Below are 121,896 nucleotides of genomic sequence, written 5' to 3'. Positions count from 1 at the left end.
CCCTGTACTGCACCCAGGTATGTAATTCCTTATGTGTGTGCCCTAGCCTTCCATTGCGCATATATATATATATATATATATATATATATATATATATATATATATATATATATATATATATATATATATATATATATATATATATATATATATATATATATATATATATATATATATATATATATATATATATATATATAAATAAGAGGTACCTTTCCCAGAAGCATTGCCTGTGCATATCCCTATAATTACATTACCTGTGTCTCTACCAGCCTAATACTGGAGTCACTCCTGGCAATGGATCTGTTCAACTTGCCCCTGAGCAAACGTTGTCTCATTGAAAGGGGCGGGGCTTGGAGTACAGGTCGGATCTTGGGTCGGGGAGCGGTACCTCTAAAATACCTGACAGTTGTGACCACACCTGAGTATCTGCAGCCTGCATAGGATTACACAGCTGCATGACTCGCGTTATTATACATTTCATGTCCCCTTGAAAGTCCTGCCGAGTGCAGCAGAATAAATTTATCCCCTGGTTAAGTTTTATTATCTTTTTAGTTCACTAAATGGAAGAGATTGATTCTATTTGCTGTAGCGTTTCTGTGTCTTACAGCGCCATCTAGCGGCCACCGAATAGAACTGCCCAATTCATTCGCAATAAGTGTCTATTAATCGCAGGGAGACTTTTAGGCGACGGTCTCTCACTCTTTCCTACCAGCAAAGTGTCGACAGTGTCCCCTGGCCAGGCTAATGTTGGACTGTACTGGAGGACTGGGTGTCATTAGACTCTAGTGAGGAATCTCTCTCCAGACTGGGAGCAGCACTTGGGCTGCACGTGGGAGTCGCACAGGGAAGAAGCAGGTAGCAGCGATCCTCGTGCGTCAGAACAGGCAGAGAGCAGAGTTATTGAGAGTGGGAGACAAGATCCAGGAGTATTTGCCCAGGGAAATTGAGTTGGGAGCTGCATGTGGCGGGGGAGGTGACACTGAGTGCTCTGCTGGGATATAAATCCTACTGGGCTGAGGGACATGAACATTAAATCATTATTTTTGCCTCAGTTGGATGTGGCCCCGGGGGAGGGAGGAGCTGAGAGAGAAGACCACCTCTGCCTCCTCATGTTCAAGGGGAGCTCAGCTTTGATGAGAGAAGCCACAATTGCTCCACCACAAGCAGAGAGTTAATTACCGGGAGACTTTCCCCCTGGAGACTTTGTTGCAAAGGAACAGGATCTGGTCTCCAGGGAATGATACAATGTAACCAGACTCCAACCGTTTCCTCCAAGTCAGAGCTTCTTCTTCAGCGCTGGACATGGATCACGAGCCCTGCACCCAGCTCGCCTGTCCTGTTCTCCTGCTCAACGGCTCCTTTGGAAACTTCAGCCTGGAGAACAGGAGCAGTCCGACCAACACCACCAGGGACCCCCTGAAACGAAATGAAGACGTGGCCAAAGTGGAGGTGGCAGTTTTAGCCCTGATTTTAATCCTGGCCCTGGCCGGCAATATCTGTGTCCTGATAGCGATCCACATTAACAGGCACAAGCACTCTCGCATGTATTTCTTCATGAAGCACCTGAGCATCGCAGATCTGGTGGTTGCCCTGTTTCAGGTGTTGCCTCAGCTCATCTGGGACATCACTTTTAGGTTCTATGCTCCTGACTTTGTCTGCAGGATAGTTAAATACCTGCAGGTGGTGGGAATGTTTGCCTCTACCTACATGCTCCTGTTGATGTCCCTGGACAGGTGTTTGGCTATCTGTCAGCCCCTGAGGTCCCTCCACAGGAGGTCAGACTGTGTCTATGTGGTTCTCACATGGATTTTAAGTTTTCTTCTGAGTGTCCCTCAGATCCACATCTTCTCCCTTAAGGATGTAGGCAACAAGGTGTATGACTGCACTGCCGATTTCATCGAGCCTTGGGGGCTCAAAACCTATATCACCTGGATAACCATGACTGTGTACATCTTGCCCGTGATGATTCTCAGTGTTTGCTATGGCCTCATCAGCTTCAAGATCTGGCAGAATATACGGCTGAAGACCATGTGTGAGAGCAGCGTGAGACTGAGTTCCAACAAGAGGGCCACATTGTCTAGAGTCAGCAGTGTCAGGCTCATCTCCAAAGCAAAAATCAGGACAGTCAAGATGACCTTCATCATTGTGTTGGCTTATATCGTCTGCTGGACTCCCTTTTTCTTTGTCCAGATGTGGTCAGTGTGGGACCCTGATGCACCAAAAGAAGGTAAGGGTTCAACCAATCCACCTGGTCTTTCTAAATTACTAGGTCTCTGTCTCCTTTACCTTTATATAGATGTTTCCAGCCTTCTTCCTACTATTGTATTTGAACCCAGGTATAACTAGCAAGGGGGTTGCTGGCAGTTGTAGTACAGCTACAGATAGTCAGATTGCAGATTGTGTGCCTTGCACCATTGCACCCAGAACTACCAATGATTCTCCAGGGGCATTATAGAAAGCAAGCTGTTTATGACAGACCCTGGAGAAGTACAGACTGTAACTATGCCTCTTGGGAAGATGAGCTGTCAGTTTTTGTACTGTTTTGGGAGACTGAGTAAAGGGGAAGCCATTTAAAAAGCAAAATAGTGATTGCTGCATAACACAACTTGCCACAGTGTTCTGCCACAGCTGGATCCCAATGCATTTCTTAAATCACAGTGGTGGCAACTAATGACCACAATGCCTACATCTACAGTGATAAAGGGATGGGGTGACCATCATGTTATTAACTGTGTATGTCTCACTCATACCCTGTAATAAACTCAGAAGAGCTACAGGTACTCACCTTCCTCTGGATCCAGTAGGAGCTTCAGGTACTCGCCTTTCTCTGGATCCAGTAGGAGCTTCAGGTACTCACCTTCCTCTGGATCCAGTAGTAACTTGGGATACTCACCTTCCTCTGGATCCAGTAGGAACTTGGGATACTCACCTTCCTCTGGATCCAGTAGGAGCTTCAGGTACTCACCTTTCTCTGGATCCAGTAGGAGCTTCAGGTACTCACCTTTCTCTGGATCCAGTAGGAGCTTCAGGTACTCACCTTTCTCTGGATCCAGTAGCTGATTCAGGTACTCACCTTTCTCTGGATCCAGTAGGAGCTTCAGGTACTTACCTTCCTCTGTATCCAGCAGGAGCTTCAGGTACTCACCATCCTCTGGATCCAGTAGGAACTTCAGGTACTCACCTTTTTCTGGATCCAGTAGGAGCTTCAGGTATTCACCATCCTCTGGATCCAGTAGGAACTTCAGGTACTCACCTTTTTCTGGATCCAGTAGGAGCTTCAGATACTCAGCTTCCTCTGGATCCAAAAGGAGCTTCAGGTAATTACCTTCCTCTGGATCCAGTAGGAGCTTCAGATACTCACCTTCCTCTGGATCCAGTAGGAGCTCCAGATAATCACCTTCTTTTGGAGGATTGAGTATTATTAGTGTAAAGGGTTAAACATGGTGGTCAAAAGCCTTTTGATATGGATATGATTGTGAGAAAAATGTGCAGTGAGTCCCTGTAGGCTAATGATTAACAGCTATTTTCTCATGAGTAAGGCTCTGTTGCTAAGAATTTCACTACATTTTGGAGATTTTGGCACCAGCTAATCACAATGCTAAAATTCCTCATCAAATATTTAGCAAACAAATATAAACAGAGGGACAACTTAATGAAAGATTCCAGCTGTGCAGAGTAGGGCTGAGCAACCCACAGACCTGCAAGTGTTCTTCAGCTAATATCCCCAGCAACCCAGGCAGCCGGGAGCTGCAGTTCATCCAAACCCAGGAAACCCCCTCTGTGCTAAGGTAAAAATAAACAAAATAATAAGTCAAGATCTCGGCATTTACTGACCAAATCAGATATGTATAGAAATTATGAATACAAATGAAGTTAACATTTTTGGCACTATTTCATGCTGTTTATTTGCAGTGTCTTCCAACTGGACACATAAAGCTCCCCAGAGAGACAGCAAAAAAAATATGTTTCATGATTAGTGATCTTGAAGAGGTGCAGCTCCATGTAGCCAAATACATTTGTCCTAGCTGTCTGTTTCTTCTTTAGTCTCTTTTATGGCTGATCTGTGGCTATGGTTTGTCAGGGTAGAGCACTTCCAGATACTTTGGAAGCAAACCCCGTCCTCTAACTCACTAATATTTATCCAGGGCATCTCTCTCCCTGTCACAGCCGTTTGACCTGTTCTTTAATCTAACGAAGCACCGCAGTTCCTTTCCCGTTATAGTTACAGGCAGGGATACACGTCTCAGCAATAATTGTGTTAGCATTGGTTCTGATGGGAATCACAATTGGCATGAGAGCTAGCATTCCCGCTTAGAGAAATGCACATATTTATATTTATTTATGTCTGTTTCTGTAATCATGTGGTATAACATTCTAAAGTCCATTTCATGGAATACATTTCAAAGTAAAGTTCATATTCAGTCACTTAGTTATTCTGTACTATAACATCATTATTATTTTCTTTCTGACTTCAGTTAAACAAATTTATGTTACACATGGGATATCCCTCATTACAGATACATCATATCATGCCATTTATACTATTCATTAATTGTGTCGTTATCGTCTTTCTGACTCCAGTTAATCTTTTTTTTTCTTACAGTTGTGACGTCACTTATTATAGTACAAGTTCATATAAACAGGTTTATGTTACAGTTGTGACTTCCCTTATTACAGAACATCATATCACACCATTTATAATGTTCATTAATTGTGTTTTTATCGTCTTTCTGACTCTAGTTATTCTTTTTTTCTTATCATTGTGACGTCACTTATTATAGTACAAGTTCATATAAACAGTTTTATACAACATTTGTGACATCCCTTATTACAGTACATCATATCACACCATTTATACTGTTTATTAATTGTGTCATTTTCGTCTTTCTGACTTTAGTTAATCTTTTTTTCCTACCGTGGTGACATCACTTATTATAGTACAAGTTCATATAAACAAGTTTATGTTACAGTTGTGACATTACTTATTATGGTACCAGTTCATATTCTGTCAGTTAGTTATCCTGTACATCATCAGTGTCAATATCGCTTTTCTGACTTCAATCTTTTTTTTTATCTTACAGTTGTGACATCATTAATTATAGTATATGTTCGTATTCTGCCAGTTAGTAATACTGTACAATAATAATGTTATTATTTTCTTTCTGACTTAGTTAAACAGGTTTATGTTATAGTTGCAACATCACTCTTTTTTATCTCACACTTGTGACATCACTTATTATAGTACCAGTTCTTATAGCATTAGTTAGTTATACTGTATATTAATGGTGTCATTATTGTCTTAATGACTTCAGTTAATCTTTTTTTTTAATCTTACAGTTGTGATGTCACTTATACTGTACAATAATAATTGTATTATTTTCTCTGACTTCAGTTAAACAGGTTTGTGTAATTGCCAAAATGACAATTGTGACATTACTTACATAGTAATATTCCCCTATTTAAAAAATAAAGCCAAAGTCTCATGATATCACTTTCGTGAAGTAAATAAAGTAAGCCCAAATAGAATGTATTACAATGTAATGGAAGGCCAGAATTCTCATTTGCAGTCCTCTAGTTTAGGGACGCACCGAATCCAGGATTCGGCCAGGATTCAGCCTTTTTCAGCAGGATTCAGATTCGGCCGAATCCTTGTGCCTGGCTGAACCGAATCCTAATTTGCATATGGTGATTAGGGGTGGGTAGGGAAATCACGTGACTTTTCATCACAAAAGAAGATTCTTTTTCCACTTTTTTCTCTCCTGACCCTAATTTGCATATGCAAATTAAGAGTTGGATTTGGTACTCGCCCGCATCTTTCACCAAGGATTCGGGGATTCGCCAGAATCCCAAATAGTGGATTTGGTGCATTCCTACTCCAGTTATTATTGAATGCCAGAAGTGATCATCTAATCCCCAACCAGCATTTGGAGAGCAGTAAAGGTTAACTACAGCTAAAGAGCGTAAGGCTGAACCAGTGAGTGAATGACATGACTTGTGTGAAACCAGGAGATCTTGTGCTAACAGTATACCTATCATATTACTGATAAGCCTCTGTTTATTTCATCCAGAATTACCACTTCTATAAAGCAGGTCACTTGCCTGGCCCAGTACAAACAATATAAGCAAATGTGAAGATATTATAAAGGGCAGAATGCTGCTTGTTGAATTCTCAATCAAAAGGTGAAATCAAAAAACTGCACCTTGTTAGGATTATAGAATAGATGCTGGTGACACAACTCAACATCAAAGATACTGATACTTTCCATTTTTCAGGCTGTTGAACTGAGGATGTCACACCAAGTGAGCTGTGACTGATGTTCTTGGTACATAAAGCAACAGATAAACACAGGAGAGCTCCCTGTTAGTGTTCTCCTCCATCTGCATTATTTGGGCTGGGCACGGTTCAAATAATCTTCCTCTTCACAGTCAAAAGTTTGGCTTTCATATGATCTCCCTGTTTAGTGTCCTTCTCTGGAGACTTGTACTTTGCTTTACCGTTGACTGTCAGTGGGTGCTGGGAGTTGTAGCTAAGAGCTGCTGGGGGAGGGGGGTCACATACCTAATATGTTGAAAACATCTACCAACTGTTATAGGGTAATATAATAATAGCTGTTCCCAAGTTTTCCAACCCTAAGGATGCTCCAAATCCACTTTTTTGGATTCCGAACCGAATCCAAATCCTAATTTGCATATGCAAATTAGGGAATATGCAAGTTAGGGGCGGGAAATGAAGAAGTGGGAAAAAATTGGTTTACTTCCTTCCTTGTTTTGTGACGAAAAGTCACGTGAAATCCCGCCCTGCCCACAATTTGCCAATGTTAATTAGGATTCAGATTCGGTTTGGCCAGGCACAAGGATTCGGCCGAATCCTGCTGAAAAAAGACACATCCTGGCCGAATCCCGAACCAAATCCTGGATTCGGTGCATCCTTACCCTGCCCACAATTTGCCAATGTTAATTAGGATTCAGATTCAGTTTGGCCAGGCACAAGGATTCGGCCGAATCCTGCTGAAAAAAGCCAAATCCTGGCAGAATCCCGAACCAAATCCTGGATTCGGTGCATCCTTACATTATACACAGCAAATGGCTTCTCCATCCAGCTCAGAAGACACTGGAAATTTCATAGGGAGGAATATTCTCCTGGCTGTGGTTGATGGATTTAACAGGCAGGATTTTAAAGCTGGGATTTGGCAAAGTTGCCAAATGAGCTTTGGGCAAAAATGGGCTTTAGCCAACTAATGAATTTTAGTGCAATCCTGCGCAGACCTGTTGGGAGAGAATTACATCCATGGGACAATGTGGTCTTCAACCAGTGGGATTTTCGAACCTGCCAGTATATATATTCCCAGTTTTCAACCACATATTGGACCTATATACACGAGCCAATGCCAGAAGAATTGTAACAACAAAATTCAGCAGAAAGAGTTACCAGTGAGTTCTTTCATGGTTTTTGTATATGATTTTTACTCTGTGTGGAGTTTGATGACAAGGCAGCCTGTATTTTGATGTAGTGATGAAATGGCACAGCAGGTCTGCATCTTAACTAGACTTTATTTATTGAGCACTTACCCAAATATTGAATGTACTGAACACCAGCTAAATAGTGCCCTCGGGTAGAATACTGGATAAATACTGAGGAGGTGCCAGTTAATGTTTGTTTGTTAAGGGTAATGCAATAAGTAGCAAAAGTTTGTTCCAGGACTAGGAACGAATTGCAACCAATCGGATGTTTGATCTCAAACAGCAGACCAGTAAGCGCTGGTTGATATGGGTTACAACTTGTAACGCCAAGATTATATATCACAAATGTCATATGTCACATCCTCAAAAGCAAATAAAACTCTTATCCCACATTCACCCCCTTCCCCTGGTTCCCACTAATACAAAAGCCAAGCCAGGCTAAACCTTTCCTGCTGTAAAAAAAATGAAAGTCTATTATTTTTAATTTCTGGCCATTGTTCAGCCAGCAGACGGAGGATAAAGTAAAGAATGAATAGGGGTTTCCAGGTAGAGCCAGCTCCAAGAGATGGGATTTTAGATTAACCTTGGAAACAGAAAGTTCCTGGCAGAGCAAGAGCAGAACCGAGTCCTAGAGAGATGAAGTAGCTGGATAGAGAGGTTTAACAGTTGTGGAGGGCAGCTGGGATTGGCTGGCGTGAAAAGGTGACAGCAAAGTATTGGGTACGGAGACATTTGAGAACATTTATGACCTGTAGGATCTGTTGAAATCTGGGCTTTGAAACTATCAGGAATAAATTAAAAGTTGAGATTGACTGTATTGTTACTAGGAGTAGAAAACGGAGTTACTGTATCTCATTTGTTGCAATCAACAGGGCATCTTATAGGACTGGATGTTCCCCCGTGGAGGAGATTTAGTTACCAGCGACCCGACAGTATTTGTTAGGAAGCAGCAAATGTAAAATTATTCACAGTTCAATTCCCAGTTTCCAATTTATATTCAGGACTTTTTAAAACTGTCCTTGTTGAGCACAGACCTATGACATTAGCGCAGGCTGCAGCCACAGTTTGGAATCTTAAAAACGGCTGTCAAAGCTTTTTCTTTACATCTTTGGTTTGTGCATGTGCCAAGTCGTTTAAATGCAGTCATTTCTTGCCCATCTTAAATTAAAATTCTGCATTTAAATGGTGAAAGAAGTTTTATAGTGTCACCGGCTGTGAACAGTGTAGGTCTATGGATGCCCTTTTCCATTTTTGTCATATTTAAACTGCAACCACCTACAATTACATTAGTGCATGCCCTCTTGATTGGACACCATGATACCTTCTTGTCACAGAATAATTGGGGTTTCAGGTATCTACTGTAAATAAACAGGAGTGCTGGGGGTTGGCATTCATCATAGCTGGAGGGCTAAAGGTTGAGTATGCCTGTTTACTGCGTATTTGCCCTTAGATTATCTAACTCTGGCTCAGTAGTCCTTTCGTTATTCTATCTCTAGGGGTACAGGGAGTAACGGGTAGGTCCTCAGTACCGATTTTATTTTGGGTTGATCTTGCTATTGACCCCTAACCCTAAATATTTGTATCTGTAAAGTATTACTTACTACTCAGCCAAGGGACTGCATAGCAATAGCCAGTACAGGAAATTTGGGGGCTGATATTTCCTAGGGGTTCCAGTCTCATCTTATTACTAGCGAGGTGGCTGGAGGTATTGGGGAAGTTTTGAAAACTGGTGGCTGTTGGGATGTTGTGATGTTGTTGCCACTCAGCAGTGGCTACTGAGAGATCCACAAGTAAGAGTGGGCTTGAGCCACAGAGTCCTGTAGGAAGCAGGATTGAACTGTCAGAGACCCTGCCTTCCAGTAATAGTTATAGAAAGGAGTCACAAACAACTTGGCTCTGACATACGGTTATTTGTGCAGAGTGGGTGTGATTGGTTAATATCTTTCTTCAAATGCTCTGTTTTTACACTGCATACTGTACATACTGTACATGTTAAACTGCAACCAGACACAAACAGGTCAGCGCAGGAACTTGTGCTAGAAATTAAGTTTTTTTTTCCCACTGGGTTAATTCCTTCCCATGAATCACAGTACATGTCGCTATAAGGCTGCGACAAGCCAACAAGGGAAGATAAACAGTAAATAAAACCCATATCTGCAGACATTAAAACAGGCCTGATTCTAGAGGGGGTTTAAAACCGGATCAGAAATGCCCCATCTGTAACTCTGTAGGATCTTTATTAAATGGCAAATCCCAGAAACTCAGCGACAACAACTGGGCTACAGGTTGGGCATCCACGATACAGAAGAAACTTAACCTTTTTCATGCAGGGGATCATTCATAGATTAAAGAGTAATCCGGAAATGTAAATTCTATGGTGTCAGTTAGGTACAGTACCTGCCATAGAATTTAAGTAAATGTTTAGTTCAACGGAAGGCAAGGAGAAGTTCAAAGTTAAATTAACGTTTATTATGAAATTATAACAAAACTATTCTATCCAGCATTTCATCTGGTCTTTATGTATTTTTCATGGCTTGAATGTTTTACCCATCTTTTTTCAAATTAAACTGCAATCTTCTAGTTGGGGCACTGAACCCAGCAAGCAAAAACAGATAGACTGTCAGGCTTTAGTTTTATTGTTTCTCTTTTTTGTTTTATTACATATATAATATAAATATTAGCATTTTATTAAGGCCTCTCCTCTACTTATTCCCCATTCCATTCTGACTTCATGGCTGCTTGTCTGTCCTAGGGGTTAACTTCTCCTTTACATGTAAACGGCAGGAATCACAGCTACTCCCTTGACTTCAGAATGAAATAAAACATAACCAGGTCATTATAAAAGGAATCAAACAATTAAGACACAAAGCATGGCGGCACTGGGAGCTCTGACGAAACACAGCCCCCCCCAGTGACACGCATGATTATTACAGATCTAACTTTGTATCCCTTCTTAATACATATTGGTTATAGAGAGCAGACACTGAAAACTAATTTCTGTATCATTGAAATTCATTGAAGCATAAGCAATTACAGGGTTGAAAATTGCTAGAGATAGAGAATCAATTCTGAGGACTGACCCTGGAAATTAGGGGCAGTTTTATTTCGTCCTGAAGCAAAATGTCACGTATCAAGAATATACTAATGCAGAAAGGAATGTTGTGTGTATATGATATCTATACACTTATAGTTTCCTGTCTATTTAAGGAAAGATGGATCATAAAGGATCCATTCTACTTCCTTTTTTGCCATTTAGTGGGGACACAGCAGGGGGAAACTTTAAGAGAGAAGCTGCATCATATATTCTCTCTAAGCATCATGTTGCCAGCACATGGGGCTTTTTCCCCAGGGGAAAGGAGCTTGAGACTACCCCTGCTAACTCCCATTGACTCTCTTAGAAGACACTAGACACCACCAGCTCTACCACTTGGCCAAGAGTGTTACAGTTTGACAGATATACTTTAGGACTTGACAGTACTTTCAGGGTCAGGGGGATCCCAATGAAGTCAATAAAAAGCACCAGGGGGAGTCTCAGGGGCTTCCTGTGCCAACAGTCTTGTTTATCATCCCTTCAGCCTAAAAGCTGCATTGACATAATAATGGAGACATGACACACTGTTTTGCTATTCATAAGGTCTACCCAACACCTTAGAAGTCTTGTGAGTGTGTGTAGATTGTATGTGTGCAAGAATAGTGCTGAAATTAGGTCATGAAGAGATGAACGTTACACAAGATAATAACAGGGAGTTTTTAGAACTTTTAGAGGCAGGTTTGTTTACCTCCAGATTGCTGTTGGGATTCACTTTCTATATTCCATAACAAAGCTGGACCGTGAGGGTCTATATTTGGCAGTAATTCTGCTCCATAAAGTATCGGGTAGGGATGAGAAGTTCTCCTCCAATTACTCACAATCTAGAGACCATCATGTGTCGGAATCAGGGTACCCAATATACACCTGTCCAGTACCTGCATTACATGTCCAAACCTACAGCAACCTGCCCATCTGCCCACTTGTACCTTTATCCCTAATGCCTTTTGCTACTTTTTTTACCCAAAGCCCTAGTCTCTGGCATTAAAACATGTAAGTGACATCATGGACATAAGAAATGGACGGGGAAGTTTAAGACAGGTGGGAGAACGGAAAGAGCTAATAAGAATTGTCTTTTCCACCCACTAACTACCTCTTGCATGAATACCAACCCACAATGCAGTTCTCAAGTTAATGGCCCAAAAGACTCCTTTTCCTTGAGATGCTGCTCATATTCATCTCATAGATCTCATATAAGATGAGTCAGATTTCAAAAGATTAAGAAAAATACATGTCTTATTCTCAGTTTTTTTCCTGAAAGTAATTGTAGGGGCCCATTGGGTTAAACTCTCCTACGGTCTGACAATTCCCTCATGGTTGAAAAGCCACAAGTATGGTCAGCTAAGTGTCGCATCTAAATTGGATACGGGAAGGGGAGTGAGTCCTTTTTCCCTAGTGCAGTTTGCTCTGGCAGATTTCACCAGAAGGTGTCACTGTTGTGTAATTTCTTTAAAAAGCTGAACTGCCATGTGCTCAGTCTCTTTTCCCTTCCACCCCAGTTGGGGTTGGATGGGGCTGGAGCAGAGAGATGCCACATGGGTGGTGAGGCTCTTGGTGGGATTGGGGATACTGGGACCCCGATAATCGTGTGGGAACTTGACTGGAATGAGATGTCTGGAGCTTAGAGGCAGCCGCAAAAGTAAGGGAGCTGCCAGCTGATGGATTTATGTGAAAGAGGTTCACACTCTGGATGAGTGTTGGATCTGGGCCTGAAGAATAATTCTATAAGACACTGTGGATGCCTGTATCAGCTTTGTGTGAGCCCCCCCCCCCAGTAAGTTTCTGCCTGAGCGTTGAAAGGCTCCAGCGTGTGTCCCCTGTGTCAGGACAGGTGTTGTCCATGTGCCTGCTATGTGGGAGCAACTAGCTCTGTCCAAATTGAGAGGTATTTGGGGCAGGTAGTGCTACCTAGGGAAAGTTTATGAGCTCTTGGGGGGAAAGGGATTTTGACTTTATCCACCTGGAGTGGAGTGTAGGACTGTGCCTGGTAAGGACTGTGCCAGGGTTGGAATTAACAGGATCTTTCATATAGCAAAGGAGAGTCAGGCCCTGTATTGAAAAAAATTATATTTATTAGGAGTGTACAGCCTTTAAAACAAGAGGTGTCACAATAGGGTTACATAATTCATTCTTCATGCAAATTATCCTTGTTCATGAGATATTTTTCCACACCGAAAGGAGTGAAAATATTCTCTCCCAAGCAAGACCTTCCTGTTGTTTCCCATTATAGGTACATTTATTATGGTGAGAATACTTTTGGTACTTTGAATGGATATTTTAATAAAAATCCAATTTTGCTCACAGTAAAAAAAAAAATTATTTTTGTAATAAAAATCCAATTTTATGCCACGTCAGGGCAAACTAACACTGTCTGAAAATCAGAAAGCTCCTTAGGAAAACAATAAAAAAACAAAAGTAGAAAATATCTATTAAAAAAAATGACATATCCTATCTTCTGTAGATCTGTCCCATACAATCAGATTTTAAATCAACTTTCAGGGCACATGGAAAAACCAAACATGTGGCTTTTATTCCTTAATGCAGCTCTTCTCTGGTACAATGCAATAGGCGGGGCAAAAATTACATATCGTGTACTTTTATAATCAGGTGACACCAAAGCAACATGCCTGTTATATAGACAGAGCTGGCAGTTAGGGAGCATGTTATGAGCAGCTGATAGAGGTATAAATGCAGATCACATTCCCAACATATTTGTACATTTCTGGGCACATTTGCCTTTAGAACCAGCTCAGCAGATTCCGACGAGTTTTTCCTTTTTCCCTTTGCACATTCTATATAATATATAAGTATATAGGAACGAAAAGGCAGCATATTATATGGTTAGAGCTTTAAAGCATAAAGCAGTGTACACAGCATTAATGGCTTTGTGCACTGAACATACCAATTATTATATAATAATTGAGTTACAAAATAGTGAATAAAAGAGTTACAGAGGGCCCTGCCCAAAAGAGCTTGCAATCTAAAACAATACTCACTGATTTCCCTCCTCTGCTCAGTTAACTAGTTTCTAGGATCTAATTCTTCCTCCTTCCATTTTTTTTTTATGTGACTTGTAATTTATTACATTTATCTTTTTTTGTGCCACTGTTCTTAAGGGTGTAGATGCCAAAGAAATTGTTTCTCAACACAATGATCTAAGATTGAGCAAAGGAGAATTTGGCAAATTAGGGTTGGGGATCAATCTGCAGTGTGCATTGTCAACTACAGCCATGTCCCCTCTACTGGCCACAGAAACTAATCGCAGTTATGTGATTCATTAAGTGCAATGTGCAAAGTGCAATTTTTGGATAGAAAGCAAAAAATGTTTTTTAACCAACAATACAGTGTTTTTTCCCAAGAATTTTAGCATCAATGTGGCCAAAAGTCAAAATGCACCTGATGCATCAAAACAAACACAGTTGCTTGACTCAAGCTGTAGCTAACATATTAAGAACTGAGTAAAAAGGCATTATCGTGTGATTCTTTTGGCGCAAGTCACCTGATCACACAACCAGCTCTGGGAAAGTTTTAATTACCTCCATGTACAAGGTGGCAATATCTCAAGGATTACCCAGCATACATCGGCACTAGGATTGACGCCTTTTTAGGTTTTGGGGTCAGGGCAGGGGGTGGGGTTCATGATGTTGGGGTCGGATGGATGATGTCAGGGGCAGGGTGAGTCTATGATGTCAGAGGGAGGGATTATGATGTGGCAATCAATGATTGACTTATCGCCATGTCATTCAATTCAAAGTCCTGTCCAGATTTCCTAATTTTTTAAAGTGGACAAGCAGTTTTCACCTGGACTGCCCTAAAACCACCTGTCCAGGTGTCATAACTCGATGTTACTGGAAATTAATTTTAGGGCCCCCAACATATCCAGAGGTTGACCTGTTTTACCAATATATGTTGAAATTGCTCATTAATTAGGCCCTCATGGGGCCCCCTATACCTCCTGGACCCCCTGCAGCCACAGGGTCTGCTTCCTCTGTAGTCATAGGAGCACCTAGAGCAAAGCTAAAATCTGCCAACATGGAGATGAGCAGCTCCTGTGATGTGTTGGGGCAAATACAATAGTTCACTGAAGATGCCATGATTGACCATTGCCCATAGCAAGGTGGAGGGATGAACACTGTCCTATTGATCGTTATGCTTGAATATTTAAATATTGCATGATGTATATTTTTCTAATGAATGTAATTAAGTTACAATTTCCATGGAACTGTAACAGAACCCTGGTAATGATGTCACTGTTGTAAATCTTTATGGGAAAGTCTGACACCGCATCAGTACAATCATTGCACCCCTCCACCAAATACAAAAGGTCTTCTCCACCAAAGACACAATAGTGAACGTAAGCCGTTTCATTTTTAGTATCAGCAAGGATCCAACATTTACAGAATCTGTACACTTTCACTAAGATAGTAGATTGTATTTAACTGCCAATAATTATGCACATCCTGGGCTTGCAGAAACGTCTGCTATTGATGAGTCAATTGTTGACAATCCTCTGAGATGAACCCAATCCATTTAACCATCAAGATTTATAAAAATACTGTACTTTCTTTCATTCCTAATTCCATGGCAGACGTCAGATATCACCTTGGATCATCATTATTTAAATCTGTAATAACCTTGAAAATAATCCACTGCTTAAAACACTAAATGTAAAATGCACAAAAATTATTAATAAAAGGAAAAATGTATCCTTAGAAACAGTGATGTCACCAGCTGTAATTAGTGCTCAGTGATGTTCCGTGACTCTCTGATGGGTGTATTATTAATACAGGAATAGGACCTGTTATCCAGAATGCGGAACCTGGGGTTTTCCGGATAATGGATCTTTCTGTAATTTGGATCTGACATGGGGCTAGACATATTGTCAATTTCCCAGCTGCCCCAAGTCATGTGACTTGTGCTCTGATAAACTTCAATCACTCTTTACTGCTGTACTGCAAGTTGGAGTGATATCACCCCCCTCCCTTTCCCCCAGCAGCCAAACAACAGAACAATGGGAAGGTAACCAGATAGCAGCTCCCTAACACAAGATAACAGTTGCCTGGTAGATCTAAGAACAACATTCAATAGTAAAAACCCATGTCCCACTGAGACACATTCAGTTACATTGAGAAGGAAAAACAGCAGCCTGCCAGAAAGCATTTCTCTCCTAAAGTGCAGGCAGAAGTCACATGACCAGGGGCAGCTGGGAAATTGACAATATGTCTAGTCCCATGTCAGATTTAAAAATTGAATATAAAAAAATCTGTTTGCTCTTTTGAGAAATGGATTTCAGGGCAGAATTCTGCTAGAGCAGCACTATTAACTGATTCATTTTGAAAAAATTTTTTTTCCCCATGACAGTATCCCTTTAAGTCTACTATAAAATCATGTAAACTATTGGACAGTTTTTCTTCCAGTGAGGATTACTTATATCTTAGTTGGGATCAAGTACCAGCTGCTGTTTTATTAATAAAGAAAAAAAGGAAATCATTTTTAAAAATTTGGATTATTTGGATAAAATGGAGTCTATGGGAGACGGCCTTTCCATAATTCAGAGCATTCTGGTTAATGGGTTTGCAGATAATGGATCCCATACTTGTAATAATGTACCCTCTACTTTTAAATATAAGAATAAGGCATCCAACCTACAGCTTTGGACATGGAACACTGGTGATTCCTAATAATATTAAGGGGTTCAGTGTGCCACAGTTGCACTCGATGGGGGGGGGGAATTCACAAAAGTGGTGATACTGAGACAAAATAAAAGTGGCGATAAAAGTGTCTGATTTCCCACCAAATTCACAAACCTCTATATCCACTTTTGTGAATTTGTCTTTTAAACAGACACTTTTCAGATTTTGTCTTTTGCACAATATTTTAACAACATTTTTCTGAGTTTGTCTTTAGCTCTTACTAAACCTGCTAGTCAGCCATCAAATTGGAATTTCGGGAAGGGGGTTTTACTTAGGAAACTTAGGAAAATCATGAATCATATTTTTTGGAATAACCTGGAGTTTCTAAATCTTCCTACATGTTTGTGTAATTGCACTTCAAACCCAAGATATAAGGCTCTAAATAAAAAAAAAATCTATTTTGCATAATATAAGGATTTGTATCAGAAATATATGTTATTAATTTAGGTCAAGTGTATCAGTGCTGCTAAAACTAAAAAATTGCCTGGGAGGCTTTACTTTTCCTACTCAAATTGCTAATATTAATATTCATTAAGCTAAAACTAGTAAAATAATGCAAGTGTGAGTTAATAACTTTTTACATATGAAATTGTATAAAATACACTTTTTTTGTTTAATCAGTGTATTACTTGTTTTGTTAATGAGGCTTTTACACGTATAGGGTTAGACAGAAATTTGAGCCCTGACTATAAAATACTAATCCCTATTAATATGCAAAAAAAATCCCCAATGGGGCACCTACAAGAGGAGTGAAATGAAGATTGGGAGAAGCAAAGCAGAGAAAATGATTTTAGAATTGATCAAACACACAGGGAAGTTATACTGAGCTTTACTCCATTTTTAACATGTCAGGAGAAAATGTCATTTAAAATGTTGTTTTGTGCCATTTTTATGTAGTTTGAAAGACAAATTCATAAAAGTGTCTGTAAACTGTCGGAATTTAGGCAGGTTTCTGTTTGTGAATACGGAGAAAGTATTTTACACCAGTTTACCACCACTTTTACTCCAAAACTGGACTATCTCCACTTTTGTGAATTCCTCAAATGTGTCAAAATTGGATACAATATTCCTTAATTTTGTTGGAGTAAGGATTGCATAATTTCCATCAATCTGCGTCAATAATTTATCTACATGTGATTCTTTATACAACTACAGTAGAACCCCCTTTTACGTTTTGCAGGGGACCAAAATAAAATGGGGTAAAATCCAGGAAAATGTATAATCAGGGAAATGTTTTATGCATCATATATAGGTGGGACTACAAAACAACAATGTAAAATTAGGGAAAACTTAAAATCAGATGTAAAATTAAGGGTTACACTGTATAGGAATTTTTTGAACTTTAATGTGGCGTAAAGAACCTCTTGTAGAGTATTGGTTTCCAAAGAATCACATGATGTTGTAGTTATAGGTAAACTCAATGTATAAGCCAGCTAAAATTGGTGAAGGGTTGGGGTTCCACAATCATATATTTTACATTTGAGTATTAATACCATCCACATATTTTTATCTGACACCAGATGGGTCTGCTGGGCTTTTTGTGGTCTCATACTTTGTTTATATGAACCTAAAGGGAGACAATTCCACTCTCCGGGAATGCTAGAGACACCTTTCCTTGAAGCAGACACCATGGCACAGCAGTTGAAGAACTTCCAATAAATTCCAGCATGGCTTTGAAATCTCACATATTTCTATTTACATGTGTACCCTTGGCATTTTAGAGTGGCAAATGGTTTCAGTGTGTGTCCTGTGAGCCATAACAAAGGCAGGGGAAGGAAATGTAAGCAACACATTACTATTTATAAGTCTGCCTTTTTAACGTTGAGTAATAGAAGACATTATAAGGAACAGACTTGAACAGCTCAGATGAGGAACAAGTTCCCTCAAGGTCGCCGCACAGTTTTGAAGGGTGAGAGCTGGAGAGAAAGCCAAACTGTCTGTAACCCGAGGACTTTGATTCTGATTCTAGTGAAGTCATTCTGGGGATGATCAGAAACCAAGAAAAACAGCAATAACAAAGAGAAGGCCCAAGGATAAGGAGAGCTGGGGGTCTATAAAGGAAGGCCAACCTATAAACCCCCCAAACACCCACTTACAAATTTCCACTGTGCATTAAAGATTTAATAGAATACTCTTTAAAGTTTTACTATAGACTTTCTGCTTCCAAATGACTGGATGGAAACATCCCCAGCAGACTGAGAATTCTAGAGTTCCTCCATGAAATGTAAGCCCTCATTCCCAGTGGTAGATCCAAATCAACAGGATTTGTTTGAACAGGAACCATAATTGCTACGGTAGGGTTTTGACTACAGCCGTATACAAAGAGAGATCCTACAACAGCCGAAATTACAGTACAACCTTTAATAAAGAGCTGAACTTGGATGGACGTGAACCTTTTTTTAGCCATATGTTGCTATTGGCTTGGCTGCCGACAAATACAGGAGAGAGTAACAATGGGACAACCATACATTAGACACCATTTTCTGTTTTTAGGTTTCAAATGGAAACGGTATCCATACGTTTTAGCACTTTACTCTATTTACCGGTACATTTATATATGAGTAGACATAGTGTTCAGAAGCGGAGATGTTAAACTCACATAAAACCCCACAGCCCCCCTCCCTCACCCCACAGCCGCCCTCCCTCACCCCACAGCCCCTCTCCCTCATCCCCCCAATCAATGGCTGCATGTGTATATAAAGAAACTGCAGAGATTTGATGTCTTTGGAGAAAAAAACCCACAGGAATTTGGCAAGCAGCAATGTTATCCATGCAGCAATACCCCAGTCACCATCAAAGCACTCACCTCTGGCACTTTTATTCATTTGATTCACTTTCCTTGAATTCTAAAGGGGAATTTCATTGGTGTTTGATTGGAAAACGTCTGTCTATAATTCATTATTCAGCCAGGCCGTAGTGAAGGAGCTCCATCTTTCTACCTGAACGAGGAAAAAAGATTTCTGAATGAACTCAATCAGTGCCACTCTGGAGGCATGAAGAACAATAATACAGCTAGTAGCCCTGATTTTCCATCGGGATAAGACTAAATTAAAGTTCTTGATAAAGGTGAAATTAAATCAACTTTTCATGTACTGTATATGAAGATTTAATGCTTCTGCCATCCCAGACCGAAAGATGTAAGATGAAGTCTTGGAGACGCTGTATGTCATGGTGTATCCCATTCATTGGTCTTTATACCTGATGGCCCAGGTTAAAGTCAGTTATAATAAATTGTGCATCAGTCAGGTCTATTTAGGTTCTTGTAGTCAGGGTGGTGATGACTCCTTGGGTACAAATGTTGAATAATAAACCCTCTCCCCCCATAAAGCCCTCTTGCCAACCAAAATCATATCCGATGTTCATAAACTATTTGCATAATGATAGTAGGGTGCACATTGTCTGGTTTAATTGAACACTTGGCCATTCACCATTGACTTCTGGATTCCCAGACATTTGAGCTTTGCTGGAATTTTTAGAAATCCACCCAACTTGCTGATCAATTTACTAGACTAGTTTAATCAGTCAGACAAGATAGATTCATCATTGTGTGGTCTATCAGGATTTATCTCAAACTGGACAAAATAACGACCGGTCTAATATGCTGAATTCCATATTAGTCTATGGACAAAAATAAAGACCAGTATTGATAGATGTTTATCTTATTAATGCTTTCCTTGAAGCTTCATTAACGACTTATTCTAAATCGACCTTAATTAGTCAATGTCATTATTTGCTTTACCTTCAATTAGATTGCAAGCTCCATTAATTAGAGTTAATTTTGCCCAGTGCTCCATGAAATAGGTAGTCCTACCTGGATGACTGAATGATTAATGTCCTACATGAGCTATAATATATTCCCTTATCTCTTTGCTCCAGACCTAAATCTGTCTCTGCTATTATATATGTTTTTTTGCGGTGGAATAAAGAGAATATCAATTACAAAAATAGAACAACTAAAATGGAAACAATCGCAAGCAAAACGGTGACATTCGCATTTAAAGGTCACGCTCTCCCTTGCAGGGAAGCCAGACAGTAGGGATGTAAGTGTATTGTGAATTTCCATGTTCATTGGGATATACCGCAGCGCTCAATCTGCTGAAATAATTTGACTGTATAATAAACCAAGAGGTTACAGCCTTGAAAAATAAAAAAACTTTGCTTAGAACTGTATAAATGCTCCCGAGGGGAACTTGTGCACCCACAACCATTTTGCCCATAGAGCGGGCAGATAATGATAGACCCTGCTGGAAGAGGCCAGATAAGATTTATGCCTCTTTACATGGACAGCTTAAAGTCCAGGTGGGGAATGGGAAAAGCAGCTAAATACTTTCCATTCTGTTTCATTCATCCATTCAGAATAGAAAAGTATAGGCTTTTACAGGATCTAGGGCTTTATATTTTTCATTCATAGTAGTTGTTATTTAAAAAAAGTATTCTCTGAATTTTAGTGCTTTTTAAGTTTCTAACCAAACACTTTCTAAATATGTATAAAAAGCTTTTTAGAAGTTTTCAAAACAACCAAACGTGAAGCAGAACTAAGAGGAAAAGGACAGCAGCTGCTCCCAAGTACCCAAGCAGGGGTTAGTGTAGAAAATTCAAGTATGGGAAGAGTCCATCCAATAGCAAAATAGGAGCCAAAATATTGATAAAGTTAAAAAAGCTTTAATAGGACATGTATAATGCGTTAGGCTCTTGCTCAGGGGTTAGTTTACCCATGAATGAGGCTAAGCAAGAATCATACTAGCTTCTGTGATAAGAAGGGTTGTTAATAATCCCCAGGAGACATCGGTCTAGTGTAGGGACCACAGAGATTATGCCAGACAGGCTTCCACCAGAGCAGATCCATTTCATTGTGATGTCCATCCTGTTGGAGAGACTACAGCCCCATCCTACTGTTTTTCTGAATGTGTGAGCCTTTGTATTGTATAATATTGCATTACTGGATCTATTGTCTCAATCAATTTCATGAGTAAGAACCACTGGCACCCATTTCTTTTATTCTCTGTCAGGTTTTGTGAATAACTGATCCCATACCCATATTTCTCTTTCCTGACAAATCTTTTGTAACAGCTCAAATGACTTGCTTATGATTCAGTGAACCCATAAGGCCTTTTGTATTTTACACATTTTAACAATAAAGTAGACTATTTTTCTGAGGCATGTGCACCCCACGCTCCACTGTGTGACCTTCTACTGTCATTGTGCTATGTTTTATCTTGCATATTGTATATAACGCTTATCTTGTCCTGAGCTTATTCCTTTTGTTTGGGCTTTGGTTTTGTCATTATTTCATTTCAGCAATATTTATAACACCGATTTATGCTAAAACCCCTGCAATATTTAAAGAAGAAAATGACCATGAACTCAATCATCGCAAAAAAAAAAAAAAACCTCACCCAAATTAATGGCAGCTCTTAATGCTTACATGAATAATGTGAACTACTTCAAGACTTATCACAGAACAAATCCAAGGCTAAGTACTCTACTTAAGGCCAGGGAACGGCATGACTCAAGTAAGTAAAAAACTGGTTAAACGGCTGTTCTGGAAACCACAGAAGTTCCACACATTCATTGAGCCTTAGTAGTGTAACCACATTGAGCTTCAGGCTGCAACAAGATACATTCTCTAGATCCAACTTCTTCCAGCTCTGGGCACAGGTTCTAAGACTTGGGAATGGAACCGGAAAACATTGTGTCCTTGTGCTGTGAAGTGGCTTGTGCCTGGGGTATCCTTATTACATGTCATATTTAAATTGTGTTTTATTATCTTATCTTTCACATGCTGGTGTTTCCCTGGCATGCTCCAACCACAAGGCTGCTCCAGAAAACAAGCAACATATTTGCTGAGACATGTAGGGAAAAGGCAGATGATCGAAATCACCCTCCCTATGAGAATCCCCGGAAAATGCAATGAAACAAACCTTGCATGAAAGTTGTGCTTGTGCTATCAGATGTGGGTGTTTGCACTGTCAGGCAATTCTTATATGGACTAATGAAGGGTGATTTTGTCTGCTTGCACTTTTAGAAATGCTTATGGCACCTAAAGGTGGGTGTCAAAATAGTGATTTCATTGCCAACATATATAAGCAGCTTAGTAACATTAAATGGCTCTTTCATATGAATTAGTCTTGGATATCCTTATAATAATAGGGTCAGTGTATGACATAACAGTAAGATTATTCATTAACAACCAGCAGCATTAAAATCCAGTTATTACAGCCGTTTACTTTGTACCCAAGATCCATACAGATCTATTATACCCGCCTTGCAGTTCTCTGTGGGTGTAGATTGCACAATTCAGCCCCTGGCTATCACATAACAATTCTCTTACGCTTTGGGAACAGTCTAAATGGGATTCCCCATGGCACAACTTTCTGCCGAACAGATTTTCTACAATTAGTTATTTTAGATGGGAGCTGTGACTGCAAAGAGCTATTTGAAAAATAAAGTGTAACAACTGAAAGATATCGGCTTCGGGTGCTGACATATAGGTATTTGTATAAAAATTCCATATTACCCTGTAAGTATCACTTAAAGGGGTGGTTCTCCTTTAAAAGGTAACTTTTAATATGTTGTAGAATGGCTAATTCTAAGAAGTTTTTTTTAATTACCCTTTTTTTTTTCTTTTTTATAGTTTTTGAATTATTTGCCTTTTCCTTCTTACTCTTTCCAGGTTTCAAATGGAGATCACTGACCCCATATAAAAAAAAAAAAATGTAAGGGTAAGGGCACGCGATAAGATGCGGGGAGATTCAGTCGCCCAGCGACAAATCGACTCTTCTTCAGGCGACTAATCTCTCCCGAAAAGCCTTCCCATCGGCTAAAATCCTCGTGAGGCAACTTCGGGCGACTTCAGAAAACGAAGCAATCTGAGTGCCATCCCGCCGGCGATTAAGATTCTAACCGGTGAGGAGACTTTTTAAGGGAGATTAGTTGCCCGAAGAGGCGATTTGTCACCAGACAACTAAATCTCCCCGAATCTTAGCGTGTGCCCTTACCCTAAGGCTACATATTTAGGGAGTTATTTATCAAAATCTGATTTTTTCGGATTCTTTCAAATAAAAAGTCCAAACAAACTAGAATATACAATGTGACCTTATGTATTATTAAAAAAAACACGATTTAATCGGATCGGGGACAAACTTCGATAAAATCGAGCTAAAGCCTGAATCGTACAATTTCGGAGTTTTTTCCTAAACTGTATGATTTTTCGTGCCTTTTCACAAAAAAACACAAATTTTTTGGATTTTTGCTGGAAAAGTTCAAAATTGTCAGGCTAATTCCAGTGCAGACCTCAGAAACTTCCAAATAGGATAGGGACCTCTCCCATTGACTTATATGCAACCTCGGCAGGTCTGAGATGCCAGATTTTCGGATTCAGACTTTTTTCAATTCAAGTTTTTTCCCCCTACTTTTTGGCATTTGTAATTTGATAAATAACTGTCTTATAGTTATTGCTACTTTTTATTACTCGTCTATCTATTCAGGCCTCTCCTATTCATATTACAGTCCCTTATTCAAATGCATGGTTGCTAGGGTAATTTTGGCCCTAGCAACCTGATTGCTGAAATTGCAAACTGGAGGGCTACTGAATAAAAAGCTGAATATGGTAACTCAAAAACCACAAATAATGAAAAATTAAAACCAGTTGCAAATTGACTCAGAATATCACTCTCTACATCATACTAAAAGATAAATTAAGGATGAACAACCCCATTAATGTGCAAGTGCATTTACTGCCTTGCAATAAGGTTCTCACACTTCTTGATAGGAGCTGTGCCAACAATAGTGACATACTTTGTTTTCTCATTGAGTTATTAATTAAATGCATGTATAATGCAATAGAGAAGGTGGGCACACCTGGCAATGTAGACAGTGTGGGGCCCTATTCGTGGGATGGGGGGTATGGAACTTAGGAATGTCCAACCTGTGACCCTCCAGCTGCTTTTAGACAATTCAACTACAATTGATGGACCATCTGTTATACATTCCACAATAATGTTTTTGCCTAATAGGGGCCCCTCTTTTGGTAGGGGGACCCAGGGCACATTCCCTCTCTACCTACCTTAAACGGTTCCGGAATCAATAATTGTATGTTCCGTATAACTGCAACTTGGATGTAGCAACTGCCTCCTTTTTGAGTACTAAATGCTGCGATTTAGTGAATAATGTGCCCTCTTTTGTATACCATTATCCGGAAACCTATTATCCAGAAAGCTCCCAATTACGGGAAAGCCATCTCCTATAAACTATTTTTTATTGTAATCAAATAAATAAATAAACATGTTAAAAAGGATTTCCTTTTTGTCTGTAATTATAAAACATTGCATTCTACTTGATCCCAACTCAGATATAATCAATCCTTATTGCAGACCAAACAATCCTATTGGGTTATCCACATTACGGCAAGATCCCTTATCTATAAACTTCCATGTTGACAGCATTCTGGATCATAGCTCTCATACCTATGTATTAGGGATGCACCGAATCCACTATTTGGGATAAATCCCCAGTGAAATATTTGGCCGAATACCGAACCGAATCAGAATCCTAATTTGCATATGCAAATTAGGGCCAGGGAAGGAAAAAAGTGGAAAAAATTTTGCAACGAAAAATCATGTGATTTCCCTACCCGCCCCTTATTCTTATTTACATATGTAAACATGTGTACCGGTGGTACACATTCTTGCTGGCGTGAAGGCATTTCGGGGAGATAAGTTGCCCGCAGTAGAGAAGATTTGTCGCTGGGTGATTGATCTCCCTGTCTGCCACCACCCTAAGGTAGTAACAGGTTTCATGTGACACAAGTGACATCTCTGAGCACTGTTTTTAATGGCTGACATCACTAAACACCATTTCTAATGATATATTGTAAAGGTTATTTATGGTTTTTATGTATTACAGCACAATAATGCAGCTCAGATGAGGAAATACAGAATGATGAAGGACGCAATAAGGGAATGTTAGAATAAAATAATAATTGTATTTATTCATCTTGTAATGTTTTGACTGGATAATCACAAAGTGGAAAAGGAAATAATGAACACACAGCTCCCCTGTAACGAGTATTCAATATCATTCATTTGGTTAATTATCAATGTCATTGTCGGTAGGGTTACCATAAAATCAGGAGGATGGTATATTTCCACTTGAATTTAAACAGAAATTGGTTAAAGAGGAAAGAAAATGAAAGAAAGAAATAAAAAGACTATGCATGTGATAATATCACATGGAACAGCAGAGATGGTTTCACACCATAATTTTGCAGTGTTATTATTCCTCGGCTAAGCACTTTTCTACTAGTCACATGGGAATTTGGCACTGTCCTCACAGCTTAATCTGAGTTTAAAAGGGCCAAATTTGACCTTTTGACTCTCTCTTTTCTTCTAGAGTAATGGTAAACTAATCAGAAAAACCCCAGTCCCTTATTAAAAAGTTGATACCTTCAGCTCATTAGTGACTGTGGCATTAAGTGTTCTGCCCAATGTTTCTGCACAAAACTGACTGCTCATCCTGTTGTAACAAATACTGATATGTTGCCATAGGGGATTAGGTATCTTGTCTTGTATAGAGTGTAAACAATTTTAGCTAATGTTGGGTGCTTCAAGACACCCATCAATCAAAGAGTCATATAGTTACATAGTTACATAGTTAAATTGGGTTGAAAAAAGACAAAGTCCATCAAGTTCAACCCCTCCAAATGAAAACCCAGCATCCATACACACACCCCTCCCTACTTTTAATTAAATTCTATATACCCATACCTATAACAACCTTTGATATTATGTCTGTCCAAAAAATCATCCAAGCCATTCTTAAAGTCATTAACAGAATTAGCCATCACAACATCACCCGGCAGTGCATTCCACAACCTCACTGTCCTGACTGTGAAGAACCACCTACATTGCTTCAAATGAAAGTTCTTTTCTTCTAGTCTAAAGGGGTGGCCTCTGGTACGGTGATCCACTTTATGGGTAAAAAGGTCCCCTGCCATTTGTCTATAATGTCCTCAAATGAACTTTTAAAGTGTAATCATGTCCCCTCACAAGCTCCTTTTTTAAAGTCTTCCGTCCCTCTAACCAATTTAGTTGCACTTAGTCTCTGCACTCTCTCCAGCTCATTTATATCCCTCTTAAGGACTGGAGTCCAAAACTGCACTGCATACTCCAGATGAGGCCTCACCAGGGACCTATAAAGAGGCATAATTATGTTTTCATCCCTTGAGTTAATGCCCTTTTTTATGCAAGACAGAACTTTATTTGCTTTAGTAGCCACAGAATGACACTGCCCAGAATTAGACAACTTGTTATCTACAAAAACCCCAAGATCCTTCTCATTTAAGGAAACTCCCAACACACTGCCATTTAGTGCATTACCTTGCATTTATCAACATTGATATTGGTACCATCTTTTTAGTGGCGTAACATAATCCAGCTTTACTATACCTGCTATCCCACAATCACCCAGAGACTATTATCCCACTGTTACTATAGACACCATCTCTCCCTACTATACCTGCTATCCCACAGTCACACTCCCTTCCCAGAGACTATTATCCCACTGTTACTATAGGCACCATCTCTCCCTACTATACCTGCTATCCCACAGTCACACTCCCTTCCCAGAGACTATTATCCACTGTTACTATAGGCACCATCTCTCCCTACTATACCTGCTATCCCACAGTCACACTCCCTTCCCAGAGACTATTATCCACTGTTACTATAGACACCATCTCTCCCTACTATACCTGCTATCCCACAGTCACACTCCCTTCCCAGAGACTATCATCCCACTGTTACTATAGGCACCATCTCTCCCTACTATACCTGCTATCCCACAGTCACACTCCCTTCCCAGAGACTATTATCCACTGTTACTATAGACACCATATCTCCCTACTATACCTGCTATCCCACAGTCACACTCCCTTCCCAGAGACTATCATCCCACTGTTACTATAGGCACCATCTCTCCCTACTATACCTGCTATCCCACAGTCACACTCCCTTCCCAGAGACTATTATCCCACTGTTACTATAGACACCATCTCTCCCTACTATACCTGCTATCCCACAGTCACAGTGCTTTACAATATACTGTTTTTCCAACACAAGAAATGACTTTGTAGTACTCTTCCTTTCCTCTATAACCATACATCAAAGCTAAACCTCCCCCCTAAGTAGGGATGTCGCGGACTGTTCTGCGGCGAACTTGTTCGCGCGAACATCGGCTGTTCGCGTCCGCCGCAAGTTCGTGAACGTCGCGCGACGTTCGCCAATAGGCGTTCGCGTCAAAATCGTTCGACCATTCGACCATTCGGTCGCTAAAATCGAACGATTTTCATTCGATTCGAACGAAAATCGTTCGATCGAACGATTAAAATCCTTCGATCGTTCGAATCGAACGATTTTCGGATGTTCGAAGTTCGCGAACTGTTCGCGAACTGTTCGCATTTTTTGCCGGTGTTCGCGAACGGCGTTCGCGAACACATTATCGGCGGTTCGCTACATCCCTACCCCTAAGCAGCTTGTTCAGTTAAAACATATCTTTTTAAACTTAAACTATGTTAAAACCCCGATATCACTGACAAAACAAAACAAAAAAACTTTCCCTGACATCATCTTTTATATGTAGGTGTATATACTATTCATTTGGCATCATTTATGGGCATATTTTATCGTCTCCATATTAAACACATTCTATGTAATTAAATGCTAAGGAATCAGATTGCTCAAATTATTCAACCAGGCTCCATGCTGTCTCTGCTCATTCTACATTTAGAGATGAACTGTTGCCTCGACCTGGTGCATAATTATATCTCAGGCGCCCTTTAACAAATTAGCAAGATACATTTTGGGAATGAATTCCATGGTCCTTCTGTGCCAACAACACTGCTACCAACACTGTTACCTTTGCACACACCATTTATGAAAAATAACCTAGGAAGAGGGACAGCAAAACTCTTCTCCTATATTTTATACAAACAGCCGCTCTGCAAGGTCCCACTATGTCCCGACACAGTTACTTTTGCTTTGACCCCAGAAATCCAGCACATATTTATATTACTGTTAACAATTCCATAATGTATTTCTTTTATAATTGTCATGAAGTGAAACACAGCCATTAAGCACCTCAGAGGCCGAATACAATGGGTGAGCCCCTGCTTCTTGTGGGTAGAATATTCAGTATGTGTGTATCTCGTATGGACCCCTTTGGTAGAGGGTGGTTTCAACACTCTCTTCTCAGTTCTTAGTTGTCTCTCTTCGGGTCCCTCCTCTACTCTACTGAGTAGAGTCCAACAGTTCCTAAAGCTTTATTTCCCTTACTTATACCCCTGAGCCAGTAGGAAACATCCATTGCCCATGTAACAGCCTGAACGGGTATTTACCCATTGAAGGGGGTGGATTACTGTATTATTATCAAGTATTTTTAGAGCGCCAACATATTGCGCAGCGCTGATTAAACTTTACTCCCTCTAAACTTTTCCCAATGGTTTCTCAGTGTACCAGAAACACTTTGCAGCCACAGGGGCTGCTGTCTCTGTTGTTATCTGTGATGCTCACACTATTTGGGTTAAAGGGAACTGAGTCATTAGACATTGACTGGCATGATATGTAAACCCCTCCCTGATTCTTTACCCATGGGATCTGTTTTGAAAAACATCATTTCATCAACAAGCTTGTTCTCCTGTCTTTATTCTGATCAAACCACCATATTGTGCAATCAGCAGTCTGCAATTAAAATACTTAGGGCAGATTAAAACTGCCACCCCTCCCAAATGGTATCTGAATAGCAGAGTGGCCTGTGCAGGACGACAGTGGGGTCTCAGTAACCTCTCAGGCCAATAATCTCTCCCTTGTGCTTGGGGTTTCCGCAAACTCGGCCCATTTAATTGCTGCCCTTTCACTGTTGGAGTGTTGCAGGGTCCTGTGGGAAACACAACTGTCAGGCTGAAAAAACAGACATCCATCACAGGGCAGGGTCAAATGCTGTTCCTTGTTTCAGGACTGTTCTTAGTTGCGGGTGGGATCCAGAGCAAAATACTCAGTGTGGCTTTCAATTACACTTGCAACTTTTAGCTGTTGTTGGACTACTGCTCCCTGCATCCCCCCTTGGCTGTCAAGCTAGTTGTGAGTTACAGTTCCACAACAGCTGGAGGCTGTAGATCATAATCATTCCTGCTGCATATAGTGCTGTCTTTGGAATTCCATTTGCATTGTTACTTAATGCAATCTTGTGTCAGAGTAGTGACTGTCAGTTTGTGTGTTCTGTGTGGCATTATTGTCAGTCAGTTTGTTACTGTCAGTATGATTTGTTTCTCTTTTGATTTGTGTGTAGTTTGTTCTGTCCTGCAGAGAAGTATCTGTCAGTTAGCGTGTAGACTTAAAAAGAAAAGCAACTGTCAATAAAGCAACTGTCAGGCAGTGTGATCTACTGTATGTTCCAATGAAGTAATAGTGTTATATGTGTTTTATTGAAGTAACTGTCTCTCTCTCACTTTCTCACTTTGATTTGTGCTTAAGAAGTAACGATCAGTGTGATCTGTAAATCACTGATGTAACTGTCTGTTTATCAGTGAATAAATGGTGTTATCGGTGTAGCTGATAATTAAACAAAGTAACAGTTGGAGGCACTGTGATGTTTCTGCTAATGAAGCAACTGTCAGTCAGTGTGATGTTTCTGCTTATTAAGCAAATGTCAGTCAGTGTGATGTTTCTGCTAATTAAGCAACTGTCAATCAGTGTGATGTTTCTCCTAATGAAGCAACTGTCAGTCAGTGTGATGTTTCTGCTTATTAAGCAAATGTCAGTCTGTGTGATGTTTCTGCTAATTAAGCAACTGTCAGTGTAATCTGTGTGTCTATGAAGTAATAGTGTTATCTGTGTTGGGAGAAGTCACTAGGATCTGTGTTCTACTGAAGTAACTGTCAGTAAGTTTGATGAGGTAACTGTCAGTCAGTGGGATCTTTGTGTCAGTGAAGTAACATTATATGTGTCAAGTATCAAAGCCGTAGTCATACGTTTGTTTTCTCTGAACTTCACAGTAAATTAGATATGCGTGAGAGCGTGCCTAATGCGTGTTAGTGAATTTATGCAGCAATTAAGGATAATGAGGGCCTGACATTGATCCTCTTTCTAGAGTGTAGAGAGTGTTTACTAAGTGAATACTTGTGTATTCTTCTCCATTCCTGCTCATTGTACCTCAAACGCCCCTGGGGCTCTCTATGGTGACAGAGGTGTAAGGGAGTGTATGTAGTGCTGGGAGGGTATTTACAGAGAGGAATGGGACTGTGTGCAGGGCACTAGAGCCTCACAGCAAGGTCAGACAGGACCAACATGCAAGGTGTGCTGCTGCATACTAATGCTGGTGTCACTTCTCAGTGCCTGTTTACTCATGGGAAGATTACATTCTGTGCCTTAGATTAATAATTGCGCAGGTATCTTACAATGCAGAGCACCAAAGGAGGACAAACACCATGTGAAGATCCTGTTTGATGGCATCTCCTGCTGCTTCTGACACTGGAGCTGCCTACATTAACATTAAATAGAATGAAAGAGATCAAGGGCTGGAGTTGGTTCTGTTCTATAAAGCAGAGAAACTGATTTGGCAGTCAGTATCTGAGCAGATTAAAGGTCGACAGTTATGTGTCTTCAGTGCCAACCTGGCCAGCAGGACTGCAAAGCCAACTCACCTTGTCCACATTAATCAGGGTAAAGGGTAAAATTGGGTATATTCCTTCTGTGTTGTATTTTGATGAGTGGGAGTGACTCAGTGAGGTACCAGCAAATATTTTTATGTAACACAGAAGAGCAGGAGTGGTAGGTGGGAAGAGTTGTGTTAGAGTAGGTATAAATGGCAGCAAGATGGTTACACTTTGTGTCACTGTTGTCCAATCTGCAACACTTAAATTATACATTCTGTGTAATAAGTCATTGTATTAATCTTCTTATTCTGCAAACTATTTGTTATTATATTGATTTTTATGGTTTATTGTGAAAACCAAATAAAATATTTCAAATCAATCTGCAACACTCGTTGTAGTGATCTCCCGGCACTAACAGGGACTGTTAGGTGCAATTTTGAATTTCGAATTTCAATCACCATGTGTTTTTTACCAGTTATGCAAGATTTTTTCCATTACATCCATGCATCAAAACTAGGGATGCACCGAACCCTCCAAAGCTGGGTTTCGGCCGATCTGAATCTAAACCCTAGCTGTGGGTGGAAATTTGTTTGGCATGAGCGGAAATTGATTGGTGCGTGACAAATTTTTAGTATTTTGTAGGGTTCAGATTCAGTTTGGCCAGGCTTTTGGATATGGCCAAATACAGGATTACCTGCAGAAAACAGATCCAATTGTGCTTGCGCTGCTTTTTCACAAAAGGTTTGCATTATTTCCATCACACAATTCAACGGGTGCAAGTCTGCTTAACCTATTGATGCAACCCATTGTGGAACCCAGGACCCCTATGTCAGTCTTGAGCACCAGGAGAGGATTCCTCTGAACTATCCTGTTCAAAAATGGCAGCATGGAGCATTGCCAACCATGTGGAGTGTGTTTGGGCACAAGTTGAATTGCATCAGGGTGCATTCTCCACTGCATTCATTTTAGAGCACATGCATGGGTATAATTGTAAATTACCCCTCTTCAGTAACATTTGCCTTTGCAAAAATAATTCAAGCTCCCTGTTTCATAATCTTGGGGTCTTAGCTGTTACTACAACTGTATAATTAAGGGTGAAATCATGCTACTAGTTGTAGTGGCACAAGGACCCATGTTATTAAAAGGGACTTGTCCACAGGAATTTCCTGCTATAAAAAAGCAGAAGAAATTTAGACAATTTGCAATCTGTCCATGATTCTGAATGAGATAAAAGGTGCATTTGCTACTTTACCTGTGCAGGCATTAGAAGGGTTAAAGTTCAAGTTCTCTATAAACATCAAGTTCGCACAAGTTTTGTGCACATTTGGCAGTCAGTTTGCTTCCTCCTCAGTGAGTGTGACAGTGTTTATAAAAGAGGAATAAAACCATCAAAGTCATGGCCAGTAAAGTAGAAGCCACATTTAGGTGGAGAAATGTGCAGTTCATGCGTGTAGCTATCAGTGTGCTGCACCGCTGGATTTAGCTTCGTTACATTAATGTGTCTGTCATGGAACTGCAGAACCACAGCCGTAGGCCCTGGGAATGATACATCAACCTTATGATGCACTTCCTAGCCAAATAAATTCAGGTTGTAGCATGAGCAGAACAACAGTGTGGATTTAATGCAGCATCAGAAACCTGGTACAAACCTTGGGATTCCCCCTTACTGTTACACATGGGCAAAAGTTTTGCTCCATAAGGGTATGGCAGGGAGCAAGTAAGCCCTGGGTACCAGACTCATATTGTTCCTTGTGCAAGGATTCTCCAGTGTAATGGTACATAGTATTTGTTATTTAATTGTATTTTATTTTTAGTTATTTTTGCATTTATGCCCATTCAGTAGCTGTTGCTCAACTAAAACTTCTAGAATCCACTGTAATCTCAAAATCAGTTCCGCTCTAAAATTCAGCTTATATCTTGATTGTATCACCGGGGTCTTGGCTCAGTGCAGACCATGCGGAGTGGAAAGTGGATTAATTGGAAATGAACTGGCTGTATAGAACTGTAAGTGAATAATGAAGTTCAGGTGTTAATTCTAAGTGTTTCCTGGGGACCATTGTAGAAGTGGGTAACCTGGCACTCAACTGTGCAGGGTTCTTGGGATATACTTTAGATTGATCCATTTGGAATGGAAATATAAAACAAGAAGAAGAAACGGTAGCAGTTAATAGGCATCTACAGCTGGACTTACATCACTAACTACTGTTGCACACGTTGATGAGAAATTTTTTGGGGAGTGGAAGGCAAAATGCAAAACCCCACAGATATTCCTGGGAGCTGAACCTGATGGGCAGTTAGGGTGACATTGGGTGTCGACACATACTGTATTTGCTATGATTAGTGATGGGCGAATAAATTAGACAGGCATGGATTTGTGGCGAATTTTCCGTTAAACTGCGATTAAATCAGAATAGTCGCACACATAAAAATTGTCGTGATTCAAAATTATTCCGACACCCCTTGACTTTAATGCATTTGGCCAAAATAGTCGTGCGTATAAAAATTGTCACTCGCGTCAAAATTACTGAGCGTCAAAATTATTTTGATGGCCATTGACTTCAATGCGTTTCGCAAATATTTCACCGTTTCGCAAATTTTTCTGGTAATTCGCAAATTTTTCTGCAAAACGAAACGCCACAGATTCTCCCGTCACTAGCTATGATACATAACCACAGAACCCTTAACAAGATATTCTGTACTATAAGGGGCACATTTGCCTAGGGTCGAATATCGAGGGTTAATTAATCGAACGATTCGAAGGATTTTAATCCATCGATCGAAGGATATTCCTTCGATCAGAAAATTGTTAGGAAGCCTATGGGGACCTTCCCCATAGGCTAACATTGGCCTCGGAAGGTTTTAGGTGGCGAACTAGGGGGTCAAAGAATTTTTTAAAGAGACAGTCCTTCGACTATCTAATAGTCAAATAGTCGAACGATTTTTAGTTCGAATCGTTCGATTCGAAGTCGAAGGTCAAGTCGAAGGTTCGAAGTTGCCCATTCGATGGTCGAAGTAGCCATATTCGACCATTCGAAATTCAAACTATTTTTCCTCTATTCCTTCACTCGAACTAAGTAAATGGGCCCCTAAGTGATGGGAAGGATTGAGCTCAAAAAGTCTGAAAGGCATTGTTGTAGATTATATATTCCTAATACTTAATTGGAGTATTTTTCTCAGACTGTAAATGCAAATACTGCAAAAAGGAAAATAGTAATTAGTCTAGTAATTAGCTGAATCTCTGACAACAACAAGCTGGAAGTGGGGAACTGAATGAGAATAATCCCTGCAAAAGTCACCAAGCAAAATGACTCATATTGAGGGTATGACTTGCACACGCCGTGTCTGAGGCCATATTTAAATATGGCAGCCAAACGTGAATCAGCTAAAAAAATTCTGCAGCTTTGAATGCGTTTCCAAGGATTAGTCAGTGGAGCCCGTTATGCTCAGTTGGTGGGAGCTGAGAGGTATCACACGTAAGAAGATTCTTCTGCACTAGGGGACAGCTGGGCTTTTTCCAGAATCAGTAGTGTTCAGCTGTAATTGGATCTATTTATACAGCTTCTTATTTGCACACAGCACTTTGCAGAAGAGCAGAGGAAACACAGATCAGCACGCATGGAAAATGGGAATCGGTCTACAATTAAATATTAAGAAAACCTTTGTAGAGAAGCAAGTGCCAATTTTATCCATGTAGTGAATATGACTCTTCAACCAGAGATAACGTCTGCTCAGTCAAGGCAGTTTTAATACATGGGCAAAAGAAACATTTGTGTAATAAAGAAAAACTCAAATCTTGAAATCTCACCAATACATTAGGGTGGTCCAGACCAGACCCCTCAGCTCAGGATAAGCTGTAACAATACAAGAATAAATAGGTGTTGGGCTCTCAAAGGATCCATAGACAGGTCACCACAAAGTATTAAAAAGTATAAAAATCTTTATTTATACCATTATATCTGAAGCCTATGATTAAGTGGCACTGGGCACGAAGTGTAAGGCTTTATATATTATGGTATTAATAAAGATTTTTCTACTTTATTACTACTTTCTGGTGGCTTTTCATTGCATATCCCATCAGGACAGGAGACCCTGTCTGTGGATTAAGAGATGGAAGACCCCTGATTTTAATCCACTAGAATAGCTCTATGGCATTACTTTTTACACTTTTCTACCAATACATAACAGATTTCTGATTGATTTTTTTTTGAGGGAGTACTGCTAGGTGCTGGGGGTGCTGATGCTTCGAGGCTGTTTAAAATAATACACAGTGAAGAACAAACTCTCAATAGTTTAACATTTTTACATTTAGGAACATATTTGTATAGTGCTAATGAACCCACATTTTCACTTTATTTTAGTTTCCCTGTTATAATAACTGTTCACTATTAAGGAAGGGTTTAATGTGCCCTAAACATAAATATAAAAACAGTCGCCCACTGATTAACCACTGAGATCGATGTGGGAGAAAGTGTTATTACAAATCCTAACTTAATGCGAGCGTGCTGGCTGAGTTATTGTAAGATGTTTGGAGTTTGGATCCTGAATTCGTTGGTGGAGATGTGGCATAAAGATAAAGTGCAGTGCAGGCTCTGAACAGAGATGATACATAAAGCTGGTTTTGCCCAGCCCAGTCTGAACCCTGTTTTCATGCAGGCTATAGTGGCTCCGGTACCAGTCACATAGATCACAGTGCGGCTTCCTGGCACACGAGTCAAGGGCAATGAGCAGAACAATAACAGAGATCAATCCTGGTGCCAGGAGGGTGACACAGCAGGGTCTACATTGTCTTTAAATCACAGAGGCTGGGAAAACAGGCCACCTGCTTCCAAATCAGACAGAGGACACCCCACTACATGCATTGCTTTCTTGCGGCCCCATACTTTTCTCCATATTTTGCTGGACAGTCCCGATTTTGACAGCTCAGCCCACAGTCATGGTTTCTTACTGAAATGTCCCTTAAGGTGGCCATACACGGGCCCAGGGTCGGACTGGCCCGGCGGGACACCGGGAAAATACCCGGTGGGCCCCGACCTTCAAGGGGCCCCGCCGGGCCAGACCCCCAATCGTAGTAGTTAAAAAAAAAAAACGTAGCCAGCGCGATGCGCTGTCTGCGCATTCTCGTCGGCACGGGTGCCGTCTGCGCATGCGCGCCGGCGTGGGACAACGCCAAAGGGGAGCGCGGCGCTGGCGCCGCAGCAAGGAGATGTGGGGGCTGGGGACGCGGGGGACGCGGGGGCTGGGGGGCCCTGGACAGCAGTCCCGGTGGGCCCCAGGCCCCCCAGTCCGACCCTGCACGGGCCAATAAAAGCTGCCGACAGACCGAGTCGGCAGCTTATTGGCCCGTGTATGGGGGCCCCCAACGGGCTTCCCCGATCGAGATCTGCCCGACTGTTCGTTGATGCGGTCCCGCGATCCGACCGCCCGTTCCCTAGGATCCGATCATTGGGCCCTAGGGTCAGCCCGATATTGCCCACTCTTTCGAAGAGAGATCCGCTTGTTTGGCGACATCGCTAAACGAGCGGATCTCTCCGTGTATGGCCACCTTAAGATGTCTCTTTGATCTCCTGCACTGATGCCTGAAAAAGATACAATATATAAAAGAGGCTTTTAGCAGAGAGTGCACCTGCACTTAGATACATTTGTAACTATTTGAAGGGATTCTGTCATGATTTTTCTGATTTAGTTATTATTTCTAAATTAAACTTAAAAATCTAATTACAAATATAACATTTCTTTCCTGAACCAGCAAGTGTATTTTTTTTATTTGTAATATTGGTTTGTAGGCGCCATCTCAGGTCATTTTGCCTAGTCATGTGCTTTTAGAAAGAGCCAGCACTTTAGGATGGAACTACTTTCTGGCAGGCTATTGTTTTTACTAATCAATGTAACTGAATGTGTCGCATGGGGACCTGAATTTTACTATTGAGCGCTGTTTTTAGATCTACCAGGCAGCTGTTACCTTGTGTTAGGGAGCTGCTATCTGGTTACCTTCCCATTTTTCTGTTGTTAGGCTGCTGGGGGGAGGGAGGGGGATGATATCACTCCAACTTGCAGTACAGTAGTAAAGAGTGATTGAAGTTTATCAGAGCATAAGTCACATCACTGAGGGCAGCTGGGAAACTAACAATATGTCTAGCAATCTGTTCGCTCTTTTGAGAAACTGCTTTCAGTGCAAAATTCTGCTGGAGCAGCACTATTAACAGATGCGTTTTTAAAAAAAACTTTTTTCCCATGACAGTATCCCTTTAAGATAAGCAGGTCTCTTGTGAGAACCAAGAGTTACAGCTTAAAGGGCAATTCACCTTCATTAGCAAAACTGTAATAACACATAAAACATGTCAAATTTTGTAAAAAAAAGGAGGTGTGGCCACAAAATGGACATGGTCAAATGTTCAAATTCTTTCTGATTTTCATATGTTGGGAGGTATGCGTTTAACTACTAGAGATGCAGCAAATCAAAGTGACCAAATTCCAAATCCTCCATATAAGATTCATCTGAATCTGGAACCTAATTCATCATTCAAAATTGAGCTAAATCCCTCCCCCCAAAAGAAGTTTCATGTGGGAAAGATGTTGCTTTCAGCTGCCCAGTGCTTTAAATAGGGTGGTTCAACTTTAAGTTAATTTTTTAGTATGTTATAGAATGGCTTATTCTAAGCAACTTTTCAAATGACCTTCATTATTTCTTTTTTATAGTTTTTGAATACTTTTTTCGTTTCTGACTCTTTTAAGCTTTTAATGGGGGTCACTGACCCCATCTAAAAAACAAATGCTCTGTAAGGCTACAAATTCATTGTTATTGCTACTTTTTATTACTCATCTTTCTGTTCAGGTCCTCTCTTATTCATTTTCCAGTCTCTTATTCAAATCAATGCATGGTTGCTAGGATAATTTGGACCCTAGCAACCAGATTGCTGAAATTGCAAACTGGAGAGCTGCTGAATAAAAAGCAAAATAACTCAAAAACTAGAAACAATAAAAAATGAAAATAAATTGCAAATTGTCTCAGAGTACCACTCTTTACGTCATACTAAAAGTCAATTTAAAGTCACATTTGGTTCTGCGGAACAAAAAGGATCCAACCAAATCTGAATCCTGCAAAAAGTACTACATTCAGTGCATGCTTTACATTTGGTTATTTTTCTCCCTGGGAAAATCATCTGCCATTTTTATTTACTTCTAGTGACTGTGCCCGGTAATTTGAAGGGCTGCCTGATCAAAACTTCCTGCATGGTTTTTCAAATTAGGAAAACCGGGGCAGGATTCCCCATGATTGACACATCGATCGTCCAATTGGTGAATGCTGCATCATAGACCCGCCCCTGACATCATGGTCCACCCCGCTGCATCACAACCCCACCCTCTCTGTGTCAGAGCCCCGCCCCCTGCCCAGTGAGCTGCTAGCAGGGAGGAGGTACCACACCGAATATCCTTGTCTACCTCTCAACTACACCTCAACATTAATCTAGCACATACCTCCCTACTGTCCTGTTTTCTGCAGCACAGTCCCGATTTTGACAGCTCAGCCAGCAGTCCCGGGTTTCTTGCTGAAATGTCCCGACTTTCTCGTTGATCTCCTGCAAAGTTACTGAAACAATTAAAATAAGAGGCTTTTTGGCAGAGAGCACAGAACACTCAGCAGCTGCACTTGGATACGTTTGTAACAATTTAAGATAAGCAAAGGAATACTTGTAACTATTTAAGAGAAGCAAGTTTCTTGGGAGAACTGAGACTCACAGCTTAAAGGGCAATTCACCTTCATAAGCAAAACTGTTACACATAAAAAAATTGCACTTAAACTCTCAGAAATGTGTTGAAACTTTCATAACCTGACAAATTTTGTAAAATGGACATGGTAATTAGGGTGTGGTAAAAATTGGTGCTCACAACTTTTTTCCCCATCTTTCTTCTTTTTGAATCTTGGTTAGGTATGCTAGCAGTTTAAAGGGCATGTAAAGGCAAAAAAAATGAAATTCCATTTTTACTTTCTTAAATTCAAAAGAAACCTATCTCCAATATACTTTAATTAAAAAATGCGTACCGTTTTGATAAGAAACCTGACTGTATGCAGTGAAATTCTCCCTTCATTTCTCCCTTCATTTACTGCTGTGGATAGGAATTGTCAGACGGTCCCTAACTGCTGAGCAGGGAAACAATCATACTTATGAACAGCAGGGGGAGCCCCCGCCTTACTTCCCAGCCATGCAGAACTCAAGCAGCTTTGTTTATGACGATCCTTAAGCAGCCCAGACCACACTGAGCATGTGCACAGTCTTAGTCTTGCAAAGATGTTTAGCAAAGTTACAAGATGGTGACCCCCTGTAGCCAACTTTGAAAGCAAAAATTATTTGTTCGATTAGGCTTGTGGTGCAGTAAGTTCATGTTTATATTTAGTATACAAAATACAGCATTTCTAGCCTTATTCTATTTTATACTTTACATGCCCTTTTAACAATGCTTAGGGTCACACTACCTGTACTTCAGGTTCTGGTCATGCACCAGTCTGTGTTGGGGCTCCAGTTGTAAGATCTGTATTCACAACACAAAGATATAGCACTGCTCCCATTCTGCAGGTCAGTTCCCACTCCAGGGGTCTGTCTTGTAGTGATTCTTGTTTACTGTAACCTCCTACTCATCTAACCACTAGCAGTTCAGAAAAGGATCTGAACAAACAGGTCTGACATCCAACAAATGATATTTCGCTAGTGATGCCCGTTACATAGATGCTTTATTTTCCATTCACCAGAAACCACGTAACATCTCCCAGACTCCCAAACACACACAAAATACTTGGTAACGCTGATCCACCATGTCACTGACACTATAAGGCCAGTATGAGCTTTGCATGCAATCGGCAGGGTCACTTTTCAGTCCAAATGGCAAGAAAAACGGGAAGGAAAAAATGGCTAAAGCCACAGATGCTGTAAAACATATGGTCCTGGAATGCACAATCTCCGGCCAGAGAAAGTGTCTGCGGAGAAGTCCAAAACACATATTTGAAACCGTATTGTTTTTCTGGCTCTTAATATCCCCTTTCCTTGCAGAAAAAAAGGCACTTATATGTATTATATAAACCCTAGCTTGCACCGTCTCATATTTCTGTGTGTTTGTGTGTTATAATAATTGTTACCAGCATTACTATCTCTTTATCACTATGGAATATGTACTGGGAATTATAAATGTTTTATTGTTATTGCGTCATTATCTCAATTAGATTAGTCTATAGAGTCAATGAACTGCGGAAGGTTAAATTGGGGCACACTGCCACCTACAGGGATCACATGGATGTTCCTTTGCTGGAACTTGTTGCTGGCAGTGGCAGAGAAGCTCAGGAAATGTAGGGCATTTGTTCAGTTTTAGATTAAAGGGGTTGTTCACTTTCAAACTACTAGTTGTTTTCTGATCATCGCTTTTTCCAATTACTTTCTTTTTTCTATGTGTCACCATTTTTCTAATATTGAAGTGTAAAGTTTCTTTTTTTAAAGCAGCTCTGGGAGGGGGGGGGGTCGCCGACCCTGTAAACTTCTACATGGATGCATTTAGTTGATACATGTCTTATCTTTGTCCCTGCTGTGGAGAATCTCTGGGTTTCATTACAGGCAGCTGTTAGAATTGATACAATAGTTGCTAATACTCCAGAGATGCTGCTGAGAAATGGATCAACTAAATGTTGCAAAATTGTAACAGTTTAGAGTCTGTGCCTGAATTACTGATCTGCCAGACTCAAACACCAGAGACAGGGACATTCAACTTTAAACTTAGATTTTAGAAAAACAGTAAAAAATAAATAATGGAAAGTAATAGAAAAAAAGTCTTTATTTCTGGGGAAGAATCTGAAAAGTGTTTGGAAGGAGAACATCCCCTTTAAATTACAAGCACCCCTACATTTCTGGGACTAAAATAATAACCTAACTCTTATCTTTCTTCCCTATTATTATTAATATTAGCATCAAAAATAATTTTTACTGCCCAATAAGTTGCCAACCAGGTGGCATCCCTATCAATAATTCATTATCATATTTATAGGCTGTATGTGAATTGTATTTGTTTTATTATCTACTAAGGAATCCAGGGCCTTAACAACAGCTCTTTAGTATTTCTTCATGCATCTGTACCCCACTCATCCACCTGCACCTGAACACCAAATAAAAGTAGTTTCTAACCAATCAAACATCAGTGGATTCATAGCCTGCCAGTCACATTGCATTGCATAGTCTTTTCCATTGCAATGCATTCCCAGCCTGTCAGTCAACCAATCATTTGCTGCCTGTCAGTAGTGATGGGCGAATTTGTCCCGTTTCGCTTTGCCACGAATTTCGTGCGAAATTTGCGAAACTGGCGTCAAAATGGGCGCCAGCGTCAAAGTTGATGCCAGCGCCCATTAAAGTCAATGGGCGTCTGTTTATCGTCGGAACCGTCGCCGGCGTCGGAATAACTTGGACGCTGGTGAAAACGTCGCCGGCATCCAAATTTTTTCAATGCGGGCGAATTTTCGACCAGAAAATTCTTGCTGCAAATTCGCAAATTTATTAGCCAGCAGCAAAACAGGCAATTCACCGCAAATTCGTGACTGCAATATAAATTCACCGATCACTACCTGTCAGACTATATGATTTTCTTAGGGCTCTTACCCTCCAGAACAGTAAAAAACCCTACTTCTCCCTTGATTATGAGCCGTGCAGACCATTGCCTCTGAAATGCCAATTAAAGGTTTACTATACAACAATGATCTTTAACCTGTGGCCCTGTAGGTGCGGCTGAATTATAGCTCCCAGCATCCATATGTACAACACTAACCAACAGCAGACAGCTACAGGTATGGGACCTGTTATCCGGATTAGGGATGTTTCTGTCATCGCCATACATTCAGTCTACTAAAAACATCATTTAAACATTAATTAATCTCAATAGTATTATTTTACCTCCAATAAGGATTAATTACATTTTAGTTGGGATCAAGTACAAGGTACTGCTTTATTATTAGAGAAAAAGTAAATAATTTTTACAAATTTGAATTATTTGATTTTAATCGAATCTATGGAAGATGGCCTTCTCGTAATTCGAAACTTTCTGGATAATGGGTTTCCAGATAATGGATAGCTGTATCCAATTCATACGGCAGGTTAATTGGCTCTAAAATCGACCATAGTATGTGATAGGGACAGGGCCAGCCTTAAGCCGAATCAAACTATGGGAGCCGCACACAGTGACATATTTCCCAGTGCCGTCTGCTCCAATCTGGAATCTGTTACATGATCATTTATAAACTCTGGGCAAATTAACCTTGTGTTGCAATCCAGGAGTAAATTTGCCCAGGGTTTATAAATAACCCCTGTGACTTCACTCCCCGCATTATATAAACCACCTGGAGACAAGGGGCCTGGGTGATAGTTGCAGAGAAGCAGGGCTCGGGCTGTCACTGTGTCTCCTTAATGGGAGTACAACCTATACAATTAATAGCAGTTAACTAAAATAACTAGTTTTCTTTCTTTTATTAGCCCTCCCTTTCCCACGCCAATGTGAACTGCAGTAATTAGCTGAATGCTGATCTCCAATTAACTCTCATAGACTGTTATCTCTAGATCAGGGGGCAGTTAAATACCCAGCCAAGTTACATCAACCAAATGATTATAAATGACAGTGGAAAAGATGTTTAATAACGTCCCCTGCAATAGCAAAACCATGAAATAACATTGGAGTGTGTTAGGAAGAGATGAAATCATCTGAAAAACATAATTTTATTTGACGCAACATGCTGCATTTTTCCTGCGTTTGGCGCCTACACGCACCTGTGTGAGTACAGCCCCATTGAAAAAAGCTAAATGCGTCTATTCCTGCGCTCCCCTGCGGCTGAACGCAGAAAAACGGAACGCAGGGGAGCGCAGCTACAACCGCTCGTCAGTAAGAGCCCTTATAGGGGAAGGTAGGGGGGAGAAGGGGAGATAAAGGCATGGCACCTATTATGAGGACCTGGACTCTCCGGACAAGGTGTCTTTCTGTAAATTGGATCTCCATACTTTAAGGGGCAGATTTATCAAGGGTCAAATTGAAAAATCTAATTTTTAAATTCGAATTTCAAGCTAATTTTTGTGTACTTCGACTAGGGAATAGTCCAAATTCGATTTTAATTTGAAAAAAAAAAAACGAAAAATGTATCATGTACATTCTCTTTAGAAATTCGACTTCGACTATTCGCCATCTAAAACCTGCCAAATTGCTGTTTTAGCCTATGGGGAACCTCCTAGAACCTATTTGGAGACATTTGATGGAAATCTAAGTTTTTATTGTTTAAAATACTTTGAATCGAATTCGGATCGTATTCGATCAAATTTGATTTGAACTATTTTTTTTTTTAAAAAAAATTCAATACAGCCTATTCACTTGAATTTAAAAGAATTAATTTTTTTAATACATTTCGGTTGGTTTTTTTTATTCAAATTTCGAGTTTATCACCTCGAAATTCCACCCGTGATAAATCTGCCCCTAAGTCTACTTAAAAGTAGTTTAAACATTAAATAAATAGGATTATTTTGCTTCCATTACTAATTAATTATACCTAAGTTTGGATCAAGTACAAGGCACTGTTCTATGACTACAAAGAATAAAGAAAAGATAGTTTGAAATGTCAAATTATTTGATTAAAATTGAGTCCTTCCCTGTACTTTGGAGCTTTCTGGATTATGGGTTTCCAGATAATGGAACACATGCCTGTATAATCATATGCTGATGTTCTGGTTCTTACCTCTTCTACCTTTCTTGTATGAACACATTTTTTGTAACCCTGCATTATCGTGCTAACTAGTGTTAATATGTTCATTTGACAGCTGCCAGGTAATAGTGAGATGATGAAGAAGAGCTGTAACCCTCTTGCCTTCTCTCTGTTCTCCACAGCCTCTCTGTTTATCATCGCCATGCTGCTTGGGAGTCTGAACAGCTGCTGCAACCCATGGATCTACATGCTTTTCACTGGGCATCTCTTCCACGACCTTCTGCAGCGCTTTCTGTGCTGCTCCGCTCGTTACCTGAAGTCCGGCCAGCAGGGCAGCGACATGAGCACCAGCAGGAAAAGCAACTCTTCCACCTTTGTGCTCAGCCGCAAGAGTTCCAGTCAGAAGAGCATCACCCAGCCCTCTACTGCCTGACAACGACAAACAAACCCCAAGGACTTTTAGGAAGAAATCTGTCTGAGACTAGCATTGGGGAGAGGGACTTGTGACTGTGAGTGGTTTCAGTACAGGGAAGGCATTGTCTGTGCCCCTGCCTGTAACTAAAGCTACTGTATCACTTACTGTATAGCAGAGCTGTCATTTTTTTCCCCTATAACAATGAGCTTATTGCTGATACCTGCTCCCAAAATGGGCCAGATATAAACCTACTTATCGGCAGATATGGGAAGAGTCCAAGTGCCGCAATCAAACTGATCAGGAAAGTCTTAAACCTGTGCCCCACCATGATCTTTGTGGGACAGCAACTCCCATTATGCAGAAAGGATTCTGGGAATCCAACAGCTGCTAGAGAGAGAGAGAGAGAGAGAGAGAGAGGTGGTGTTTAATCCTTGAGGGACTGAATGTCTTCATTCATTCTTATGTATTTGTGTCCGTGGGAATAGTTTTATACCAATCTTTGGTCCCATAAAAAAAATATCTGCCCCCAACAGGCTAACAGACCTAAAAATAGAATCCCAGTAAGATGTGAGCAAATGTTTGTAACTTTGTGGTTCCATTTGATCAACTTTCTGGTCATTGCCATGTAATGTAACTCAGAGTCAAGTCAGGATAACTTCCAATGCCTCTAAATCCAATGTAATGTCTGATTTTAATACCATTTGGCTTCTGCTTCGGAGATGATTAACATACTAGAAATATGTCGGAGCCAGAATGGTTTTTTATACCCTGGACTTGGGTTGGGCTCTGGCTAGGGTCTCACTTCATGGGGATCCTACAATTCCCAGACATTATTGGGCCCAGAAGTGCTTATAAGTGGCTTGATGTGCTACTCATGGGTTCCCCAACCATTTAGTCATGTGGTGCCCTAAGATTTCTGATGGTGGCTCTGTATATTTATGTGCAATGGCATCCATCTATATGGAACTAAATCCATATGATCTTTGGCCTCACTTATGTCCCAACCATTTCCTGTTGAAACCCTGCCACCATTTATTACCCTCAAACCCTGCTGTGTTACATCCCAACCAATGGTATAAATATAGGGTTCCCGATTTTACACGAGTAACATCAAAATGTCAAGATATCAAGCTTAATTGGTTATTTTTGTGTGTTGAAGCATTAACAAAATGAGCATTGACTTTAAAGTGGCCATGGTTTGCTACAACTTTTCACCCATCCTGGAGTCCCCTTTTTATTTTTTTTACAAGCCCGAGAGCCCTAAGTCTAGCACACTGTAGGTCCGACCAGGTGGCTGCCGTATAATATTATTAGATATGACTGGGATCTGAAACAATTGCATCCCACTGAAGTGGTTTAATGTGTGAGTCCTTAGTAACAATGTACAAAACCCCATCCCGGCAGTAATGCACTTTAATTAACCCAGACATGATACTCAATGCTTAAATTCCATCTGCTTAAGGGTTAGTACATACGAATACACAGGAATAGAAGGGTCTTAAAATGTGAGAACCTGAGCTGGTCTCCTTGCAAGGACATTTCAGAACACTTCTGCCCGGTCACACTACTGTGTTTATTCCAGCAACCCTCCCAAGTTATACTTTATTGTATGTCATGCAATTGAGGCATATTTCTATTTAGAATTGCCCCAAAAATACATACCTCAATGAGATTTGCTAGTGGAAAGTTGCTTATACCTGCAATACATGAAACTCCTTATAGACAGGCAGAGTGGAAGGTGACATTGGTTCCCAGGCTGATTGTCTTATTAAGAGCAAGAGAAGTGCATTAAGTAGAATAAAATATATCAGTCACACACATGGCACTCAGTATCCAAGAGGCAGATAAGTGGCAGCCCACTCACAACAGCCCTCCAGCCTTGATTGAAAGTGGGAAATGGTGGGGAGCTCTCACTGAAGCAGTTTCTCCCATTAACTGAGCTCTGCCACTGGATTTGAAGAGAGTGGAAGCAGATTGGAAATACAGGTGCAGATAGAGAGGTAGATCCTGAGCAGCTTCCAATCATTAAGACTTAGGGGCTATAGTATCAAAACATTCCATGTTTCAGTGCTTTGCCTCCTTTAGGGCTCTTACTCATGAGCGTTTTTACCTGCGCTCCCCTGCGTTCCGTTTTTCGGCGTTCAGCCGCAGGGGAGCGCAGGAATAAACGCATTTCATTATTTCAAATGGGGCTGTACTCACACAGGCGCATGTAGGCGCCGAGATTTTTCCTGCGTTCGGCGCCTACACGCGTAGTACAGCCCCATTTGAAATAATGAAATGCGTCTATTCCTGCGCTCCCCTGCGGCTGAACGCCGAAAAACGGAACGCAGGGGAGTGCAGGTAAAAACGCTCATGAGTGAGAGCCCTTAGGATGCCTTTCTCATAGTTGCTCTAGGTTTCAGGTATATAATCTTCTGTAAAGGTCTAAATATTTGGGCAAAACCTGTAACTGAAGTCGTAGTCAATTTGTGCACATGTTTCAGTACATGATATCAATTTGGGGATTACCTATGTATCGAGTAGCTGACTACAACTATCAACATCTAAAGAGAGTCCCAGCCAGAATGAGCGGAATGATAACTATTGTATAACTCCACATATTTAAAATTAAAATTGTTAAATCTACCCTGACCACAGCAAGATACAACAAGACCATCACCTTGGATGCCCTCGCTCTTTCTGATAAGCCTCTTTTTTGATTTTTGAACTCCCAAGTCCAAATAGAGGCAACTGAAAGCCAAGACCTTAAACGGGGACGAAAATACACTTTTGCTACTTACTTTTTTTTTTTTTTTTTAAAGTATGATATTTTTAGTAAAAGACACTTTTAATGCATCATTTTTCCTGCTGGCTATAATGCAGGTGTTCTGTTAGAAGCATAGGAAAATCTTGGAGCCCATCTCCCTGCACTGCTCAGTCTCATCCAATGTGCAATGATCACAGAAATAGGCTTTTTTCCTCAAAATGATTAATTAAAGAAATGTAAGTTAATAAATTAAAGAAAGGAAGCACTTAACAAAAGGGTTTATCTATGAAACCTTAAAGAAATTACAAAGATAGATTTTTAGAGAGAAAGAAAACACCAGCACCAGGGGTCCTTTTGCATCACAAAAGCAATATATTGTGTTGCATGAAAAGCCGACGTTTCTGTTCCTATTGGGACTTTTTTCAAGGTTCTTTTTCCAATAGGGACCGAAACGTCGGTTTTTCATGCAACACAATATATTGCTTTTGTGATGCAAAAAAGACCCCTAGTGCTGGTGTTTTCTTTCTCTACATATGCACTTCTTCTCTGAGACCTGTGAGTGCGGTTATTGGCCGTTTGCCACATTACTGACAGTTATTTAGGTCTCCCGAAGGAAAGGGAAACAGATATTTCTGCTTCTTTGCAACTGAAGTACAAAGCCAAAGTATTTATAAATAAACAAAACTGTTCCTACTTTTCTATTTCGGGGTGTACGTTTGTGTGCAATGCAATTCATGCTGGTAAAGATGAGATATTTTCTTACCAAAAGGTGGAACATTACATCACAAATGCCCCACCAGCTTCATGATATTACATTAGTGGGTCATTTTCCAGGCCTAATAACCCATAGCAACCAATCCAATGTTTGCTTTCAGACAGCTGAAAGTTCTGCGTACTGATTGGATGCTCTGGGAATTTTATTCAGCTTATGGCAACTGTGGGTATGAGAAAGCAGAGACTAAGAAATAGGCCTGAAGAAGAGTAGCACATTATTTTTACACCTCCTTCCAAATGTAATGTAACCGCCAGAAAATGTAGTTATAGAGTGTATATTTCTATGTTCTTTAGATATATGTATGTATATAAAATATATATAAAATAAACCTAATATTTAATAAAAACTATGATTTTGGATGAATATATGCAGGAAAATATACTTAGTATGGAGATTTGCAGCTTGGTTGTTGCTCTTCTTTAATTCGGTGGCTGAACTAAAATCCAAGCTAGTGCTTGTCATGGGATGCTGGGGGGGGATGCTAAATATTCCTGTGCTAAAGTTATGAACCTGACAACTGTCTTCAGCTCTTCAGATGAACTATTTTGAAACTGAATATCTATTGCTAGAAATCCCAGAGGGAACTCTAATTAACTGAATTGAAACAAGCTGCCTGCAGTACTGATATTGAGCTTTGCTCTGCGTCAAGGCATGTACTATTTGTTATAGTTCACTTCCTACTTAAGCAGGATGTATTATTGTATAACCACTGACAGTTTCTGATGCAAATGATTCATTTAATGGGGTGGTTCACCTTAAAAGGGATACTATCATGGGAAAACATGTTTTTTTTTTAAATGCATCAGTTAATAGTGCTGCTCCAGCAGAATTCTGCACTGAAATCTGTTTTTCAAAAGAGCAAACTGATTTTTGTATATTTAATTTTGAAATATGACATGGAGCTAGACATATTGTCAGTTTCCCAGCTGCCCCCAGTCATGTGACTTGTGCTCTGATAAACTTCAATCAATCTTTACTGCTGCAATGCAATTTTGAGTTATATCACCCTCCTCCCTTTCCCCTCGAGCAGAACAATGGGAAGGTAACCAGATAACAGTTCAATGGTACATACAAGAACAGCACTCATTAGTAATAATCCATGTCCCACTGTGACCCCATTCAGTTACATTGAGTAGGAGAAACAATAGCCTGTCTGAAAGGAGTTTCATCCTAAAGTGCTGGCACTTTCTGAAAGCACATGACCAGGCAAAATGACCTGAGATGGAGACTACACACCAATATTAACAAAAAAAACTCCACTTGATGGATTAGGAATTAAATTTTATATGGTAATGTAAATTATTTGCAGTGTAAACTGTGTAATTTAGGAATAAAAACTACATCATGACAGAATCCCTTTAAAGTTAACTTTTATTATGCTATAGAATGGCCAATTCCAAGCAACCTTTCAATTGGCCTTCATTATATATATATATTTTTTATATATTTTTAGTTATTTTCCTTCTTATTCTGATTCATCCCAGCTTTCAAATGGGGGGGGGTCACTGACCCCATTTAAAAAAACAAACGCTCTGTAAGGCTGCTTTTCATTACTCCTCTTTCTATTCAGGCCTTCTCCTATTCATATTCCAGTGTTTTATTCAAATTTGGACCCTAACAACCAGATTGCTGAAATAGCAAATTAGAAAGCTGCTGAATAAAAAGTTAAATAACTCAAAAACCACAAATAATAAAAAATTAAAACCAATTGCAAATTGTATCATAATAGCACACTCTATGCCATACTAAAAGTTATCTCATAGGTAAACACCCCCTTTAAATTCTATGGTATACAGACGTTAAGACTGGATAGTACAAGGGCTGAGATCTTGACTTTCTGTTAGCAGACTGCCCAAGCCTGCTGCTAGGTGTTCCATGTTAGTTACAGTATCAGGCACCAAAACAGTATTGAAGGCTTCCAGGGCAGGGACTTGTGTATCGATGGAAGTACTAAATCAACATACATGTAATAATAGACATTATGTGACATGTTACAGAGAACAGGGAAACCTAGTTAATTAATCTGGGTAAATTGGCATGAACTGCTTTATCTTAATACATAAAGTAAACATCTTACCTTCCGCCTAGATGTTTTTATTTTGCAATTCGCTCCCTGAGCACTAGTGCATGTTTCTAAGGATAATATTATTATGTAACTTAAAGGACTGGAAACAACAGATAATGCATGTATATATATATTATATGTATGTACTGGCATGCAGGATTTCGTTTTACATAGCAACACCTTCCCTTTTATTCTGCAGAGTTTTTTGACCCAGGCTGTAAAGCTGAGCTGAATTCAGGCTGAGACATGTCTCCAGGCTTCACAGCTGACAGCAAACACACTCCAGTGAACATGCTTTTTGCACAAGTACAGGATAGAAATAGTTTTCATGTCAATTATATCAATTCAGTGAATAACTGGTGTTACTGGTCCTTTAACTTTCTGTACTTGTTGAACAACAGAGAGTTAATTAACTGGACTTATTCATGCCGTTCATCCGATAAGGTCCATTGTCTAAATCACCACCGTGGAGATATATATATATATATATTTTAATAAATATGTTTTGCGACAAATACTTTTAAATATTTACGGTTTTATTTGTAAATGTAAGAGCTTTATTTTCTTTCCTGTTAATGAGATTAAAAAAAATCCTTTAAAGAAAACCTTTAATAAACTCACTTCCTTCAAAGTATAATTTGGCTTCTCAGAGTGTGTGTGTGTATGTTCTAGATGATTGGCAAGACAAGTGATTTTCTAAAGGGTAAAACTATACAACTTGGATATAGACTGGATACAGACATGTTATGGTTTCTTTTGGGGAAATCCCACATTTTTAGCATTAGCATGAACCCATATCAACCAATAAGAATTTATTACAGAGCCAGTGATAAATAGCTGGCCAGAAACTTCTTTATCTACCAAAAAAAAGAAGCTAGAAAGGCTTAGTCAATTGAGTGAGGCCAACCTAATGAGGTTGTGGTCAACATTCATAAATGACACTCATTTTTGCTAGCTGTTTGCTTAAAGGCAGGGCTGGACTGGACCATAGGGAAACCAGGGGATATCCTGGTAGGTCCTAGTCCTATTAGGCCCTTCTTTTCCTAGTAATGGTTCATCCTCAGTGGCATAAAATGACAGGGTGCTCTTATGCCATTATAAAGTGTTCCAGTAGGACCATCAAGCAGGGAGGTTGCAATAGAATCAAGGGAGATTTAAACAGTTATGTTTGACCAATCCCAGCAAGACCTTATTGTATGATGTGCTTGATCATTGGACCTCGTGCAGGTAAAGGAAAGAAAAGCACAAGTAAAAAGGAAAGGGGGGCAGAATGGTTGTGAAGAATAGATGGGAAGATTAAGTGAACATTTTATATGATTTTATATGAGCTTCTTCTCATGGAAACTGTCCAAATATAATCAATAAATAATGCTGTACCATTTCAGAAAAACTGTGTTCTTCACTATCCCCTCTCAGCAATCTGTCACTCTACATGCAGGATACAAAAATGTGATTAACTGTTAGTTCAAATGCAATGGTATGGGTTCCCTGTCTATCAAAATAACCCACTGAAAGCAGAATGAACAGAGACTGGTTGCTGAGAGGGGAGTAGTGAAGAGTAATCTAATTTCAGAAAGGTACAGAATTTGTTATCGATTATTTATTGAATTCTTACTTCCATGACATGAAGCTCATATTACATTTTCAATTTCATGGTAGCTCCAATTTAGTGAAACAAAGGAATGGGGACAAAAGTGGAGAAAGGAAAAGAGTGAAAGGCAGGCCATAGGAGAAAAGAGGAAAGTGTACAGTGTTATTGTTGTTGTTGTGTATCATGCAGGACCTGGGGCAGAAGAAAAATAAAGGAGAAAAAAAGAGGAAAGTTAAAGGGCATTAAACAGGGTAACTGAGATTAAGATGGGAAGAGGAGAGGTTGTAGAATGTGAGAAGTAAAGCCAAAAGAGAGGAGAAAAGACAAAAAAGCAAGGTAGAAACTGGAATAAGGAGACAGTGAAGGTTAAAGAAGAAAAGAAGATTGTGGAAGAAATATAGGCGAACCATAATATGAGACAAGGAACAATAAAAAAAAAATAGTATGAAAAAAGGAGAAAATAGCGAAAGAATACAAAAAGGAGAAAACTATGCCTCTTGATAAATATAGCTGCTGCAGTACCTACCAGTATACGTATGTACAATATATACTAGTATACTGTATATACAGACCTACTGTATACATCTAAGAGCAATGGCATGTTGATACAGGGGAAATCTGACTTTTCAGGGGTGACAAAGCCCTCTTAATCTAAATCTCTCCAATTATGTTTTTGTGTGAAAATGCAGAAGGAAACATCTTCAGGAGATTAAGTAATTGAAGTGATTTAGACACAGAGCAGGGATTTCCATGTCCAGCAATCTAATGGTATAATGGTAATGTGATTATATTTCATTTCAGACTTGTTTGTTCTTAGGCTTCTTTTTATGTGACTGCAAGGTAGGAGATAATACCTGGGTGTAGGATCCCTATTTTGTCCTTTAAACAATTTCCATCATGGCAAACCCATTTAGTTTGATGTATTAAAATGTTTGTTTGGCTTTAGTAGAACACAGCACAGGCATGATTAAAATAAACAATGTCATGCAGTAGTGAATATAAATTCCTAAAAATAATTATAATTTGGGCCAGAATTTGGTTCTATTGTCCTGGATTTCTAAAGCAAACATCCTTTCTCCAGCTACAGCGAGTTCTTGCTAAACCTGGTTCAGCTCAGCTCACACCCTGCACTCCACCTTAAAGGAACAGTAACACCAAAAAAAATTAAAGTGTTTTAAAGTAATGAAAATATAATGTACTGTTGCGCTGCACTGCTACAACTGGCATATTTGCTTCAGAAACTCTACTTTAGTTTATATAAACAAGCTGCTGTGTAGCCATGGGGGCAGCCATTCAAAGCTGAAAAAGGCACAGGACACACAGCAGATAACAGATAAGCTTTGGAATTCTTCGAAACTTATCTGTTATCTACTGTGTATCCTGTAATTGAATGGCTGCCCCCATGGCTAAACAGCAGCTTGTTTATATAAACTATAGTAGTACTTATCTGTTATTTACTGTGTATACTGTACTTGAATGGCTGCCCCCATGGCCACACAGCAGCGTATTAATATAAACAATAGTAGTGTTTCTGAAGCAAAAACAACAGTTTTACCAGTGCAGGACAACACTGCATTATATTGTTATTCCATTAAAGGAGAAGGAAAATCGTTTAGCACTTGCTAAATGTTAGACACACCCAAGTGATTGTATTGACTTACCTGAAACCCCGGGCCGGTGCTCCTATCAGCAGAAAACTTCACCGGCCCGGGGTTATTCCAGCGAGAACCACGGATAGATCCTCTTCCGGCTTCTTCTTTCTTCAAATTTCCCTGGGCAGACGCAAAACGAAAAAGCTTTTTCACTCTAATGCGCATGCGCAGCGGCACAGAGAAAGAAGAACCTGGAAGAGGAGCGCGCTGTGGTGCTTGCTGGAATAACCCCAGGCCGGTGCAGTTTTCTGCTGATAGGTAAGTATATACATTCACTTGGGGGTGCCTAACATTTGGCACCCCAAGTGCTAAGCGACTTTCCTTCTCCTTTAAAACACTTTATTTTGGTGTTACTGGTCCTTTAAGCTGGCCATACACTTGAAGATCCGCTCATTAGCTGAGGCCAACAAATGAGCAGATCTTTCACAAATATGCCAAGCATGAGGCCGATTGTTGGGCCCTAGGACACAATGGTTGGATCACAAGGATGTGGATACAGGTGGTCAGAGCAAGGACTGCATCAACGACCTGATGAATTCCTCGCTCTGACAGGATTTTTAAACCATTCTGATTGAAATCTGGCCAATGGCTGATAGAGGGCCCCAAACACAGGCCAATAGGCTGCCAACTCGGTCTGTTGGCAGCTTTTATCAGTCCGTGTATGGCCACCTTTACACATCCATCTTTATTGCGACTGAGTAGGCTCATTTATGAATGCTCTATTAATTATTTTATCAAGGTCCTCAAATCTCATAGCATCCCACCGTACATCTGTAATGATTGGGTATAGCTTTGAGTAACTTAGCTGGTATTAGATCCATTATCCAGAACCCCATTATCTAGAAAGCTCTAAAACATCTCCAAAAAAAAAAGAACAGGTTCTGCTGTATCCCAGAATCATGCTAGTTCTCATTCTTCATGTGATTATTGCTATGAGACACCATGAAAGAATGCATAGCATATGTGATATGTAACTTCATCTGAATGAAGCTAATGAATAAGTGTCGCACGCTGCGAATCCGGAACATGTTTTTGTTTTAGCAAATATGGATGAGTGACAACACAGAATTTTCCAGTTCATAAGAATGTTGATAGCAGTTTATTTGATGCTGTGACTGTTAACACCAAATCCTATGTGTTACGTTATTTATATCAGGGAAATGCAGCGACTTGGAAGAATTTGCGGGACCACTTGGCTGTTTAAATAGTGTTTGTGTTCCAAAGTATTTGTCAGTTTGCTTTGGTAACTTAATATCTCTGTTCTCTGAGCATCCAGCCTATTCCTGCCCTACAGTCTGTTCTGTTTGCTTTTCACAGATTTCTCTGATGCAGTACAAATAACAAATAACTGCCAACATCCATGCAAAGCAAGATATACAGAAGGATAACGCAAGGCAACGTTATTATCTGTCCTGATGAATTAATCCAGAGCTAGAGGCAATGTTAACGTCTTCTTACTTCTGAGGCTGGTTGCACATTGGGTAGAACACAAAAGTTTTGCCAATAGTCTTTTTGGCGTGTCAATAATAAATAAAAAATAAGCCCAAATATGCCCCCTCCCCTGTCTCTCATAGAATTCAACGGCCTTGGTGTTTGTCAGCTGATTGCCACCTAAAAAAATGCACATTTTCTGCCATGACAGGCTTCCAAGGATTGATACTGGAATTTCATGTCCTTGCCATCCATTCTGTGTGCCGTAGCCTAACCCACAGGTATTTTTTATTAGTTGACTAAGCACTACCAGTTTTCTCAGTACAACATCCCTTACAATCCATTCTTAACATACCTGGTCCTTCTGTTGGAACTGCCCCATAACTATTATCTTTTTATGCAGGCTTCCTCTCTCTATATCACACTACAGTATCTCTTCCCATTACTTCACATGTAGCTGGTACAGATTCAATTTATGGTTTGTCTAAACCAACTCTGCATCTCTCATTATTATAACAACTGATTTCTATTACTTTGACCTAAGGTTAACATGGGTTCCACCTAAAACAATGGACATACTAGTCATATCTGATTTGAGAGTAAGGCAGAGGGCATTTGACCTTGAGGAAGGTATCCGTAAAACCACAAAGGGTAAATTATATAACAATAGATTGATAATTTCTGCAGATACATCCAAGATGTCTAATATACATCCATCAAGGAAATTGAACTATTAGCAGTTTCCCCCCACTTATAGGGGACCCCAGTTATCTTACATTGCCAAGGCCCCCAAATTCTCGAAAATTGTATCTCTGACACATGGAAATCTGTGCCAAATGCACATCACTGGAACCACAGCAGTGCCCAAAACCAAGTAAGTGGAATGACAGGGTTGGATCTGATCCAGTCAATGACTTCCATCAGTTTTCAAGCCATAATCTTGGTGCAATCTCCAGTATGATGAGTGCTGAGGCTATAAAACTGCCATTGTCCAATGATAATTCAGGCCAAGTTGTCTTTGTGGTATCCATTAGTCATAGATATGTACATAGTCTACCACATTAATAGCTGCATGCTGGAAGAGCTTTCATGTATTGTCCATACAGTGTGCAGAATTCTCATTCATTTGGACACAGTAATTAGGCAGTTATAGGGGGAGCCACTGACATTTCCGCTGCTGGATAAAAGGACTTGTGCCATTTGATGTTTTGAAAGAAAGATGATGATAAAAATCCAAGCAGTCGTTATCAGATATAATATTTAGCATTACATTCTTACAACTGTAGGTTTTGGTTTGTGAAAATGTATTTTATAAGGCCAAAATATCCCATTGATATTACTTTGGTATGATGAATCACTAGCTGGTTTCTGAAGATAAGCTTAGTGTTTGTTCAAGCTTATCTCCCAAAATGTTTAAGGTGGTTGGTGTGGTTGATAACGAGGATATTCAAGTATTACATGTTCTTCTGCAGAGTCACTTTGATGGAACCGAAGATTTTGCCCAAGGCTTCAAAGAGAGGATCACAGAAGGTATGGATACAGAGGGAGAATGTCCTTCCCAAACACTGCGTCTCTATTTGGTAACTCTTGACACAAGGCACAGCTGCCCAGATATAGCAAAAGGAAATGAGAGCGAAGATAAAACCCCAAATAATGGAGAGAGGAATGCCAATGACAGCAGACAGGATGCGGTAACACCAGAATTTGGTTACGGTATAAGTGGTATAACTGGCTTTCCATACACCATCAAAGCTGTGTGTTCCTTGTGGTTCTGCAATCACATCTTCAAAATCCACCTGCACAAGAGCAAACAAGAAACATATTGGTTAAATATAACACCAGAGAATGTTATAGTTTAAGAATCGGGGAAGCCACATTACAAATAATAGGGAGAGGCACAATTTATGCACATTAGAAGCCATGGTATGATATGTTAATTAATCAAGGGAAAATAATGCAAAGCCGTTATATATACAGTATATATAGATGTTTTTTTGTAAGAAAGCTAAATAATATCCTCTCAGCTAAATAAAGTTCTACATAGCCACAAGGGAAGTCAACACAATAATTTACTATACAAACCCCAGAAAGACCTTGTGGCCATCATTTCATGGTCACATTCTGACAGTTGAGGCTAAACCAACAATAAAGGGGTGGGTGAGATATGGGCTAGATAAAGGCAATGACAATTTGGAAAAAGATATAAAAAAGACAGAGCAGCACAAGAAGACTTGGTTGAGACCTTGCATCTGATATTTCAATGGAAATTTGGCATTCTGAGCAGATGGACAATATTAAGAACTATAATTTCAACAGGACATTGTTGTTATAAATATAGAACCTTTCTAAGACTAATAAATTAGTATTGTATGATATTGTAGTTTATATTCCTTTCAGAATATTACAGTCTGCTATTATTTTATGGTATTGATAATAGCAGTGCTTTAAATATACTAGGGCTGACCATAATTATGATTTAGGATTTGACCTTAAAAGTCCTTCTATAGCAAGTGACACTGAAGAGGATAGCTTTGTAGGATTTTGAAGTTGGCCATCCTCTAAGAAATATCTTGATACTATCTTGAAGATACTGCTGTTGATCTATCTATCTATCTATCTATCTATCTATCTATCTATCTATCTATCTGTCTGTCTGTCTGTCTGTCTGTCTGTCTGTCTGTCTGTCTGTCTGTCTGTCTGTCTGTCTAACATCTATATATCCTCTATCTATCTATCTATCTATCTATCTATCTATCTATCTATCTATCTATCGGTCAAACTATCTATCATCTATTTAGATTTCTTCTATCTATCTATCATCTATCTATCCGTCCATCCATCCATCCATCCATCCATTATCTATCTATCTATCTATCTATCTATCTATCTATCTATCTATCTATCTATCTATCTATCTATCTATTTATCATCATCTATCTTGAAAGAAGACCTTTTTTCTAAGTGTACTAGTATTTGGTAAGCACAAAAAAAAAGAGAGAAATAAAGAGTTCCTGCACATTGAATGTTTAGACATGGCTTAAATCAATGTGGGTGTTGTGTATCACACAACACGGAATATGAAATATGAATACGAAAAGTTGCTCAAATTAAATCTTGACTTTGACCATTGAGATGCCCTAGCTGGTAACAATCCACCCAAGATGATGAGAGAAGCAATGGACCATTATGCAAATATGTTCTCAGTCAGGCCCCTTACAGAAAATGAATGGTTAAGCTTTCTTTGTTCTTATTAAAGGCTAAATATAATAGAAAGTAAATAATACAGGTCACTGACAGGCTTCATTACACTCACTTACATGTAGAACAGATCAAAGACGTGTGTGGATGGTAGCATAACTCATGGAAAGATCACATCTGATTAAGGGAGTCTGTGAAATACCAATGTCATTATCTGAGCAGACGCCTAAGCACCTAAGTTCAGTTCTCTCTCAGTATTAGGTTTTATTCAATTTCCAGTTGAGTTTTTAATGCTAGAAGGAAAAAAAGCCACTAACTAATCTAATTATATGCACAAAGAAGTGCATGCTCCATACTGACAGGGTGCTACTGAGAAAAAAAAAATATATATGATTATATATGTTATATAACATGTAATTATATAATACAATGATATACTCTAAATATATAATACAGGTATGGGACCTGTTATCCAGAATGCTCGGGATCTGGGGTATTCTGGATAACATATCTTTCTGTAATATGTATCTTCATACCTTAAGTCTATTAGAAAATCATGTAAACATTAAATAAAACCAATAGGCTGGTTTTGCTTCCAATAAGGATTAATTATATCTTAGTTGGGATCAAGTACAAGGTATTGTTTTATTATTACAGAGAAAAGGGAAATCATTTTCAAAAAAGGGAATTATTTGGAATAACTGGTAAATTCACTCTTTTATACTTGAAATTTTAAATGGCAATATATTATGTTTTTAAATCTTTAAACTGGTATCTCTTTCCTTTGGACTCCCCCTATCCTGTCAATGGGCCAGGAACTTGAGTGTCAGTTTGTAAAATCAAAATTCTAAGATGAAATTCACATTTCAGTAGGAAATCAAATATAGGAACAGATTCAATTCAGTGAGAAAAAGGTATATCACGTGAAAATTCATGGATGAGATGCAATTTGAGAATTTAATTCAGGAAATCTTATGTAACTCTTTGTTGGCAGTTGCTATGGCGATCAGGCAGCCTGAACCTCTTTGACAAACAATACAACCCTGCACATGGTACCCATGTGGTTTTCCCAACTGCTGGCACAGTCTCTCCCAGGACACAGTCCCACACTCCACTCTGGGAGGACAACATGAATCACTGTTCAGTCCCTTACCCAAGAGCTCTTGATATACCCCAGGTAGTGCTACCTGTCCCAAAGTTCATTTCCTTTGGACAAGTTAATTGCTCCCATGTAGCAGACACATAAAAAACACCTATTCTCACACAAGGGACCACACACAGGAGACTTCCAATAACTCCCTTCAGCTTCAAAGCTGAGTACACAAAGCCAGATCACCAGGCAGCTCCCTTACCTTTTTGCTGCCTCTGGGCTCCAGACCTCACCCTGGCCAAGGTCCACATGGTTTTCTGGGTCCCTCTATCCCTAAGTTCAACAAGGGCCTCAAAACCCTTGGGGCCTTTTCTTTACTGAGGCCTAAGTTCCAGTCACCCAGCTACATCCACTCCCAACTAAAGTGGAAGGCAAAAGAGGGAGAGCACATAAAGACTTATTTAACAGTGACACCTCCTGGCCAAATACTGCCAGGGGCACACTTTAACCAGAAAAAGGAAACATTCTCCCTCCCAAACAAGGGGATTTCCACCCAGAAGGAGATTTTCAGAACATAGGGAAAGTTAACCCTATGGACCTCTACACTTGTCTCACAGTTTATCACATGAAACATCTATTGAAGTCTATGGGAAAAAACTGGAACTAGGAAACTAGAGAAACTTTTTTCTCCTCGAATTGAATCGCGTTCGTGAATTTTCACATGAAAAACCATGAGATAACTTTTCCTCACTGAATTTCATCTGGCCCATTATGTTCTTGAATAAGAACTACATTTTAACTAAAAGTATGATAGAAATGCTGCACATTATGTTTTGGGCTTCTGTATAAAACCAAGGCCATCCCAGCTTTTAAGCAGAGAAAATTTGTGCCTCTGAAGATGCCCCAGTAGCTCCCTATCTTCTTTTCTACTGATTCACTGGTGAATGGATTAATAATCAATCCTGTCTATCCTTGACTATGACAGACTTATTTCTGTTAATGTTTTGGTAATTTTTCATAACAAAGAACACAGTCAGCAGGCCAGAGCACACTGAGTGTGTGCAGTGCCACTGACTCATAAAATGTTATGGAATATGGAAAGGTCCTACGACAACTATGGAGGCTTGGATTTTTACTGATTTTTGCCCGCTGAACCCTTGGGCTGGTACAGTAAGATCAGCTAAAAAATACAGCATTTCTAGCCATATTTTTTAAAATTGTTTTAGTTCTCATTTAATGAATCAGTTTTGTCTCCTTACCACATGCCTCCCATAGCATAGCTTCCCATGGGGGCAAAAAAGAGAAAACGTGAACAGCAAGACAGATATTTTGCCTGCAAAAAACAGACTTTATTGATTCCAGAATACCAGAGAATTAAGGACAGAAGTTGGGAGTGAGGGCACCTTATTCCTATTATCTGTCCCAATTGATTATAATATATATATATATATATATATATATATATATATATATATATATATATATATATATATATATATATATACACGTTGCTTTTTTGATGTGGGAGAGTGTGTGCTTTTACAGAAGTATCAATGCAAGTATTTGACTCACTGAAACAATATGGAAATATTTAACATGTTTACAAGCTGATAGATATATGCAGTGTTTTTGGCACTGACGCCCCATTCCTTAAATCATCTATATGGGAATTTGCAACATAGAATGTGTGCTATGTGGACATTTATTCAAGCTAAGCCGGCACATCATATAGATTTAGCCAATGTATCAATCACTACTATTGCTGCCAAATTACAATACCACAAGGATGACACAAAAATAAAGAGATTAGTATAACTCTATACTGCTAAGAATCAGCTGTTATTCTCTTGCCCCAGCTTAAAATGAGGGAGAGGCAAAAGAGTATTTAGTATCATTTCCATCATGAAGCCCCAATTTTACATATGGGGCCTATCACATTACATTCAAGTAGGGCCCTTATGTTTTACATTATTATCTTATCTTATTTTTACATTATTATCTTGCATCAGCTCCAGTGTAAAACGTAAGGATTAAGTCCAGAAACTCTTTTGTTTAATCAAAAATCAGGGGTGGGTTGCGGCCAACACTTTTGGGTAGTGTCACAACATGTTCCCATACTATTGCCAAAAGATGGGGAAAAATGCCTGAAACCATCAGAACCATCACCCGTAGACTTTAATGGAAACCTCCTATCACTGCTGGCATAATATTTGTGGGCAGAAAACTTCCTGTATATTAAAGTCAGGCAACTTGGGTGGTTTTAGGCATTTCTCCATCAGCAGAATTTCTCAAGTATAAAATCCACTGGGTGTGACATTAACAGAACTGATTTTATAGATTTTATATAGATCATATAGTGTAACAGGGCAGCTACCCAGTGTATCCAATCAAATCCTTGATTTTGGTTTCAAACTTGTGCTAGACATATTAAAACAAATTACTAGTTGGCTGGTACCTGGAATTGCATACATTTGAAGTTCTGTGAACCTCTTTATGGGTGTTCGTTCATTCATCCACATCCAAATTAAGCATTTACTGTACCAGGGGTCTTCAACCCTTTTCACCCTTGAGCCATACTAAAATGTAAAAACTGTTGGGCAGCCACACATGCAAGAAAAATTCCTTGGGGTGCCAAATAAGGGCTGTGATTGGCTAATTGATAGACCCATATGGCCTACAGGAGGCTCTGTTGGGAGTAACCCTGTATCTTTATGTCTACATAACTTGAATTTAAGCCAGGAACTTCAACTTGCCTCTGTGGGATATTAACATTATTCATAGAAAACAACCAGTGGTTTTCTTTAATCAGTGTTCTTGTAAATGAGCCCTCATATAGTACATGTACATAGCAAAAAAATTATTCAGTCCTATGACTGTGCATGTGATATTTATCCTGAGGAAGAGGTTTCCCCATCAACATAGGAAGGGTTTCTTTAGAGCTGGGATTCCCAACCTATTTTACTCATGAGCAACAGTTAAAGTAGAAGCGAACCCCAAGAAAACATAATTCTAAGCAACATTCCAGTATACATTTATTCAACATTTTCTCTGCTTTTAAAGGTATTTGGAAAAACAATTACTATTGAAAGCAGCATTTCCCTAACTCCTGGTTGTTACTTTTTAAACAACAGCAATAACAGGTCTTTTAATCAGCTGCCTTGTCTTACATTCTATAAACAGTCTGAGCCACCAGGGCAGAGAATATTAAGGGACAGAGAGAAACTGCTTTCAATAGCATTACATATTAAAATAACTTAAAAACCTTAGAAAAAACCCATAGAAAATGCATAACAAATATACATTGCAATGTTGCTTAGAATGATGGCATTCCCTTTAAATATAAAAAATGCTGACCGCTGGTTGGCTGATCCACAAACGGACACTGTTAACTAATTCTAGGGACGTTATGTTTATTACTAAAGAAATTTGGGATATGAGAAACTGTGTTGGGAAAACCCATCTTCTTCTTTCTATTCCTTTCTTCTATTTAATGCTCTTCTTCTCTTGACTTCAATGTAAAATGGAAAAGTTAATAAAGAAAATCTTACAAAAAAAGATATAGAAAAAATGCTGTGGAACAACACAAGTATTAGAAAAGTTCCATGGGGGAACCTAATAAGGGCTGTAGTTGGTTATTTGGTATCCCCTATGTGGACTGGTAGACAGACCAGGCTTTGTTTGGCAGTAGACATGGTCTTTATGCCTCCAAAACTTGCCTCCAAATTTGCAGTCAAGGCAATAACCCTAGAGGATACTGTACCTGTATGAAAAGACAGTAGTGCAGGTGCTGTAGATTTATTGCTGACCCTTTGATGTATGCGGCTCTTTGGTCTATGTTTGCAATTTTCCTAATTCCAGCAATTGTGGGGAAGTGGTTGTGAGCAAGGATGATTATTAGTAAATTACTACTAAGCTCCAGTTAGCGACTAGTAGGTTTATTTTAATACTATTTGAAAAAACTGAAGTATTAAAAGTATTTAGCTTGAAGTATTATCTCATCCTGGGCAAAACTCCATTTACTCCCAAATGGGGCTGCAGTGTTGGTAACAGACAAAGCTTTCTCTGTACTGGAAAGTAATTGAGACAGTGACCACAGCCATAAAACCAGTGCTGCACTACATACCCAAGGGTTACAAAACACTGGTCCTGCTTTCAACAGTGAGAGCACCTGCCAGTGCTCCGTTCTTTGAGTCTGATTGATGTTCAAGTTGGGGGTAAGGTAAGGTAGGTGGGTAGGATGGGGGATGGACGACTAAGGGCCCCTTCTCCTTGTGAAAACTGCTCTGTATTCATTTGGGAAGCACAGGTTTATTTGGGAGAGCAAATTGGCTACTGAAAGCAAGAAGAGGTACAAAGTGTAAAGAACATGGCACATTACATCTGTGTTTCGCGCATTACACACTGCTCTGCAGATGGGAAGTGAGCCCTCAAAATTTTTTACAGTACATCTGTTTGCTCTAATGAAATACTGCATTGTCACCTACCAAATGATTGCATCCTTGCAGTTAGAAGGATTGTTTATTATTCCCCCAGCACAGCATAAGGGGCACATGTCAGTCGTTGGGTATCATTCTGGCCTTTCTTCCCTGCTGCTCGTTAACTTACATGTCTGAATGATATTTGCACTATGCACACAACCCAGGAGGCCATAAATAACCCCCTAAGGCTTTAAGGAACCTTTACATATTTCTTTTGGTTTTGCCCCTTATGGTAGCTTGCATGGGAGGGCAGATAGGCGATCAATACTATTCCCTGTGCAGAATAACTTGGACTGGCTGATTAGCAAAATCTTTTTATAAATACATGTATGGCAGATTTTCCCTTTACTCAAACTCTATTAATAAATTATATAATGTTGTTCATTTACTCAGATAGAAACTCTTTGGAGATGGGCATTGAAATGGTACATGGCCTAACTAATGCTCATTAACAAAGAATTCAAGAGCAAAACTCAAGCACAAAGGGCAGAGAGTGACGTGCTAGAAGCTTTCAGTAAAGTGCATCAATACAATCTGTTCAATAGGGATACAGGTTTCAGAAGAGGAGAGCAGGAGGCACAGACAGAACTTGACCAGCTGGGAAAATACTCAGCCCATGCCGCGAGCATGATTCACACAAAGAATAATAATTGGAGGGGAGTCATACCCAGGTATGGAGGTGCTGTATTGATTATATGTATCCCTAGAGGAAAGCAGCAATTGACTGGAATCAGTTTATAAGCGCCCAGTGCAATGGGGAAAATGCCTAATAAGAAACATTCTTCACACTCTCCCCAGTACAAACCTAGTCTCTCCCCTCCCTATGTCTGTATGATGCGAATGTACATATTTCTCATTTAGTACCACATTAGGAAATTAGTCCCAGAATGTTTTTTCTATCTCAAATGCCTCAAGAACAGACTTCTGATATAGGAAAATGCCAGTGTTTTGATTATTGCCTCATCCTGTTCAGTGGCTTGGCCCCTGTTAGAACTTTCAGTTGGAAAATCAGCACCTCAGCCGTCATGACAGAATTGGCACAGCTCCTGGTCACTGGATTATTTCAATTAAATAGGAATCTCGCAGACAGCACAGCATTGATTAAAGTGGCCTGCAAGTCTCTCTAAAGAGGATTTATACTGAAGCACCATGCATCAAACACTAGCTCAATATGAGTGCATGAGTTACTCAGTTAGAGTTAGAGCTTGTCTATTAAAATCAGTTACTCTGAGCCTGTTGAGCACCGACATTTGGTTTCAAGGTGAAAAAGTCCCAAAAGTGACCGAAACGTCGGTTTTGCATACAAATGTAACTAATACAGAACTTTTTTGCACAAGAAGTCCCTTGCTGCTGGTTTTTTGTTCCAGTTGTGTATGAAGTTTATACTGAGCACAGGGGCAGCTACAATTATTCCCATCATTTCAAAAAAGAGGGGCAAAAAGATTTGACCTTCTATGGCCACACCCCCTAAAAACCATGTCTTTTTTACACTTTTCTGGGAGTTTTAGGGCAACGTTTTATGTGTTGTAACAGTTTTGCTAATGAAGGTGAACTGACATTTAAGCTGGGAGACCTGCTTATCTTGAATAGTTACAATTATATCTGTGCTTCTCTGAAATTGTTAAAAATGTATCAAAGTGCAGGTGCTGAGTGTTTGAGGCCCTCTGCCAAGAGCCTTTTATTTAATTAAATATCAGAAACTTTGTATCTTTTTCTGGCCGTTCAGTGCAGGAGATCAAAGAGAAAGTGGGGACATTTCAATAACAATCCAGGACTGTGGGCTGAGTTGTTAAAATCAGGACTGTTGGGAGGTATGAACAATCCTTTTGGGTTTAATTAATGTTTAAATTATTTGTTAGTTGATAACAGGTCCTGTAATATATTGAGCTGCCATCTTGTTTGGGACAGCAGCTGGTCACATGTTCTCCTCTTCCTGTTCCTGTACAGAGAGTATGTGGAAGATTAAGCCACCATTTTGCAGTGTGTTGTTGCTGTATTAAACTATAGTAAAAGTTATTCTTTACAAGACCAGTTCATGTGTGTGCCTGTGCTCTGGTTTACTGTCTTTAGAAGTATGTTCAGAAGAAACAGACAGTCTAATTTACGCTCGTATGAACACATTAAACCACTTACACACGGTAACAGTTTATGACAGGAAGGAAAAATTCATGTCAAACAGAAGTGCCTTTTTTTTCTCTGGCTAGAGTCATAGCTAGAGCCATACATCATACAACCTGTCAAGAGATGGAAATGTTTATATGTTATATTTATATACAGTATGTACTAGTGAATGTAACCCGCCAGTGACTTGGAATTCTTTCGCACAAAGGCAAGGAGTGGGGGAGTTAAACTTGCGTGTGATGGGAGTAGAGGAAGAAGCAGAGAGAAATGATGGGTAGTGGGTGAAGTGCACCTGGGAAGAAGAAATGGAAAACTGAATAAATCTCTGCTTAAAGAAGTGGGAGACATAGGGGTAAATTTACTAAGCGGCGAAAATTCGCCAGCGAAGGCTTCACAGCCATCGCAACACTTTGCCAGGTGAAAATTTGATCAGACAACGCAAATTTACTAGGATACTAAGTTTCGTCCTGGCCGACAATTGCAGAGTAACGTCCAATAGCCAGAGCGAAAATTCGCCTGGCGAGAGAGTGCAAATTAATGCTAGCATCTATCTCCTTCGCAAGCAAAGTGACGCCTGCGCCTGTTAGTAAATCGGCGAAGTCCCTGAAAGCGGTAATGCTGGCAAATCTTTGCCAACCTAAGTCACTTCGCCCTTTAGTAAATCTGCCCCATAATGTGAGACATTTTGGCGCTGGTTATAGTTTTTTTGGGTGGTGTCACCTTAAATGTGACATATCGATCCCCATTGAATTCTTAGGAAACACCTGCTGTTGAATGTTTCCAACTGCATGTCACAGGCTTCATTCACTTGAGCAGGGAGGTGAAGCATTTGTTGAGACAACAAGCCCCACTGCCAGTGTAACTGATCAACTGCATTGTTTCATTTGTGAGTGCTCTGATCAACTGCATTGTTTCATTAGTGAGTGCTCAATCACAATGTGCCTAAGATTGCCACCAGTGTCCTGAAAACAGTCAACAGTTCTAGAAGCCACTTCTACCAGGACCCCTAACAGAGAATCGTGTTACTGCTAACTATATGGCTATACAAGGTCCTCCAAACCAAGGCAAACTTTCTTATGCACACTGTAATCATTTTTACTCTTTCTGCTAAGATAGTCTCATATTACAATAAGACTCCTTGCGGTCTAGTTAAGTCCACAAATCTCTAAAGAATGGTGAAATATAGTATATGTGGTGCAGGCTTTGAAGGGATTCTGTTACTGCAAAACATGTTGTTTTCAAAATGCATCAGTTAGTAATACTGCCCCAGCAGACTTCTGCACTGAAATCTGTTTTTCTAAAGAGCAAACCGATTTTTTTAATATTTCATTTTAAATCTGACATGGGGCTAGACATGCTGTTAGTTTCCCAGGTGCCCTTAGTCATGTGACTTGTTCTCTGATAAAATTCAGACACTCTTTATATTACCTCCCTCCCTTCACCCCCAGCAGCCTGTCAGCAATGGAAATATAACCAGATAACAGCTCCTCGACACCTCTATTGCACATTTCAAAAGTAAAAGTAGTAACCTCCGCTGTATGCTGGCAAATGCACGGAGTTTGTCAGGTAAAATGGGAGACCTAGAATTAATTGCATGCTCTAAAAATTATGATATAATTGGTATCACTGAGACCTGGTGGGATGAAACATGTGACTGGATTGTGAATTTAAATGGTTACACCCTTTTTAGGAGGGACAGAGGGGTTAAAAAGGGTGGAGGAGTGTGTTTGTATGTAAAGCCTGAATTAAAGCCATGCGCTAAAGAAATAAAAATAGCTGGCACTGGTGAGGGTGTAGAATCACTCTGGGTAGAGATTTTGACTGGGCAAAAGGTAACAAAAAGAATTATCATTGGTGTATGCTATAAACCACCTCATATAAGTGTCGAGTATGAAGCCCAGCTACTCTTGCAGATACAAGCGGCTTCACAGCTGGGTCAAGTTGTTGCTATGGGTGACTTCAATTATCCAGACATTGACTGGGGTAATGGGGTTGCTAAGACAGAAAAAGCTAGTAGGTTTGTAAATATGCTGAATGACAACTTTTTATTCCAGCTCTCTTTTGGACCTTGTAATAACTAACAATACTGAACTCATCTCTAACATTTGTGTGGGTGAGCATTTAGGGAATAGTGATCATAACATGGTCTCCTTTGAGATTCTGTTGCAGAAGCAATTCTATAAGGGAGTAACTAAAACACAGTATACGTGCAAACGTTGACAGTATAAGGGCATCTCTGCAACATATTAAGTGGGAAATGCTTTTCACAGGGTTAAACACAGAACAAAAATGGGAAGTCTTTAAAATGCTGCTTAATAAATATACTTGTCAGTATATTCCACTTGTAAGCAAGGAACGTCGTTGCAAAGCAAAACCTTTTTGGTTCAATAGAAGCGTTGGTGTTGAGGTGGGTAAGAAAAGAAGTGCTTTTAAGGCTTTCAAGTTAGCTGGTACAGCCGAAACATTTTTTAAATATGTTAATAGTAAGGGGTGGGACCCTTACTATCAGAGGGGGGTCAGCTGGTTGATGAAAACAAAATAAAAGCGCAGATTCTGAACTCATATTTTTCATCTGTCTACACAAATGAGGAACCAGTAAGTGAAGGTTTCCTTCTTAACAGTCCCAATTCTAGTAATACAACTAATGATGCATGGTTCACACATGAAGAAATTCAAAAGAGACTTGACCATGTTAAGATTAACAAAGGTCCAGGGCCAGATGGTATTCATCCCAGGGTAATTAGCGAGCTTAGCTCTGTGATTGCCAAACCTCTTTACTTAATTTTTCAGGATTCATTGAGATCTGGCATAGTGCCGAGAGACTGGCGAATTGCTAATGTGGTGCCTCTATTCAAAAAAGGATCCCGTTCTCAGCCTCAAAACTATAGGCCAGTTAGTCTGACGTCAGTGGTAGGAAAGCTTTTTGAAGGGTTAATAAAGGATAAGATACTGGACTTCATAGCAAATCATAATACTATGAGTTTGTGCCAGCATGGTTTTATGCGTAATAGATCTTGCCAGACTAACTTAATTTCTTTTTATGAGAATGTAAGTAGAGACCTCGATTCTGGGATGGCAGTTGATGTGATTTACTTAGACTTTGCTAAAGCATTTGATACAGTGCCACACAAAAGGTTACTGGTTAAATTAAGGAATGTTGGCCTGGAACATAGTATTTGTACCTGGATAGAGAACTGGCTAAAAGATAGACTACAAAGAGTGGTGGTAAATGGAACATTTTCTAATTGGACCAGTGTTGTTAGTAGAGTACCACAGGGCTCTGTACTAGGTCCCTTGCTTTTCAACTTGTTTATTAATGACCTGGAGGTGGGCATTGAAAGTACTGTTTCTATTTTTGCAGATGATACTAAATTGTGCAGAACTATAGGTTCCATGCAGGATGCTGCCACTTTGCAAAGTGATTTGTCTAAACTGGAAAACCGGGCAGCAAACTGGAAAATGAGGTTCAGTGTTGATAAATGCAAGGTTATGCACTTTGTCAAAAATAATATAAATGCAAGTTATACACTAAATGGCAGTGTGTTGGGAGTTTCCTTAAATGAGAAGGATCTAGGGGTCTTTGTAGATAACATGTTGTCTAATTCTGGGCAGTGTCATTCTGTGGCTACTAAAGCAAATAAAGTTCTGTCTTGCATAAAAAAGGGCATTAACTCAAGGGATGAAAACATAATTATGCCTCTTTATAGGTCCCTGGTAAGGCCTCATCTGGAGTATGCAGTGCAGTTTTGGACTCCAGTCCTTAAGAGGGATATAAATGAGCTGGAGAGAGTGCAGAGACGTGCAACTAAATTGGTTAGAGGGACGGAAGACTTAAATTATGAGGGTAGACTGTCAAGGTTGGGGTTGTTTTCTCTGGAAAAAAGGCGCTTGCGAGGGGACATGATTACACTTTATAGACACATTATAGACAAATGGCAGGGGACCTTTTTACCCATAAAGTGGATCACCGTACCAGAGGCCACCCCTTTAGACTAGAAGAAAAGAACTTTCATTTGAAGCAACGTAGAGGGTTCTTCACAGTCAGGACAGTGAGGTTGTGGAATGCACTGCCGGGTGATGTTGTGATGGCTGATTCAGTTAATGCCTTTAAGAATGGCTTGGATGATTTTTTGGACAGACATAATATCAAAGGCTATTGTGATACTAAACTCTATAGTTAGTATAGGTATGGGTATATAGAATTTTAATTAAAAGTAGGGAGGGGTGTGTGTATGGATGCTGGGTTTTCATTTGGAGGGGTTGAACTTGATGGACTTTATCTTTTTTCAACCCAATTTAACTATGTAACTATGTAACTATGTAAATCTATTGCTAAAAATGCTCCCATACTTCACCACGTGGTATATATGAGAACAGCATTCAATAGTAACAATCTAAATCCTACTGCAAGCCTTCAGTTACATTGAGAAGGAAAAACTATAGCTCCTCTGAAAGCAGTTCCATTGTTAAGAGCTGGCTCTTTCTGAAAGCACAGAATCAGGTACAACAACCTGAGATGCCTGCCTATAGGCTTGGGCTGGGGTCCCCAACATTTTTTACTCAGATGTAAAAAGCCTTGAGGAACAATGAGAGCATAAAATATGTTCCTGGATAGCGTAAAATAAGTGCTCAGAATGGTGATGTAGTAGCCTCTAAGTGGACTGGTAGTCTACAGGAGGCTCTGTTTGGCTGTACATTTGGTTTTATGCAACCAAAACTTGCCTCCAAACCAGAAAATACCTCCTTTGAGACCACTGGGAGCAACATACCAGTGGTTGGTGAGCAACATATTGTTCGCAAGCCAATGGCTGGGGATCACTGGGATACAGTTTGGTTCTTGTCCAGAGAAAATAAATATAGGTGTAAATTAAAGAGAAAAAAGTTGGTAAAATCTGCCTTTCAAATGTAAGTATTTTGTGCATAAATGCATCTGGCCGCTAGGGGAATAGTAAACATTTGGAGATGAAGTGAAGCCCCATAAATCGTTTTGGTTTAGGATTCAAGTACATTATTATTCCTACTTCTGTCCCGGAGTTTGTGTGATTATTTGCTGTCCCAATGTGTAGGATACAGGTACAGGGTAGTTAAGAGTCTCTACTAACATCTTGTGTGTTCAAAAATGATCCTTTTTAACTCTTTTTAATTGTGTGTGTAAGGTAGGTTGTGGGATATTGCAATTACTGGTTTACATATGCCCGTGCTATATTTTGTTACAATTGGTTGAGCTCACTAGTGTAATAACTTGCGACCATAGTTGGAACACTGGCTGGGACCCCTGGGGACTTTGGACCATTGAGAACATGTAATAAAAGGTTAAACTCCAGGTCTAGTGAAAACAGCAGACCAAGAAAATGCTACCTGTAGTTATGGATTACGAGACTTGAACCTCTTCTTCCTCCTTCACTTTCCTGGCTTCTGTATTTTGTTTCCGAATTGGTCACATTTTCTCGCAGGTTTCATTTCATTGCATCCGACAAAGCAGTAAACTGTAACTTCCAATTATCTGACTATAGTTTTGTATGCCAAGTGCAACAGGAAATGGGTCTGTGTTCCTTTGCTTCCCCTCTAATTCGATTTGTTTTGTCTAATTCAGTTTTCAATGTTACCTCAACGCCATGAGTTTGTGCCCCTGAGCTCAGCCCACATAACAAACCCAGAGACTTCACAGAATATCTTTCTATATAATTAGGGTACGTTGGACCCCAGTATCCTAACTTGCAAATGTGACCTTTGTGACCAATGACTATTCATTCACTACTCAGATCCAAGGTATGCAAAGGTTTTCCATTCATATTTATTTGCCATAGTCCTTGCAGCACAAATGATTTTATTCCTAGAGTATGCTTTAGATTGTCACATCAATCAGACAGAAAGTTTTCATTGAGGCAGTGAGGCATCTGTTTGATAGACAGCTATGACGAACTGAATGTGATCTTGTTAATAAGAAAAACTAAAAATATCTCTTTTAATTCATTGTGACAGGTATGTGACCTTCAGCTGCCCAAGAGTCTTTCAGATTTTAATGGACAGTGTATATATATATATATATTTATACTGTATATACTATATAAAAATCTCACAAGATCAATCAAAAATCCATTTACCAGACCTGCTCTTTGTACTTTCATAGTGCAAGATAATTTAATATTATTGGAAATGCTGTATGGTGTACCCTTCTTGCTTTCCCTAAGGAGACAAAAATTCATAGCTGAAGTCACAATTTCCCAAACAACAATTTCTTATTTGCAAATGTGCCACTTAAAGGTGATTCACAGCAGTCATTTTCTCTGCTGTAATGTTTATTGGAAGCAGGACCCAGTGCAAATCAGAAATTGTGAGGCACCATTATTTATATGTATTACTTATAACCTTACAGCAACCTATACAGTAGCTGCTATGTGCCTACAACTCCCAAAACCCAGTTATTATTGGGTGCTGGGATATTTCCTTTAACACCAAATCAAAACTTGTATTATGTAAATGAGAAAAACATGTCCTTTTATACCATACCAAAAGCAAACATTCAATCGCCCCAACTCATTCCTTTCCCAGAGGCTTTTAACCCACTTCTGTTGTAGCACCATCTCTCTGCTATCTGCTATCCCACAGTCACACTCCCTTCCCAGAGACTATTATCCCCACTGTTACTATAGGCACCATCTCTCCCTACTATACCTGCTATCTCACAGTCACACTCCCTTCCCAGAGACTATTATCCCACTGTTACTATAGGCACCATCTCTCCCTACTATACCTGCTATCCCACAGCCACAGTCCCTTCCCAGAGACTATTATCCCACTGTTACTATAGGCACCATCTCTCCCTACTATACCTGCTATCCCACAGCCACACTCCCTTCCCAGAGACTATTATCCACTGTTACTATAGACACCATCTCTCCCTACTATACCTGCTATCTCACAGCCACAGCCCCTTCCCAGAGACTATTATCCCACTGTTACTATAGACACCATCTCTCCCTACTATACCTGTTATCCCACAGTCACACTCCCTTCCCAGATACTATTATCCCACTGTTACTATAGGCACCATCTCTCCCTACTATACTGTACCTGCTATACCGCAGCCACAGTCCTTTTCGGGAGACTATTATCCCACTGCTACTACAGGCACCATCTCTTCCTACTATACCTGCTATCCCACATTCACACTGCCTTCCCAGAGACTATTATCCCACTGTTACTATAGGCACCATCTCTCCCTACTATACCTGCTATCCCACAGCCACAGTCCCTTCCCAGAGACTATTATCCCACTGTTATTATAGGCACCATCTCTTCCTACTATACCTGCTATCCCACAGTCACAGTCCCTTTCCAGAGACTATTATCCCACTGTTACTATAGGCACCATCTCTCCCTACTATACCTGCTATCCCACAGTCACACTCCCTTCCCAGAGAATTTTATCTCACTGTTACTATAGGCACCATCTCTTCCTACTATACCTGCTATCCCACAGTCACACTCCCTTCCCAGAGAATATTATCCCACTGCTACTATAGGCACCATCTCTCCCTACTATACCTGCTATCCCACAGTCACACTCCCTTCCCAGAGACTTTTATCTCACTGTTACTATAGGCACCATCTCTCCCTACTATACCTGCTATCCCACAGTCACACTCCCTTCCCAGAGAATTTTATCTCACTGTTACTATAGGCATCATCTCTCCCTACTATACCTGCTATCCCACAGTCACACTCCCTTCCCAGAGACTATTATCCCACTGTTACTATAGGCATCATCTCTCCCTACTATACCCGCTTTCCCACATACCACCTATGCCAAGGACACATTACCTCCCCCTTCAATTTAGGACCCCACAACATAAAGGAGAAAAATCAGTTTTACAGAATAATTAAAACAATGTTTCATGATAGAAAACAAATCTAAACTCCTCTGCATAACTCTTACATCTAGATGTGTACATTATTAATACAATTACTGCTTTAAATAATGATCCCCATAATCAAATTTGGAGATGCAAATAGACAAAGAACACTGAAACAAAAAGTAATTTAGCCAAAGCACTTGACTCTGTCATCAGATTCTTCATCCTGTCAAATAAGGCCCTGAACTCAGATACAGTATAAATGAATCATCAAATGGAAAGACAGGTTCCACTTAAAATTTCCATTAAGTACCTAGTCTGATATTTGGGCTAATGCTGCCAAGAAGTATGTCTGTGCGTCAGATAGAGAAAACATCTGCATGATTATGAGCTCCTGATAGTGAATGCCTGACATCTAAGAAACTTTTGTCATGCAACATTTCTTTCTCACTCTGTCAAAGGGAACATGGTTAAATAAACTTCTGTTCCACATACTAAGCACCATTTAGTTGAGATGTTTTATGTGGTATATTATTTCTATTTATTAAAGGGGATGTTCACCTACAAAAAAACTTTACTTTCCAAATAGCTCACTGTAAATAATGACTGAACATGGCCTTATTATTTATATTCTTTACTGTTTTTCCTCAATTGTTTACAATTGAATCAAATTTGTTTCTCATATTTCCCAGTAGAAGCTCAATAAGCCATATTGCTGACTTTGTGACTTTCTCAACTGCTAGAATACATTAAGGGGGTATTTACTAAAGTCCAGTCTAGCTTTTTTGATGCAAAACTCACATTTGTCGAGATTTATTAAAGTCTGATGCTGCAAAAAGCCAGAATCCGATAATCAGCCTTCTCGGACCTGCCAAGGTTGTATATAAGTCAATGGGAGAGGCCCATATCCTATTTGGAAGTTTCTGTGGTCTGCTCTGGAATCAGCCTGAAAATCCGACTATTTCAGGATTTTCGGGCAAAAATCTGTAAAATTCTGGCTTTTCGAGAAAAAGCCCCAAATAATCTAGAAATTCAGGAAAAAATCTTTCAATTCTGGGTTTCGTTGATTTTATCGAGTTTTCCCCTGATCCGATTAAATAGTGCTTTTTTAATAATAAGTAAGTTCAAATCATGGACTCTAGTTTGGTCTGACTTTTTTATTTGAAAAAAATCTAACTTCTTATTTCTTCATGAGGCCATTTTAACGCCATTTATATTCCCTTTGGTTTAATTATAGTTAGTTACCTCTGTGGTCAGGTAGGATAGTCACATGTTTATGGAAAACAGATCCATTAACAGCCTCTTTGTCATGTTCCTATTTAATTACTGTTGTGTGTACAAACAGATTCGTTAGCTCATTTCTATAAACTCTTTCACACTCTGTGCCATTTCTATCCGCTCTGAAACAACTCACACAAAACGATATAAAAAAATTATTATGTCACTCAATGTAAAAGTAGAAAGGCGACATTTGTGTTAATGGGGTTGTTCACTTTGAAATTAACTTTTAATATGATATATCGAATGATATTCTGAGACAATGAGCAAATTGGTTTTCATTCTGTATTTGTGGTTTGAGTAATTTAGCTTTTTTTTCAGCAGCTCTCTCAGTTTGCAGTATCAGCAATCTGGTTGCTAGGGTGCAAATTACCCTACCAACCATGGTTTGATTTGAACAAGAGACTGGAACATGAATAGGAGAGGGTCTGAATAGAAAGCAACAAAAAGTAGTAATAACAATGAATTTGTAGCCTAACAGAGCATGTGTTTCATAGATGGGATCAGTGACCCCCCCCATTTGAAATCTGGAAAGAGTCAGAAGAAAAAGGTAAATCATTTAAAAACTACAAAAAAGAAAAATGAAGACCAAATGAAAAGTTGCTTGTAATTAACCATTCTATAACCTAGTAAAAGTTAACGTAAAGGTGAACCGCCCCTTTGATGGAGATCAGATAGAATGTTAATTTAATGGCTAGATTAAAAATATTACAAGCAGGGGTGTAACTTGCATTCCCTGGACCCCTGTGATTTTTAACCCTGAATATGGTAAAGTGGGTGCAGACATGGGTCCTCATTGGGTCCCCTGCAAGAGGGCAGTTGCACTTTGTACTTCTTTAATCAACTTTGTACTGGAAGTCTCACAGCTCAAAGGGCAATTCACTTTCATTAGCAAAACTGTAATAACACATAAAACATTGCCCTAAAACTCCCAGAAATGTGTTGAACCTTTCTATAACCTGCCAAATTGTATAAAATAGATGTGGTTTTTGACATGTTAGGAGGTATGGGCTACCTCAAAGTTGTTGGTAGTTCCAGCGTTTCCACAGCTACCAGTGTAAATTACTTGTGCCAAAAAAATTACATGCAGATTAGTGATGTGCGTGTCGAGTTTTCCTCTACCTGCACTCACCCCATACCCACCACCTCCCAACCAGGCCCGTTCCATCCCCTCTATTTATAGACCTGCGCCCGCCCCGCGTTGACGTTACAAAAGGGGCAGGGCAGGTGTGAGTCTATAAAATGATGACCGGAAACTGGCAGTGTGAGAGTGACCCGAAGGAGTAAATGTGACCCGAACATTTTTTCGCGGTAGCCAGCCCAAACCGAGGTCCGGTTGGTTTTGGTGCTGCCCGAACATCACTAATGCAGATATCATTTTGACGTTGTGTCCTGGAAATTACGAGATCCCTAAATATGCTCTTGCACACATCGGTGCATCTCCACCTTGGCGTGGAATAATGAGAACAATACTGCATTGTGGCTAAAAAAAACTGGCGATTTGTGGTTGTACTTTGCGCACTGCACTTGAGCTTGCAAATGAGCCCTATTGTTTTGCTATAACTAAACAGAAGGGAGGAGATATTTGGTGCACAGGCAAGTCCAGGCTGGTTGTTGTCTATTAAGCTGCCAGTTTGACTTTTCTCAATATCTCTGCATGTAATGAGTAGCGGCATATATGAATAAAAAACAATAATAAATCAGTAGTGGTTGGACTGTACACATTCTTGTTGGATAATATACAGCACTGTACAAAGGTTAGAGGCCTAACATAAAGCATCCTAGGATCTGTGTGTAAACAAGGTTGACTTCTTTCTGCTGTTGAAGCTCATTTTACTTCCCCCTTGATCATGCACAAACATGAAAGTATTGCACAATGGCTTTCCCTTTCAATCTTTTCCACTCATTGCATGGTTTTTTTTTACTGACATCTTTACTGCTCTATATTTATAGGCATTTCAAATAATTTTATTGACTGTATGTAAAGTATGAAAGGGTTGGAAGCCAAGGCCTGCCATGGGTATGTACTTACGACTTTTGTTTATTTCTATTTATTTGGACAAGGGACGTGCCAACAGCAATCCGGAGCAAAATATATATTTGTTTTAATGAGTTGACTCATCTCTTGGCATTTCTGTTTGTAGCAGTTTCTAGGAGTTGTTTTGTCCAATTAATGGGAGCACCATAATAAGAAAATAAACAATATAGGGTATAAGTGTGCAGAAGTGATATAAAGCTTAGTAGGAATTCATGTAGTGTAAAAGTCGAACAATTTACAATAAACAGAAGAAAGGAAAAAGGGACAATTCTGCAAATTTAGTCGATAAATTATCCATATTGTCTCCCTTATCCCTTAGTGTTCCTGTTATGCTCATGGCAGTTGTCCTGGCTACCTGGAAAGTGACTGCTCTTAAACAACAAGGGAGATGACTGGCTATGTGGGAAGTGTCTGTACTCTGGCAAATAAGATTATCACCTGGCCAGTGGACAAAAATATACACAAAAAAGTGCAGGCAAAGTTAAAGTGTCCCTTACACACATGCTGCCCGTGTACCACCCTGTCCAGTATGCAGCACCTTTATATACAGATAAGTGAATGTTTTTGTGTTTTGTTCAAAGTTCACACAGTTGCGTCAACATCTGCCACTTGCAACTCATGGGTGGCAAGGTCTATTGTGGGCAAAAATAACTTGACACATTGCACCTATTTTTTGCACTTTGCATACTGTGCCACTTGGTAAATGATCTCTTATATCTAGTAAAGCACACTTGAAGAGATTGTCACATATCCCAATACCCAGAACAGATGCCAAGGATCCGGTCACGGCTCACACTCCACCTAAAACAGCCACAAACATCCACAGTATTGTGCTGCAACGTTTTTTTCCAAATTCCACAACATATTTCGAGTCGACAAGGACCCTTTTAAAAAAGGAAAAAGGGTCATTGTCGACTCGAAACATGTCGTGGAATTTGGAATAAAAAGTTGCAGCACAATACTGCGGATGTTTGTGGCCTCCTTCATACTATGTGAATTGTCGAATATTTGGCCTTTATGGTGTGACCTAACTAAGAAGGTGAGCCCACTAGATAAGAAGTTAAGGGACTTGCTGGGAAAACTGCATAAGACACCTATAACAGCCACGTCTCACTTTGGGAGGAGCTTGTGGTTAGTCGGATGCAGCCATGTCTTTATGTGAGAGAATCAAATTGAGGTTCTGGGCAGACAAGGGAACCGTAACATGGGACAGGAGTAACGGGGCTAGAGCAAAGGGTAGTCGTAGAACAGGCTGGGGTCAATCAGTCAGCGCAGTACAGAGTCAGGATCCGGACAAATAGTCAGAAACAGGCAAAGGTTGGTTCAGGCAGCGTTTGAGCAGAGGTCAGGGACAGGCAGGGGTCAAGTGCAGGAAAATTGGGCAATAAACACATACAGTAACTATCTGGCAATAGACCTACGTTGGGTGATGGCCATGCTGAAAAGAAAAGATGTGAGAAAAGTAGTCAGTGCGAAAGTGGCGAGTGCACTACTTCCTCGAGGATGCGGGTGTCCCCACAAGACCACCAGGTATTCTTACAGAAATTAATTAAACCTTTTTTTATATCTATCATAACATTGTCTTTGCATGACTTCTATAATTTTGCAATATGCTTTTAATTACCTATTTCACACTTGAAAAAGGATCCATGCCGATCCGAAACATGTTGTGATTAATAAAAAACTTCTGCAGTAGAGTCTGCAAATCGTGTGCTCCATCCTACACCTCATTGTTTAGGTTTTACATGTTCCTCTATGAAGGGGCTGCCATATTTGTGCAGAAGTCTATTAGCATGAGAAACTTTAACTGAGAAGGGACAGTCATGTTGGCAGAACAGTCAGGTTTAGGAACTTCATGGAACAATTACATAATCAGTGAAAAAAAAAAGATCAACATGACCTATAGGTAACGTTTAATGTACACTAATATTTGAAGAATAGTTATTTTAGTGGCAGTATCACTTTAAGCAAAATTAAATAACTTCTAGGCTGTATCATAGGGGTTTTGACTCAAAATATTCTGAACCACTCTACCAGCATTGATGTTGACCTGGGCTCCCACCTGAAAACAAAACACATTATTTTAATACAATATAGATGTATATATACTGTATATACTTACTAAAATCCAAATATTCATGCTAAAAGACAAGGGCTCATTAATTTTAAAAATGGAGCAATGCTCATAGGGCAGGGCACCACTTTTTTGTGCTAACTGTGTACGTTTTTTTGGCAAACCCCCCTGGAACAGGATCACACTCCAACAACAGGGCATCTACCTGATGCTTATCAGACAATTCCGGGAACCCTCCTTAGTATTGGTGGAAAAGACTGGGAAACCTGGGACTTAATAGCATGATACCTCCACACAATGGGCCAGATTTAATTTAGTGAGAGAAAGGTTTATCATATAAAAACTCATGGATGAGATTCAATTTGAGATTCAGAAAAACTTATCTCACGATTTATCATATGAAAACTCAATTGAAGTCTTTGGGAAAAAACTGGAACTGAATTATGAGAAATGTTTCTCCTAATGATTCTCCTTGAATTGAATCTCACCCGTGAGTTTTCATGTGATAAACCATAAGGTAACTTTTTATAACTGAATTGAATCAGGCCCAGTGGGTGTTCAGAATTACACCTTAGGGAGTCTGTAGACTCTGACGGCACTTTTCTCATTTTCGATGGCAAAACCAGGCTACTCCTTGGCTCCTTTTTCTCAGATATCTCTTCTGATTTTCAACATCCGGCCATTATCCCACCCTGGCTAATCGGAATACTTCCTCACCGATGACACAACGAAATGACACAGCACAGTGATGGGTGGGGAGAATGTTCAGTAGTTAGGGCAGCCCTAGAAGATTTCTGGAGGACCTTGGGGAATGGGCAATATTTATTGTTCAGAAGGACAGTATTACTCAAAATGGAGAAAGAAGAAGATGCACTCATACATTTCGACGTGTACCCAAAGTACCTGCAATCTTTTATTGGTGCGGAATACAAAAATCAAAAGTTTGTACTTGATCACTGACGAAGGGGACGTGAGGCTTCTGAAACATTTGATTTTTGTACTCCGCACCAATAAAAGATTGCAGGTACTTTGGGTACACCGCATCGAAATGTGCATCTTCTTCTTTCTCTATTTTCGGTTAACTCTCACATTGAGTCACGTGATAATCTGAAGTTAGCACCGACAAGGAAGTGTGTAAAACGTTGCAACAAACCGTGAGTGTATTGAACCCTAAAATTATTGACAGTATTACTCAGACTTTCAATACTTTCTACCTTGTTAGACAACACCAAATCTTTATTGCCTTTAGTATCTATATTGCTATAAGCCTTTTCTGCTGGAGACATGAATTGTACTAAAGAAAATGTAGAAAATGCAAAACATTGCCAAACTTCAGACATACAGCATTTCCAATCTCTAACCATGCTTACAAAGAAATAATCTGAAAGGGCTATGATTGAAAGTATTTAGATCTGAAATACATAAGTGAAGATGTCACTAAGACATTGTTTATACGGTAAAGGAGCAGCAAGAAAAGGGTGATCCTTCTGGCAAGCTCCCCAGAAGCAAAAACTGGAATCTATATCCAGACATCTGTAATTCTGAAACCAGAGCTGGGATCTTCCCAATGGTCCTGCACATATTTGTCTCAAGGAGTCACGCAGATCAGAGAACACACTACAAGTTACTTACTGCCAGAAATAGAAAAGCATTTGGTTGGCACCCGACATGTCCTCTCAGACAGAGAGATAAGCATGACCTTGTGTGAAGTGGGAGGGCTGGGCAGCTAGAGTAGAGGAATTCATCTACAGAAGGTAGTAAGGTTGTAAGGAACCAGCCTTCAGATGATTAAGCAGATCACAGTGGGGAAGTTTAGTTTAAAAAAAATCCTAAAGAGAAATTGACTGACCTCTGAATCCAAACTCAACCATTACTAAATGTCTTTATTAGGAAAATCTTCTTGTGTTGTTTTTGTGCTTCTCTCTGTCATATCATGTTATCCTTCTGTGACTAAGGAATCCAAAACGCTATTGCAACTGCAACAAGTGTTGGATCACTGTGCCTGAGATATTTTGTCTCTTGCTCTACACTGGTAACATAGCAAGTCAATAGAGACATCTGGAAGAATAAACAAGTGCAACACTCATTGGCTGCTTATTGGGGTTGTTTAAATTAACTTTCAGTATGATGTAGAGAGCGATATTCTTAGACAAATTGCAATTGGTTTTAATTTTTTAATATTTGTGGTTGTTGAGTTATTTAGCTTTTTATTCAGCAGCTCTCCAGTTTGCAGTTTCAGCAATCTGGTCCAAATTACCCAAGCAACCATGCATTGATTTGAATAAGAGATTGGAATATGAATAGGAGAGGCCTGAATAGAAAGATGAGTAATAAAAAGTAGCAATAATAAATTTGTAGCCTTACAGAGCATTTGTTTTGTAGATAGTGTCAGCAACCCTCATTTGAAGAAGAAAAAGGCAAATAATAAAAAAAAATATAAAGAATAATGAAGGGCAATTGAAATGTTTCTTATAATTTGCCATTCTGGTGAACCAAAATTTGTCTCAGGAATTGGAAAATGGGCTTTTCTTTGCTGAAACGTCTACTGAAAATATTCTACTTTTTAAAATGTATTTTATAGCAAAATGACTTTCACACAGCACAATTGGCCACAGTTTTATCTAAAATGTACCCTAAATAGTACAAAAGAAGAACGCAAAGTCATACAAGGCTGCTAACTAGCTTTCCTTTAGATTGCAGAGGAGTAATGTGACAATGTCTGTGTAAATTACTAACAACCTTACTTTGTGTCTGTGTTTCTCCCATAATAGGTTTTTAATCACGAAGCACCTTCCAGTCTCACTTATTAAAAATGCAACTGATGCCAAGCTTAAGGACTAAAGAATATCTACTGGAATATTGGAATGATTAATTAACATTCCCAATAATTTTCACCTATTTCCAAACTCCAATACAAACTGAAAAAGAGTAAAACTGAGCAGCTGGAGAAAAGGCTAAATACAAATACTGTAGATTACACAAAATGTCTAAGGTAGAAAGGATAAAATATTTGGGTACTTTTTTAAATGGGATGTACTGTCCCCAGTAGTGATGGGCGACTTTGGGATGCTTCACTTTGCCGAAAAATTTGCGTATTTCCCGCGAAAATGTGCAAAATGGCGCCTCGTTTTTGACGCTGTCGTCCGTTTTTTGGATGCCGGCGCACATTCACTGGAGAAAATGTCCAATGTTTTTTGGAGGCAGGCAAATTTTTGAGGCGGTTTCGCGAATCGCGGGAATTTGCCGCAAATTTGCGCCTGGCGAGTAAATTCGCCCATCACTAGTCCCCAGGTCAAAGGAATAACTAAAAATGTGTCAGGAATTAGACTGAGCTCCTATTGTTCCTAGTAAGAGTTGCTGATGAGTGGAACACTCGAGCACAGTTGGGTCACATGCAGATGAACAAATATTTTAAACAAAGGCATTGGTAATTTGAGTGAATCAGGCCAATTAATTGTGTAAATGACTGATTTGTTTGTGACCAGTTTTACACTATTTTTTGGGCCGGTTTAGTGACCACAATGTCACTTTAATTCTGGGGCAAATGAAGCCCACACCTCAAAATGTGATGGAATTTGTAAATTTAGCTTGTGGCTATTTGCCTCTACATGTTCCATAGGCTCAGGTCTAGGGATGTCGCGGACTGTTCGCCTGCGAACTAATTCGCGCGAACATCGACTGTTCGCGTCCGCCGAATGTTCGCGAACGTCGCGCGACGTTCGCCAATTTCGGTTCGCCTTAGCTGGCGTTTATTTTTGACCTCTCACCCCAGACCAGCAGATACATGGCAGCCAATCAGGAAGCTCTCCCTCCTGGACCACCCCTACACCCCCTGGACCACTCTCCTTCCTGCAGCGTTTTTTCATTCTGCCTGTGTGTGCTTGGAAGAGCTAGTGTAGGGAGAGAGCTGGTTAGTGATTTGAGGAACAGTTGATAGTAACTTTGCTGGCTAGTAATCTACTTGATAACTGCTCTGTATTGTAGGGACAGAACTCTGCAGGGATTTGAGGGACATTTTAGGTTAGGTAGCTTTGCTGGCTAGTAATCTACCTTCTACTGCAGTGCTCTGTATGTAGCTGCTGTGGGCACTGCTGCTGATCTCTCATCTGCTGACTGCTGCCTGTAACCCAATAGTCCTTGTAAGGACTGCTTTTATTTTCTTTTTTGTTTTTTTACTTTGCTACTATAAGAGCCCAGTGCTATTAGTCTAGCTGTGTTGGGGAGTGGGACTGGTGTGCTGCTCCTCCTAGTAGTTCACCACTACCAGCACCAACCAGAGTCAAAATTGTTACAAAGTATCTTATTTGCACCTGTTAGCTGTTCTGAGCTCTTTGCCAAAAGCTAATTAAGTTAGCTGTTCAGTTCAGAGAAAAGAGGGACTTTCCAGTACAAAAGAGGGACAGGGGGTTGAGTGGTCAAAAGAGGGACAGTTGGGAGGTATGCAAGTGCCACCTAGCTGTGTGAGCTTTTTCACATTCTGTCTAAATAACAATAATAATTCTGTGTCCGTAAACATCACCTGAGTGATACAGCAGCAATAATATATTGTAATATATAATATCCGTATCCACTACTGTATACGTTGCCCTTGCAGGCATTGTTTGCCCAGTCTTTAACCAAGTGCCACCTCGCTGTGTGAGCTTTTTCACATTCCGTGTCCAGAAACATCACCTGAGTGACGTAGTGTGATTTCTGCCCTTTACAGCACAAAACGCAGCGCTGTGTCAACAATGTATTTTTCAGATACATTTTTGCCCTTGATCCCCCTCTGGCATGCCACTGTCCAGGTCGTTGCACCCTTTAAACAACTTTAAAATCATTTTTCTGGCCAGAAATGTCTTTTCTAGCTTTTAAAATTCGCCTTCCAATTGAAGTCTATGGGGTTCGCGACGTTCGCATTTTTGACGCAAGTTCGCGAATATGTTCGCGAACATTTTTTCCGCCGTTCGCTACATCCCTACTCAGGTCAAGCAAATTAATTGAGGTCCATGAGATCATTCATTGGGTCAGTAATCAGTGAGTATGTCATGTAGAAATAAATCATATGGAAAAATTTCAGTCAATAAAGCCAAGTTGAGTCCTGGATGTTCCTGGACTCCTCACTACATAGCCCGTGCCAGAGAACACTGCCTTAAAGGGCATGTAAAGTCTAAAATAGAATAAGGCTAGAAATGCTGTATTTTGTATACTAAATATAAACATGAACTTACTGCACCACAAGCCTAATCAAACAAATAATTTATGCTTTCAAAGTTGGCTACAGGGGGTCACCATCTTGTAACTTTGTTAAACATCTTTGCAAGACTAAGACTGTGCACATGCTCAATGTGGTCTGGGCTTCTTAGGGATCGTCATAAACAAAGCTGCTTGAGTTCTGCATAGCTGGGAAGTAAGGCAGTGGCTCCCCCTGCTGTTCATAAGTATGATTGTTTCCCTGCTCAGCAGTTAGGGACTATCTGACAATTCCTATCCACAGCAGTAAATGAAGGGAGAATTTCACTGCATACAGTCAGGTTTCTTATAAAAACAGTACACATTTTGTAATTAAAGGATATTGGAGATAGGTTTCTTTTCCATTAAAGAAAATAAAAATGGGTTTTTATTTTTTGCCTTTACATGCCCTTTAAATGCAATCATCTCCATTCTTGTGTTAGGGACATGTTAGATAAGGAAGGTTCAGAGGAGCATTCTATTTCAGCATCCATTCTACCACACAAATGACTTCTCAATATCAAATGCCCTATATCATGGGTTTGTGCATGTTACACAGAAATATAGCAGGTCTATGATGATTACAACAGGGAAGGACACTTAGAAATATAAATTTGATTTACTGATCAGTAGTTGGAAAATAATGTCAGGCCCATGCCAAATTCTGCGTAGTGATGGAATTTTGCCACTTCAATGTAAATTTTCCAAGATTAACATCTGCAGTTACAGGTGCACCTCACTATAAAAAAAACTATTGAATTGCATCTTTAAAGTCATGTCCCTGTTGAATTTGAAATAGCATTATTATTATCCTTTATTTACATAGAACTGACGTTTTCTGCAGCAATTATACATGATTTATATCAATCCCTGCACCAGGGTAGTTTACAATCACATTTACACAACAGTCAGTTTAATCAGCAGTCAGTTAACCTGCCTCTAGGAGTCATATGTGACCTCTAGGGGTGCAAGTTTAAGAGCGTGCTCCGTAGTACTTACTTCCTAAGCGTTTCACCCCCTTGTATGCTCTGCACAGAGCACCAGATGAAGAATTTGACACTCGGTGAAGAGTGCAGTGTCAGGATGTGTATTAGGGTAGGTGGTTAGGACAGGGCCTTGATGCAGACTGTGATCCTACTGCTTCTGTCTTGTGCCTCCGCTCCTGCCTCTCTTGACTGTATTTCTGCCTATTGTAGACAGTGTTCCCTTTGAAACACATTCTGCTGGTCACTACACTCTGAAATAATGCGCCTTCAGAAAGGCTGGTGTTCCTATATCCATACTCAGTGTCGGACTGGCCCACCTGGATCAAGGAAAACTCCCGGTGGACCCAGGTGTCAGTGGTCCCTCGTGCTGCTAAACATTTGTTCTATTTCTATGAGAACAAAGTAGCTGAAAAGATGGAGTAATAAATTGTAGTATTATAGTATGTAAAGAAAAGAGACTAATAGAATAGAGATTGAGTGAGGAGAGGAAAAATAATATTACTGGGAGAGGGACCCTTGTCTAAGATTAATTGGTGGGCCTCTGGTCAAAGGTTATTGGGTGGGCCTTTGATGTCCCAGTCTAACACTGTCTATACTAGTGGAAAAACACTAATTGACTGGGTTTCCTGTAGACTAAGATTACTGTTGCTACTCTATACTCTATATAATGGTACTCTAGTATTATTTTTAATCTAGACCAGTGATCCCCAACCAGTGGCTCATGAGTAACATGTTGCTCACCAACCCCTTGAATGTTTCTCCCAGTGACCTCAAAGCAGGTGTTTAATTTTATATTCCAGCCTTGGAAACAAGTTTTGATTGCATTAAAAACAGGGGCAATGCCAAACAGAGCCTTTGACAGTCCACATAAGGGCTACAACATAGCCAATCACAGCCCTTATTTGGCACCCCTGGGACTTTTTTAATGCTTTGTGTTGCTCCTCAACTCTTTTAACATTTGGGGACCCCTGTTCTAGACTTTAGAAAAGTCCTTATTCCAGTGATATATACCAGAAATAGAGTGGTTAGTATGGCATGTGTAGATGACTGATGGATATTAGTGCGACACACTAAAATCAGATCAAATTTTTTTATATATCCATGCTATTTAAGCAGAAGTTAGTACAGACCTGGTAAAATGAAAATTCTTTGGGAATGGGCCAGAAGGAGAAATTCACTTAACTCATGTTGTATCTGGCTTTACTTGGAGCACTGCCATACTCTATAGACTCAACAGAGATAACTGAAGCCTGGGCCAACGTCACTTATTACTGTCTACCGAGAGATAATTGCACGTGGGGTACCTTTATGGACATGGATATGATTTTATCTTAACTAAAACCTGTTATTTGTGGAATATAAAACAATTTTGCAAGTAACAGGCAAACAATACCAAGCAAAGGTGAATATGGGGACTGCCTAGCCTCAGCTATGTGCCTATGATGCCAGGTACATTGGGAAATACAGAACACCATGTCAATGGAAAAGGGCACACAAATGGCTACACTAAATAAACATACCATGAACAGCTCAAAGATTTCTATGCATGTAATCTATATTTAATGCGTGAGAAAGTGCAATGGCTACAGTGAAAACTAAGGCTAAATATACAGAATTAAGGCTAAGTACACAGTTGCTGGAGACAGGGTGCTTATGCACTTCAGCAAGTTGATTCCGCACTTCACCAGCTGTCAATCACCTTGGTTTCAGTTGGACCGCTTCCTAATTGGGATGACAGAAAATGTTGTTTTGAAGTGGTTCTGCAGGATGTGAAATCACTGCAGAAATAATTTCTCAAAATGATGGTACCAGTGGTTATATTCTCTGTTCTATAATACGCGTTAACCTCTGACCCAAGTAATGCAGAATGTAGCTGAGCCCTTTCCAGCGATACGATTAGATGACAAGTAATTAACCTTTTCCCTGCTAAACATCAATGGCTCAGCAGAGCTCATTATGTACAACACAGCTTTGCAGGTCAGTATTTTTACCATTATTTACCAGGAAGGGTCAGTGACTACACCCACACATCCCAAGACACATCATAACTCACATTATATTGCCTAAATCAAAGTTTCTGACAATATGCTTTCTGATTTAATGTAACACTAGAATGAAAGGGCATTACTATGAGCCTGAAAGCCAATCATTTTCAAATCCCCACGAGTCACATGAACTTATTGCCCTGATAAACGAAAAATAGAGAAATAGTTCATATATACTATTAAATAATGTATAAGGATACAAGCAATGCCAGTCGGCAGCATCAAGGGCAAATAAGGTATTGAGCTGTATTAAAAGGGGCATAGAGTCAAGGGAGGAGGGGGTCATTCTTCCACTGTATAGAGCACTTGTAAGGCCCCATCTAGAATATGCCGTACAGTTTTGGTCTCCATCACTCAAACAGGACATTATTGTATTAGAGAGGGTACAGAGAAGGGCAACTGAGCTGGTAAAAGGTATTGAAAATCTTAGCTATGAGGAAAGACTGGCCAAATTTGGGATGTTCACGCTGGAGTAGAGGCGCTTAAGGGGTGATATGATAACTATGTATAAATATATAAGGGGATCATATAATAATCTCTCTAATGCTTTATTTACCAGTAGGTCCTTCCAGCTGACACAAGGTCACCCATTCCGATTAGAAGAAAAGAGGTTCCGCCTAAATATTCGGAAGGGGTTTTTTACAGTGAGAGCTGTGAAGATGTGGAATTCTCTCCCTGAATCAGTGGTACAGGCTGATACATTAGATAGCTTTAAGAAGGGGTTGGATGGCTTTTTAGCAAGTAAGGGAATACAGGGTTATGGGAAATAGCTCATAGTCCAAGTTGATCCAGGGACTAGTCCGATTGCCATTTTGGAGTCAGGAAGGAATTTTTCCCCCTCTAAGGCAAATTGGAGAGGCTTCAGATGGGTTTTTTTTTTGCCTTCCTCTGGATCAACTGGCAGATAGGTAGTTAATAAAAAAATGTGTCTTTTTTCAACCTTACTTACTATGTTACTATGTACTATGTTACTATGTTACTTAACAATGCTTATTTAATTTGCTTTTATTTGTATTAGTGGGACTGCCATGCTTCTTCCGCAGAGCATTCACTTTAATGATCAGTACCCAAATATACTGTATATATTTACATCTGTGCCCCTACTGTAATTAATATGGATGTTAGAAATCTCTAAGGAGTTCCATGGCTATACAGATGAGTGCTTTTCTAAAGGTCACATAACTTTGCAGTGACTTCTAATAGCTAATAAACGTCATTAGGTTCCTCAGAATGGCAATTTGAATGGTGACAATGTGCATGAGCGTGTCAGACGCATATATGAGTGATGTCACTCACGCACGTTCAAGACTTGGGGGTCTTCGCCATAGGCCATAGAAAAATGATGTGTTTATGAATCCGGTCCCTGAGGAAGTGTGGTGGCTAACTACGTGAAACACGTCGGACTGAATTGTATTCATCTATTTTTCTACATGCTTTACTTCTGTTGGATATTTTGTAAGCAGTGTTTTATTCATTTATTTAAATTTGCTACACTATATACTGGCTTCTATGTTTTATATCCCACCTGTGGAACATTTTATCCCTGATGGGGCATTTGAAGCTCTGCTGCAGGACCATATGCATCTTTATTCCTTTCCATTTTGGCTAAATACTAGTCTATATCTGGTGAATAGGCTGACTCACTGGGTGTACAGTAAAGGAGAGATTACACAAGTGCACAAGTCACTTTAAGTGGATTTTATTGGTCATTTTTCCCACATCTTTTTGCACAATTTTGTATTAACTTTCTACACCATATAGTTTTTATCTAATGTGTGCTTCCTTGTAGTTCAATTACTTCTATACCTTATGTTGTAAATTATTAGGATATTAGAAGTCACCTTGGAGTTTTATGACCTTTATGACCCTTAGATTTGTCTGACCTAATCCTAATTTCTATAAATTGCGTAGTTTTACCATTTCCGAAAAGCCACAAGGGCATTTGATCAGGTAACGTGCCTCTTTAAATTGTAGTCGAAATCTAATGTCACCCCTGCCTATGGCGATATTTTTATGATTTTTTTTGTATATGCACAAAATACATATTGTGAATATTGTTTACATTGGCGTGGTTATATTGATGATGTGTTACATAGTTATATAGCTACATAGTTAAATACATAGTTAAATTGGGTTGAAAAAAGACAAAGCCCTCCAAATGAAAACCCAACATCCATACACACACCCCTCCCTACTTTCACATAAATTCTATATACCCATACTTATACTAACTATAGAGTTTAGTATCACAATAGCCTTTGATATTATGTCTGTCCAAAAAATCATCCAAGCCATTCTTAAAGGCATTAACTGAATCAGCATCACAACATCACCCGGCAGTGCATTCCACAACCTCACTGTCCTGACTGTGAAGAACCCCCTACGTTGCTTCAAATGAAAGTTCTTTTCTTCTAGTCTAAAGGGGTGGCCTCTGGTACAGTGATCCACTTTATGACCATCTAAAGGGCCAGCATTGCATTCCTTTTACAGTTTCAAGATATAATTGATACATTTCCCTACTACAAATTTAATGGTATTTTACTCTAAATTGATGAGTTTCTTTAATGGAAATATATCAGACATGTATTCATGAATGATACATTCCCCATTCTGGTCTGTGTCTTCTCTTCGCCTAGATCTCAAAATTTATCAGGAGATCAGAAGAACTTCCAAATCCCAGAATCCCTCACTGCACAACGGAACAAGGTGAGGGAGGGGTTCAATCTCTCTGTGTGAGGAACTGGTCCCTGTAACCAGATAGAACAGTGATCCCCAACCAGTGCTTCGCAAGCAACATGTTTTCCACCAACCCCATGGCTGTTGCTCTGAGTGTCCTGAAAGAAGGTGCTTATATTTGAATTGCCAGAAGTTTCCTCACGAGGAAACTTCGGAAAACGAAGCGGATACGAGTGCCATACCGCCGCCGATTACATTGTAGCCGACGGGAGGCAGTTCTTGGGATTAGTCACCCCAAAGAAGAAGAGATTTGCCGCCGGGCGACTAATCTCCCCGAATCTGAGCGTGTGCCCTGTCCCTCACAGTGAGCTTATCCCTGCAGGGCAATAAACTAACCATTGCATACCATGTGCAGAAATCACATTGGAGCAATCAATGGAAACATAAGGTCTTATTAATCTGATGCAGGGCCTCACTGATATGGTCTATTATTCAGGTATGGAGTTAAATAGTCTTATTGAATTTCCTTAAATGTTTGGCTTGAATAAAAAGAGAAGGACCACTCAAATCATTGCAATAATTTTTGTACTGACGGACTTTAATGAAATTTCTCTTAGAACAAATTAAGGGCGTATTTATATGTCCGGAAAATGGTTTTAAACTACCCTCTGTATCAAGGACAAGCTTAATTGACGTTACATTTGCAGCCTTACTATGAATGTTTGTCAGAAAAAAATAAGAAATGAAGCAGGGAAATATACCCCTATACCTGTCACACTCATATCAGTGAGTGCCATATAAAATATTTACCTGCAGGTTTGAAGTGCTTATATATTATTGCATTCCTCTGTTTTAACCTTGGAAAATGATAGAGACAGGTAACACATAGTACAGTTCCTGCTTACAATACACACTGTTATAATTCCTCTCTGTACCCGTTATCCAGAAAGCTCCAAATTACAGGAAGGCTCCCATAGACCCCATTTTATCCAAATATTTAAAAAAATTGCCTTTTTCTCTGTAATAATAAATCAGTACCTTGTACTTAATCCAAACTAAGATATAATCAATCATTATTGGAAGTAAAACCAGCCTATTGGGTTTATTTAATGTTTAAAGATTTTATAGTAGACTTAAGGTATGAAGATCCAAATTATGGAAAGATCCATTATCCAGAAAACCCCAGCCCCCTGAGCATTCTGAAAAACAGGTCCCATACCTGTATAAATATAAGTATAGTGAAATGGATAAGCGGTGCATAGCATAGTAAGGCTGCATGTTGTGCCTGTTTAGTAAAAGCTGACTCTTTCTAAGTGAATTAGCAGCATTCAAATGATCAGCAGATATATTGGAGCAATTAGAGATAGTCATAATAATATATACTTCTATTATTTTGTGACATCTAATGATCTGGCCCTACATGCTTCATTACGGCGCATAATTTGTGCTGCTGAGAATGACATATACATCATGGCGGAGTTAATGGAATTTTTATTTGGAAATTTGCTTCGGTCATTACTTGCTCCATAGACATCTCAAGTGTTACAAAGCAACTTGCATTTTAGCTGAAGATGGTTTGTATAATGAATCTTCCAGAGCTTTAATGTAGACGTCCATAAAGTTTGTTATAGAAGAGTTATTATTGCATTAGGAACAAATGTAGTACTGGGTCCTAGCTACTTATACTAGCACCGGCCTGGGGTTATACCACTGAGCACCACGGAGAGATCCTCTTCCATCCTCCTCTATCTTTGCACAACTGTTATGCGCAGTAGAACAAAAAGCTCAACTGTGCATGCGTTTGCCCTGGGAAATTTGAAGCAAGAAGAAGACACTGGTATAACCCCGGGCTGTGCAGTTTTCTGCTGATTCGAGCACCAGACCTCGGTTTCACTTAAGTCAACACAATCTTCTCTGAAGAGTCAGGAGAAGAAGGCAAATAATTACATAACTATAAAAAATAAAAAATACATGCCAATTGAAAAGTTTCTTAACATACCAAAAGTTAACTTAAAGGGCATGTAAAGTCTAAAATAGAATAAGGCTAGAAATGCTGTATTTTGTATACTAAATATAAACATGAACTTACTGCACCACAAGCCTAATCAAACAAATAATTTATGCTTTCAAAGTTGGCTACAGGGGGTCACCATCTTGTAACTTTGTTAAATATCTTTGCAAGACTAAGACTGTGCACATGCTCAGTGTGGTCTGGGCTGCTTAGGGATCATCATAAACAAAGCTGCTTGAGTTCTGCATGGCTGGAAAGTAAGGCAGGGGCTCCCCCTGCTGTTCATAAGTATAATTGTTTCCCTGCTAAGCAGTTAGGGACCATCTGACAATTCCTATCCACAGCAGTAAATGAAGGGAGAATTTCACTGCATACAGTCAGGTTTCTTATAAAAACGGTACGCATCTTTTAATTAAAGTATATTGGAGATAGGTTTCTTTTTCATTAAAGAAAGTAAAAATGGGATTCTATTTTTTTGCTTTTACATGCCCTTTAAAGGTGAACCACCCCTTTAAGGCTACAGTTAAATTGCATATCAGTTCCAGACTATTCAGGCAGAGAGCTCAGCTTCATATGATATATGTTAATAGTTAGGACTTACCAAAGAGAAGAGCTCGGTACGCATAAAATCACTGTGACCATGTGGTATGACTTAAATCTACTTATCAGATCTATACATATAAAGTACAGGCACTTTGCAATAGTAGGATTGAATCTTAAAGATAAGGACTAATATTCCAAGCTAGACATAGTATGCATGGATAGAAGTATTCATAACAACAAGTTCCCAGACTTTTTTGAAGTCTTCAGTTCTCATAAATAACAAATATCCTCAGCATTTCGACATTTTACTGCAGTGCAATGTGGACCACTTAAATGCAAGTCCAATAGTTGGAATTCTAGTTAATGGGCTTTATATAGGTGTCTCCCACCCCCATCGCATTTTTCCTTCCCAGCACCAATGCCATTTATAGCACCTATTCTAGCAGATGGCGAATTCCAGACGTGTTGCTCTTTGCCTGTAATCTCTTTCTTACTCTGACAAATGCCTCTGCAAATATAAAAATAATAAAGCAAATTTGTCGGGAAGCCTAATCTGTCTCAATGGCTCATAAAGATTCCTACTGTGAAAAGTCTAATGTATTAAATTTCTTCTACATCTCGAATATAATGAAGGACTATGTCGAGTGATTAAAGGTTACCAGAAATCTGCTATGAAGGTGAATAACAAGAAGAGACCACCTTCAGCCAAGCGCATGGAGGTTTAACAGAGCTCCTGGGAGAAGATGACCTTTAGAACCTGATTAATGTCTCATCGAGATGGGCCGAATTATCAGAGAACATATGCAGCCCTTGGGGTCAAATGCAGCCCTTGACAATGAACAGAAGTTCTCGTGGTTGATAAGCAGCTTTGCTGACTAAATGCATTAAAAAACCCTTCTGCCCCTGTTGACTATACTGTTTAATTTGCTTACTGAGGAACTGTTGCAGAGGTTCTACGTCAGGAGGGGGTTGAGTATGAATGAAAGGAAGGAGTGTCTGTTACTCAATTAGCATGCTGCTTGGAACACTGATCATAGAAGCAGCTCCAACACGTGCAACTCCTTAAAATCTTCTATATTTGGATGTAAAAATGTATGTTTGAGTTTGCCATAATCCAGGAATAGGGAATCTGCAGCAAGCCAGATGTTGTTGAACTAGCACTCATTTCAGACTTGAGATAGAACTGCTGAAATTGTAGCACAATAATAACAGCCTGAAGACAATTTCTCCAGTAGTTAGCATTTTGGTTTTCGATCTGTCAACAACAGCTCAGACAACCCATTTGATGACTGTCATGGTATCTTAGCATTATCAGAAAATAGGCTACTACCAAATTGCTTTGTTTTTAGATCAATGTAACAATCAATAACTAGTTTGATATTTTGCTACCTATAAATGACCTCCTCTCCGGACCCCTGTCAACCTACAGAATAGAGGCTGTAAGGCAGTTATAGAAAATCAATACATATTTTCACAGCGGACATGCAAAGTCCTTGGTCTGTCCATGCTTTCCCAGATATCTGTACATAGTTTCTACATGAGTACTTTATAAGCAGTATTGAGACACAATTACATAGTACCTTATATAAATATTGTCTAGCAGAGACTAGAAGCCACACTGGTACATCAAATATATGCACTTTGCTAGCTTAATGAAGCAGATCTATGATTAATTAAACAATTCCTGGAGCAAGGCCAACCTAATGGCTATATCAAAGGAATAGCACCAAGTCATGCTTAGTTGGCAATGCTATCTACTAGAGCATCTGTGTGGTCAATGATCTCACCAAAAAGAGCAACACAGATCTTGGCAAGCACACATCTCAAAGGCAATGCAAATTATCTCTGTATCCATTGGTATATTTAACTTGTGCACAAAAGAACCAGACCTTGATCACACTGTCATTAATCCGCTTGGGGTCTCTGTCCACCAGATCAATCTCCTTAGTCAGTAGATCTTTTGTGATCTTGCCTTCATAGAAAGATTGTTCTTCTGCCATAACTCTTTCTTGCATCTTTCCCAGCACCTTTCACTCCACTGCCGTCCCGCTGTCCCTTGTGTTTGGATAGTAGCCTCTGAAAGAACAGTTTGCTATATCTTTGTGATGTGTGCCTGACAAGCTTCCCTGGATGCCAAAGGACAGCTGCTTTACATAACTTAGCAAAGCTCGGTGTCATATCTGACCCCAGGCTAGCTCTCATCTGAATCTGATCCATCAGATCACTCCAAGTTTGAGAGATACATTCCTTAGTACTACTATATAACATAGAAATGAGTGAAGGAGCATGGGAGCATTAATATAGGTGAAGGGTTTGTTAGGTGTTTAACAGGGATCTACACTCTAAAATAATTAAAATAATTAATTTGCCTGATGAACGACATTAGAATTCCAAGCAACTTTCCAATATACATTCTGTGCAAATTGACAATGGTTTAAAAGTTATTTGCAAATATTTAAATGTAGTATGAAAATGAAATACTGTAAATGCATTCCTCTGCTAGATAAGCATTGTAACACAGGTACATTATTTATTTGCACAACACAATATATCTGCATTTAATGTACTAATAATACTTGGCCCAAACCTACCCTGCATGTTGCATACCCTTCTACCCTCCCATGCTGCTGCTGCCAATCAATCCCCTACCACTTATTGGTTCGAAAGGCTTCCTTTCCAATTGCTCTCCTTTGGTCAGTGTTGGACCGGGGTGTGTCGGCCCATCTGGGCTGTGACATCAGGGTCCTGCATCCCCGGGCCCCCCTACCCCAAGAGCAAATAACAGGAATGAAAATGACACAATGTAAGTGCACAAATTACATCAAATCTATATACCATTTCCCCCAATTAGATGTTGTTTAAGTTAAGAGATGACTGCCATTGAGTTAACACTTTAAAAATGAAGCACTTTAATATTACTCTATTCTAATGGCCAATTGAATGGAGTAGTTTCAATTACTTAGCTATATGGAATATAGGTAAATAAAGTAAGGGTAATTTATGACCAGTGAGTAGTGAATTTATTCGCCGGCCATGGATTTGCAGCGAAATTCCGAATTACGCCATGTGCAAATTTTTTTTTCCGAAAAAATGCTATGAAAATACGATGTGGAAAAATTTGCAGAGGAAAAATGGCCATAAGAAAAAATGCCACTTAACTTTAATGTATTTGGAGAAAAAAGTCGCCGTAAGAAAAAACGCCCATCGACTTTAATGAATGAGGATAAAAAAAATCGCCATAAGAAAAAACGGCCATCGACTTTAATGCGTTACGACAAAAAAAGTCGCCATAAGAAAAAACGCCCATTGACTTTACTGAATGAGGACAAAAAAAAATCACCATAAGAAAAAACGGCCATTGATTTTAATGCATTAGGACAAAAAAAGTCGCCATAAGAAAAAACGCCCATTGACTTTATTGAATGAGGACAAAAAAAAATCGCCATGAGTAAAAACGGCCATTGACTTTAATGCATTAGTACAAAAAAAGTCGCTATAAGAAAAAACGCTCATTGACTTAAATGCATTTGGACAAAAAAATTTGCCATAAGAAAAAATGCCTATTGACTTTAATGCATTTGGAGCTAGTATAATTGTTGCGCGCATGAAAACACCATTTTGCGATTTTTTTTTTTTGCAGTTTCGCAAATTTTTCTGCAAAGTGAAACGGATAGATTCGCTCATCACTATTTACAGTATAACTGCAAGTGCAGTGTGCATAGGTCAATTACACCTATTTGAGATTCAGTGAAACTGTACATGCTCAGTGAGCTCTAGGCAGCTGTGTCTGGGTTTGCTGCAAATCATCAAGCAGAAGAAGAGGTTCTTCTGTCGTAGAAGCTGATGGCAAAATTCTGATGCTAACTGCCCTGGTTTTTGGGCTGTCATGTAATGAAAATCTGAATTAATTAATTTATCAGCGTGGTATTGAGACTTTTATCTTCTATATATACAGCGTACTGTAAATGGATCCCTAAGCTCAGGTAAGTGACTGCAGCTCAAAGTATGTTCTTTGAATCAGCAGAAAAGAAGATGGGGAGCTACTGGGGCATCTTTGGATCAAGAGATCTTCACTGCAGGCGGGACCTTGAGCCTCTCAGAATATAATGAGCAGCATTTATAGCCAACTTCTTTGTTTAGCTTTATGTTATGTATTGACTGTTAATGTGTGTAATATGTTCTGCTGGTAATTATTTCCCTAGCATCTGCCTCTCTATCTGTCCCTTCCTCCCATATTGCTGGCAGTTCTCCCATCCTGAGTAAAAGTTGTTCTACTACCAGCTGCTGTGAGCCTTTACTGTACTAATACAGGGTCCAGAGTATAATACTTTTGTTTTCTTATCATTTTAAATGCATGGAGGAGATCTGAGAATGGAAAGAGATGTTTAGCTGTCATTAGGTGAGACCTTGAGAATGTCATCTTTAAGTTAACTTTTAGGGGCAGATTTATCAAAGGTGAATTTTCGAATGAAAAAAATTAAAATTTTTAGCTCGATTTGAATTTGAAAAAAATGAAAAAATTAGAATATTGAAATTTATCATGTACTGTCTCTTTAAAAATTCGACTTCGGCCATTCGCCATCTAAAACCTGCTGAATTGCTGTTTTAGCCTATGAGGGACCTACTAGAACCTATTTGGAGTCAATTGGTGGACTCTGAAAAATCAAAGTTTTTTTTCGGAAAGACTTTGAATCGAATTCGATCGAATGCGCTATTCCTATTTGAACGAAAACGGACCTATTCGACCCAAAAAGAACTTCAACTTAATTTCGGTCGGTCTTTTTGAATTCGAATTTCGCAGTTTTTTCAATTCAAAATTCGACCGTTGATAAATCTGTCCCTTATTATATTATTAGTACATATGGTTAATTCTAAGTAACTTTGTGTTTTTCTTTTTAAAGTTTTTGAATTATTTGCCTTTTTCTTCTTAATCTTTCCAACTTTTAAGTAGAGGAGTCACTGACCCCATCTAAAAAGCAAATGCTCTGTAAGGCTACCAATATATTGTTATTGCTACTTTTTATTACTTGTAATTTGGACCCTAGCAACCAGATTTCTAAAATTGCAAACTGGAGAGCTGCTGAATAAACAGATAAATAACTCAAAACCCATAAAAATTAAAAGCAATTGCAAATTGTCTCAGAATATCACTCTCTACATCATACTAAACATGTATTTAAAGGTGAACAACCCCTTTAAGGAGACAAGACATATTATAGAAAGGAAACAAACCTTGACAAGCAGAATTAGATAAATTCTGTGCATAGACTGTGTTTCAAGATCCTATACTAGAGATCTATAAAAAAAAAAAAAAAAATCAACTTCTATAAATAGTGATGCACCTTTTTGGGCAAGTTCTATCTTTTTTTTCTGTCTGGTTTCAGAGTACACATTTACAATAGTTGTCCCTTAAAGGACATGTAAAGTCTAAAATAGAATAAGGCTAGAAATGCTGTATTTTGTATACTAAATATAAACATGAACTTACTGCACCACAAGCCTAATCAAACAAATCATTTTTGCTTTCAAAGTTGGCTAGAGGGGGTCATCATCTTGTAACTTTGTTAAACATCTTTGCAAGACTAAGACTGTGCACATGCTCAGTGTGGTCTGGGCTGCTTAGGGATCGTCATAAACAAAGCTACTTGAGTTCTGCATGGCTGGGAAGTAAGGCGGGGCTCCCCCTGCTGTTCATAAGTAGGATTGTTTCCCTGCTCAGCAGTTAGGGACCATCTGACAATTCCTATCCACAGCAGTAAATGAAGGGAGAATTTCACTGCATACAGTCAGGTTTCTTATAAAAACAGTACACATTTTTTAATTAAAGTATATTGGAGATGGGTTTCTTTTTCATTAAAGAAAGTAAAATTGGGATTTTATTTTTTGCCTTTACATGCCCTTTAAGGACAGAGACACAAGCGAAGATTCAGGGAGATTGAGTCACCCAGCGACAAATCGCCTTTTCTTCTGGCGACTAATCCCCCCAAAAAGCCTTCCCATCAGCTAGAATCTAAATCGCCAGCGAGATGGAGCCAGAGCGCTTCCTTTTCTGAAGTCGCCAGAAAGTTTCCTCGTGAGGCAACTTCGGGCGACTTTGAAAAACTAAGCGCTTAGAGCGCCATCCCGCCAGCGATTCGTCTCTAGCCTGCGGGAAGGCAGAAGAGGTGAGTTGTCACCGGGCGACTAAATCTTCGCGTTGTTTGTATATGAGCAGGTCCTTAATGGTATTTTGTGGGTGGGGTTCAAGAAGCTATTTTTTGCTAATGTTGCTTGTTGTTATGTGGAAGACTAATAATGTATATTTATACACAACTGAATATGACAAGACAAGAGCTTATTGGGGTATTATTAGACTACAGAAGGCACAGTTTTCCCTTCTGTAAAAACTACAGGACCATTATGGTTACTCACACCTAATTCCTAACACTTTGGTTTGAGCTGGGAACAGACCCAGAATAAATATTAGTTTCAAGTCTTCATTATTCATTCCTCCCAGGCATTGATAAGAGATGTTCTTGTAGATAGGATTGCGTGAGGAAAGGGTATTACAGTGTAAGGTGGGAACTCCCTCAGCTTCACTCCATAAATGTTCATTTGATGGAGGAGTTGCTGGCCTGCCCTGTAAACCCACAAACATTATCCTTCTAAATTGGACAAGGTCAAATAATGGATCTGGCTCTTTCATTAGAAGTATGGGAGGAAAAGTACTGTTAGATTAGGTCTTGCACAACACAGCAATATAATTCACAGTGAAATGCTCCAGACCCTGCCTAACAAGGAAAAGCTTTGCTCTAAAAATGACTTGAAGGAAAACAAGCAAATATTTTCTCCACATTCATATTTACTTGGGGGTGGCTGGCATAGGCGTCTGTAGGAATTTTCCCACAGAGGGTAGACTCATAATCAAACCCAAGTCCTTAAAGTGATGGATTGGGCCAGACTGGCCTCCCTCTGTCCATCCCATTGCCTGCTGTGATCTTGATATACTGTATGTTAGAAAACTCCAGGAGAGTTACAGGCGAGGGGGTCCCAAATGAAGACTTCTGTGTTATTTGCACAGTGCTGTCTATCTTGTCATGGTAACAAAATTATTCTTGGCATCTTCTAGAAGGTGAATAGCAACAGCTCCATCATGCGCAATGGAACCAATCCAAGTGTGACAGGTCTTTATCTTAGACTTAGGCTGATGAAAAATAGAAACTGTTCTGCCAGGCTTAGAACACATTACGTCACCTTAGTAGCTCTGGAGTAGCATGGTTGCCTTTCTGAGGGCTGAAGGTCTAATCCAGAAATCAAGGGAAAGTTGTGCTCACAGCTGAATTTTAAACCATTAGGCGGGGGTGAAATGAGGCTGTGACCACAAAATTCATACAGACCTCTCCTCCTCCTATTCAATATGCTAAGGATGTTAGCGTTAAAACTAAACAGGGATTGTTTGTCCATATATTTCAGTTAAATAAAAGCAGGCCAACTACATCAAGTCATCTACAAGTCATCCCTGATCTGGCCATTCCTACACTCACTTTCAGGGATTCTATTATGATTTTTATAAGCTGTTTACATTACAAATAATTCACTTTACCATATACAATTTTATTCCTGAACCAACAGGTGTTTCGGCAGCTATCTCAGGTCATTGTGCCTGATCATGTTCTTTCAGAAAGAGCCAGCACTTTACAATGGAACTGCTAAGATATTGTTCCTCCTATTCAATGTAACTGAAGGAGTCGCAGCGGGACTTGGATTTTTATTATTGAGGGCTGTTCTTATATTAACCAGGGAGCTGTTATCTTGATGTTCTGCTGATGGGCTGCCCTGAGGACCGGATGTGGAGGTGAAAGCACATCAACTTGCAGTGTAGCAATAAAGAATAACTGAAGATTTTCAGAACACAAGTTACATAACTGAGGGCACCTGGGAAACTAACAACATATCTAACACCATCTCAGATTTCAAAATGAAAGATAAAAAAAATCAGCTTGGTCTTTTGAAAAACTGATTTCAGTGCAGAATTCTTCTGGAACAGAAGAATGTTTTCCCATAATATAATCCCTTTAAGAATTCTATTACTTTATTATGCAGAATGCAGAGGACCTCTTGCCTCTGTCTAATCCAGAATTCTACTTGAAAGCTCGCAGACAGTGGCTACATATATGTGAGGCCCACTTGCTGAATGCATGGAGTTTTACTAAAATATAATTCCTACCTAAACATAATCAGATCAGACATTAGCATGACAGTAATTACACATATTGACCCTGTCTGCAGACAAGGAATGGGAGCGCAGCACTGCAGATAGAGTCTCAAACTTTGCGGCACATTCTGTAAATGCTTCCAGTGCTAAGCACATAAAGAATTGTAGCATTGCATCTGTAGTGAGCTGCCATCTTTCAATACCCAATCCCATAACTCCTACTCAGACTATTTATAGAAAGGGGAGCTGGAAAATGCCAAACAAGCTGACAGAGTGGACCAGTAACAGATAGAACTTCATGTTTTCCTTGTAGGGACAGACAAAAACCAGGGTAGAAGTTTGGAAATAATTTTACTGCTGAATAACGGTAAATATAGCAGAATACTAGTGCTAGCCATCTTCTTCCATGCTGTGGGCTGATAATATGTCATACACCATATGTTTGGCGGGCCGCATGGTATAAACATTGTGATGTCAAACATAGAGGCTATGGGACCTTTGGGAAGGCAGGGAGCCAGAAAAATGATCTAAAGTCTCAAGTCCAGCTGATGGGATTCCAGTTGGAAGTGTCTGTACATTTTAGCTGATATAACAGTTTCTGCTTCCAACCAATGGCCAGATTTAATTCAATGAGAAAAAGTTATCTCGGGGGTTTATCACATGAAAACTCATAGACAAGATTCAATTAGAGGAGAATTTTTTTTTCTCCAAATTCAGTTCTAGTTTTTTCCCGTAGAGTTTTCACATGATAAACAATGAGATAAGGTTTTTTGAATTGAATTGCATCTCAAATTAAATCGAGTCCATGAGTTTTCACGTGATAACCCTTTTCTCAATGAACTGAATCTGGCCCATAGTTTATTGTTTTGAATGTTTTCCTCTTCCTTACCAATCTCTTCTAGTTTTTCTTTACATGCACAATGTGCTGTAGATCTTCAGTACCTCTATACTGGGAAGAATCCCTAGTTTAGACAAACAATAGTGGTTTAGACTCAATCGCTTGTTTAGACAGACTCGTGATCATGTCCTTTTAACAGTTCCCCCAAAAAGTATTGCATAAGAAAAAAATGTACTGTGAACCTTCTGTAAAACTTTCAAGGGTGTACCAAAAAAGTTTTTTTGATCCTCATGCTACATCCTGCCTCTGCAGGTTGGGCAGGTTTGGTCTGACTCCCACACAACCTTTGTGGGCCATGGTTGGGTTTGAGCTGTACTTCATCATGTGCCCACACTGCCCACGACCTTACAAAGCTCCGCTTCTGCCTCTAGGGTGCGCTTTTTATAGATTGCACCTGCATGCCCCAGCCTGTCTGTGATGTCAGAGATGGGTGGGGCCAGCACGGGTCTATAAATTGCATTAAAAGGAGATATAAACCAGTAATTTAAACCATATATATTTTGCCTAAGAAAATGCAATTCTCAACAACTTTTCACAATTTACATTAAAGGGAAATTATCGCGAAAATAAAAATGTAATATAAGTTTCTGAAATAAAATGCAAAAAAAAGGGGGGGGGGGGTTGTGGGAGCACCCCACACCCATCTCTTTAAATGGTGGTCTCATACCTTTAAAAATAGGTTTGGGCAGTCTCTCTCTCTTAAAAGCCACAAGCAGGGGAGGATTAAGCCTGTAGAACCAATGCTGTTGTGTAGGCAATCACTCTCTCTTTTAAAAACTAATGGCGGGGAAGGACTAAGCCCAGGTCAGGAGACACTTATCCCAAGAAATGCTACCATGCAGGGATGTGCCAGCCTTTGAATACTATGACCAGAGGTAAATAGTTAGGGACCACCATATGGGGTTTCCATTGACGTGGTATGGTGGCATACCAATTGTATGATCATAACTCTGTAACTAAAAACGCCTGTTTTTGTAAATGCATGCACTTCCTTCGATACTGGATTACTTATGAGACAGGGGACCAGGGAATGTGCATTGATCAATCCCCCTAGTTTTTCTCATACTGAAATAAGAAACTTTCTAAATACAATCAATTAAAAATTCTGTACTGTTTATGCAATAATTCATTTTTGGATTACAAATGTGGATCGTAATGTTGGGCACAAGTGGTAGGTGAAAGAGTTTTTTGTTTTAAATTAAATACAAGACAGCGCTGGTCCTTACTAACCATATGCATACTTCATTATCATTTATTTTTATAGCGCCTACAAGTTACGCAGTGCTGCGACTGTGCATCTCAACAAATCGTTTGGAGACGAGTGAGGACACATTGACTTTGAGATATATACTGTATATATGTACCGTATGTGTACATATATATATATGTATGTATGTGTGTGTGTGTATATATATATATATATATATATATATATATATATATATATATATAGTCAAAAATTTCACCGGCACTCACCCTCAATAAATCAAGTCCCGGGGTGCTCCTCAGAGGAGAACAAATAGATGCAATCAGAAGCACTCACGGTTGTAGTGATCAAAGTATCTCTTTTATTGGAGTGTTACAAGCTACCCCACATCAACGCGTTTCGGTTCTCTCAGAACCGTCATCAGGAGGGTTCTGACGACGGTTCTGAGAGAACCGAAACGCGTTGATGTGGGGTAGCTTGTAACACTCCAATAAAAGAGATACTTTGATACTTTGATCACTACAACCGTGAGTGCTTCTGATTGCATCTATATATATATATATATATATATATATATATATATATATATATATATATATATATATATATATATATATATATATATACACTCTATATACCCTTTTATATAAAAATAAAATGAGATTTGAAGCTATAAGTGCATTTCAAGAGGATTTTTCTATGCTTTTAAACACCAAATTGTCTTGAATTTCACATCCTAAATCAGCTGCTTAGAGAAGTCTGTGACTGTTAAAACATCAGATGACCTTTCTATACGGATTCTGAAATCTTCTCCCGACTATAAACTGGTCGGAAGAACTGACCAGCAGGTAGCGCTGTTGTTTCAATCTCATTTTAATAGCGGTATAAAATGTTGCTAACATATTTGAAAAAAAACCTTTATTGTAATGTACTGAGAAGATCTTTCTGAGCAATTTTACATTCATTTGTTTTGAGGGTTTACATTTCCAGTACAGTTGCAAGCCTTTCTCAACTATCTCACAATAGTCATTTTTATTACTCTCTGAATCTGGTACCGTCAGCGTGAAACTTTGTGGGAAAATGTTCTGCGTGTGATGCAGAAGGAATGCCAGGTTCTGTTCATTTAGAGATTTACACTTTGGCCAGGGAACTAAAATTAAGTTCATGAAGTGTGTCATGAAGAACATCTGGTTCTACTAAGAGCCCTTCACCTAATTATTAAAGGGGTAGTATACCTTCCTTTGTCAACATTAGTGGAATTAATTATTTTTTTTGCCCGTTGCTTTAACTAGGACATATCTGTTTTTCTTGTGTCAAACATGGTAAAATTAGGCACAGAAAATAAAGTCACCTTCTGCTTGAAAGTAAAGACATGAAACCTCATGAATGCTCGTGATAAGGAGTCTTTCCATAACTTGGATCTTCATACCTTACGTCTACTAGAAAATCGTTAAAATACAAATGAACCTAATTGGATTGTTTTGCCTCCAATGAGGGTTGAATATATATTAGTTAGGATGTTTTATTATTGCAGAGAAAAAGGAAATCATCTTAAAAAATTTAATTATTACTTAAAATTCAGAGCTTTCTGGAAAATATGTTTAAAGGACATGTAAAGGCAAAAAAATAAAATCCAATTTTTACTTTCTTTAATGAAAAAGAAACCTATCTCCAATATACTTTAATTAAAAAATGTGTACTGTTTTTATAAGAAACCTGACTGTATGCAGTGAAATTCTCCCTTCATTTACTGCTGTGGATAGGAATTGTCAGATGGTCCCTAACTGCTGAGCAGGGAAACAATCATACTTATGAACAGCAGGGGGAGCCCCCGCCTTACTTCCCAGCCATGCAGAACTCAAGCAGCTTTGTTTATGACAATCCCTAAGCAGCCCAGACCATATTGAGCATGTGCACAGTCTTAGTCTTGCAAAGATGTTTAACAAAGTTACAAGATGGTGACCCCCTGTAGCCAACTTTGAAAGCATAAATCATTTATTTGATTAGACTTGTGGTGCAGTAAGTTCATGTTTATATTTAGTATAGAAAATACAGCATTTCTAGCATTATTCTATTTTAGACTTTACATGCCCTTTAATGGATCCCATACCTGTTTTAGCCCAATCCAATGAGAAGCTGTTCCTTGTTCCCTTGCACTGTGTTCATGACGAGTGATCTGAGGGATACAGGTTGACGCCCAATCCTGGACCCTAAATTGTGGCTCATTCAGAAACATGTTAGGGAGCACCGACAGGGATCTCTGCTGTATACCGTTTACCCTATGGGAGGTAGTAAGGATACTTGTATCTAGCAGTACTGTAACTTGCATTGGATTTTTGATAGGCTGTGGGTGCATAGTGTAGCAAAGCCTGGATACAAGTGGTTACTTTACTGAATTTGTGCCACTGCCCCCAAAGTTTTTTCTTTTAGCCCTGTTTTCCTTTCCACTTGCACAAAATCGCAGTTCACTTCCAAGTTTGTGTGTGACTGGGGCCCCCATGTATAAATGAAGCAGACTGGGTTCCCCCACAGAATTGAGCTCTGTTGCCTCTAGTCCATACATTACACAAAATCGACACTCATAAATTAAACTGTTTAACAGAGATTCCCGTTAAACAGTTTATAGACATTTGTAAGGATTTTTTTTTAATATGTTTCACTAATGTTGTGCCATGATGGAATTCTCCTACTAGAGCAGGGATCCCCAATTTTTTTACACATGAGCCACATTCAAACGTAAAAAGAAGTTGGGAAGCAACACAAGCATGAAAAATGTTTTTGGGGATCCAATTATGAGCTGTTATTGCCTATTTGGTAGCCCCTATCTGGATTGGCAGCCTACAGGAGGTTTTTTTTTCAACCAAAATGTGTCTCAGGAATGAAAAAATAAGCACCTGCTTTGAGGCCACTGAGAGCAACATCCAAGGGGTTGGTGAGCAACATGTTGCTTGTGAGCTACTGGTTGGGGATCACTGTACTAGAGAGTGCTGACTGTTTTCTAAACTGCTTGTCTTTGGGCAATTGCAGTCTAAATAGACATGCAAACTACATATTAGCACTTTCTAAACTGGCCAAGGTTGCCAAATAAGCAGATCTTTACCTGATTTGCCCATAAACATACTGGGCCATATTGGCAATATCAAATTGTTTTGCCTCCAAGCCAACAATCACATTAAAATGGAGGTTTACTGAGACCCATTAGGAGAGAAGGTTATCACAACAATAATTTGGGCCTAGTCTGACGACATTTCTGATGGCATAATATTCAACAGATATCAACCAGGCATATCCTCGAGGGCCCCACATATGGTCCTAGAAGCTCTTGACTAGGCCTGGAAGGAGAAGTCGGCAGCTTTTTTTTATGTATGGCCAACTTTAGTGTCTTTTGTTGTGGCGGAACCTCAGCCAAAACAAATCTTGCAGGTCCCCATTAGTTAAATAAGGCAAAAAAAAAGTATCCCTCTTGCTCTACTATGATCTTGTTTTTCCATTTCTGTGCAAGTTTTATTTACTATGTTATGTGCCTGTTTTTAATAGAAACAAACTGTTTTGGCTTATGAGCAGTATCTCCATCTGGAAGTCTTCCTTGGTCATTTGTAATAGAAATCCTTTTATTTCATTGCCAACGTTTTCTGCATATTTTTTTTAATCTGGTGGAATTAGGCAAAGACTAAACTCATAGCGTGTTCTAATCTTTGGGATACTGCGACCACAGGAAGCTGATACTCTCCTGAACGGTCTGGGAGATGTTAACTTATAAATTTACTGATTGACTGGCTTGACTGACTTGGCAGACTGGCAAGATCATAGGGCTGGATATACAATGTGATCATTCTCACAGAAAGGAGGAATGTACTGTTCAACGACACTGTGCATTTCTGGTGGGCATGTAAAACTGTACACTTAAAGGGAAACTATCGCGAAAATTAAAATGTAATATAAGCTTCATCATATTGAAATGAAAACACAGTCAATGAAAAATTCTGTATTGTGTCTGAAATAATCAAGTTTGTCGTCACTATCCCCTCTTAGTATCTGTTTTTCTTCATTCTCTCTTCATGCAGGAGTTAGGTGTCAGATTTTCATTGAAAGCTATATCCAATATATTTTATAGGGGGGTCCTTTTGCCTAGAAGTTGTATTAGTGATTATAGAATCAGTTATTCAAGTTAGCTCTAATACATCTACTAGGAAAGGGAGCCGCCTATAAGATAGATGTATTAGAGCTCACTCAAATAACTGATTCCAGGTCAAAGAAAATCTAACAAAATTACTGCCTTTGGTACAAATTCTGCAAGTAGAGAGACAGGATTTCTGTTGATTTTAATAAAGTGAGCTCCAATACATCTTCTAGGCAAAAGGAGCCCTCCTAAAAGATATCAGATAGATTAGATTTAACCGATTTAACAAAATCAGACTCCCAACATTTGCATGAAGAGAGAATGAAGAGAAGCAGATGCTGAGAGAATGATAGCGAAAAGTAATTTGAATAGTTCAGAAACTGTTCAGAATTTTTAACTGATTATATTTAGAAAACCTCTTATTTCATTATGATGAAGCTTATATTAAATTTTCATTTTCATGATAGTTCCTCTTAAAAATCCCTATAAAATACTAGACTCTAAGGGGCCTATTTACTAAAACTCAAATGATTCTCAATTTTTTTCCTCAATTTTTTCTTAAAACAAAGTACCAAACTCCCTTCCATGAATTGAACTCATTTATCAATAATTTTTTGAAAAAGTCAGAGTAATAAAATGCTACGATTCGATTTAATCTAATTGTTGCTGCGAAAACTCAACTTTATTAGATTATCGACAAAAAGCAAGACTTTATCGGATTATCCAGCACAGATCACAATGCCAAGAAACAACTTCATAGAACATCTGCCATTGACTTGTACATGCCCTTAGGCATGACAGGTTTGAGATTTTCGGATTCAGATTTTTAGCAGCTTTGGGGTATAATAAATCTCTAAAAAGGTTTTTTTTGCGTTAAAAATTCGAGTTTTACCCCAAAAAACTGGACCCCAAACTGTTTTGCTCAAGCAGAGAGCGAGGGAGTACAATTGCACTCACCACTAGAGATCCTGTCCTCTCATACAAGTGTAGGAGTGGCAGTAGCTCCACTTTTAAGAGTATTTTTGGAAAATGTCTTTGGTAGAATTGCCATAGACATATTGAAAGACATATCATCATAGATAGATGGCAAGTGTAGTGTTTGCTCCATTTCTGGTCAATTGAGCAGGTAGAATTCCTTGGCTTACTGCTTGAAAAGGTATGATTGTTTGCTAATGGTTACAAGACCTGAAGCATACTTTGTAGTTTCATTACATAATCCTTTAGTATTTCGGTAAGGCATGTCCAGTAGGTGGTCACTCTAGATGCTGTTGGAATACTTGTTTTCAGCAATGTTTGGTCCTTTAACAATGTCCCAGGGACCCCTTCTCATTGGTTCTGCCTCTAGAAGCTTTTATAGTCTAGAACAGCTGAGTTGTCCTGTAGGGTAGAATCCTATGTATTTTCTTCTCATGCTTACTTATTCATTATTATAAAGAGAGATTTTATTTTCATGCTGCGTTACATTTTTTTGTTACATGCAGGACCGCCATCCGGGGGGAACAGGGGGGACCAGAGTTCCGGGCCCGGGCATGAAGGGGGGCCCGGCAGTGCTGCAGTTTAGAAAGAGCTAGGCCCTCCTTGCCAGCGCCGAAGATCTGAACAGCCGAAAATGCGGAAGTGCCGAAAAGCCGATCTCCCAAAGCGCCGAAAAGACCCGAAGTCACGACAATAGCCAAAGCCGAAGTCCCGAAGCGGCGAAAAGACCTGAAGTCACGAAAATAGCCGAAATTAAAGTCCTGTTGAAGTCCTGAAGCCACGAGTTCAATTCTACTGAACACCAATTTGTGTTGTTTTTTTTTTTAATCCCCTGTCCAACAATGTATTATTTTAATATTTTATAGGGCCCTGCCACCAATGTTTTTTTTAAAAAATATTTTTTGGGGCCCCATTTTTTTTTTACTTGTAAGGGGGGCCCTGGCACCAATGCTTTTTTTAAAAAACTGTTATGGGCGGCCCTGGCGCCACTGTTTTTTTTTTAAACTTATAAGGGGGCCCTGACCATCAATAACTTTTTATAACTTGTGTGTGTGTGGGGGGGTTACTTTTGTAGCGCTGATGTCTGTGTGGTCTTTTAACTGTGATGTGGAGTGGGCGGAGTCTGAGGCGGGGCTTAGGCACCAGGGTGGGGGGGGAATTTTGTTGTACGGGGCCCCGTGATTTCTAATGGCGGCCCTGGTTACATGCATTGGTGACAATCACCTAGACTCACTGCTGAGCATTTGATCTTTAAGGTACATCTGAAGCACCAACACTAAGAAAGCTAGAAAGAAAAAAATAAACGTTATGATATACAGAGCTGCCTCTGTTACTGCATTTTGTGATATGTCATATTAAGCTCCACTGAGCCAAGCCGTTTCCCTCTTTCTGTTTATGTTTGTAAATGTATTGCCATGTCCTTATCTCCCTGCTATACAGAGCTCTATACAGCTGCAAATTAAAATGGAAATGAAACATACTTGATTTTTTACCCATGGCTTAACATAACTGATGTTTGAAATGATGTACAGCAGCTTTTCCAAGCTTCTTCCTCCCTCCCAATAGTATAACCCTCTCACTACCCATTGCTATTTCTGCCTGCTGATGTAGAAAGGGATATGTAGAATGGTGGCACTCTATCGCCAGGTGAATTTTCGTTCTGGCCAAAGTAACACTAGCAAAAATTCACCAGCGTGCGGTGCCCTGGACACAACTTCCCATTTTAGTAAATTAGCGTTGTCTGAGCAAATTTTCGCCTAGCGAAGTGTCGTGATGGCTGCAAAGCTGTTGCTGGCGTATTTTCGCGCTTAGTGAATTTACCCCATGGACTGGATGTTCTCTAAGCCCCTCTGATTATACCCTTTGACATGTTGCTTTGGACAATTCCAATTCTTAAGGATTCACTGGCACAACTATAAATAAATATGGAGTTTGTCTCTGCTTGAACTAGCCTTGAGTGCCGATGAAGTCTTTGCGTTTTCGAAAAATGTTTCCCTAACTTCGCTGGATAAACGGTAGCCTGTATATCTCTGAACTGCTTACTACACAGGTAGACTCCTCCTTTTAGTTAAATAAATTAAATGATGTTGTGTACTTAAATTAACTAACTAGGTTCCAACCTATGAATGTTATTGTTTCTATGTTTAAGCTTTTGCATTACTGATTGCTTTTACCACTGGGGTTGAATTGTGCATAATCATGTTAATTTGATGACATGTGAATTACGCTGTGTGGGTGGTTTTAAATTGACTTCTCAATCACAATTTTGTATGTTTGACAAAGGGGTACAACCCTGAAACGTTGCACAACTGCAAATATATATACGCCAGGGTTTGTCCCTGCTTGAACTAGCCTTGAGGGCCAGTGAATCCTTTGGAATTTTCTGTCTGGGAGGGTGCTGATCCCTCCATCACCGTGCACCAAGCATTAATCTAAGAAGGCCAGGGTGTGCGAGTGGTGCTATATATTCTATGTTGCTTTGGACACCAGAAAAGGCCGTGAGGGTAGCCAGAAATAGTGTAATAAGATGATAAATAATGATTATAATCTTTTCCATAATCTAGTCTCTTTCTGGATGAGTACAGCCTTAATCAAATGACAAAGGGACATTTGCCCAGGTTGTGGGGGCCCATCTGTGTCTCTATTAACCTTTTCCAATCTCACGTCTGTCTGTCCTGCCTCACCAGTCCTGACTCAATGGGGCAGATTTACTAAAGGCCGAAGTGGCCAGAAATAAGCAGGGAAATCGCCAATTTACTAGCAGTCATAAAGGACAATTTGCTAGCAAAAGAGACCGTCGCTAGCGCAGTTTCGTGCCCTATCGGATTCACTGAGGCGAATGATCATTACTCCGGTAATTCCCATAAATCTGAATTTTACAGAATCTCTTTCACCAGAGTTTCCTTCTCCACCTTAGACCTGGTAAATGAATAAGATGAAATTTATTCCACCTCAATCTTATGTCAGTGACATCATATCTTCTCAATGAAGACGTTTCACTACTCATCCAAGCAGCTTCTTCAGTTCAACTGACGTTCTCGGCATATAAACTCTTCCACTAATCCAATCACAATGGCACATTGTAACTCTTCAAAGAGGTGACATCTGAAAAAATTTACAGAGGTGTAGATTCTGTGTAGTTGTGATAGGATTATCCAAAGTGTCATGCAACTCCTAGTTTACAGGTGTTACTTGTGAGAGTTGCATGAATGGATGTGTGAAGTGTTCTGAAACCGCCGGGTTGCAGATGTTAGAACAGCAATGTGGTATACGGAGTACAGTGTAGCGAGGAGTGCACAGATCTATACATTGGGGAGACAAAACAACTGCTCACCAAGCAAATGGCTCAGCATAGGAGGGCGAACTCTACAGGGCAAAACTCAACTGTCTTTCTACACTTAAAAGACAAGGGACACTCCTTTGAAGATAGCAAGGTCCAAATATTGGATAAAGAAGACCGCTGGTTTGAACGAGGCGTGAAAGAGGCGATTCATGTCAAGGTAGAGAAACCATCCCTAAACAGAGGCGGGGGCCTTCGACACCACCTGTCTGATACACACAATGCTGTTCTAACATCTGTACCCCGGCAGTTTCAGAACACTTCACACATCCATTCATGCAACTCTCACAAGTAACACCTGTATCTAGGAGTTGCATGACACATTGGATAATCCTATCACAGTAACTACAGAATCTACACCTCTGTGAATTTCTTCAAATGTCACCTCTTTGAAGAGTTATAATGTGCAATTTTGATTGGATTAGTGGAAGTGCTTATATGCCGAGAACTTCCCACACCAGTCAGTTGAACTGAAGAAGCTGCTCGGATGAGTAGTGAAACGTCTTCATTGATTACTCAGCAAGTCCAGTTGTTTTTAGATTGACCTATACTAGATATACCATGACCTGGATGAATGAAAATCTTCATAGTCAATGCTAGCAAAAGTTCGCTATGTAATGCTTACACTTACGAATTAACGATGAGGAAATTTTATCAGCGTTCGGCTCCAGAGATGCAACTTCACATTTTAGTGAATTAGTGTAGCGGCAGCGTATTTGCTCCTGGCGAAGTGGTGTGAAGTGTGGCGCAGCGTTCACTGTTGAAAATTCACCCTTTAGCGAGTCTTTCTCCCCGTTTGATCAGCTTCACTCTCCCCACCACTGTGCAATGAACTACCCTGCAAGGGAAGCAGGCAGTTTTCTTCATATAGCCTGTGTAGGATGAGGTGGGGATCAGTTAAATCTTTTGCTAGGGACCACCATGTCCTTAAAACTTTTGGGGGGCCTGGGAGAAGAGAGGGCCTGTTAAGGGATGGTTCTCAGTTAGACCCCTGACTAACCCAAGTAACTACAGTATAAGGCAGTTTATAGTTTAGGCTGGAGATAAACAGAACAGTTCATAATGTAAAAAATTTTAAATCTTCCCTTATTGCACAGAGCCTTGGATATATCCCTCTCATCACCAAGACCAACTGCACATTTTACCGCTAGATTACCGCTCTTTCCTCTACACTAGTTTAAATTTTAAGATGAACTCAAACCCTCTAAAAACTTATTTATACAAGTCAATACTTTATAGGGCCCCTTTGTACTGCATCCAGGTGCAGTGTAATAAAATATATATATGTCTGTGAGAAATGTAACCTGATCAGCAGGATAAACAAAGAGAAACCATGAGGAATTCTTACTCTGTACAGGAATGACGTGACTGTGGATTCTGCTACCGTCTTTAGTTTCATTCACACTGATGTTCCGTGTAGGGATAATGTTCCTGCTGAGTAGACCCAGCACCCTCTATTCTGCAGACCTGAATGGTACAAAAAGCCATGTGGTTGATTGGTACAAGTATGGGACCTATTATCTAGAATGCTCAGAACCTGGGGTTTTCCGTAAATTCCGGATAAGTGTGTTAAATAATCATTTAAAAAATCTGCTAAAAAATTATTTAAACATTAAATAAACCCAATAGAATTGTTTTGTCTCCAAAACGAATTAATTATAATTTAGTTGGGAGCAAGTACAAGGGACGGTTTTGCTATTACAGAGAAAAAAGAAATATGTTTCTAAATTTTTAATTATTTGATTACAATAGAGTCATTGGGAGATAACCTTCCCGTAATTCGGAGCTTTCTGGATAACGGGTTTCTGGACAACAGATACCATACCTATATTTTATTAATGTATATATAAATGTGTGAATTACTTTACAAGGCATAAACAAAAACATGGGTACAATTGATATAAATTGTTAGGAGTGTAAGGAGTTCCAATAGACAGTGGAAATTAGGTTTCTGCCCACAAATAACTTGACATTTTTGCAAAGCGAAAAGGGTCAGATTCGCTGATCACTACTCAGGAGCTCACGAATGATCATAAATATAGTCTGTATCTGTGCAGTGGGTGGAGATCTCAATAAAATGTAGAGGTTATTAGCACAATTACTGGATTTGAGTGCTATCTCTTACAAGGTATGGGATCTGTTATCCAGAATGCTCGGGACCTGGGGTTTTCCGGATAACAGATCTTTCCGTAATTTAGATTGTCATACCTTAAGTCTACTAGAAAATCATTTAAACAATGAATAAACCCAGTATGCTGGTTTTGCCTCCAATAAAGATTAATTATATCTTTGTTTGTATCAAGTACAAGTTACTGTTTTATTATTACAGAGAAAAGAGAAATCATTTTTTAAAATTTGGATTATTTGGATAAAAGAGTCTATGGGAGACAACCTTTCTGTCATTCTGAGCTTTCTGGGTAACGGGTTTCCAGATAATGCGTCCCATACCTGTATATAATTGTTGACAAAGAACTTACAGTCTATGAGGATGAAGAGACAGAGAAATAGGGATGGAAACAAATCAGGTGTGTATGTTGACAAGGTGGGACTGGCCCAACCTTGGAGAAGCACCAGGAGAAAACGGGTTCCTAGTGGGCCTTACTGCTCTGGCCACTTAGGTGGTTGCTGTAGTGCAGTGTGATTCAAGTCAGGGGAGTGGTGTATTGGCAAGAACTAGTAATTGGTGGCAGTAGTAGCAGGTGGTATGGCTGGGGGGGAGAGTGAAGTGTTCCAATGGGTGGTGAACCCTTGATCCAGTCCAATGGCCCTATGTACAGTATGCCACTCTAACACTGTATGTTGAAAAATAGGAAGACTGATAAATTGTTCCTTCTAGAAAGTGGTTCCTGAGGAGGGATAGTGATTCCTAAGGCGCTAGCTGGATGGTAGAGCATTCCCAAGGCATGATGGGCAATAAGGGAATAATGGTAGATGGTAGATAAAATGACATGCACGTGATTCTGTACAACTAATTCTGCCTTTCTAGGGGGTTAGTTAATATTCCTTAGGCAGGTGCAAATAGAAGTCTGTGGTCTCTAAAATTTCTATGAAGGGACTGTGCTGTGGGGTAGTTTATAGTATGTACAGGTAGAAATAGTGATAGTCAAACAAGGATGTCCAACCTGTTGTCTCCAGATGTTGTTAAAGTGAAACAATTGCGAAAATTTAAGAAACTTTCTAATTACAATCAATTAAAAATTCTGTTTCATTGTTTCTGAAATAATCAAGTTTATATTTACTATTCTTCTCTCAGCATCTGTTTCTCTTCAGTCTGTCTCCATGCAGCAGTTGGGTGTCAGATGAACGATCCAATATATCTTAAAAGAGGGGGCTTCCCTTTCCTAGCAGATGTATTAGAGCTCGCTCAAATAACCAATTCCAGTACTAACAAAATAACTGCCTTTTGCACAAATTCTGCATGTAGAGAGACAGATTTTCAGGTGATTTTAAGCTCTAATACAACTTCTAGGCAAAAGGAGCCCCCCTATAAGATATAGTGGATCATTCATCTGACACCCAACTGCTGCAAGAAGACAGAATGAAGAGAAACAGATGCTGAGAGAGGAATAGTGAATATAAACATGATAATTTCAGAAACCATACAGAATATTTAATTGACTGTATTTAGAAAGTTTCTTATTTCAGTATGCGGAAGCTTATATTAAATATTCATTATCGCGATAGTTCTCCTTTCAGCATAAAATCCCATCATTTAGCAACAGTCAAGGACCTAGTTTATATGAATGAAGAAGTCCTATACACGCTCTTTGCCCAAGTCAGACAACCACTGCCCTGGTTAATGGATCCTTTATACAAGTGTCTTTTTGTTGGACCCAGATCTATATAAAACTATTTGAATCATCACAATGTATAATAAAGCTACAATAATACTACATCAAAGGTAAGAAAATACTAGTGGGAATAAAGGGAAGATTTTTTTTACCAATACATGAGACATGTCTGTGAAGGTTCTCGTTCATCCATGTTATGGTATCTCTACAGTAATACGTCAAATCAACTGGACTTGCTGTATTTTCTTTTTCCTTAAAATCTCAATTCATAATGACCTGTACAAAAATACTTGTGGTTTTGTACCCTGGAATCTTACTCCAACCAGCATAATCTGTTTAGTAAAACCAGAATGGGTTCAGAAAGGCAAGGTGTTTATTGTATTAGCATGATTGGAGCTATGAGGAGTTATTATAAGTGAAGTGCTTAAACAGACTCTGGTGACATTAATCCTATACTTGTGCCAAGTGACAATAAACGCCTCTTTCATATGGGGGAGTTTGTTGGTACAACAAAAACATTTCATGCATCTGTGATGCCATTTCAGCTTATTGAGTCATCCTGCATAACAGAGCCACCGAAAACAAAGGTTTGTATTTGGCTCAGTTGTACCCAAAAGACTTTTCTGCAAAGAGAGGCGTCAGTGTGGCCACTGAGTACTGCCCTCAAGGCAAGTTTGAATGCTTGTCTGCCAGATGGAAAACTCTTGCAATATCTTCATTGTCTGCTTAAAGGTAAAATGCATTAAATAAGTCATTATCTGCCTGTGCACACCCAAATCAGTCCTCTGGATTTAGTTATAATTTGCAACAATGCAATAAATAATTGTGGTTTTACTTTATGAGGAAGTGTACATTACATTTTACTTTATTTGCTTTGGATGGCCATGGCTCGAGGAGTTCTTAATGAATGCAGACATACTCAACTCTTTGCAGTCCATCTATGACATTTTATTGCGTACGTCTGAACTATTATGTTGAGTTACTTTGATCTACAAAATAAGCCCAATATTTAATTTGACTTCTTGTAGACAGTTTATTTAGGTATTTTGGGCACCAAACATGAGCAGAATGGTTTCAGCAACCCAATAATCTATAGCCCCTGGAAAAGTGATAGGCAAGAAGGGAGTGGACAGTATTGGAAGGCATTTAGATTTGACCCACTCCTCTGCACAGTACCAGGGTTGGATCTATGGGTAGGCAGAAGAGACTTGTGCCTCAGGTGTAAATAAGGGGAGCCCAGTGTCGGACTGGGATGCCAGGGGCCCATCAGAAAAGCTTAGGCTGAGGGCCCACTTTCCAAACTATTACAGCTCCTCTCCTCACTCAACCTCTTTAATCTCCTAGTCTTTTTTCTCTACATACTATACTCTATTCTTCCATTATAGTTCCAATAAAGAAATAGGGAATGACCATGAATTAGGCCAAATGGTTTGAAGCAAGAGGCCCACTGACACCTGGGCCCACCGGGAGTTTTCCTGGTATCCCTGTGGGCTAGTCCGACACTTGGGGAGCCCAAATATGTTAGGGAAAGACCAGAGCGCAGTAGCGGGGGGAGTGGGCCTGGGGGAAGTGGTGTGGTGGAGAATGAGACTGGGTAGGGGGCAAAGCAGATGGAGTGGATTGGGTGACTGAGCAGAGGTGGTGGTATGTGGAGCATTGTGGAGTGAGTGCCATGCTGAATAGTATTGCCTTGGCTGCCAACACTTGACCTGGCTGTGCCTGGCAGTGTGTAAAACCAACTTATGTCATGGCACTGTGAGCATGTTCAGATTTGGCTGAATCTGGGTCTCACAAAAAAACAGAACTATATCCTCAATTCAGCACATCTCTATTAATATCAATAAGGCACAAGGACAGGGGTGGGACTATCAATTCTCAGATCTAAAATCTGCACTTCTTTTTTTTATCTGCAATGACATGTTTTTCCCAAGAATTCCAGCATAACTGCAAATGCATACTAAACTATGACCATTGGCTGTGATATACCAACATGGATACACATCTCTAGTTCAGAGTGTGCAATTGTGCTCTCTGCACTAACAATGCAGCCCCCATGCAGTGGTCTAACTAGATGTTATGGGGCCCCACAGCAAATAATTTTTCAGCCCCCCAAAATGTCTAGAGGTTGATTCGAACTGAATGTAAATCACCAGCGGGGTGGCAATCGGTGCGCTTCGTTTTCCGAAGCCGTCCAAAGTTGCCTCACGAGGAAACTTCAGGAAAACAAAGTGCTCCAAGTGCCATCCTGCCTGAGATTATTATTCTAGCCGGCGGGAGGCAGTTTGGGGAGATTAGTTGCCCCGAAGAAGAGGCGATTTATTGACGGGCGACTAAATCTCCCCGAATCTGAGCATGTGTCTCTGTCCTTAGAGTACAAGCATAACCCTCTCTAAACATTTCTGTTGATCTTCCCTCTCAATATGTCCCTAGACACCCTGCCCCTCAAACATATGTATTTTCTTTATGCTTCTCAGTCTAACAAGGTAATTGGAGATTGCATGGCTCTGCTGTTTAATCTGAGTCTGATATGAATGCGGCTTCCGTGGGGGATTCAGAGTGATAAGAAAAACTTTAAATGTGTCTCTTTTTTATTTTTATGTTTCATTGCACTGACAGCTCAGGCCGTCCGGTTTATATCAAGCACCCCGCAAATATGTATTGAACATGACAGTCTGCAGACAATAAACACAGGCTCTGATATCCAGCCAAGGCTGCAGCTTATTTGCAATTGGGTGGTAATGGAAACTGACTTATTAGGATTCTCAGTCTATTACGTTCTCTCAGGGCAAGCAAAAGGCATGAACTCAGAGCTGTCCTTAACCATGGTAGCACCTACGGAGCTGCACAACTGGCTCAATGTATTTACAAGACAACTCCCCAGCTATTCAAAAAAACTCATTGTGCCTCCAGCAGACTTTGGCTGTCTAAAGATTCTGGGAGGCTGGCACAAACTGGACTTTACTCCAATACTTGATGCAGATAAAAAGTTGTTTATTTAACAAAAAGAACCATCTCAAAAAGTAGCCTTTCGCATTTTGTGCCCAGTCAAGGCCTGTGTCAAGGCACGAAATGCGCAAGGCTACTTTTTGAGATATTTGTTTTTATTAAATAAATTAAATTTTACCTGCATCAAATATTGGCGTGAAGTCTGGTTTGTGCCAGCCTACAACTGAACATAAATATGCAAAATCACCTCCCCAAGATGAAGGTCTGGGCGTGAGCTCCTGGACCCCCTGTTAGTATTGGTAAGTGAACCTAGTTATCTACAAGACTCAATACTGGATATACACCTCTTCCTACCCCCCTTTTTTTGTAATGAGGATTGTGGAAACTGTATTTCAGCAACAGCTATAGAGCTGCAAGATGGACTACATTTAAATTCTTCTTCTTTATATACATATATATATATACATATATATATTCAGCAAATACTGACACCATCCTGCCTAGTTGTTAGATGCAGCAGCAAACCCAGAGGCTGTTGGTAAGCCTACGACTATAGCCAGCCTATGAATAAAGTGCTAAAATTGATAGCAGTAACTGTCAGAAAATGCTGAATTCAAAACCAGATATTAGTAGTATAAAGTTACTAATATCTTTTAAACAGCTGAAAATAAACACATCAAATGCCATTGTACCGTGAGCAAGTTTATCTTAATTTTATGAGGAACTTGAGGTGCTCTATGAAAGTTCATGCCTTTGCCGTACTTATGGTGGTGGTGATGAAATCAATGCTGATAAATACTAGATGTTATATACAGTAGAGATTGACTTGCTGCTTCTGTTAGTATGTCTGGACCTCTTACAACTGTTTTACCCACCAGACAGATATTTCCCCCAGTGTATTGGTGCATTAACACAAACTGCTTGCATATAAAGGGAATACTGTATGTAGTACTATATAGACAAGATATCAGTAGTGAATTTAGGAAATGTACTGATAGAGCAAAGCCTACATCTGCTGCCAGCCAAGGCCAAGGCTGGTATTACAGGTATGTGACCTGTTATCCGTAAACCTGTTATCCAGAAAGCTCTGAATTACGGGATGGCCATCTCTTATAGGGAGAAATTTACTAAAGGGCGAAGTGGCTAACGCTGGCGAAAATTCGCCAGCATGACGTCATTTCAGCACTTCGCCGATTATCTAAAGGTAGCTGATGTAAATTCGCTGGCGTAATTTCGCCAAGGAGATAGACTCTGGCGCAACTTCGCTCTCTAACACCAGGCGGATTTTCGGTCTGGCGAAAGAACGTTACTACGCAAATTCACTAGGTTTTTTATTTTACTGATCGTTACCTTTATCGCCAGACTTGCCTTCGCAATAGAGTAGATAGGAGTTCCTCAAAAAAAAGCTGAAAATTTTTCTAAGCCCCAAAAAACACTGGCGTTTTTTCCTATTTAAAGGGTGATAGACTGAAAAACATCGGAATTTTTTTTTTCGGGGTAGCCTCCTTCCCCCCTACATTTGCTAACATATGGCACATAAACTAAACTGTGGGCACATGTGTAGGTTGTTATAACAACTTTATATCATTTTATTAAGGTTCCCTGGCCTCGTAGTATAATGTATTAGCTGCAGCATATACGGCCATTGTACTTTAACTGCATGCCATATGCTAATTAGCCAACGCTATCATAACTTCGAACTGCTGAGCGTAATTTCGCTGCTGTAGTTTCGCCAGCGTTCGGTACCCTGTGCACAACTTCGGATCTTTGTGAATTAGCATTGTCCAGGCAAATTAAGCCTGGTGAAGGGTTGCGATGTGCACGAAGCCTGTGCTGCCGAATTTTCGCCGGTTAGTGAATTTGCCCCATAGACTCCATTTTATCCATTTATATATATACATTATCCAAAGTGAGATCCATTACCCGGAAAACCTCTGGTCCAGTTCATTTTGGATGACTGGTCCTATACTTGTACAAATGAACTGTTATACCTGTCAGTAGTGATGGGCGAATTTATTCGCCAGGCGCGAATTCGCGGCGAATTTGCGCGTTTCGCCGCCAGCGAATAAATTCGCGAAACGCCCGCGAAAATTCGCGGGAAAAATTCGGGCGCCGGCGTCAAAAAACGGGCGCCGGAGTCATAAATGAGACGCCGGCGCCGTTTCGCGAATTTTTCGCCGTTTCGCGAATTTCGCGAAAATTCGCCCATCACTACCTGTCATTATGCTACAACCCGTCCCCAATCATCCATACTCCATACATATAATTTCTGTGTTATAGAATGTCCTTTTTTTAAAGCAACTGTTCAATTTGTGTTCATTCTTTATTTTTCATAGATTTCGAATCATTTGCCAGCCTTTTCATCTTGTTTCCAGCCACAAAACTATTGCTTTGTGAGGCTATAAATATATCATTGTCGTTACTTTTTATTTGTTATCTTTCTGTTGAGACCCTCCCGTATTCATCTACCAGTCTCTCATTCTAAACCGCTGCCCTGTTACTAAGAAACATGAGCTGATAAAAAAATAACTAAATATAAAAATGAAGCCCAATTGACAAAAGTGTCTTCATCATCATTTTGAATATCTAGTGAAAGGTCCCCTGTTTTTCCATAAAAAGTTACCTGGGACAGGACAATGTTTACACGTGTTGCTCGCATAATGACTAATGGTCCTACTGACGTCTCCAATTGAAAGGCAAAGCTCACATTTCTTGTTGAACGTTCCATTTCCACCCCCCAGCCCAGATGAATTTCCTTTTCCCAATTTTTTTCCTTCTCACGAGGGGTTATTAATGTTGAAAATTGCAAGGCAATCTGCCAGCAAATTCTCACAAATACTTCTGGATCAGATCAGACCCACATCCAAATGGGGAACAGCTGCGTACACTGTACCATATTCCTATATAAAGTCAGGTCCAGCTGGCTGAACTGACAACTCATCCCTCTGTAAGTATGATTTGTGCATTGCCTAGCATGCGGCTTGCATGTCTGTATTCTGTCCCTGGCCAGCACTGCACTTTCTAGGGTCAAAGGAATTAAATTACAATTTGCATTAAATATAAGTATTTTTATTTATAACTGAGTACTGAGTGATTGAGTACACAAGACAGTTTCTCATAGACATTTTAGTGCTTCCCTGGCAGCCACATTACCTAAGGGGAAGTCTAAAGTGTTGTGAGCTCAGCTGAAATATAACAGAATAAGGGATCAAAATGTCCTGCCAATCTACTCACAGTCATAAGTCCCAAAGCCCCAGCACACCTTCAGAATATCTCATCTATCTATCTATCTATCTATCTATCTATCTATCTATCTATCTATCTATCTATCTATCTATCTATCTATCTATCTATCTATCTATCTATCTAATCTATCTATCCATCTAAGTACCCATCTATCTATCTATCTATCTATCTATCTATCTATCTATCTATCTATCTATCTATCTATCTATCTATCTATCTATCTATCTATCTATCTATCTATCTATCTATCTATCTATCTATCTATCATCTATCTATCTACAGTATTATATATAAATCATGGTGGTTGGGGCCATTGGCCATTAGCAGAAATAATAATGATCAGTGGCATCTTGGATTGTCCTGGACCCACCAGGGGCCTATAGCAGGTTTGCCTCAACAGCTCTTTATCAAGCCCACAGTGTCAGTGACCCTTACTAACCAAACCCACAGGTTGCTGACGAGCCAAAATAAAACCTGCTAGTAGAAATCTAAATACTTCAGAAACTGCAAATGCAAATTGCAAAATTACTCAAGAGTAGCACCCCAAGTAAGTTTGCGTCTGTTTGGGGGGGGGTTAAGATCCCCTTTAAGGAGAGTATGACACACTAGGAGGGCTATGGGAAGAAAAAGAGGTTATAGTCAGTCAACCTAAAAGACAATGGCATTTTAGGCAAGACTTAATCTGCAGGTGGATGCAGACAACCTTCAAAGAAGCCTGGAGCTTGCCTAGAACTAGAAAGAAAATGATGATAATTTCCATTTGACAATTACAAAAGGAAAATATAAAAAACAAAGTTGTATTTGACCTTTAAGAGAAAAAGTGTGTGTTTAGTGATCCACCAACATTGTGCCTAATGAGTAATGACTGTGGATCATTCACTATGTAGGGCTGGAGTCACAAGACTGTAATTTAGGAATGAATATAAGGAAAGAGACAAGAACATAAAAAAGCTGACATTTGCAGGAACTCAAAGTGAATCTGTCATTATAATATGGTACAGACTGTTAGTGGGAAATAACTTCTAAATCTCTCCTGTTAGCCATAAAATGAATTAAATGAATAGTCAAGTCCTGAAGCTGACCTCAAGGACTGTCTGGAACAGCATGGAGATCTGCAGAACCACTGTGGAACTGTGTGTATAGTAAGGCAAGATGATGGTGTTAGGGAAAGATATGCGAAATTGAACAGCACCATCGACTCTTGAAGTATTTAAAAAGCCTTTATTTATGCTTTTGTGGGCATCACCGCAACGTTTCAGGCCATGCGGCCTTTTATCAAGCTTGACATTTCGCAT

General features: G+C 39.6%; 2 protein-coding genes across 2 annotated transcripts; one reads left to right on the top strand and one right to left on the bottom strand.

Moving 5' to 3' along the window:
- Positions 1–404: 404 nt before the first annotated feature.
- On the top strand, positions 405–44,699 carry oxtr.L (oxytocin receptor L homeolog). Its single transcript, XM_018259030.2, has 2 exons — positions 405–2,230; positions 43,784–44,699. Exons 1-2 carry the CDS (start codon positions 1,306–1,308, stop codon positions 44,032–44,034), a joined length of 1,176 nt encoding a protein of 391 aa, XP_018114519.1. The 5' UTR covers positions 405–1,305; the 3' UTR covers positions 44,035–44,699.
- Positions 44,700–53,932: 9,233 nt separating this feature from the next.
- cav3.1.L (caveolin 3, gene 1 L homeolog) lies at positions 53,933–93,967 on the bottom strand. Its single transcript, XM_018259029.2, has 2 exons — positions 93,774–93,967; positions 53,933–56,075 (listed from the first exon to the last, which is right to left on the bottom strand). The coding sequence occupies exons 1-2, from the start codon at positions 93,897–93,899 to the stop codon at positions 55,734–55,736; spliced, it is 468 nt and encodes a 155-aa protein (XP_018114518.1). The 5' UTR covers positions 93,900–93,967; the 3' UTR covers positions 53,933–55,733.
- Positions 93,968–121,896: the final 27,929 nt, after the last annotated feature.

This window comes from Xenopus laevis, chromosome 4L, assembly GCF_017654675.1.
Source record: "Xenopus laevis strain J_2021 chromosome 4L, Xenopus_laevis_v10.1, whole genome shotgun sequence".
NCBI classification, from domain to species: Eukaryota; Metazoa; Chordata; class Amphibia; order Anura; family Pipidae; genus Xenopus; species Xenopus laevis.
Note: the sequence above shows the minus strand (reverse complement) of the source record. Positions and strands in the feature narration are given on the sequence as shown.

Bases quoted from the DNA above. Each gene is read 5' to 3' on its own strand.
- cav3.1.L (XM_018259029.2), bottom strand. From the start codon at position 93,899: ATGCAAGAAAGAGTTATGGCAGAAGAACAATCTTTCTATGAAGGCAAG. The intron at 56,076-93,773 runs GTCTGGTTCTTT...GCTCTTGTGCAG, and splicing joins TTAATGACAGTGTGATCAAG to GTGGATTTTGAAGATGTGAT.
- oxtr.L (XM_018259030.2), top strand. From the start codon at position 1,306: ATGGATCACGAGCCCTGCACCCAGCTCGCCTGTCCTGTTCTCCTGCTC. The intron at 2,231-43,783 runs GTAAGGGTTCAA...TGTTCTCCACAG, and splicing joins CCCTGATGCACCAAAAGAAG to CCTCTCTGTTTATCATCGCC.